We start from the raw sequence: 141,368 nt of genomic DNA, 5'->3' as shown, positions 1-141,368 counted from the left end.
TATTGAAAATCACAGCTTCACCACAACTCAAAGTGTGAGCTCTCCCTTGTGTATGTCAATTAGCGCACGTGCAGTGGCTAAAAATCGTCTCCCAAAAATCAAGGGAGTTTTTTCATCTTCATCCATGTCCAAAATCACAAAGTCTGCTGGAAATATGAACTTGTCTACCTTCACCAAAACATCCTCCACAATACCCCGTGGATATGTGATACTCCGATCAGCCAGCTGTAATGTAATGGTGGTCACCTTGACTTCTCCAAGCTCCAATGTCCTGTATACAGAAAAAGGCATTAAATTTATGCTTTCTCCTAAATCACATAAAGCTCTATTTACCTTAGAACCACCAATTAAACAAGGGATAGTAAAACTCCCTGGATCTTTAATCTTTTGTGGCAACTTTTTCTGCAAGATTGCGCTGCACTCTTCTGTCAAATTCACCACTTTATTGTCTTGCAATCTCCTCTTCTTGGACATTACATCTTTGATGAAATTTGCATAGTTAGGCATTTGTTCCAAGGCATCTGCAAACGGAATATTTATGTGTATCTTCTTGAAGATGTCTAGGAACTTGGAAAACTGCTCATCAAGTGCCTTCTTCTTGAACCGCTGTGGATAAGGAAGCTGTAGCTTGTACATTGGTTTTGATTCAGATTCTTTCTTGGTCTCTTCAATCACGGTTTCTTCAACTTTTGGTTCTTCAACTTCTTTGGCTTTCTTCTGTTCTTCAGCCTCTAACTTCTTACCACTTCTTAACTCCACCGCTTTCCACTGCTCTTTTGGGTTCACTTCAGTATTGCTGGGAAACTGTCATTGATTTTGATCCTTCAAAGCATTTTTAAGCTGCCCAATCTGTGTTTCCATAGATTTCATCATAGCCCCCAAACTGCACATATGTGTCTCCATGTTGTCCATTCGAGTCTCAGTCCTCGACATCCTCTTGTTAGATTCAGTAACAAATGTAGACACAACATCCTCCAAAGACGCTTTACCTTCAACTTGATTTGTATTGAATCCCGGAGGGGGTTTCAGCACATTTTTGTTGTTGGCATAGGAAAACTTTTCGTGGTTACGTAAACCAGGATGATAAGTATTGGGTGGAGGGTTACCTCGATAATTTCCATAGCCTCTGGGATTGATATATTGAGCTTCCTCAGGTGGATGAGATTATTCTATGGCAACCGACACACCTGCAGGTTCTGTTACACTTACCTTGTTCAGATCAGCAACTTGTGTACTCAACGCAGATAGTTGTGCAGTGATGGAAGTGAGATGATCAATACTATACACTCCCTTCTTGACTCTCATACATTCAGATGGCCATTGATAACTATTGTGTCATTTGTTCCAGCATCTCATAAGCCTGAATGGGTTCCTTGGAAAATATGGTATCCCCAGCAGCAGAGTCCACAGACATCCTTGTAGGCGTATTCAACCCATTGTAGAAAAACTCTATTTCTTCCCAATCTGCAAAATTATGATTAGGACAACGCCTTAACAAATCTTTGTACCTTCTCATGCCTCATATAGTTGTTCTGAATCATGCTGTTGAAAGTACCTGGTCTCAATCTTCAGCTGGGAGGACTTGGATGGTGGAAAATACTTTTCTAAAAATTTTACAGCCATGCCCTCCCAAGTTGTTATGCTTCCTAGCGGCAATGACTGCAACCAGCTCCGTGCCTTGTCCCTGAGAGAAAAAGGAAACAAGCGTAAACGTATTATATCCTCAGAAACACCATTTATTTTTACCGTATCAGTAATCTCTAAAAAGGTGCGCAATTGTAAGTGAGGATCAGCTGTGGCGCTTCCATTGAATTGGTTCTGCTGAACCATGTTTATTAATGTCGGCTTCAACTCAAAGTTGTTGGCATTTATTGTCCCTCGAGCGATTCCATAATAGTGAGTCTGGATCGTCGGCCTGAAATGATCTCTAATTGGCACCAAGGGCAATTCATTGACACTTTCTTCAGTCATGTTCTGTTGTTCTTCTCTTCTTGCTCTTCTCAAAGCGTGTGCAGTTCTCTCGATTTCCAGATCAAATAGTAAAGAATTCGCACTTTGTGTTCTTCGCATGAACTGCAGTTAAGAACAACAACAATTTATTAGTACTTAAAATAAAATAAAGAAAAGCTCTAAATTAAAACTTCGACTAATTGGTAACAAGACTAAACAAAATCAAAAATTACTCCACGACAACGGCGCCAAAAACTTGTTGTGAAAAATACTCGCAAGCGTACGAGTGTCAAGTTTTAGTATAGTGATAAAGAGAGTGTCGATCCCACAAAGAGTAAATTGACGATATTCAATGCTTGAAATTAAAATAGTCTTAATTTTATTTAGAAAATTAAACTTTAAAGATTTGTTGATAAATTAAATAAATAATAAAGTTTGTAAAACGCGCACACACAAAATTCTTAATAGATTATCAATCAAAGAGAAATAGTCTAGAGTTTTTGATTTCACCTGGTCTCGACAATTTTCATTCCTAATTAATTTATTTTCATGAGTTCATTTTAATTAATTACCAAGAACACATAGATTATACTATTTCCCTCTCCCGAGTATCAAATAGAGTGTATCAATTACAGATCGATTCCAATATCCCTATTAAAAATCTACTTGTAACGATATGTGTAAAACAATGTTCTTTCTAGGTTCTATTAAAGTTATAAGCTCTCCCGAGTCATATAAACAATTAATAGTGTGAATTCTATCGATCCTATTCAAAATCCCCTCTCCCGAGTGCCGGATTCTAAATAAATATGACAAATCAATTTATGACCAGTAAATTGAAAAGACTTTCAAAACTAAAATCACAATTAATTTAGAAGAACTCAATTCAATAAGATCAATAATTCATAAACACGTCTTGACCAGGTTACATCAACCTCTAGACTTAAAAGTTTAGTTCATGATAAAATTCAAAACAACCCAAATCATGTTTAATAATTCAAACATAATTCCACAAACAAAAGAAATAAATAAAGAAGGAATAACAAAGCCGTAGTCTTTCTTCCGTGTCCGGTTGAAAAGCTCCGTCTTCGTTCCAAGAAAGCTTCAAATCTCAATCCAAAATCTCACGAATTTTCTCTCAAGATTATTGTGTGTATTGGCGGCTAGAACCCCTCCATTAGGTCTGAAAACTCCCTTAAATACTCCCCTAAAAATTGTCCAAAATAATACCAAAGTTATCCCAAAGTTTCCAAAATTACAAAAACACCTCGTTAGAAAAACAGCGACGCGCGGGCACGATTCCTTCACACGCGGGCGCGCATAACTCTCTGCCTCGATAATTCAAACATCTCGATCACGCGCGGGCGCTCGTCATTCCTGGGGCAGGCGCACACAGAGTTCTGGAGTTTTTTTCACTTTTCTTCAGGTGACGCATAGGCGCGCGTAATCCAGGCGCGGGCGCGCGTTCTCCTCGGGTCCATCTTCATATTTTCTTAACAATCTTGGACCATCTTTGCTAGATTTGCCCTTTTCTTGACTCCTTTTATTCCATTCATCATAAATTCAATATTTCCTGTATTTCCTGACATCCAACACACAACAGAAAATTCCACGTAATTTTGCTCGAAACCAAACAATTATCCAATAATATTAATACAAATTAAGTGCACAAAATGCACTTATCACACTCGGAAGAGGGGATTTTGAATAAGATCATGGGAAAAAACAATGTTTAATGTTATATGGTTCAGGAGGCATATAACGTCATGAGAGCTTAAGTAAGAACATTGTTTTCCACAATTCATTAAGTCTATATTTTTAATAGGGATATTGAAATCAAAACGTAATTGATATATTTTATTTGTTACTTGGGAAAGGAAAAGAGAAATAAGTAAGTGCTATTGGATATTAAATAAGTGGAATTCATGAACATAAATTCGATAGTAGTAGTCATCATCGAAACTAGGTGAAATCAAACCTCTAGATAAATTTCTCTCATTGATATATCTCAATTGTATGTGTTTGCTTGCTGGTTTTTCTAGTTAATTTATTTAAGTTTGAATAAATTTGATTTTTTGAATTTTTAAAATAAAGTCTGATAATTTTAATTACAAAAATTAATATAATTTTGAATACATACTTCTCGTGGGAAAGATTCTTTATTTATCATATATTAAAATTTGACATCGTGCACTTACGAGCAGAAAATTCTCAACAAGTACTGTACATCAGCCAAGGAGGGCATGTCCCGGAGGAAATAAACAGCTAAGTTAGTGGGGTCGATCCCCACGATCTGGCAAGTCATGGCGATACATATCCAAAAATTTGGATCTGAATCGACCCACGGATTTTTGAGTTCTGTCTTCCATGACCTGGTGGAGCGGAAGGGCATCTCAAGTGATAGACTTCCCTGTGTCCAGATCAATCATCTCATGGCAGGGGCTGTTCGGAGCATGCATCTTTTGGACCGAGATTGGGATCCCAGCTACTCGGAAGCTGTCTGAGCTTTGGGAGAGGGCATCCTCTATTTGTACAAGATGCCCTCGGTCTTCCCCCTATCTTGGCCTGCTGCTCTCTTCTTTTCCACAGCTCGGCGAATGGCAGCATCTATCACTCTTCTTTCTGCGCAAACACAAAAAAGGTTAACATGGGCAAGAAAAGATGAGAAAGTAAAGTGGTGAGAGGAAGGGGAAGGGTCGTACCTACGTTACCCCAAACTAAAACGTCGGTCGAGCTCAGCCCATGGTAACACAACAGGTTTTTTGCCAACTGGACAGAAGTTTCAAATCACTGACCGGCTAAATCGGTGTGAATAAATTCTACTGGCAAGAGTACCAGGTCAAGTTATAATAAAGTGGACAAAAGTCCAGATGTCGAACCCACAGAGACTGTATAAATATAACTACCAGAATATGATTATTCTTACTTAATCTAGACTAATTAATAAGAGTGATTTTTGATTTTAAACTAATAATAAAAATGGCAAATAAAATAAATTCACTAAAACACAGTAGAGATTAAAGGTTGAATTTAATTTGGAAAGAATTCGATCAAGGACACACGTAGGTACCAGACAATTCATGTAACAAGTAGTCGATTTAAGACTCAGACTTAATCTTAATTTACGGGAATTTTCCTAATTTGTTCAAAGGACTATTTCTAGAACAATCAAACCTATTCAAATATTGACGGATTAATCTTTCGTAATTCTAATCAAATTTGAATGCATGACGAACTGTGAAAATTTAGTTTACACCCAAACCGCATTATGAAACCAAATTCTATTTCTAGTTGGTTTTACAATATGTTGAATATCGAAGTGATCAAAATCGAAACCTCCTCTGTCGAATTGGAATCAATTAACATGCAAACAAATAACTGGCCAGGAAATTCACAAAACAAATATAAATTCGATAATCAATAAATTAAAATCAACTCTGAAAATCTCAAATAAACAATCAAGTTTTCTACATAAATTGTCTGGCTCAATCACATGGCCTTGATCGAAAGAGAAAACTACTTAAAATTTAACATAATTCACAATCAAAGTTTTTAATCATGAATTGAAAATAAAAATAAAAGAAAAGAAAGAAATCTTCTCCCAAGAAGTAGCCTCCTTGCACGTCCTCTGTTTCTGGAAAATCTGCAACCCTTCAAAAATATTAAAATCCTCTATTTATAGTGTTTGGATCTCATAAAAATTAGTTTCCTTCACAAAATATAATTCTTGAATTAATCTGACTCCGCGACACGTGCTCGCGCCTGACATAGAACCCGCTCGTGCGCAAGTCTTCAAAATAGTGTCTGGTACTCCTCTCGCGCGCACGCGAGAAATAAGCTCGCTCGTGCACGACCTTCCTTAAAATCTCTGGAATTTCCCTCTGCGCTTGCGCGAGGTTTAACACTCGCTCGCGCGCGTATGTTTCTTCTTCCTTGCGCGAATCTTCTTTCCCTTGCGCGTTTGCACAACTCCTTGCGCTAAACACATGCATTGTTCCCCATCTCCATTGCGCATTAGAGCTTCATCCAATCCCCAATAGCGCTTCTTCTTGTGCGTATTTTAAGTGCAATCGTGCTACACATTCACCTATCAGCGCATGCTTCAACTTGCTCTGCGCGACGATTTTGAAAAATTCATATCTTGAGTTCTAGTCGTCGGAACAAGCTGAAATTTGGACAGTAGTTTCAAAACATTTTGAAATTTATTTTGAACGGTTGAGATTGGATTTGGATCTTTTTAAAATTAAATTTAAATTTTTGACCAAAGCTCCTCCGTAATTCACTCTTCAAAAATTCAATTTCCTAAAAAATCAACCGGGAGAGTGAAATACACACATATGCACTAAAACACATAAACACACATAAAAAAAATATGAATGCAGACAAAATTTATATTAAAATAACACAAATTAATGCATACAAAACGCACTTATCAACACCCCTATACTTAACTTTTGTTCGCCCTCGAGCAAGACATGCAAAAACAATATGCACATAAAAACATAAGTAAGGACGATTCATGAGAGTGCACAGCCTCCGAGAAGTTTAATCCCAAAACAAAATCACACACGCTCTCAACTTTTCATAATACACCTTCGGTTTAACGTAAACGTTCGTGTGTGAACTGTCATTCCAGTTTTATACAACTTAGACCAAATTCATTTCAAAACTGCTTAGCGACCTATGACAAATCAGTGCAAGTTTCACTCTTCAAGTGTCCATTCCTTCCAACGACCTCTAGACTAAACCCACCTCCTTTGAGATAATGAATTGCACACCTCCGGATTTTGCACCCTGTATTGCTTTATCCCCAATAATTACCCGCTTACTTAGCTATAACTGGCTAGGATACAAAAATTTATTTCTTTTCTAATCCCCTCGTCTATAGCCCGGATGGAGCATCAAACCCATTTAATCTTCATACTTAGACATGAATTTAATCTTTTAGGATTTCAATCCTTTCAAGGCCCGGATGGAGTTGTAGAAAAAAAAATTTCTAGGTGCGCCCAAGATCATAAGTGTAAACTAGAGCCTCATCAAAATTCATAGAACACAATCAAGATCAACAAACCACCTATTGTCGTGCAATGGTTAAACAGACAGAAACTTCATCAAATCTTTCGTTACATTCCACTGGTCTAACACAAGTGCTTAAAATTATTCACGGTTCAACCTATAGTTTCTCATGTCAAGTCAAGAGCAATTTTTTTCAAAAATCCAATTTTTTCAAATAAACTTCATCATTATTGGCTATTATGACTCATCCTACTCATGCAAGACAAAACAAACAACAACAAAAACAGACTAGATGCAAACAAACACAAAAAATTAATAATGCAACATAAGCACAACAAACAATAAAATAAACTAGTCTACTCCCCCCCCCCCCCACCCCATACTTATCCAAAGCATTGCCCTCAATGCTTCAGAAATAATGAACAGAATGCATGAACAATCACACAAATGCAAGACGAACAAAAACACAATGAAAACAAAAATAACACTCCCCTGGTTTATGCTTCATCCTCTTCCTTCTTAACAGTATCAGTTGGGACGGCAAAAGCAGACTAGGTATATCGGCAGGCATAACAAACTGGCATGGGAAAGAAACAAAAATCAAATATAGATAAAAATAAAAATACGCAAAAAGAAACTAAAAAGCAAAGTAAAGAACACTGGGTTGCCTCCCAGCCAGCGTTAAATTTATAGTTTATAGCCCGACTATATTCCTCTCTTGAGTGGCGACATTTAAGGTGGCTTATGCACCGTCTTGGAAAAATTCAGCCCAGTCCTGCAACTGCATGCATCACCTCTATATAAATTTTGCAAGGGAGCTTTTCCTTCAGAGAGCTGAACCTGATGGCATTCCCCAACATCATGAATCACATCAATAAAATTGACAGCAGAGCAAGCTTTTAAATTTTGGCTATTGCTATCCGACTTAAACATATTAAAAACAACTTGCTCATCAATCATTCTCAACACTAACTCTCCTTTTTCCACATCAATTAAGGCCCTACTAGCAGCAAGAAACGGACGCCCTAGAATCAGTGGAACCTCATAATCCTGATTCATATCAAGAATAAAGAAATCAACTGGATAGATAAAGTGATCTATCTTGACTAAGACATTCTCCAATATCCCTCTCGGATATTTAATAGATCCATCAGCAAATTTGAGAGAGATAGAGACAGGTTCAATATTTTATATATCTAATTTTTGAGCGAGTGAATAAGGCATTAAATTTATGCTCGATCCTAAATCACATAGAACATTCTTCAATGATAAATTTCCAATTTGGCAAGGTATAGAAAAACTCCCTGGATCTTAAGATTTTGGTGGGAGCATATTCTGCAGCACTGCCTAGCACTCCTCATTCATTGTTGCATGCGCCAAATCATTCAGCTTCTTTTTATTCTTCAGCAAGTCCTTCAAAAATTTTGCATAGTTCGGCATCTGAGCTAACGCGTCTGCAAAAGGTATGTTAATATGTAGTTTCTTGGAAATTTAAAGAAAATTTTTAAATTGAGAATCAAATAATAGTTGCTTAGCTCTATGAGGGAAAGGTAAAGTAGAAATATCAACATCATTATTAACTTCAAATTTTGAAGTCTTACCTTTCCTACCTGCCGTGGAGGAATTTTTAGCACGCATGTCGTCCTTGGAATTTGAATTTTTCGGCCGCTCCATCATATTCTCTTCGTCCCTCTGTTGTTCCTCAGACTGTGCTCGAGTCACGACCATGATAGCATTCACGCCTCTGGGGTTTGTTTCAATGTTACTTGGTAAAGCTCCAGCAGGGCGAGTTGACAATTGGGTTGCGATCTGACCCATCTGAATTTCTAACTTCTGCAGCATACTTTCTTGATTCTGTAAGCGAGCGTCAGTACCAGCCACATATTTCATCACGATCTCCTCAAAACTCGGCTTCTTCTCCTCTTGCTTGGGCTGCCAGTTCTGATTATAGTTATTGTTGTAGGAGTTGTACGGCTGACGTCCTTGATTTCCTGCAAAATTAGCCGCTTCAACTTCAAACAACTGCTGCTCTTCTTGCAGATTCCCTTGTACATGATTTACTGGCGCTGCTTTCATAAGTGCCACTTGGTGTGTCAGAGCGTCGATCTTAGCATTCATAGCCATTATAGCATCGACCTCTAGAACTCCAGCCTTATTCTCCTTCTTCACATCCGGACACCCAATGTGACTCTCTGCCATATTACCTATGATCTTCCATGCTTCTGTCGGCATCTTCCTGAATAAGCATCCATTAGCAGCAACGTCTAGCATAGATCAAATAGACTGATCAGCCTCATTATAGAATGTCTGAGTCTGCTGGCTCTGAGTAAGATTATGTTGAGGACACATCCTAAACATCTTCATAAATTAGGTCCAAGACGCATGAAGAGATTCCCCCTCCTTCTGTCTGAATGAGATGATGTCGGAGAATAGTTTTTCCATCTTAATGGGAGGGAAATAATTGTTCAGAAAAGTCTGAACAAGTTGGTTCCATGTAGTAATGGAACCCGCAGACAGATCATCTAACCACTCCATAGCTTCACCTTGTAGAGAGAATGGGAATAACTGCAGTCGCAATGCATCAGATGTCACCTTATCAGATCCCATACAGTACGGTTGTCCGACATCTCTTCTTCTGACTCTGAATCGAGTTCCAGATTAATATCTCTCCTAGCTCTCCGAATCCTGCTAAGTGTGCGTTCTATCTCCAAATCGAGTGGTATGAGACTTTTGAAAAGTCGAGATCGGTGCATAAACAAGTAGATAGTACCTGAACATCACCAAGAAAAGAAGAAAATTTCAGAATTTAATAAAATAAATAATTTCTAATCTCAAGTGAAATAAAAATTCTGATATCAAACAGTCCCCGGCAACGGCGCCAAAAACTGGACCGGCTAAATCGGTGTAAATAAATTCTACTGGCAAGCGTACCAGGTCAAGTTATAATAAAGTGGACAAAATTCCAGATGTCGAACCCACAGGGACTGTATAAATATGACTACCAGAATATGATTATTCCTACTTAATTTAGACTAATTAATAAGAGTGAATTCAGATTTTAAACTAATAAAAATTGCAAATAAAATATATTCACTAAAATGCAGCAGAGATTAAAGGTTGAATTCAATTTGGAAAGAATTCAATCAAGGACACACGTAGGTACCAGACAATTCATGTAACAAGTAGTCGATTTAAGACTCAGACTTAATCTTAATTCACGGGAATTTTTCTAATTTGTTCAAAGGACTATTTCTAAAACAATCAAACCTATTCAAATATTGACGGATTAATTTTTCAAAATTCTAATCAAATTTGAATGCATGATGAACTGTGAAAATTCAGTTTACACCCAAACCGCATAATGAAACCAAATTCTATTTCTAGTTGGTTTTACAATATGTTGAATATCGAAGTGATCACAATCGAGACCTCCTCTGTCGAATTGGAATCAATTAACATGCAAGCAAATAACTGGCCAGGAAATTCACAAGACAAATATAAATTCGATAATCAATAAATTAAAATCAACTCTGAAAATCTCAAATAAACAATCAAGCTTTCTAAATAAATTTTCTGGCCCAATCACGTGGTCTTGATCGAAAGAGAAAACTACTCAAAATTTAACATAATTCAAAATAAAAGTTTTTAATCATGAATTGAAAATAAAAATAAAAGAAAAGAAAAAAATATTCTCTCAAGAAGTAGCCGCCTTGCACGTCCTCTATTTCTGGAAAATCTGCAACCCTTCAAAAATATTAAAATCCTATATTTATAGTTTTTGAATCCCATAAAAATTAGTTTCTTTCAGAAAATATAATTCTCAAATTAATCTGACTCCGCGACACGCGCTCGTGCCTGACATAGAACACGCTCGCGCGCAAGTCTTCAAAACAGTGTCTGGTACTCCTCTCGCGCGCACGCGAGAAATTAGCTTGCTCGCGCGCGACCTTCCTTCAAATCTCTGGAATTTCCCTCTGCGCTCGCACGAGGTTTAACACTCGCTCGCGCGCGTATGTTTCTTCTTCCTTGCGCGAATCTTTTCTCCTTTGCGCGTTTGCACAACTCCTTGCGCTAAACACATGCGTTGTTCCCCATCTCCATTGCGCATTAGCGCTTCATCCAATCCCCAACAGCGCTTCTTCTTGTGCTGATTTTAAGTGCAATCGCACTACACATTCACCTATCAGCGCATGCTTCAACCTACTCTGCGCGAGAATTTTGAGAAGGTCGAGAGAATTTTTAGAAAAAGCCGAGAAAACAAGTGAAAACAGAAGTAAATAAATATTTACTGAGAGGGGGTATTTACAGACCACGCCAACGAAATCCAACCGTAGATCTTAAATCGATGGATGGTTTAGATTAATTGGAAAATTTAAAGGTAGCAGTTAGAAGGTAATGATGGCACATTTTGTCAATGGCGATCAAAATTCTGGGGGCACCTTAGGTCGGAGGAAATTTTCGGGTCTTCTCAGACTTCCCGCACTTCTGGTCTTTGACCTCAGTTCGACTTCGATAGCTGTGGGGGGGGGGGGGGGGGGGGGCATTGTAATACCCATGGATGAGATCAGATCATCCCAACGATGACCCTTATCTTAGTCTCTCAAGTCGGACAAGGTGGTTGGTCGGCATAGCCTCCTTACCACCGATCCTAGTTCGGCCAAGGTGGCAGGCGGTAGAGCCCTCTTACCACCGATCTTAGGTCTGCCAAATGGCAGGTTGGCATAAATACCTCACCACCGATCCCAGGTCGCCCAGATGGCAGGTCGACATAGCTCACTCCCCAACGATCTCATGTCGGAAAGGTGATGAGTCGGCCAATGTGGGAGGTGATAAGTGCATTTTGTATGCATTATTTCATGTTATTTTTATGTCTATTTTGTGTGCATTCATATTATTTTTATGTGTTTTTATGTGTTTTAGTGCATGTGTGTGTATTTCACTCCTTAGGTTAATTTTGTAGGAAAATGGATTTTTGAAGAAAGAATTACGGAGCAGCCTTGATCGAAAAATCATATTTAATTTTAGATACAATGAAATCTAATCTCCACCGTTCCGATTAATGATTAAGATGTTTTGAAGCTGCTGTCCAAATTACAGCTCAATCCGACGGCTAGATCTTGAGATATGAATTTTTGAAATTTATCGCTCGGTGCAGATTTTTTGTACTGCGCGCGCGCGAGTCCGACGTACAGCCTTCTGTTTTTATGTGCTGCGCGCGTGCGAGGCCTATCCCGCGCGCGCGTGCATGTTCGGGGGTCATATGTGCTCCGAAAAGTCCTATTTTGTGAAGTAAATTAACTGGTAGGCGTTCCGGACCATATATATACAAGATATAACATATTTTTGGGGGTTTCGGAAGCTCCAGAGCGCAGACAACGCAAGAGGAGGCGGCTACAAGGCTTGGGAGAGAAGATTTCTTCTTTCTTTTCTTCTCTTTATTTTTATTTTTGAATTATTGTTTTTAATTATTGAGTAGTTTATTTTCAACCAAGACGGCGTGATTGAGCCAAACAAATTCATGTAGAAAACTTGGATGTTTGTTTGGGATTTTTTAGAGTTGATTTTATTTTATTGATTGTCAGATTTATATTTATCTTGTGAATAGTCTGATCAACTGTTTGCTTGCATGTTAATCAATTCCAAATCGACAGATGAGGTTTTGATTTTGATCACTCTGATTAACATATTGTAAAACCGACTAGAAATAGAATTCGGTTTCAGTGTGCGGTTTAGGTGTAAACTGAATTTTCACAAATGTTTAATGCATTCAAATTTGATTAGAATTACGAAAGATTAGTTCATCAATATTTGAATAGGTTTGATTGTTCTAGAAATAGACCTTTGAACAAATTAGGAGAATTCCCGTGAATTAAGATTAAATCTGAGTCCTGAATCGACTACATGTTACAAAATTTGTTCGGTACCTACGTGTGTCTTGGTTGTCTTTGTCTTAATTATTTTTATCTTCAGTTATTTTTATTCTTATTTCTTAATAAGTTTTTATTTTATATTCTTATTTTATTTAATTCAAAATCCTTCTATTATTTTGTCTAGATTAAGTAAAATAATTAATTCTTGAGAATTGACTGCAGTCCCTGTGGGATCGATACTTGGACTCTCTGTCCACTTTACTATTACTTGACCTGGTACGCTTGCCAGTAGATTTATGTCACACCGATTTAGCCGGTCAAGTTTTTGGCGTCGTTGCCGGGGACTGTTTAGTTGATATTAGGATAGATTATTTGCTTGAGGCTAGACATTTTTTTTTATTTCTATCTTTTCGTTTTTATTTTATTTTATTTTAATTTTGATTTTTTTTCTTTTCTTTTGCTTGTGAGGTACTTGGAGATGGATCATCATCAGGTGTTCACAAGATTTGGCCAGCAATACTTGGAGCCATTCTATGCTGTTTGGGGGAGATTCAATGATTTGGCGAACAGATTTCGATGCCATAAATTTTCGAGCGACACCCTCACTCAATTTTTTTATGGTGGTTTGGATGAGATTACAAGAAGTTGGGTGGATTATGGAGCGTTGGCCACTGGCAGTCAATTGTTTAGAAGAGATGAAGACAGTGCGATGCACTTGTTAAATGATATGGCAGATTTTGACTACCATTGGCATTGTGATCCTCCACTGCAGGGTTGGAGTCACCAATATCCTCCAGATATCAACTCTAAAAATTTTGCGAACCAGCCATCGGAGCATCAAGAAGACTGCATAGGGCGTTCCGAAGATTATGTGGCTCAGTTGGAAAATCTTGTGCGACAGCAGACAGAGTCAAATCAATTTTTAGAAAGCCGCATAAGTCTTTTGGATGAACAGATTGCGCTTATTAGAGAACCAATTTTGGATATCTGCTAATTGAGTGAAGTAACTGAGCCAGAGCATGAAGATATCATTTTTGAGGAATCTTCTTGTGAGGATGAGCCAAACATGATAGTGGAGGAGGAAGAACCATACAAGGAGAGAGATTTTACCTCGTCAGTGGTCGTTTTATGTACACCGTTAGAAGATACTTTTTTGCCATTGACGCCACCTCCACAGTATTACATCCTCTTTGAGCTTCAGCCTAGAATCAGAGTCTCTTTCCAAAGGAAAAATTTCATGTCGAGTGCTGTTGGACCGACAAGCTTAAACTGCAAATATCACGCCAAGCTTGAGGGTGAAGAAATTCAAAACCCATACGTAGAATCGTATGATTCTTACTATGGGCGGCAGCCGCTCTTTGATGGTGGCTTCTGCATAGTCGGGCTATAGAATATAATTTTAGCGCTGACTGGGAGGCAACCCAGTGTTTTTGCTTTTGTTTTTATTTTTTTTTTTTTATATTTTGTTTTTATTTGATTTTGTTTTCTTTCCCATGCCAGTTGGTCATGCCTGCCGATATATCTAGACTGATACTACTGTCCCAGCTGATGCCGTCAAGAAGGAAGAGAATGAAACGAAAACCAGGGGAATGTTATTTCTGTTTTCATTGTGTTTTTGTTCGTTTTGAATTCTGTTCATTGTCTGAAGCATTGAGGGCAATGCTTTGGATAAGTATGGGGGGGTAGACTAGTTTATTTCATTATGTTTTGTGTTTGTGTTGCATAAAGTTCGTTTCATGTCTGTTTGCATATAGTGTGTTTTTGTTGTTGTTTGTGTTGTCCTGCATGGGTAGGATGAGTCATGATAGCCAATGATGATGAAGTTTATTTGAAAAAAATGGATTTTTGAAAAATTTTGCTCTTGACTGGACATGAGAAACTGTAGGTTGAACCGTGAATATTTTTAAGCACTAATGTTAGACCAGTAAATTGTAGCGAAAGATTTGATGAAGTTTCTGTCTGTTTGACCATTGCACGGCAATAGGTGGTTTGTGGATCTTGATTGTGTTCTATGAATTTTGATGAGGCTCTAGTTTACACTTATGATCTTGGGCGCACCTAGAAAAATTTATATACAATTCCATCCGAGCCTTGAAAGGATTAAAATCCTAAAAAAAAAAAAATCAAATTTAAGGCTAAGTATGCGGATTCAATGGGATTGATGCTCCATCCGGGCTATAGACGAGGGGATTAGAAAGAAAAAATAGAATAATTTTTCGTATCCTAGCCAGTTATAGCTAAGTCAGCGGGTAATTATTGGGGCTAATGCAATACCGGGTGCAAAATCCGGAGGTTTGTAATTCATTATCTCAAGGGAGGTGGGTTTGTCTAGAGGTCGTTGGAAGGAATGAGCACTTGAAGAGTTAAACTTGCACTAATTTGTCATAGGTCGCTAAGCAGTTTTGAAACGAATTCGGTCTAAGTTGTATGAAACTGGAATGACATTTCACACACACACGTTCACGTTAAATCGAAGGTGTATTATGAAAAGTTGAGAGCATGTCTGTGTTTTTTGTTTTGTGATTAAACTTCTCAGAGGCTTTGCACATTTATGAATCGTCCTTACTTATGTTTTTGTTTGCATTTTGTTTTTGCATTTCTTGCTTGAGGGCGAGCAAGGTTTAAGTATGGGGGTGTTGATAAGTGCGTTTTGTATGCATTATTTCATGTTATTTTTATGTCTATTTTGTGTGCATTCATATTATTTTTATGTGTTTATATGTGTTTTAGTACATTGAAATCCAATCTTCACCGTTCAGATTAAAGTTAAAGATGTTTTGAAGCTGCTGTCCAAATTTCAGCTCAATCCGACGGCTAGATCTCGAAATATGAATTTTTGAAAATTGTCGCTCGGTGCAGATTTTTTGTACTGCGCGCGCGCGAGAATCAAGCTCGCGCGCGCGCGAGTCTGACGTACAGCCTTCTATTTTTATGTGCTGCGCGCGTGCAAGTCCTATGCTGCGCGCGTGCAAGTCCTATGCCGCGCGCGCGCGCGTGTTCGGGGGTCATATGTGCTCCGAAAAGTCCTATTTTGTGAAGGAAATTAACTGGTAGGCGTTCCGGACCATATATATACAAGATATAACATATTTTTGGGGGTTTCGGAAGCTTCAGAGCGCAGACAACGCAAGAGGAGGCGGCTACAAGGCTTGGGAGAGAAGATTTCTTCTTTCTTTTCTTCTTTTTATTTTTATTTTTGAATTATTGTTTTTAATTATTGAGTAGTTTATTTTCAACCAAGACGGCGTGATTGGGCCAAACAAATTCATGTAGAAAACTTGGATGTTTGTTTGGGATTTTTTAGAGTTGATTTTATTTTATTGATTGTCAGATTTATATTTATCTTGTGAATAGTCTGATCAACTGTTTGCTTGCATGTTAATCAATTCCAAATCGACAGAGGAGGTTTTGATTTTGATCACTCTGATAATTAACATATTGTAAAACCGACTAGAAATAGAATTCGGTTTCAGTGTGCGGTTTAGGTGTAAACTGAATTTTCACAAATATTTAATGCATTCAAATTTGATTAGAATTACGAAAGATTAGTTCATCAATATTTGAATAGGTTTGATTGTTCTAGAAATAGACCTTTGAACAAATTAGGAGAATTCCCGTGAATTAAGATTAAATCTGAGTCCTGAATCGACTACATGTTACAAAATTTGTTCGGTACCTACGTGTGTCTTGGTTGTTTTTGTCTTAATTATTTTTATCTTCAGTTATTTTTATTCTTATTTCTTAATCAGTTTTTATTTTATATTTTTATTTTATTTAATTCAAAATCCTTCTATTATTTTGTCTAGATTAAGTAAAATAATTATTTCTTGAGAATTGACTGCAGTTCCTGTGGGATCGATACTTGGACTCTCTGTCCACTTTACTATTACTTGACCTGGTACGCTTGCCAGTAGATTTATATCACACCGATTTAGCCGGTCAGGAGGTCAGCTAGTCTCTCAAGTCGACCAGCATGTAAGCTTGGTAAGAACAACAGGTCAGCCAAAAAATATCAAATCACGTCAAATATTCGGCCTTCCATCCTTAGGGTGAATTTGAACAAGATCTCGGCAGAGATTTACGGGATTGCAATCCCTATATTCACGTGTTCTAATTAAGGAAGGGCAACACCAAATCCGGAGGCCTCTCCTATAAATACCATGTTTGATTTCATTGTTAAGGGTTCAACATAATCGAATACACACACATCACTCACTATATTCTGATGTCCTCACATTTGAGTTGAGCGTTAGAGGGGACATGCCAGAAACATCTTCGGGCCCCTCCTAACACTCTTGTTGTTGGTTGTAAGTTCTTGTAAGGTGGAACTAGATCTTTTAGCTCGGCCAAGGGATCAGTTTCTCAGCAGCATCAGGTTCGATTTCCATTGATTGCAAGGAGCACAATTATTTAGAGGGATATTATTGGGGTACAATAATTGTTTCTATTGGGTAGAGCAATCAAACCATGTCACTTGAGCTGATGAGTTTTTGTAAAAAAAAAGTTTGAGTTGCACCATTACCACCAGCTATAGCTTTTGGTAAAGCGGTAAATGCTCAGTCCTACAAGCACATACTCTTATTGAGGCATCTGCAACTGTAGAAAAAGTTCAATATCCTAAAGGTTTGTTAGAAATTGAATTTGAAGATGTCCTTACTGAAACCAGTGAGGAAATTGAAAACCATTTGTACACTGAGCAGGTCGAAACTCAATATGAAATAGAGCAGATATAAGAAGAGAATATCGAACTGACAACTAAATGGAACCAAAATTATCAAGCAGAGCAAAAGAAAATGGTAACAGTCGAAGAAAAGGCAGTTCAACATGAAGTCCCTCTAATTCCTCTTGAAATCGACCTGCTTATTTCTGCATTGGGAAATCTTACAAATACCATCAACAATTTTCAGATTGATAAGGTGATCTCACCTTTAGATATATATCAGTTAAATCAGCTTCATTTAACTAATATGGCTCCTCTGTTTGCTAAAGTTGAGAATGTGTCTTCCAATATGAACATTCTGTAGAAGTAAACATTCTGTAGAAGTAACAGATGAGATGTACAACGGATCTTACCTGCCACATTAATAAAGTTCAAACTGAAATAATAGTCCAATTTCAGTCAACGCAATCCACCTTTGCCAGCTATATCACAGAAATCATTTACTTTCTTCATCATACTGGTGATGCCAAAAAATGGGAAAAGGGAAAAGATTCTACCTCATCCAGAAGACCCATTTCACCGAAAAGACCTAGCTAGTAGTCAAGACAAGCGTGGGCGACGAGGACCTAGCAACTCATCTTGTCATCCTTACAAAATTTAGATATTCATATTGAAGTTTGTTTATTGTATTGTTATTTTTTCAATCTATCAGGTCAGCACATAACCTTCTTGTCAAATCAATTATTACAATTCATATCTTCGAAGGAAATCTGCTATTTTTGACATCACCAAAAGAAGATAACTGAAAAGTGTTTAGATAAATATATTTAAGTTTTGGTAATTACAAAGAACATAATAAAATAACTCAAACTTTAAGAAAATCAACTTGCCCGAGCAGATTAGTTAAGATCAAAAGGACAAAACAAAACCAAAGGAATGAATTGACCTATAATAATTGGGTTTAAATAATTTGCTCAAGAAAACAAACCCGATAAGGAATCTCTTATTAGATCAAGTTTTAATTGTCATCTAGACCAATCTATTGAAATCAAGACCAATCTGATCTTCTGAACTAATTTAACTTTCTAGAACAGACCATGTTGTCCAGATCAGATTAATTCTCTGTTAGAACTATTTCAAACTCTTCCAAGATCAATCTAAGTTGTTGAAGATAAATATATATATATATATGATAAAACAATTATTTTCATATTTAGCTATCATCCAAAAGAGCTCCATGCCATTGCACTATTTTGGAAATAAATGAAAAACACATGTGGTATGCTCTACATAACTATTGACTATTTGGAGTAGGGGTGCAATCGAGTCGAACCGAGCCGAGTATCATACTACTCGAGCTCGAGCTCGTATTTGACTACTTGAACTCAAACTCGAGCTCGATGTGGGGACCTCGGGTTGCTAATCTCATCTTAGGGCAATTAACGATTACTAAACAATTAATCATGTATATAAAATAATACTCAAACCAAATAAATTTTTTTTTTAAACATGGACCTCGCTCGATCGGTTAAATCCTACCGATCGAGCGAGCTGGAAATCATATCTCTCAGGTATGAGCATATTTTGGCTTCGCTCGATCGGTCAAATCCTACCGATCGAGCGAACAAGAAAATTTAAGTTTTTGCTCAATTAAAACAGGTCTCGCTCGATCGGTGAAATTCAACCGATCGAGCGGCCTCTTTGTCCAGAAAAACAGCAGAAGTTATTTTGCTGTCAAAGCTGAGAATCCAATTCCAAAATCATGCAAAACCAACTCAAAACATGAGTTATCAATTCTGGAACATGCATATATACATAGGTGAAATTTCAAGTAGCAATTCATGCGCTATTACATCCAACGGATAGTGACAAAGGCATTAAACCATAAGCTACACAAAGTGTACTTCAAGTCATAATTCTTCTACAAGTTTGATGTATTCTACAGTACAACTTTAGCTACAACTCGAGTCCTCATATGCTAAACTCTCTCCCAAGCTATCAATATCGTCTTTGACCAGCTCCTGCCCCCTCTGTTGCCATGCACACATACAAAACAAAGCAACAACCGGATAAACTCTAGTGAGAAAACATTCCCAGTATAATCGACATATATAAAATGTTAAAGAAATCATATCAACTCTATTTATAATCGACACAATAATAGAGTAAATAACGCATATATCGATCAAGAATTGATTCATATATCGTCGTTGCCATCAAGATTTGTAATCGGTCTTGACATGGATATCCATCTATCTTAGTCATTCTGGACTTGAAAATAAGATCGCCTCAGATCTTGGCATAAAATCAATTCAATATCATATCATATGATCATCGTATTGACTCAAACTCAAAGATCCACTACCTGAGATGGATCGACAACATCAAAATCAAATCGAAAAGATAAACACGTATGTGATTTTGGCGGAACAACTCAAGAAACATCATTCTCGAGTTTCAAATCCCTGATTCGTGATGTCGTCATTATACCTTCGTATTTCTCAGTTCAGAATGCTTCAAATCTGAAACACAATATCAAAACATACATATCAAACTTTGTTCAAATCTATCATTTCATAATCGATTCAAAATCATCAATAATCTTCAATCAAAACCAATTCAAACCTCATCTTCTTCTTCTTTGGTTTAAAGTTGAGGTTCTTGAGTCAATAGTCTCCGATTAAACTCTGAAACTGAAAATAAAATTGCTACAACATCAATAACATATCAAGTAATGTCTCAGCTCAATCATCGGCTATCAAAACGATCGCAAAACACAAATCGACAGCGTAGAGATTGAAAATCGGTAACCGACGAAATATCAAAACCATTTCCGACTTCGAATACAATTCATACGTATATCATATCAGCGATAACAACTCAAATATCAAGATAAAAGCAGCTATAACCATCGAACACAAGCTGAAAATCAGGATTAAGTACAAGCAACATGAATTCTTCGAACCGGTTTCGATATCGGAATATAGAAACGTCGAAGAACATATATATAACATAAATATCTGATATCTACCAACTTTCGAGCTTAAAAACATGCCTAAATAAATCAAGACTTACAGCAAATGGAAGCCTTTGTCGCAAGGATTCCAGAACTATTTTCGGAATCAAAATCGGGCGATCGGATCAAAAGTTACGGCGATTTGAAAATCTAAAAATCAAAAGAAAATGAAGGGGTCTCGACTTTCTGCTTCAAAGTTTCTAAATTCATATCCTATTTACACGTTTACATGCTGATAATAGAATTCTTAATCGGATAACTTTAGGTACAATTGCAATTTAGCCCATGAAACTTCAAAAATTGCAATTCAATCCTCGGCCCTTATTTTAATTCAATTTTAATCCTAAATAATTTAAGTATATTATAATTTAACTCAAAACTCTAAATATTCTCAAATTAAATATACTCGGATTAAAATTAAATAAATTTGGATTAAATTAAATAATCCCGGGCCTTACATTTTTCCCTCACTAAGACATGAGTTCGTCCTCGAATTCATCAGCAGTCAAGATAAGAAATCAATATACTCATAAGACTAAAGAATAACTGAAAACTAAATAAGAACTCACATCAATGGAATAGAGAAGGAAATCTCTGCTTCATGTCTTCTTCAACTTCCCACGTTGCCTCTTCAACTCCGTGCCGACTCCATTGAATCTTCACCAATGGAATGGTCTTCGTTCGGAGTTGTTTTTCTTTTCTATCAAGTATCTAAATCGGCTGTTTGAAGTAGCTAAGAGTTTCATCTAACTCAGCTTCATCAGGTTGCAAAATATGAGATTTATCAGGTTGATACTTGCGAAGCATCGAGACATGAAATACATCGTGGATACCAGATAAAGATGTAGGAAGAGAGAGTCGATAAGCAAGATTGCCTATCTTCTCGAATATTTCATACGGCCCAATAAATCTCTGAGATAACTTCCCTCGCTTACCAAATCTGACTGTGCCCCTGAACGGTGAAATCTTCAAGAACACTCTATCTCCCTGTTCAAAAGATAATGGCCGATGTCGAACATTCGCATATCTGGCTTGTTTATGCTGTGTTGTTCTCATTCTCTGCTGAATCAACTTCACTTTCTCAGTCATCTGTCTAATCATATCCGGTCCAAACTCAGGAACCTCTGACACATCATCCCAATACAATGGCGATCAACATTTCTTCCCATACAATGCTTCAAATGGAGCCATCTCTATACTCGTCTGATAGTTATTGTTATATGAAAACTCCACAAGTGGTATTGAATCTTGCCATGTAGTACTAAAATCAAGTACTACAGCTCTAAGCATATCCTCAAGATTCTGAATAGTTCGTTCAGATTGTCCGTCAGTTTGAGGATGATAAGCAGTACTCAAATGTAAGAGCGTACCTAGAACTTCCTGTATTCTATGCATAAAGTGTGAAGTAAAACATGCAGATTTCATCAACCTGTCAATGATCACCCAAACAGCATCACATCCTCGGGATGATCGTGGCAATTTCCTCACAAAGTCCATGGAAATGTGATCCCATTTACATTCAGGAATAGATAAACTCTGCAATAAGCCTCCTGGTTTCTTCCTCTTAGCCTTCACCTGTTGGCAATTCAGACATTTTGACACAAATTCAGTCACATCAGACTTCATTTGTTTCCACCAGTACTGATTCTTAAAATCATTGTACATTTTCCTGCCTCCAGGGTGAATGCTGAATCGACTACAATGGGCTTCTTTCAAAATACTCTGTTTCATATCTGAAAGATCGGGAACAACAATTCGGTTATTCATGTACAAGATATCATCATTACTAACCTTGTACTCAGACTGATGTCCTGATCTGATCATTTCAATCGATTTCTGTACAGTCAAATCAGATTTCTATGCTTTTTTGATTCGAATCAACAGTTCTGGTTCAGCACTGATAGCACAAATTCTCATCGGCCTTCTATCTGTCTCAAATATTAATCCAAAAATACAGCAATCTTAAATCAAATGAGATATACCCATAGTAGAAAAAGACAAAGCACATACATTTCTACTTAGGGCATCTACTGCTGCATTCAACTTCCCTGGATAATATTTGATTTCACAATCGAAATCTTTCAATAAATCGAGCCATCTTCGTTGTCTCATGTTCAGTTTAGATTGTGAAAACAGATACTTTAAACTCTTGTGATCAAAAAATATTTCAAATTTTTCACCATACAGGTAATGTCGCCAGATTTTCAATGCAAAGACAATAGCTGTCAATTCAAGATCATGAATTGGATATCTAACTTCATGCGGTTTCAGTTGTCGAGAAGCATAATAGACAACATGTCTTCTCTGCATTAATACACATCCCAAACCTTGGTGAGAATCATTGCAATAAACAACAAAATCACCAATACCTGAAGGGATTGTCAAGACTGGTGTTGTAGTCAATCTTTTCTTCAGCCCTAGAAAACTAGATTCACATGCTTCAGACCACACAAACGGTGCATTTTTCTGTGTAAGTTGTGTAATAAGCTTTGCAGTAGACGAGAAGTCTCGGATAAATCGACGATAATATCCTGCCAAGCCCATGAAACATCTGATTTCAGGCACAGATGTCGGTCTCTGCCAACTGATCATAGCTTCAACTTTACTCGGATCAACTGAAATACCATCTCCTGATATAATGACCCAGAAATACCACCTGTTTCAACCAAAACTCACATTTGGATAGCTTAGCATACAATTTCTCTTCTCTCAATGTCTTCAAAACTGTTCGCAAATGGTCAGCATGATCACATAAATTCTTCGAGTAAATCAAAATATCATCGATAAATATGATCACGAAGTCATCTAGATACTTTTGAAATACTCTATTAATCAATCCCATAAATACTGCTGGTGCATTTGTTAGACCAAAAGTCATTACTATAAATTCATAATGGTCATACCTGGTTCTAAACGCAGTCTTAGGGATATCCTCGTCTCTTACCCTCAGCTGATGATAGCCTGATCATAAATCAATCTTCTAATATACTGATGAACCCTGCAATTGATCAAATAAATCATCTATACGAGGTAAAGGATAGCGATTCTTTACCGTTTCCTTGTTCAATTGCCGGCAGTCAATACATAACCTCATTGATCCGTCTTTCTTTCTGACAAACAAAATCGGAGCACCCCAAGGGAAAACACTCGGTCTGATATAACCTTTGGCTAACAGATCTTCAAGATGTTCCTTCATTTCTTTTAATTCAATTGGTGTCATATGGTAAGGTGCTTTTGATATTGGTTGCGTACCTGACATCAATTCTATGCTGAAATCTACCTCTCGAAATGGAGGCAATCCCGAAATCTCGTCAGGAAAAACATCAGCGAATTCACTTACCACTGGCAAGTCAGCCAATTTCGGACTAGTTTTCATCATATCTACTGCATAAATCAGAAATCCTTCTGCTCGTTTCTGCAATAAATTAGTCATAGAAAGAACAGATACCAAAGGAATTCTGGCTCGTGAACCCTTACCATAAAATTTCCACTCGTCAGGCATCTCCAGTCTGAACCTTACAATTTTCTGAAAGCAATCAACTGTGGCTCTGTACTTGGTTAGCATATCGATACCGATGATACAATCAAAATAAGATAACCCAAGCACAATAAAATCAATCTCAATCTCATGACTCTCAAACTGTAATGTACAATTTTGTACAGAATTCACTGATATAATACCTATTCCCAAAGGAGATGAAATAGACACTACAGTAGCTAAGGGTTCCACAGGCAATTCATGTAATGCAACAAATTGCTCGGAAATAAACGTATGTGATGCACCAGTATCAAATAATACATAGGCAGGATAACCAGAAATGAAACATTTACCTGCAATCACATCATCAGGCGCTGCTTGTGCTTGATCCTCAGTCAATGCAAACACCCTAGCCTGCTACCTTGGAGGTTGATTCACTGACTGACCTCCTCCTCCTCCTCATGCTCTACCTTGTGCTGTTTGTTGTGGTTGGAACGAATGAACAGAAAATGCAGATTGAGCCACTGGTCTTGATGATCCAGTACCCTGTGCACCTCCAGAACCACGCTGTGGGCAGACTCGTGCAAAATGACCTGTCTGATTGCAAATGTGGCAAGTACCAAAAACTCCTCGACATTGTTCACTGGTATGACGTCCTCCACACTTGATACAATACACATCAGATTTCTGTCCAACTCTCGAATGTTTGGATCCACTTGAACTAGAAGAGCTACCACCATGGCGTTTAAACTGCTTTCTTTTGCCCTTAAAGAAATTCTTCTTGCCACTGCTACTTCCTCATGCATCAAATCGAGGTGGTGGTGGAATCTGTGGCTGCTCTTGTGGTTGTTTCATTGGCTGTGGCACAAACTGTTCTCTCGTTGCCTCAGTATCCCTGCTTCAGCTCCCTTTGCACGATTCAAAGCATCGACAAAGTTATTCGGTCTTCCCGAATTTACCAGTGTGAACACATCAGGATTCAAGCCATTTATGAATTGATCGGCTGAGCTTCATCACTGACAGCAATATGTGGAGAAAACTTCAACAGGCTAGTGAACTTTGCAACATATTCTTCGATATTCATCGGTCCCTGTTGCAAACTCACAAACTCCGCTCCCTTGTCCTTATGATAAAAAACAGGAAAGAATCGCTGATAGAAAGCAGTTTTAAATACAGACCACGTGATAACTGTACCTTGATGTTCATATGCCCTCTTCATCGCTATCCACCAAATCTTTGCAAGTCCATGTAGTTGATGAATCACCAGTCTCACACGACGATCATCTGTATAGTCGAGGGAATCGAATAACGTCTTAATATCCTCTAGCCAATTTTCACAATCCACAGCATTCTCAGTTCCTTGTAACTTCGGTGGTTTGAATGACTGGAATCGTTTCAGAAGTTTCTCCATCGGATTAGCATCACCAAACACATCAGTAGAAGTACTACTCTGTCCGGGTTCAAGTGTTGTCACTGGTATCTGTGCAGCATTGGTCTGTTTAGGCTGATTTACTGCCAATGTCTGTCTAACTCTCGGTGCTGGTCGGGGAGGCATATCTGATAATCAAACAGATTAGTGTACAGTTCATTATCATATCAAACACATTTTTGTTTCAGGCCCTCCTCTAATTAGCATTTTCATGCATCTTCAAGAGATCAAGTTCTGATTCATACTTATTCAATACATGCTGTTACGCAACTTAAGAAAATCAATTAGCATGTAATTTGAAAGACTGTACTACATACTCTTCTCATTTAATCACATAATCATGTGATCATAAACATCGGAAGGTAATAAGTCATATACCATACAAGTATGTAATAACTAAATAAAGTAATCAAACAGACTCGATCTACCCCGCTCATCTATTTTCCGTCCGAGAAACTTAAACTCTGATACCACCTGTTGTGGGGACCTCGGGTTGCTAGTCTCATCTTAGGGCAATTAACGATTACTAAAAAATTAATCATGTATATAAAATAATACTCAAACCAAATAATTTTTTTTTTTAAACTTGGACCTCGCTCGATCGGTTAAATCCTACCGATCGAGCGAACAAGAAAATTTAAGTTTCTGCTCAATAAAAACAGGCCTCGCTTGATCGGTGAAATTCAACCGATCGAGCGGCCTCTTTGTCCAAAAAAACAGCATATTTGCTGTCAAAGCTGAGAATCCAATTCCAAAATCATGCAAAACCAACTCAAAACATGAGTTATCAATTCTGGAACATGCATATATACATTGGTGAAATTTCAAGTAGCAATTCATGCGATTATTACATCCAACGGATAGTGACAAAGGCAGTAAACCATAAGCTACACAAAGTGTACTTCAAGTCATAATTCTTCTACAAGTTTGATGTATTCTACAGTACAACTTCAGCTACAACCCGAGTCCTCACTTCCTAAACTCTCTCCCAAGCTGTCAATGTCATCTTTGACCAGCTCCTGCCCCCTCTGTTGCCATGCACACATACAAAACAAAGCAACAGCCGGATAAACTCCGGTGAGAAAACATTCCCAGTATAATCGACATATATAAAACGTTAAAGAAATCATATCAACTCTATTTATAATTGACTCAACAATAGAGTAAATAACGCATATATCGATCAAGAATTGATTCATATATCGTCGTTGCCATCAAGATTCGTAATGATCTTGACATGGATATCCATCTATCTTAGTCATTCTGGACTAGAAAATAATATCGCCTCAGATCTTGTCATAGAATCAATTCAATATCATATCATATCACATCATCATCGTATTGACTCAAACTCAAAGATCCACTACCTGAGATGGATTGAAAACATCAAAATCAAATCGAAAAGATAAACACGTATGTGATTTTGGCGGAACAACTCAAGAAACGCCATTCTCGAGTTTCAAATCACTGATTCGTGATGTCGTCATTATACCTTCGTATTTCTCAGTTCGGAATGCTTCAAATCTGAAACACAATATCAAAACATACATATCAAACTTTGTTCAAATCTATCATTTCAGAATCGATTCAAAATCATCAATAATCTTCAATCAAAACCACTTCAAACCCCGTCTTCTTCTTCTTTGGTTTAAAGTTGAGGTTCTTGAGTCAATAGTCTCCGATTAAACTCTAAAACTAAAAATAAAATTGCTACAACATCAATAACATATCAAGTAACGTCTCAGCTCAATCATCGGCTATCAAAACAATCGCAAAACACAAATCGACGATGTAGCAATTGAAAATCGGTAACCGACAAAATATCAAAATCATTTCTGACTTCGAATACAATTCATACGTATATCTTATCAGCGATAACAACTCAAATAGCAAGATAACAGCAGCTATAACCATCGAACACAAGCTGAAAATCAGGATTAAGTACAAGCAACATGAATTCTTTGAACCGGTTTCGATATCGGAATGTAAAAACGTCGAAGAACATATACATAACATCAATATCTGATATCTACCAACTTTCGAGCTTCAAAACATTCCGAAATAAATCAAGACTTACATCAAATCGAAGCCTTCGTCGCAAGGATTCCAGAACTATTTTCGGAATCAAAATCGGGCAATCGGATCAAAAGTTACGGCGATTTGAAAATCGGAAAATCAAAAGAAAACAAAGGGGTCTCGACTTTCTGCTTCAAAGTTTCTAAATTCATATCCTATTTACACGTTTACATGCTGATAATAGAATTCTTAATCGGATAAATTTAGGTACAATTGCAATTTAGCCCCTTAAACTTCAAATTAAAATTGCAATTCAGTCCTCGGCTCTTATTTTAATTCAATTTTAATCCTAAATAATTTAATAATATTAGAATTTAACTCAAATCTCTAAATATTCTCAAATTAAATATACTCGAATTAAAATTAAATAAATTCGGATTAAATTAAATAATCTCGGGCCTTACACTCGAGCTCGACTATAGTTCGAGTTACTTGAGCTCGAGCTCGAGCTCGAAAAATAAATAAATAAATAATATATGAATAAATAAATAAATAAAATATTATATGTATTATATTTATATTATATTATATTATATTATATTATATTATATTATATTATATATATGATCGAGTAGCTCACGAACTCGATCACATACATTGAAAGCTCGAGCTCGAGCTTGATGTGTGTTCGAGCTACTCGAACTCGGTCAAATCGAGCTCGAGCTCGAGTTTTGACCGAGCTACTCGTGAGTTGCTCACGAATAGCTCGGCTCGTTTGCACCCTTAATTTGGAGTACAAGATTGCACCAGCTAGATTTTATGGCTTTGGAACCTCACGTCTATAAATACTTGAGGAGTACATGAAGATTTAAAGGTCTTTTGAATCATCGTTCTATGAAACAAAAAAATTTGTGCCTTTAAAATTTTCTAAGCATTTGAAAGAAATCAGATAAAAAATTTTGAGTTGCAAGAATACTTTAACTGCTTTACCAGATCAACCCGTGCTACATCTCCTAGCTTTTGTAGCTCAAAGTTCTTTATTACTTGTTGTACCTCAATCAGAAGTTCTTCTGATATGATAAAGAGTTTTGTTTAGACCAGTTTCTAGGTTTTCTAATTGTAGAGTCATTTGGATTGGGTTTGTAGAAGTTATTGTATAAATAAAATTCTTCTAGTGGAAAATCCTTTTGAAAATAGAAGAAAGGGATATGTAGAAGCTTAGACATCGAACTTTCATAAAAAAATATGTATGTTATTTACTTATTGCATTATTTCAATCTATCCATAGTGACCATCTCAAACTTTGAACTTCAAGAATTTTCTGAGTTCTTGTATCAATTTATTTGTTAAGCGTAAATAGATAATCAAGTTGGTAACACGGCTTAATTTTCAAATATATTTTAAATTGTGTATTCACCCTCTTGTATACACATTTTTTATCCTAACAATTGCATTTTTTGTTTTGTAATTCACATTTTTTATTTTAAATAATTTTCTTGCTATTGTCCATCGAGTTTTTAAGAAATTACTTATGTAACGGACTATTGAAAGAAACTTACATATGGGTTGTAAGTTTTTAGAATATTAAGTGGCGGCATTTCAAATACGAAAAAATTTTAATCTATAGAACTAAGCATATAAATTCATTGTTAACAAAAGCAAAATTAATCACGTAAAAGAAACAAACAAAGACGACCAAAATTTAAGGGAAATTTTTTTTTAATTACTTTTAATTCTCTCTTTTTTTTCCATAGCCAACCGCCGCATGCACCTTCCATTCTTTTAAAATTTGATCACGTACGTACAATACCTAGGCAGTAGGTAGCCACAGGCTCATAAAATATTTCAACTGCAATTAAGAGATAATGCATCAATAGAGTATATAGTCGTTAAGGTTGAGGCTCTATCTAGATTGATTAATTTTGATACCATGTTCCGTATTTTTTAAATATCAGGGTACCACCATTGCAGCAATTATTTCATCTAATAATGCAAATTCACAAAATAATCTAAAATACCAAATTTTTTTTAAAATGCCCGTCCTATAGATTTATAAATAAAAATGTACTAACATAAGTTCATATTAAAATTCGTTCTAATTATTTATAAATAATATTTGAAAAAATAACTAATAGAAATTTTTATTTCAATACAAGTTTTGAATAATTAATAATTTACGTACCAAACTGTTTCTTAGACTCGGGACTCGGAGATTTCTATGTTTTAAGTCCCCACCTACGAAGAATATCATGCATGTTAAAGATTTTTCTTGTTGCGATATTCAAGAGTTCACTCACATTTATATATTTGTTCTACGTACGTAAAATTAGTCAAAACCCAATAGTTTATAAAACCAGCGGCATTCGCAGTTTGAAAGTTCTCAAATATGATGATGATGCATCTGAATTCTTGTTTAATTTGGAGACCTTGTGATCCAAAGCTTGGTTTAAGCCCTTTGTTGTTTGAACAATATAATTACAGCCTGTTCAACCTCGAGTCACTCCGGAGAAGAAGATTTCCATGTTTTCCTCCAAGAAATCGAAACCTCCGAGTTTACTGCAAATCTGAGGTCATTCATATTTAGTGCCCCTTCTTTTCCTGTTTAATTATATGTTTTTTGGTTGAGAAATTCATTTGTGACTCAACAGCATTGCTAGTAAATTTAGGTTGCGCACCGAAAATATTTCAAATCTATAGATTTTAAATATATTTTTGTGGTTTAAAAAAATAACATCGTAAACTTTAAATACATTCTTTTCTTGTTTATATATATATATATTTATTTATTTATATATATATAGTATTTAATGTCAATTAGATCAATTTCAAGTTCACTCAATAATGTTGTCATTTGAAACTCATGTAACAAATCATGTGTAAATAAGTAGTGTATGTATTTAGGATTTGATTGTTAACCATAAAATACCATAAAAAATCTATGTATTCGAAATATTTACATTCAAGCGCTGGTGTACGTTTTTTGCATTTTGATCGATGTTTGGTCTTGCTCTTGAATGGTTGCTTGTGGTTATAAACTCACTGAAACTTGCATACTTTTGGCTAGCTTGTAATTAAAGATAAAAATATATTTGTTTATCCATCATCTTTAGATGTAAAAAACCTTATAACTAAATAATTTTACAATTTCAAAGCTAATATATAGCAGTATGTAACTTTAATTGTAAATATAGCAATTTTAAAACACATGTAATTCTATCTTACTATTTAATTAAAAATTTATCTTTTTTACTAATGAATTTTCAATCAATTTGGTGAAGTCTTAATTAACTAATATTTTTACGGAAATACCTTGATATCCTCGTTAACATAAAAAATGTTAACTATTAAAAAAAATTTATATTTATGCACCTCACGTGTAGAAAGCATGCATGTGACCATTCGAGTGATTTCTTATGGGTTTTTTTTTCAGTTTATTGATTTAAGCTAATTTGGGAGACGCTAGGTTGTGATTGTTGGTACAATATTAATTACTTGGATAAACCAATTATTTGTAAAATGGTTAATAATTGATTTGGTTGGACAAAAAATGAAACGTTATATATTGTGATTATAAGATGAAAAATATATATAATTCTCCTTCCTTTTTCCCGAATTTTTAACTTAAACGCGGAGCTTAAATGTTGCTCGTATAATTATTTGGATTTGTTTCCTTAGCTCTTTCTTAATTTTATAAATTCCTACCAGTTTTTACTATATTTTTACTAAAACATAATTATGTAAGAATAAATTCTCGTATATAAATAATTTATGTTATATGAAAAGATAAATTGAGATTTCGAATTTTTAAAAAAATGAAAAAAAAATTAAATATGAAAGATGATAGTTATGAGTGATAAATAATAAGTTTATTGAAATATGAAAGTAGGGGTATTTTATTCTACATATTAAAATGACCAAACTAATTAATTAGTCTAATATATGGGTTGATGCATTATAATATAGTAAGAAAGTAAATAAGATATATAATTAAGGTTAAAAATTTTAGAATAATGAACTTTGATTCCATGATCCATAAAATTAAATTTTTTAAAAACGCAAGAATTGCTATGGTTCTTTAAAAACCGTAGTAAATGTTGATACGGTTTTTAGAAAAACGTAGCAAATCATATCTGAAATTAAATATTCAATAATTTTGCAATGGTATTTTAATTCGTCGCAATATTTTACTATGGTTTAGAATAAAATCGTCTCCCAAAAAAATGGTTTAGTATAAACCGTAGAGAATTACGTCCGGCTGTTTTAAAACCATCGCAAATTACGATGATTTATGAAACATTGTCCCAAAATTTTCGAATAATCGACTGATCGGTTTATTGAAAAATCGTCGCACCTGAAAAATAAAATGTCGGTTCATATTATGCGACGGTTTTAAACAAACTGTCGGAGTTTGCGACGGTTCATTATCAAACCATCGAATTTTGCGACACATTTAATAACAACGGTCGCAAATTGAGACGATTCAATAAAAAACAGTCGCAAAGTTAATTCTCAAGAATTTATTCTAAATTAATTATAAAACCTTAAAAAAATTTACACACTAAAAACATTAACAAATTAACTTTACTAAAAAATCTATTCTACATTATAAAACCTTAAAAAATCATTCTAATCTTAATTTTAGTAAACATTCTCAATAATTTATTTTTTAATTGATTATTGATATTATAATTTTATTTTTTGGATGGAGATTAGTAGAACAGTCGTTGTTTAACCATGTTATTGCGTTAGTTCGAGAGTTTTTGCAACGTGCAACAAAAGGTGGTGGTTGCGGGTTCTTACGTCATAAACATAAAAAAATGCATCTTTGTAAAACAAAAAAAATGTAGTTTGCCGTTATATGATTAAAAATTGAAAATTTTGATGACATGACATCAAATTTCTTACATGACACCAATATTGTTGACTTACATGTCGGATAGGGTTGCTTAGTGCGGTTTACCTGACTAATATAGTTTGCATTTGTTGTGCTAGTTCGAGGGTTTTTTCGGTGCGCATCCAATGATATTTGTGACTGCAGATTCCTACGTCATAAACATTAAAAAAAAAAACATCTTTGTATTATTGGGCTAATTTCAACAATTTGCAAAACTTATATGATTAAAAATTGAAAAAATGTGTTTTCCTTTGTTCATGAATAGTTGTTAGGCAATAAATGCCATTGTGTTTTTAAAACTCCCTCTCGTTTTTATTTCTTTAATTCAGACAAAAGAATTGCAAATCAGAAAGTTCTCTCCCAATATAGAAAGTGCATTGATATCGGGAAATGGGGCCTCACGGTTTTCTAAAGAATGGACAGCAGTTCCCGATATTTGGAGAACTTCTGCTGAAAATTTTGGTGATAGTGTAGCATTAAGGGATCCATACCATGACCCGCCTACAAATATAACTTATAAACAGGTCAATTTCTAATGTTTCTTACTTCTTAATTAATTTCATACTATACCTCGAGATAAAATTTAGAGAATTATATACTTCCTCCGTTCCAATTATATTGTCCATGTTTTCTTTTTTATTTGTCCCAAATATATAGTCATATACCATATTTAGTAATTTTTTTTTACACTTCTTTACTAATATACCCCTATTAACTACACTTTGAAAATTGTGCAATTATTTTTTAATACATTAAATAGGGATAAAATAGAAAATTTATATAAAATTTGCTTTCCCAACACATTTTTCTTAATCTGTGTGAAAATCCAAAGAAGACATTATATATGGGACGGAGGGAGTATTACTATAGGGAGCATTCAATCATTATGTTTATTGTTTATATATTTGCTATTCAGTTGTTTACTAATTATCAAAAAGTTACAAGGTTAATGGCTATTTTCAATAACATGTGTGACCCGTCTAATTGTTGAGATTTGTGATTCTCCCATATAATAACGCACGCGACAGAATTTAAAATTTCATAGATATTTTTTCATGAAAAATATTATTTGATGTCTTATGGTTTAAATCATATATGTATAGGATGTTCCAAATTAATTTACCTTAAACGATAAATTTTTATAACCAACTCTATTATTATTCCCTTCGAACAAGTAACTAGAAACGACTTTTCATTCAGTCACCTACTAGGTTCACGATTGGCTTTCTTTTTTCTCTTCTGAATCATCACACTATAAACCAAAAGGATGTTTTCGTTGAAACTGAAAAACCTAGTAGCACAAATATTCCAACCTTTGGACTATGTAAATCAGTCGATCCAAGGTTCAAGTGAAGCGAAAATCGAAATTTGAATCTCACATTTATAATGTTTCCAAGAATTCTAACGTGAAACTAGAAATCTGGATAACTTTACTAATCCTACTAAGATTCTATCATCCTAGTCCTCGATATTTTTGCGATCAAGAATGATTTTATTGAAGTCATCCATGTGTTTTCGCTGATCTTTACCTTCTTCCGTATGGATGGAATACAAGGATTTCTTCATATACAATCTGTTGGCCAAAGATTTCTTGAGATACTGTGTTTCTAGTTTATTCCAGACATCGATTGTCATCGTTTCTTCGGTCACTTTCTGAGGACTTAATATCCCAGACTTAAAAATCTGGCACTATGTGCCTTAGAGTCTAAACCAGATGATCTTGGAGTCAGTAATCGCAACCATGGATTCCTTGCTAATTGCATCCACCAGCCTGTGATGAGCTAACAATGCCTTCATTTTTATTCTCCATAAGCGAAGTCATTTGTTCCAGTAAACTTATAAATCTCGAACTTCACAATAGCTGTCATTCTTCTCGATCCGAACCTTGGCTCTTGATTCCAATTGTTGTGAAATTTGGCTCAAGAACTTGATACAATCTTGATCTTACAAAGCTACATGTATCAAGATGTATTTCCCAATCAATGCAAATCGATTCCAGCTAGCGAGATGATTTCTTGCTACTGATGAACTTGTTGGGTACAAGTAATATATAGTATGCAAGGACTTTAGTTGCTATCAAATATGATTAGTAAATCGTATAGTGTTGGAGGCTTGAAATAAGATGAATTATATTGAGCAAAAAGGTTATGAAGAAAATAACGAATGAAGGAATGAAAGGAGGAAATAATTTTTATTTTGCACGATGATAATCTTCATATTCAGCGTGTTGCCTTTTTATGGGCAACTGACGTTTACAATTCAAAGAAAAACAAAAATTAAACACGCATGTAAAGCATTGAATAAAAGAAGGCAAACACTAGCAGCCACAGTACACATGCATGCGTCTTACAACTTGTTCCTACAAATTATGACTTTTAACAACTAATACATTGAATGAATGAAGCTCACGTTTTTCAATTGCTAATATGACATTTTTTACCAATTCAACATGCATGCAAATTAATATTTTACACTCCTCCTTAATTTGAAATGCATATACGATTTTTGAAGCGTTCCAATTTTTCTAAAGATACTGGCTTTGCAAATGGATCTGCAATTTGTTCTCCAGTGCTAACAAAAGTCAGCTGAATTTCTCCGTCATTGACGAGATTCCTGATGAAATGGTGACGAAGTTCTATGTGCTTTGATCTGGCATGAAAAACTGGATTTTTTGTCATAGCAATAGCAGACATGTTGTCACAAAATATTTTTGTAGGACTTTTTGGCTCTTGTTGTAAATTTTTCAAAATTCTTCGTAGCCAGATTGCTTCACAAGCAGCATCAGTAGCAGCAATATATTCTGCTTCGGCAGATGAAAGTGCAACTGTCTTTTGTTTTTTAGAAGACCAAGAAATTGGTTTTGTACCAATACAAAATACATATCCAGATGTGCTTTCCTTGTCATCAACTGATCCAGCCGAGTCACTGTCAGTATAGCCAATTAAGCTATTGTCATCTTCTCTGGTATATTTTATACCATGATTTTTTGTTCCTTGCAAATATCGCAGTATTCTTTTGGCAGCGGAAAACTAAATTTGACTTGGGTCACTCATGAATCTGGATATCATGTTCACAGAAAGAACAATATCTGGTCTGGTGTTAGTGAGGTACATTAATGAATCCACTAAACTTCGATAAATTGTTGCGTTGGCCTTTTTTGCTCCATCATTTTGCTGCAATTTTTTGTTTAAGGCCATTGGAGTTGTGACAGGATTACACATAACATATTGAATTTTTTCAGCAAATCTTCTGTATATTTTCTTGAGAAATAAATATTTCTCCTTTCCTTTATTGCACTTGAATGTCAAGAAAATATTTCATAAGACCCAGATCTGTCATCTCATATTCTTTCATCATGGCCTTTTGGAATTCCTATAGAATTACATGGTTAGTGCCAGTATATATCAAATCATCAACATAAAGGCACACGATAAAAAATTCACTTGTACCTCCTTTTTTGACATAAAGAGATGGCTCACTTGGGCTTCGATGGAATCCATTGTTGATGAAGTAACTGCCGATCTTACTATTCCATGCCCGAGGTGCTTGTTTCAAGCCATAAAGTGCTTTGTGGAGGCGATAAACCATGTTTTCTTTGCCTTTCACTACGTAGCCATCTGGTTGTTATACGTAAACTTCTTCTTGAAATTCTCCATTTAGAAAAGCTGATTTGACATCAAGTTGATAGACTGGTAGTTCCTTCTGTGCAGCAATAGCAAGTACAATACGAATTGTTTTCATTCTTGCAACAGGTGCAAATGTTTCATTAAAATCAATCACATGCTATTGTAAGTAGCCTTTTGCATCAAGTCGTGCTTTGTGTTTTTGGATTGATCCATCTTCATTGAATTTATTTTTGTTGATCCACTTTAATCCGACCACATCTTTATTTTTTGGGAGATCAACCAAGCTCCAGGTTTGATTTTTCATAATAGACTGAATAGTGGTCATTTCATAATCCATGGCATTTCGCCAGATTTCTTTTTTCACGGCCTCTTCAAAATTCTGTGGTTCATAAGAGAAAAATGCAACATTTGATAAATCATAAATTTCTCTTAGTGAACGTACCTTTCTCACAGAGGATTCTGAATCAGAATCTAAGTCAAATATATTTTGGCCGCGTACTGGATCCATTGTAGAACTTGCACCAGAATCTTCTGTTTGTTTTGATTCAATGGAATTTTTATTTTCCCAGTCTCATCTTTTCATTTCATCAAAGTGTACATCTCTTGAAATTGCCAACTCATTTGTTTTTGGATTAAACAAATGATAGGCTTTTGATTCATCACTGTAGCCAATAAAAATATATTTTTCACCTTTTTCGTCGAATTTTTCTTGTCGCTGTGAAGGAATGAGAGAATAAGTTAGACATACAAAAACTCGAAGGTGTTTGATTTCTGGTTTGCGCTTGTTCCAAGCTTCGTAAGGAGTTTTATTTGGATTGGCCTTGGTAGGTGATTTGTTGAGGATGTACACAGCAGTATTGACAGCTTCTGCTCAAAAGGTGTTGGGAAGACCTTTTGCTTTCAACATGCTTTTGGCCATTTCGACAATGGTTTGATTTTTCCTTTCAGCTACACCATTTTGTTGAGGTGTGTAGCGATCTATCAACTGCCTTCGGATTCCTTCTTGACTGCAATAATTTGAGAATTCTTTAGATAAGAATTCCCCAATACGATCAGTTCTGAGTGTCTTGAGCTGGAGATTGCTCTCTCTTTCAACCATCTTCTTGAACCGGACAAATACTGCAAAAGCTTCTGATTTTTGCTCCAAGAAGTACACCCACATCATCCTGCTAAAATCTTCAACAAAAAGAAGAAAATATTTTTTTGTTTTGAAATGATGATGTCCTTGTTGGTCCACAAATGTCCGCATGTATCAGTTCAAGTGATTGTCTTTCTCTCCAAGCAGTCTTCGGAAAAGGTAATTGGTGCATTTTTCCATATATACATCTTTCACATGTTTGGTCCAAAAGTTCAATATCAGGGAGTTCAATCACCATGTTTTTTTTGTTTCAACAATATCAGTCCATGATAATTCAAATGTCCATATCTCAAATGCCACAAAAGTGATTTTTCATATTTTTCAATATTTAATGAGATATTATTATCCAGTGGCATTGTCAACGGAAATACTTTGTTCTGAGCAATTTTAATTTCCGCAATCAGTTTCTTATCTTTGTCCCTTATTTTGCATTCACTTTTTTCAAAATTAACTGAGTAACCATTTTGAATTAATTGTCCAACACTCAGTAAATTTGAAGTAAGATCAGGGACATATAAGAAATTTTCAATAAATTTTGTGTTACCTCCCTTTGTCCTCACGACTACAGTTCCTTTGCCTTCAACAGGTTGCAATTTTCCGTCTCCCATCTTGACTTCCGATGAGAAAATTTCATCAAATTTGATGAAGTAGTCCTTGTATCCTATCATGTGATTACTGCAACCACTATCCAAATACCACATATTCAAGGAATTATTGGTCATGTTCATACATGAATAAAACATGATTTTTTGACCGTTCTCCTCCGTGAAGTTGGCTTCTTTTCCTTCATTTTTTTGTCTGTACCAACAGTCTTTATAAGAGTGGTTTGGAATTTTACAAGTTTTGCATCAATCCCAACAATTTTTTGATTCATGACCAGGTTTCTTGCAAATAAAACACGAAGAGTTAAAATTGATATTACCATTGCCTCTTTGACTGTTGTTGAAGCGTGGTTTTCCTCTTCCTCGTCCACGGTATCGGTAATTTTTGTATCCTCCTTTTTGTTGAAATTGTTGGGATGTGCTTGATTCTCCACCTTCATATTTTTTCTTCTCCGCAATTTTGAGCTTGGACTCAAAGGCTTGCTCAATAGAAGGTCCAACAAATTTACTCATTCTTTTTTCATGGGCTTCTAAAGAACCCATCAATTCCACCATCGTGAGTTTTGAAAAATCTTTTGATTCTTCAATTGCAGTCACAACATGTTCAAATTTTTGTGGCAAGCTCCGCAAGACTTTTTCAACAATTTTCTTGTCTTCGATGGTGTCTCCGTAAATTTTTATTTGATTGATTATTTCAACCACACGTGAAATAAATGTTTGGATTTCTTCATTATCTTTCGTGGCTAAATTATCAAAATCTCGCCATAAAGATTGAATCTTGATGGAGATAACTTTCTCGGACCCTTGAAACTCCATTTTTAGAATATCCCAGGCTTTTTTTCAATTTTCGGCACCCATGATTCTAGGAAAAATGGATCGATTTACCCTTGTTGAATGAACAATAAGGCTTTGGCATCTCTCCTGATATTTTTCCGATACTCCTTTTGCTTTGCTTGAGTCCACGTGGCCAAGGTTTCGGTATCTGCTGGTTCTGGTATACCATTCTTTATTATCTCCCAAAGATCTTGAGAGATAAATAGAGTTTTCATCTGGACTCTCCAAAATTCATAACTTTCCCCATCAAATACTGGAATGGGTGTAGTTAATGAATCTTTAGACATTTTTTGTCTCAGAATATTTTAGCAAAGGAGAAAATGAACGTGGCTTTGATACCACAATTTTGTTGGGTACCAGTAATATATAGTATGCAAGGACTTTGGTTGCTATCAAATATGATGAGTAAATCGTATAGTGTTGGAGGCTTGAAATAAGATGAATTATATTGAGCAAAAAGGTTACGAAGAAAAGAACGAACGAAGGAATGAAAGGAGGAAATAATTTTTATTTTTCACGATGATAATCTTCATATTCAACGTGTTGCCTTTTATAGACAACTGACGTTTACAATTCAAAGAAAAACACAAATTAAACACGCATGTAAAGCATTGAATAAAAGAAGACAAACACTAGCAGCCACAGCCCACATGCATGTGTCTTACAACTTGTTCCTACCAATTATGATTTTTAACAACTAATACATTGAATGAATGAAGCTCACGTTTTTCAATTGCTAATATGAAATTTTGACCAATTCAACATGCATGCAAATTAATATTTTACAGAACTCGATCACTCAATATTCAAATCAATGCACATATGAAGTAAAATGAGCTGCACATAAATGAAATTTCAAGAGAGAATTTACGTGGTTCGGTTTTTCAACCTACTCCGCGGCAGCCAAAACCCCAGCACGCTTTCTTATTTCACTACAAACAATTTGAACCGGTTTTTCAGAATACAAGGCAAAGAGTTTATATATAATTAGCTAGTTTGTTTGACCCTTCTAACTGACTTAAAACAAACTCCTAGCTTCCTCTTGATTCCTTCTTCGATCCCAACTGCAACTCCGGCTAGCAAGCTGTACGTGTATCATCACATGTATATTCCAAAGATAAGACCAATGCTCAACAAAAATAATCTTTTCATTTCTCAGCCAGCCATGACAGTTAGAGTCGTTAGCTTATTTTTATTGAGAATTATAGAAAGTGGATTACGCATCGATATTTATGTATACTGAAAATGGTAACAGACAAAATATTGCTAACTATTTTAACATAATTTTAATAAGATATAAAATGTGGACTTTAAATTTCTCTCCCATTATTTTGAAATTTTCACATTCTTTTAATGAAAAAAAGAAATCTTATTTTCTTAGTGAGTACATGTGGCTCAATCAGAGAACTATGAATTCAAATAATATCAACCAATTAAAATTTCCAAAAGATAGAGTTAAGTGGCATCCTTATGCAAGCCCCATGTAATTTGTCTCATGTTAATAACTACTCAATAATATGACTTCGTTCATCTTCATATGACTTCGTTCATTTTCATATGTCAAATCGAACCATCAATATTGAATCGTTATGGATATTTAAACACGAGTTCTCCTATTAATATGAGCCTAAATCATGGAAGCTCTACCCAACTCACATCATGTAGGTCAGTGGAAGTCACAATTTTGTGAAGTCTACGTCTCCCGGACAATATGAGCCATACACTGATCATGGATAACGTTCGTCATGAAACAACCGTCGATGGAAGCAAATAAAAGTTTAAAATTTTTTCAATTTTCCTTTTATGGTTTGATATAAATTCTAAATAAAATTCAAAATGGGATATTTTAATTTTATGAAAATTTGTCGCAAAATTTTTAAATTTAAGTCGTGTGCCATGTTAGTTTGTATGTTTTCCTGACTGATGAAATGTTGTATACTTACATATATCTACTATATATTTCATATATCATAAATAATTAAATCAATGATGAACGATCACTGAGAGATCTTTGATCCATGTGAGCAACACATGGATCTAAATCACCTACGTAAATATAGGGATGAAAATTTATCTATTTTATCATAAGCTTCCAATGTTTTGCATGATTTCAGTCTTCATGTTTGTGATCATGATCGGGTCCATCATATTCTGATTTTGATCCTCCACTAATTATAATATTACAATTGAATTTCAATGGCATATAATGGATATACATGTCTAGGGGTCGGAACGAACAATAAAATAAAAAGTAGTAAAATATCCTAACATACAGTTAGCACATTCGCCATGACTCTTGAGCATCCTTTAAGAAAATAATATCACATATTACCATCGACTAATGAAATAAATTAAATTAATATTGATCAAATCATGTATCTTTTAATTTTCTCACTAACCGGAATAATTATTAAAGAAATTAATAAGTTAAATAAACTATTTATTTACCAAGTGGCACAAAAATTCCAAATTTTTGAGTATGTGAATTGGCTGATCCTAGATTCAGGCGGAGCAAAAAATAAAAATTTGACACTCACATATATTTATTGATGTATTTAAGTCTAGTAGTATTATACTAAAAATCTAGATAACTTTCCTAGTCTTACTAGGATTCTGTCATTCTAGTCTTATTAAGGAGTGTTTGCAAAATATTATGATTTTGTAGAAGTGATTAAATTTATATATAAATTATAAAAAAGTTAAGAAAAATCAAAAGTTGGTAGTGTTTGGAAACAAATGTGAAAATCTAAAAATCATAGTTGGGTAGTGTTTGATAAATACATTATTAGAGTGATTTTAACATTGAACTTTTTATTAGAATCACTTTTGGAGAATCATATTCATCATATTACTAGCTTTTGAATTTTAATTAAGTTAAGCATAAGCTAACACATAATTTGAGTTTAAAAAATACACAAAAATGATTTTTTAAGCCAAAATCTAACAATCATTTTTTTTTTTATGATTGCAAGCACTCCCTTAGTATTCTAATAAATTATCCTTGTCTAATTGGAAACACTAAGGGAGTGTTTGGAATAGATTATGCTTTTGTAGAAGTGATTAATTTATAGAGTATAAAAAAGTTAAGAAAAATCAAAAGTTGATAGTGTTTGGAAACAAATGTAAAAAACTAAAAATCAAAGTTTGGTAGTGTTTGATAAATAAGTGATTAAAATGATTTTAACAATGACCTTCTTATTAGAATCACTTTTGGAGAATCATAATCACCACATGACTAGCTTTTGGATTTCAATTAAGTTAAACATAAGCTAACACATCATGTCGGTTTAAGAAACACACAAAAATGATTTTTTTAAACCAAAAGCTAACACACTTTTTTTAGTGATTGCAAACACTCCCTAACTCTCATTTCCAAACTAGCTTTCCACTAACGTGTCTTCTATATGAGCTTGGACAATTCAAGCTCATTAAACTTGAACCCATCATCACGGTGTAATCACGATATAAATTGACTATAAAATATCACCGAAAATGAAAAAAAAATCATTTTCATCCTTTATCTTTACCTGCTTTCAATTTTAGTCATTGAACTACTAAAATTTCTCTATTGGTCCCCTAAGTTCTTTAATATTTTTGAACATCGAAATTTTATATAAATTTATGAAATTAAAAAATAATTCTTTAGATATAATTCTTTTTCCTATAGTCTCTTTTTATTATCTTGCCAATTTACTAATAAAATTTTTACCTAAAAAATTTCAGCTAGAGCAAGAAATTTTGAATTTCTGTGAAGGCGTAAGAGTTGTAGGATTAAATCCAGATGAAAATATTGCCCTTTTTGCTGATAATTCATGCAGGTGGCTTATTGCGGACCAAGGTATATAATATGGTAGTTCTCTTATTTCTTATTAATAATATAATATATGTGTTATATTTCTTAAGGGCATGTCTATATGATAAAAATACAGCTTTTGGCACGAACAAAGCTACTAAATTAGGTCTATTGTTGTCACAAGTGTAGGATTGGTTATGGGTCAATATTATGAGACTACGATTTATTTATTTATTTATTAATGTCTTCATCCCTTTCTTCCTTACGGTTTCCACGTTTTGCTTCCGCTCAAAATTAGAAAGAATTAAATGATATATATCAAAAAAGAAAATTCAAAAAATACCAAATACATAATTCATCATCCAAGAGCAGTAATATAAATACAGAAAATAAAATACCAAACACCTAATTTATCATCCACATGTGACATGACACAATATTCATTCGAACTTAAAGAAAATTAATCTGATCCGAAGAAAAGAAATAATAAAATTAAAAAAATACTAAACATTAGTTTGATATTTCTCATGTATTTGCTTCTTGTAAACCAAGTAATTACTAGGATCTAGATCAGCCAGCCTTGCTGCTGGGCTTCCAAATATTGAGCTGGCCTTGAGATATTTCATTAATTACATTACTTAACCATAGAGAATCATATTTTTCCTCAAATATATATAGAGGGTCGGTAATTGACAGTAAGTTCAAGTAGAGACGGAGCCAGAAAATTCGATTTGATTAATTAATGAACAAAAATGTTTGTTTTTTTATCAGAACAGGGGGCCGGTGTGGGTAAACCGGTTATAAAAAAAAACTGTTATTACAAATACGCGCGGAACATATAATAGTATAAATGGGGCAAAGTTGAGGTAGTGGATACAACGTACTAGGGGACCCCCTTGGCTCCGTCCTTGAGTTCAGAAGCATCCTTCCATAAAGCTTCAGCTGGTGAAAGTCCGAGTAAAATTAAATGTTTATACAATATTATGTTCTCTGACTGCAAGGAAAATTCTTCTTGATTGATATGTGACAGCATCGGATAGCTTGAGCAATTGTTGTTGAACTTTTTCAAGATAAAAATATGGAATATTATTTGTTGGGATCGTATGTCTAGTGCAGTGAAATTTAAAATCATTTATTATTTATCATATACAATATATCCTGGATGCTCGATCGTATTTATTTTAACATACATAAATCTAAAACTATGTATAGGGTATTTAGATTTTTTACTTTAAATGTAGTATAATTGCATGGGTCCAACGTGTTTAGATGAAGATAGCTCTTGATGTAGTCCACTGACAAAAGGGGTCTTCCTTCCATACTTCTTTGATGCACCTTTATCAAGTCTACGATTGGATTCCCTTTTTCTCTTCTAGATTACATTAGAAAACTAGAAAATATTTATCTTTCATGAGATGAAAATTGAGGTGGCACAAATCCCAATAAAAATAAGGGATCGGCCGAATGGGTCTTGTTTGTAGAAATTTTCAAAATAATTACTTGATATTCAAGTGTAGGCTAACAACTTGTTGTCCAAGACCAAGACTCGACTAGTCCATTTATCCTTACATTCAATATATTCCTAGTCCAGCCAAGACTCTAATAAGTTTCATGGCATGGCTAGAACTCTCCAAACCCATGAACCATGCACTCAATACCGTGGTATTGTTATCATAATTCCGATCGAAGATCCAACATTATTGATGCGATAAGTTTAAATAATTTGTTATTGTGACCCAAAGTACAAAATTTGGAAACCACTTTCAAATAAGACAACTCCTAATTTTGAAATATTTCAACACAATTTTTAGCACTGATACTCTCCACACTATTTTTTAACGGTCATGAACTCTCTCAAAATTTCCTACAATGTAAATTGATACAAACTTTTTTTAATTTTAAAACATTCGATCATATAAACTCCTCTCTCCAAATTCAACTCCTTGAATTGGTTATCTCAATGTGAATAAAGAAACCAATACCTTGATAGGAAATCAATATCTGTGTGACCCTCAATAATGGTTCAAGGATACAGCTAGCTGTGGGTTCTCAAATCTTTATGTTTCAGGGCATCATTTTTTGTGCGGTATCACTCTAATTAACCCCATTCTATTCATCAACTTCTTGATCCTGAGAACGTCAGAACTCATTTCTGATTGAAATCCTCGAATCATTGTAAAAGCGCATAGTAGCATTTCCCATGATCTCCTAGGTATCACTGATAGTGCTTGCAAGAACCGATCGATTATAGCTACCATACAGTATAGGCCCTTCATCTCATACATCTCAATAAAATCAACAATCATTGGTATATCTTTTGTTTTTTGAGATTCGATAAACATGTGAAGTATTTCAAAGAACACATAGTGACATCGCATGTAAAAGTAGGGAACCATTTTTTGCTAAAGCACATGTCTTGCTATGTCCACAGACGCCATCCACCATTATCTCTTCAGATAACATAGGATATCCAAGCCTGCATGCAAGAGAGTGATGAATCTTGTATTGCAATGAAATGACTCTTACATGTGTCGTACTACACCCAATCCCGCCATCTGATGACCCTCACGGATTTGGTAAGTGAGTCAAAGCACCACAGTATGTTCCCTTGGATCATAATGTCTAATGATTTACAACCATAACCATAGACTTCATCTATTAGATATATGGTAACCACTTGGAAAGTCAGTGTAAGATTAGCTAATTGAACTCATATTCTAAGCACTCATATGCATATTTGAATATCTCCATGTCCATCGCAATTAAAAAAAATGTACATAGCATCACAGATATTAGCCTCAAACGCAAGTGGCTCTTATCCTCCTTTTGGAAGGATCAATCAACTATGATTATTATTTAGAATATACAGTTTTTAATAGATGTATTTCATGTAATTTGTATCTATGCAACATGCATTGGTAAACAAATAAATATTTTGTGAAATAAGTAAATAAATGAAATATATTTTAAAATAAAGTTAATTTAATACATAGAGTCATAAAACTCAAGCCAACAATTGGCTTGTGGGATAACTATTTTTACAATCTTGATCACTTGCCCTAGAGCTTGCCTAAGTTTTAGATCCATTGTTTCTTGGTTCTTCCCAAATGATTTTCTAGGTATAAGCTTCATCAGTGGATCAACAATGTTATTTTCAAAGACAACTCTCTGGTTGTAGCATCTCCTCTTTCCTCAACCTCCCACATGATGTGAAACTTCCTCAGTATATGTTTGGATAACTAATGAGACTTTCGCTCCTTCTCTTTGAAAATGACAATAGTGTTGTTTCATTACACCTGGACTGGGTCAACTCCATTGGCAATAAATCCCAAGTCTTTGAGGAATACATCCCAAGTCTTTGACGAAATTTCATATCCAACTAGCCTATTTTTCTGCAGATGACGTTTTAATGTATTCCGCTCTTATGGTGTATTGGTTGGAATTCTTCCAAGATACAACACCACCATTCAGCATGAATCTGGGAAATATATCGATTTCATTTTCTGTGTCTAATTGAAAGTTATAATCAGTGTAGCCTTTCAATTACAAATATCTACCCCAGTATACAATTAATGAAAAAATTCTTATTTATTGTCAAGTACTGAAGAATATTCTTCATGGCTTTCCAATGCGTTGGATCGGGATTTGACTAATAGCTCGTGACACTCAGAGCATACACTACATTAGGTCTAGTAGATATCATACTATAAATTATGCTACCAATTGTAGGTTCATAGAAATCACATGTGATCTTCTCCATGTCGGTCTTAGGGTACATAAGCTTTCATATAGTAACACCATGATACATTCGTAGATTTCCTCTCAAGGACTCTTCCATGAAGAAACTTTTGAGTATTGTATCGATATAAGTAACTTGGATGAGTCCAAACATCCTTTTGGATCTATCTATCGATATGTATTTCAATACATATGATGTTTCACCCATGTTTTTCATGGATAATTTACTTGTTAGTCGTACTTTAGTTGATTCTAACATACCTACATAATTCTCAATGAGGAGAATATCATCAACATAAAGTAGAAAGAACATTATTGTACTCCCACTAGCTTTCTTTCTAGATTTTAAGGAAAACAAATAATTTTTGATATTATTATAAAATATGAGATTCCAACATATTGATCATTCTTGAGATAAAAAACTGATATATGAAGGTAGCATGCCTCATGCTCGCATCCATTGATGTGAATCATTCATATTGAGGCATGTAAATCTCTTCCGTAATATCTTCATGAAGGGAATATGTCTTCACATCCATCTTCCATTGCTTTTCCATGTTTCTATGACTAGCAGAATTCCGATATACTTGAATATCATGACTTGCAAAAAGGTTTCCTTATAGTCAATCTCTTACCTTTCAATGTATCTTTTTGCCATCAGTATAGTCTTGATAGTCACTACCTTTCCATCTGTCTCGAGTTTTTTAGATCCACTTGTATTATGTGAGAATGATTCCCTTAGAAGGATCCACAAATTTCCAAAATTGATTTGTCATGCCCCAAAACAGGGGTTGGTCGACATCAGCGTTGCTTTCAAATAACTTAGTTGTGATAACCGATAAATGTGAGTGCAAATATAGAATATATTTTATTTGATTTCTAAGATTACTGCTTTTCTAGGTTGTAAGAAAAAAAAATTGGGTTGGAAAAAGGACATGAAAGATTGTCAATTTAATTATGAGAAATTATTATTACATTGAAACGAATTTATGTAAATGAGTTACAACCTTTAAATAGTAATAATTTCATATTTTAAATATATATATATAAAAAAGAATGGTTTCCTACATTTTAGGAGGAAGAATATAATTTAATGAATAAAATGGTAACCTCGAACGTGAGGTTCATGGTTGTAAATTAAGAATTTCAAAAGATTTGAGTATTTATGATTAATTGAAGCATAAAGCCTAATTAATAATCAAATATAATATATATATATATATATATATATATATATGCAAATAATTATCTAGATTGATATGTGAACGTACATAAAGATATATTTGAAATAAGTAAACTAATATACGTATATGTGTGTGTATATACATGTATATATCCCCTCAAGGTATTTTTATATAGACACAAACTGATATAGAAACTTGAAGTTTTCACTTTCTTTTTGTCCAGAAGAATAACATTAAAGTTATTTCATCAACTAGATATGGTGAATAAATATTATGATGAAATGAATTTATAAATACCGTTATATATTTTAAACGTTAATAATTCCACATTATTATGGAAAATAAGATAAATCATTATTTAGAAAATAAGACTAGTGAATTAAAAATAATAAGTTTTCTTTACATATTAACTCTATTTTAAAAGGCTTACTATATGTATAAGACGAGAACTTAAATTTAGAATAAAACTAAAATTAGAAATTTTAATTTTATTTCACTAATATATAAAATAAACTTACAAATATATTTTTATTTATTATATCGTAAATTTGGTCACAGGTATCACATGATTCGAATGCATGCACACCGTATCAGATTCCATGGCTTCAATTCATTTGATGAATTGGTATTATAAATTTCTTCCTTGAATGTCCTTAGATCACATCCATGGAATAGACTCATCTCGGCCTTCTTGAAGTAGAATATATCTTATAGACTCATCTTGGGTTTGAGATTCTTTCAGATCTCCTAGGTCCATTTTCTTGTTCTACTAAATATTGGGGCATGTGGTTTCTATTTCTTCGATTGTAGGTGCATCTTGAACTTCTTCTAATTCATTCATATTTCCCTTCTTATCCAATCGAAATTCTTTCCCCAAAAAGATGACATTTCATGAAACAAGCACCTTTTGTGACGCACCTATCCCACATTGTAAGAATTGAAGAGTTAAGAATGGTTTATAATAAGATTCAATGGACTTCTATAGCAACTTGAATTTTTCATTTTCGTAATGCGAGGACGGATACGATGTATTTGCTATAGGAGTCCATTGTGCAGTCGCGCATGTGCGGGCTTGGGATTGGGACATGATAGAATGGTATCAGACAGTCACTGTAGTGTCCCGCTCCCGGATCACCTACTTAACAATAATATCATGCACTTAATTCTTCAAGTAAAAATAGAAATAAAAACAACGAAAAGTAAACATTACAACAAATCAACCGGCAGAATACAACCGTCCATAAGACCCAAGGTGAAATATAGTTTATGCAACCCCATCAAAAACAATACTGAAATACCCTCAACCTGAGATGGAAAATGAACGTGATCCATAGAACAACTACAACCTCAACGACCACTCTATCTGGGTCCGTCCAAACTAAGCCATGTCCCGTGGAATAGAGTGTCCAAGACAAAACCTAGGATGTGAGTGATAACAACGCTCAGTATGAAAGTTTGAGTACATGCATGCTATGAGTGCTAATGCACATGTACGGGTATTGAAAACCTATCACAAAAAAATTTTCTCAGTCAAGTGGCAGCATGGTATGTAGCACTCCGATCCGTAGCATCAGGAGGTTTTTCACACACCAAAAAGAATCTATGGATATCGGTGACCTGATCTTGTACCAATGAGTCCAACCATCTACTCAAGAATACGGGGTTGAGCGATCCCACTATTGGTTATATCAAGGTACATGCTCCACATCATCATGTATGCGACATAATAATCATGGCATAATATATGCACATAAAACATTCCATATAAACATGCAAACATAGAACATTAATAAACAACCAGTATATCTCAAATAGTACGTCCGTACCTCTAATCAAGCAACCTAGCAACTCTGGCTCACAAGTCCAAGCATATAAGCAAGTAATTAACATATCACTCATTGAGTAATAAAAGCCTTAACTATACAAATTGCTACTCCCAAAATCTAATTAGAGTTTACACTTATACCTGCGTCGGTCGTCAGCTAACTGATGGTGACGACCCTAAACTCTAGGCACAGCTCTGCTACGATCCCGATAGCGGTTTGATACTGCCCGGACTTCAAGACGACGCATAGAAGCCTATAATGTAGATTGGAATATGAGAGGATATTGGAAATGGGCAATTTCAAATGGAAGCCTCGGTCCCTGTTTATAAGCACGATTGGAACATCCGATCTCTGCTTCGGAGCATCAGATCTCATTTCAGAATGTCCGAACGTGTCTTCGAAGACTCCAAACTTTGTCCACCTAACGCGTGTATTGTTATAGGACAACTCAATATGCTTGTAGAGTTTGGACCTTACAAACTGGGGGTTGGGAGCTTCCGAACTCCCTCGAGTTCAATCACCAATCAAAAAGCCCATACTTTATTATCCAAAAGCGATCGAGCCTTCTGATCTGCAGTTCGGAACGTCCGAACTTCTCGGTACCTGCGATCTTCAACATTTCCTTTCAAACTCGTTCGGAGCTTCTGAGCTTCCCAGATACTTGGGGCTCTCTGGACCATTTATAATCGTCCTGAATCCGATATTCAACTCATTAAACCCAAATGAAGATTGATTAATCATTTTTTGACAAATTAAAAATGTTTGGGCAATTGATTAGCTTAATTAGGAATCGGGTTACTATAGTCACCAACCGGCCGACCCCGAGAAATAAGTTCTATGCAGGACAAAGTGCTTCGTGGGTGGGAGAAACATCTTGAACCTGCGGGGCAAAGTGTTATATCACGGGAGCCACATTTTGAACTTGTAGGAGCCACCTTTAGATTCTTTGTGCTGGTGGATCGAGGGCCAGGTCACAACGAGAACTTCGTGTTCTGAAGGAGGGGTGATTGTGATGCCCCTATTCTACATTGAAAGAATTGAAGAGTTAAGAATTGTTTATAATGGGCTTCAATGTACTTTTTTAACAACTTGGGTTAATCATATTCGTAAGGAAGGATACAAAGTAGTTGTTATAGGTGTCCATTGTGTAGTCGCACATGCAGACTGGGCTTGTGACATGACCAATGTTCTAAAAAGCACTAGGCCTTAGGCGAGCGACGACCCACCGCCTAGGCGGGGCTTAGGTTTTTTTAATCCTAAATAATAAATACCTTGGGATATTCTTGAGTTTTACTATAAAATGTAATTTTTATGTCTTATGTTTTTGTATGAAATTTTTATAAAATTGTAATAATAATAATAATACTAATAATAATAATAGTAGTAGTAGTAGTATAATATATATATTAATAATTTATATATATCCGTAATATTAGAAAATTTTCTTACTAGTTACTAGTTACTACAACCTTCATAACATGAGATTTAAACATCTTCAACATATTTCCAAAATATATTAAATAGATTTCAAGTATAAACTTATAATTCTTGATGTTCGTCGCCATATTTTTCCAGATCTTCCTCTGTATTGGATTTAAACTTAAAATCTATGATATATCCCTCCACTTCATCTCATACAAATTCTTCTTCATGAAGTTCCCTTGCATCTTCAAGATTTGTTTCAACATCTTCATTTTCACTAACAACAATCCATCCGGGTGCCATATAGCTTCACTATCAAGTAGCACACCTACTTCTTTTTCGATCTTCTTGTATTCTCTTCTTGTTGATGATCTTGGCATTGAATTAATGAACGTAGACTAAATTGTTCAATCTTCCTGTATCTAGTCTTATTTTTTTTATTTGTACGGATCTACATTAAAAAATATATTATATTGAATACATAGTTAAAAATTAAATAATTATAATTTTGTACACAATAAGTAATTAAGTACTTACCCCCTCAGAAGTACTTCAATTTATTTCACAACCGGAATAACTTGTAGTTAAGAAAGGATTTTTTTTGGACATTTTTTGCAATTTAGGTACACCATTTTCATAAATTATCACCATCCAACTAAAAAAAATAAATCACAAAATAACAATTCGTCAATTCAGAAACAAAAAAAAAAGCAATAGAAAAATTACTAAACAAAATAAGCAATTATTACTTAATACTTAGTTTTTACATGGATCACATTTCTCATAATTTTTTGCGCATCCTGTTTTACCCAGTGCTCTTTCAAATCCTCCCTCATTGTTGATATACTTCAACAACTCCACATTTACTATCTCACTTTGGCTATCAATATCACTGGAAAGAATGATTCAACACATGTGAAAAATCTATATATGACCACTTCTTATCTTCCTATGCTCCGGTCATTATAGGAGTAATAAGAGTTCAAGAGGTATGCGAACAAATATAATAGAGTATCAAGACGATTACGAATTTTCTCATCAATAATATCAGTGATCGGACGACAGTGAATCTCTTCTTTTTTTAATGCCACTTTAATATCATCTCTCGCTTTAAGTAATTCACCATAAAAACCCATAAATAGATGGTTTCTTCTCCCCACCAACAAGACGAAGCACCTTAAATAAAAGGTGCAAGCACCTTCAAGAAAAACCCTATTCCAAAAAGAGGCACTCAAAGCATTATTATATGTCGCCTTTCCCTTTATACTCTTTGAATGTTTGAATACATTCCATTTTTCACTAACAACCATAGCTCTCAATTCACTTTTCTTCTCCAAAAGCTTTGCAAAGCTACAAAAGCAGTTGCAAATCTTGTTACTCTGGGCCTCACAATGTCTCTTTTTTTGGTGAAATTCCTCATCATTGACAATGTCTTGTGATGTTCATAAATAATATGGTGAAGTTCTTTTCCTTCTCAATCACACTTTTAAATTTAGGTTGGTTCCCAATTCCTTGAAGCATAAGATTCTCAATGTGAGTTTCACATGAAGTCAAAATATATGTGGCCTCTTCTTCTTCAAAAATCTTTCGCCGCCATAAGCATTATCCGTTACTACTTCAACTCCATGGTGTGGCCCAAATTCTCCAATACACTTATTCACATATTAAAAAATATAATTCCCAACGTGTGCATCATCTAATACTTCATTAGAAGAAGTAAAAATTGTGCCTTCCTTACAATTTACACACAAATTCATGATACTTATTTTTTCTGTCGGTCCAAGCAGGTCAAAATTAAGCAACCATTCAAAACTCATTCTTCTTCATGCTTTTTCAATAGATTTTTAGTTCTATCTAGCTACCTCTTCCTTTAATAAGGGCTCCCTTAATAGATATTGAGTTGGAGGACGATAACCAGGGCCAAATTTACCAACCACTTCTACAAACCTCTTGAAACTATAGTTATCAATGACATGAAATGCAATACCGGACTCATACACCCATCGAGATAAATATTGATGCACACTATGTGTTATTTTCTTCCAAAGTGCATTAATAATATTTATTTGTTGTTTCATTTTCCCACTCAATGAAGATTTGGGATCAATGGCGAATTAAAATTTGTCCATAGGGCCAAGAGAAAGTGGGTTCTTTTTGTCCCTTGACTCCCTTCTTCTTCCTCATATTCTTCAAGAACAACTTTTTCTCTCATCCCAACCTCATTCATATTCTTTTGTTTCTTTTTTATTTTTGCTTCTTCATGGCATGCTTAAACTTTTCTTTATCCTTATCCGAAGATTTCGGAAACCGGGCAACATTTCCATTGACATGCACCACTAGTAATTTTACGAGACAAATTACATTTCAAATTATACAAATTTTAGGATCCACCATATGCGCAAATTCTCATCCAATATCTTTCGAATTATACTTTAAAAAGGGTTATCAATCTCTCACATTGAATTAGACACTTCTGGAGTATTAGTACCCACCATTTTCCTTCAGAAATATCACTTCAAGCCAAGAAATAACATACAAAATATAATATTAAAAAAAATTTAAAACTAGGCTAACACAAATTCTAGATTCAAATCTGAAATTTTATGATCTTGAAGTCAAACATATGAAAAAAATATGAGAATATTAAACTATTCAAGCCAACCAAATTTAGTCTAGCTCAAATTTGAAATTCAAGATAACACATCTGAAATTTGAGTAAAAATAACTAACAATCTAATATCAGAACATACAAATTTTCAATGGTAGGATTAAATCATCATATAATTTGAAATGCTAGAATTAAATTGTGATTCACAACTCACAACTCACCCGGATGATTTGATGTTGTGAGTGGCGGGGCGAGGGCGGCGGACGGCGATGTGAAAGGGCAGTAAGAGAGGCGGTGGCCGGCAGTAAGAAGTATGAATATTGAATCTCTTCTAGCGGCTTAGGCTTTGTTTTCTGTGTTTTCTTCTTTCTTTCTGCTTATAACTTTCTCCCGTATCTCTCTTTTATTTCTTATTTTAAAATTTATTTTTTTATAACTAATAGTGACCGCCTAGGCGGGCAATTAGGCGGGCGATGCCCCTATAAAAAACGAGGTGGAGAGAAATAGCCCACCTTCTAGGTCGCACCTTTTAGAACACTGATTTCAATGAAGCGTCGTACATCTACTCTAATAGTGAGGTGAAAGTTTTCCAATGGGCAGTATTTGAAGCTCATAAGTGGTGCTGCCAACAGGGTAGAAGACCTTTTAATGGGCCGTATTAGTGAGGTGGAAGATTCTGATTTGATTTGGTGACCACACTTGCTTGCCTATGGGGTTGCAAATGAAGAAGCACCAGGTTCCCCACATCGAACATGAATTCTCGAACAAAGGAATCAAAATTATACTTCATGACATGTTGTGCATGCTTAAGGCCACCCTGAAGATCAGAAATCATCCTGTATCGATGTTGGAGATGCATTTACATAGTAGAAAATCGAGAAATACCAAGATAGTACGCAATTAACATTGACGAGAATACCCATATACAACTTTAAATGGAAAGTAAGAAATGATGGAAAGTTGTATCTTAGCAAATTTTACGCAAGAAAACCACTAAAACCACTTTTTAGGATGCTCTTCCATAAAACATCACATGTACATTTCAAGAAATTTCTTGAAAATGTACCATTTGCCCATCCAATTGCGGGTGACAAGTGGAGCTAAAGAAAATTTTAGTCCATGAGGCAGAGGAGTCCTCAAAAAAGAAGCTTATGAATGAAAGGTCGCAATCGCTGGCAATCAATTTCGATAACCATGGAGCATAAAAATTTAAGAAAAAAATAGGCAGCCTCTGATATAACAGAAAAAAGGTTGAGATAACGCCAAAAAATGGGTGTATTTAATTATTACAAAAAAACTTATATGATTTACCATGAGAAGTGGGTATTTTCTCGACGAAGTCTATAAAAATATCCACTCAACATTGTTGTTGGATTGTATGTTGTTGCAACACTCTCGTTGGTCTTAATTGTCAATTTTGTTTCACTGATTGGTGAGGCAAGAAGCCACAGTCTTATACATAGAGACACAACCTATGTCAGAAAAAAATTCTTGATGATTCATTGAATAATCTTTAGGTACCCCTTCATGGTGTGCATTGCGAAATGATGATAATTTGAGGGGTGTGCATGTGAAGAGTTGGTTGTTAGAAATATGAGCCCTTGTGGAACTAAATGTTATCATTCACGAACCATTAATCCGTCGTGTCACTAGAAAAAAATTGGAATCAACTCTTAGAACTCTGCCCAGTGCTCATGCTCATCCTTAATGGAAGTTAGAAAATCCAAGGTGGGATGGTAATCGCAGCCAACAAATCCACCTCCTAAACTTAATGGGATAAGGTATCAGCTAAAAAATATTAGATTTAACTGCTATTTATTCGACACGAAAAATTTATCCCAATACATTACTAATTAATTGTTGCTTAGGGGAAGTAGTGATATGATATTGCAAGAGGAACTTAAGGCTGTAGTGATCTATTTTGACAATGAATGAGAGCATTCATTACCTTTCTCTATATATGTTCCAAGAACGTAAATCCAACTTTAATTTTGGATTTAAGGATCATTTTTGCATAAGGACATATATGTAAATTAAATATTATGTTCTTTTTGTGATGAAACTTTTTTTTTTATTTCGTCTACATGTATCTTTATCTACAATATGGGAATTATATATATTTTTTAATATCAACACAAGATTCCATGTATAATTATTTCAACTTCACCGGGTTTTCTTCTTCTCTGTCTTAATAATAACTAGTATATTTATGAATGTATTAATTATTAATGTATTCAAAATCCTATACTAAATGAATTTTTTTCGTTTTGGGACAATAGTTTGATTCCATATTGAAGAATGAACGGACGAAAGGAATATATCTTAAGGTAAATGCTATATGTACACGGAGAGTTACACGTCAAGTGTAATGTGTAACCTAACATGTAATCATCCGTGTACATATAACATCACCGTATATCTTAATGCCAAATTTAGTCAAATTTTGGACGTAGTGAAGGGTTCTAGGATCATTCTCAAAAAGGTTCATTTTGTGTTCATCTTATTTTCTTCAGATATTACTTCACTGCAATTACTACTTTATATATATTGGAGCAAGAGTGAACTTTCTCAATATTTCGATGATCTTTTACATGTATGTTTTTTTTTGCAAAATATGATATTTTTTTTGCAACGCAAGATTTTTGGATATCTATTTGTTGGTTTGTATAAAATGACCGCATGATCTTATGTTAATTTTGTAACTTTTCCTCAGGAATTATGGCCACTGGTGCAATCAATGTTGTGAGAGGTACAAGGTCATCTGCTGAAGAGCTATTGCAGATTTATATGCACTCCGATAGGTTAGATGATATTTTACATTTTATAATTTTTTCTTATATTATTTAAAGGTAAATTAGTCCTATTTAATGTGAGTGGAATCACAATACTTGTTTCTGGGGAATTTTAAATGATATGTTAGTATTGGTGTTGAACCCACCAGGCATGCTATTAGAGCTATTAAAATATAAAAATTGTTGAATGAATTAAAATTGAATAACAAAAAACAAGTGAAATTTAGGAGGAAAGAATAAATCAATGATAATTGTAATATAGGAGGGAAATATCAAAATTTTAATTACAAGAAGAAGAGTAATACACACAAATTGTTTTAATATTTGACACTTAAGTATTTAATTATCAGATGCCATTATGAGCAATAATCACTTGTCCTTCTGCCATCACCTCCATCACAAAGTAGAGTCTCATGTTTATATAGTTAGTTTTTCATAATAAACTAGATTTCTATCCAAGTAAACTACTTTGACCATCACAATACATTACCGGAATAATAGAGTTAGCTTCCAAAATTCAAGCCATTCTACTCATCCAAATTGATTCTTTTTTATAGCCTTTGTCGCAATACTGAATTATTCTTCCGTAATTGATACTAACAATATTTGTTGAAGATTATACTTATGAATTAATCATGTTACTATTATAATTATACCATATTAATGATCTTCTTGTGTATCATCCCCACCCAACAGAATCCACATCTACATATCAGTTACAGCTTTTGCACACTCTTTACTTTTATAATACCATAAACCTTAATTTTATGTATCCTTTAAGTACTTAATAACCCACTTGATACCTACCCAATGATTTTTTTACTGGATTTTTAGTGTATCTACGTACCAAGCTCACAAAATAATTGTACATATCAGCATACATCAAACTTCTTACACATATTGTGTAACAGACATTTTTCATGTCCACCATTTCTTTCTTTGCCTCGAGTGAGAATCATGTTCTGGTACATTGAAATGTTAGGCCAGAGGTGGAAATAATAATTTTTCCATTTAAATATAGAACCCTTTAAGAAATTTCTCAATATAAACTCCTTTGAGAAATGAGAAGCATTTGAGCACATCTATCCCGATGCACATCCATTCCGAGTATTCTATCAACGGGTTTCATATCCTCCAGATCAAATTTATTATCGACTAAATATTTCACCACTAGTGTTTTAGATTTACTGTTTGATCCTATAAGCGTATCACTGTTGCAGAGTAATAAATAAAAAATAATATATTCATTCTAATCATACACAATTAGCAAAGTCTATTCCACCTATACATAGATTTTTTTAGTTGGCACAACTTACTTTATTCTCCTTATTTAATAAAATTTTTGATTGAGGGAAGTAAATCCTTTTATCTAACTCACCATGTAGAAAGTCATTTTAAAATTAAATTATTCAAGCTCCATATCACATTGAACCACTAAAGAAAATCGCACTTCTATTGATAATTGCTTAACTTTGAGTAAAAATAACTCATTATAATCAATTTCTTGTTGAGCATAGACATTTGCTTCAAGTCTGGTTTCAAACCTCAAATTTTCAAACTATAGAATGCTCTCGTTTAGTTTATAGATGCATTATAGTCCACCACTTTTTTCCTTGGTTTTTCTCACCTAGTTCCCTTGTTTTTTTTATAATGACCTTAATTATTCTAACATTGCATACCACCACTTATTAGAATTCTCATTGACTGATCAAAATTTAGAGGCCAACTATCTTTGATTTAACTACAATTAGTAAAAAAATCTAGTAAGATCGGCATGATCATATCATATTTGTGGATTTAGTTCCTTCTAATCCTATCTCCAGCTGAGATATATTCATTTTAAAGTTTATGCTTAATTGTGACTCCACAGACTCCTGTGTACCCTAATTCTTATTCATTTTTGATTCCTCACTTGATTACACGCCAAAATGAGTTTTCTCATTAATCATATATATGTTGACTACATCTATGATAATGTGTTTTTTTTTTTGGATTTTTTTATTATACCATAATCCATATCATTTCAATTATATGAGATAGCCAATGTAGTGACCCGTACCCAATCATATACTAAACAAACTTATAGCATGTAATTAACTTAATAAAAATATAAATAGATAAAATCAGAAACTTTAATTATAATACAACCTTGTCGAAGGCTAAAACAAAAATTATTAAATTTTATACAACCATATTAAAATCAATATGCTAAAATCCCAAATATCTGAAGGACCAAGAATATCACTCCCGAAAGCACAATTCTGACAAGATAAACCATGGTCACACTAGGTCCATCTAATTACCTAAGGCATGCCCCGTGGAATGGGGTGTCCAAGATATAAAAACCAAGGACGCGAGCGATAAGAATGCCCTGTACGAAAGTATGAGTATACAAACCTATATATGCATGGATATGATGTGTACGAGTTATCTGGTCAACAAGAGATAACATCCTCAGTCTAGGTGCCACGAGTGAATAATACCACGTCGATGCCCCCTGGTTATCTGATACACTCGAATCCGTACGTGGATCCAAAATTCAAAGCCCTTTTGATCCATCGGCCATCGTGTAATCTTGGTGTCCTCCCATACAAAACAATGCTGATCAACCCTATTGGTAATATCTATCGAGAATGAGATACAAATCAATGTAATATATGTACGTGCAACATATGAGCAGGAATAATACATGCATAATATGAAAGAGAAAATACAACACATAAGAATGCATATTGAACCAAGATATTTCAGATAATACTTTCGTACCTCTATATAGCAATACTAGAAGTATCTGGTCGAGGTCAAAGCCTATAAGCCAAGTGGATATAATATCACTCTATTACTTGTCTAAAATCCTTAAATAAGTTAATAGCTAGACTCAATAGCTACTAAGAGTCCATAATTATACTTGTGTCCATCGGTAGCCCCTTTGCTTTCGAAAGCAACCACTTAGACACAACTCCGCTACAACTCTAGTAGCATCTTTCTATCGCCCGACTCTCGATAGTTCGGCTAAAAGAACTCAAAATATACACTAGACTAGGATTACACCTAGAAAATTCATTGATTATGAGAAATCATCTGCCTATTTATGGACAACGATCGAATGATCTGATCCCTTGCATGCAGTGACTCGTCAACAACATCTTGACACCTATGTGGACAGCTAGGTTCAGACAATTCAAACACAATATCGGTAGATCCGATCTTTTGCGTGTTTTTGCACTTTTGACACAACAATAATCTTCATGGCCTAACATTGATCAGACCTTTCGATTTACGTTTGGTGCTTCTGAACTCACTTTGGTGGATCTGAAATCTTCGGAGATTTCGAACTCAATTCCTTTTTTTTCGAGCTGTTTAATCACTTGATTTCCTAAAGTAGTGATCATTTAATCTTATTTAATATTTCAATCACAAAAAATGTTGTTTGGATCACTAAAGCCAAGAAACATTGCAGGATATTTTGATAAAAAAAAAAAAAGCAAAGTAACGTGAAGAAGGAATTGGGTAAGCCAAAGAATAATATTTTATTATACAACCTATCATTTATTTTTATAACATAATTAATATAGAGTCCTAATAAACTAGAGTTCTAAGAAAAATATTCTACTAGTTGGATATAACAACTAGAATCCTAAAAGATATAATAAAGATATTGTTATAATTATAAAACGATAATAGATATATGTAAATCAGCTTCTTGAGTCATCCAAATCAACACTCCTCCTTGGCTCAGAAGCTGCATAATTTATCCTTTTTCCAATGTTGAAGCCATCAAAAAACTCATACACTTGCTTTTATTTTTGCACAGAATATTGATGATGTCAAGAGGTTTATTCTGGTCATTCACAAATAAATTTGTGTCCTTAACATATCTAAGAATTCTTTTTTCTCCTTGAAGATGAATTTCACTAGTGTGATGCATATACTTTGTCCTCTCCATCACACCATTTTGTCGATGAGTGTATGGTGCTTTATTTCGTCTTCCTATATTTGTGTGTTGCTTTTGTGTAGACCTCCAAACCTTGTTTTGTTGTAAAATCTGCGTCGTTTGTTTCCCATTTTGACAAACAACATATTTAGGGAGCTCCTCTTCATGTGAACTGAACTTTTCACCAAATTTTCTTTTTTCATGGACGCTGCATCAACATATTTCTCCATTAAATCTAAGACAATAATCTTCCCTTGCATATGGACTTTAAATATGTCAACGCCTTTTGCATCTTTCATCACACAACTTTTGTCTTCAAACAACACCTTATAGCCTTTTTCCAACAAGTGAGTAAAACTCAAAATATTTCGATCAAGTTCAGGACATATAAAAATCATAAATTAATTTCAAACTTGAGTGCCCTTCAATTGCTATAGTTCCTCTGCTTTTTACTTCAATGTATTGTCTGTTTCTAATCCTAACATTAGAAACGTCAGTCTTGTTAAGTTCTTTGGAAAGATCTCGATTATAAATCATGTGGTTTCTACAACCACTATCGACCAGAAAACTTTTGTGGAGTTATTCATGACAAAACATGATGCGACAAACAACTCTTCCTCGTGAGGTTGATTTTCAATAACTTTTGCTTCCCCTTGTTGTTGAGTCCTGCATATCCTCTACACGTGCCCTAACTAGCCACACTTGTGACATCTTGCTTCTGGACTCCACCAACACTTATTTTGTGGATGATTGGTTTTTTTTTTCAGTTGAGAAAAGGTGGAAAGACTTGATTGTTGCCATAATTTTTCTTGTTTTTACCAAGATAATTGTTATATGATTTAGCTTGGAACGCACCCTCTGAAACTAATTCTTGCCTCATAATTCTTCTTTGTTCTTGTGCCTGCAGCGCACTCAAAAATTCTTCCAAAGTAATACTTGACATATCTTTTTGAATTTTCCAAGAATGAAATCATGTCTTCAAACTTTTCCGGAATTCTAACTAAAATCTTTTGAACAATTCTAGAATCAGGAAAATTTGTGCCGAGAAGTCTGATTTTATTGAAAATACTTAGAAGTTTGTCAGAATATTCCTAGATCTTTTCTGATTCTTTCATCCTTTGCATCTCAAATTCTCGAATAAAATTTAGCACTTGCATCACTTTGATCTTTTCGCTTTCTTCGTATTATTTCTTCAAAAAATCCCAGATTTCCTTCATTGTTTTCAATGTCATGTTTCTGGTAAATAAAAGAGGAAGAGACTGCCGTAAACAAGATAGATTTTGATTTTGGTTTTCTTTGTTTCTTCTCCTTTTGATTTTTTATTTGTTCCATTGTTGGGTTGCCAGGCAGATCTAAAACTTCATATTCTTGTTCAATGGCTTTCCATAAATCATTGGCATCTAGATATGCTTCTATTCTAACATCCCATATTTGATAATTTGTTCCATCAAATACTGGAGGTGGAATTGTGGTGAAAGATGTTCTGAGTTCATTATGAAAATTTTGATATATCACAAATCTCTCAAGAACGTGGCTCTTGATACCAATATGTTGGATATTTTAGAGAAGAAAAGAAGAAAATAACGTGAAGGAGTAATTGAAAAAGCCAAAGAATATTATTTTATTATGCAACCTATCATCTATTTATATAACATAATTAATATAGAGTCCTAATGAAACTAGAATTCTAAAAAAATATTCTACTAGTTGGAGATAACTACTAGAATCCTAAAAGATATAATAATGATATTGTTATAATTATAAAACGATAATAGATATCTTTAAATCAGCTTTTTGAATCATCCAAATCAACAAACATACTTCAAGGATCTTGGTTCTATTGTTGTTTTCATGTACGAAAGCTGCACATACGTTAAAAATTCCAGATTTGGTGAATGACCAATCCAATTCTTCATAGGAGTTTTAAACTCAGTATCAAAAAATGGGCTCTTGCGTCTATCCAAAAGTTCTAGGCTAAATATTATTGTCCAGCATATTCTCTCTCCCAAACTATTTTGTTCATTTTTCTTCATAGTGTTTGTCTTTCTATTCCATGTTCTTTACCTAATCAATTAAATTTACCAAGACAAAATAACTTTTACATAGTACAATATACCTTTGGTGTTATGTGTTGCATGGTAAAGTTTCAAGATTTTGGCCTTGCAAAAAATACTGTGCTCACGGAAATGAAGTTATGATATCTTTTATTTTCTGAGGAGACCTTATTCACGATTCCTTAAGTCCTACTTTATTTATGTGTGCCAATCTTATGCATCAGATTTTTTATTGGATAAATTTTCATTTGATATAGTTTCTTTTTCACTTTTAATGGTATTTTCCTTGAAAAATATAAATTCAATTTTTTTAAGTTCCCTTTCATCTATATTAATGAATCTTTAATTTTGACACTTTGAGTGTTCCTCTTTCAGCTTTGAAGAAAAAGGTTTTGTGTATAGCATTCTCAGATACACTAAATTCTTTTTTTTAAAAAAATTTATATATAGTATATGTCTTACATCTTAAGCCTTTTTGTGCTATCTATAAGCTTAAGCTTGATAAGAATAATGCCTTCTACTATGAAAGCTTTGTTTCCAAGTTGCATTTGGCCACCTCTCGCATTATTTGTATGAAAAGAACCATTATTTTTTTGTGTTTGAACATATGATAAGAAAACATAGAATCAAGAACTCATTCTCGACTCAATTTTTCTTTTGTCACACAAAGTACTTCAGAGCCATCATCTTGTTTCTCATCAAGAAAGCATTTCTTGCAATTTGGGTAATTCTTTTTCAAATTTCCCTCCTTACTCAAGAAACACTCTCTATTCTGCTTAGACCTTGATCTTGAAATCATACTTGGCCTAAATTCATGTTTTTTTATTCTCCATCTCATGTTTAGACTCCGTGTATTTGAGCCTTGAATCCATATGATTTTATTTAATTACTTTGAAAAAATATTTTATGTACCTCCTCTAGTGACAAAAAACCTCTACCATGGATCAATGTGTCTAACAAGTTTTCAAGTTGACTTGAAATGATTTTATGTGGAACAATGCCTCATATTCAACATCCAATTTTATATCAATGTTAATTTCCAGTATCCGTGATGATTTAATTGAAATACTATAAATTATCTTATAACTATCTTCTCAACAACATCTTCAAAGAGCATAATTTCTACTTTAGATAGGTTCAATTTGTCAATATATACACATTTGTTTCCTTCCAATTTCCATTCATGGTATTCTTGTAGTTCTATTTTTTGTTATTTACTACTTTCATGTTGAATACTTTTTGAAACTTCACACTACAAAACATGACATTTTCAAAATTTTTGAGTACATTACTTTGAATTTTGCTATCTGAAATTGTTTATCTAATGATGTTTTTGTCAGAGTATCTAGTTCTCGTGCCCTAAGTATAGTGGAATTTAAATTTTTTTCATTTGTAATCCAACCGATGATGTGCGTATGGATTAATATACTCTTAGCATTCATAAGATATTTAGTGATTATCTTAAGTGATAAACGGTTTGGCTCCAACTATCTGTTTTTAAGCTGGGTTTGCCCTATTTTGGACATGAATGGTACATCTTCCTTCACTTTTGATTGTCCAATCAATTCCACGATCGGATTCCGAATCCCCTTTATCATTTGCACTAGAAATCAAACAAGAATTTTTAATAGAGAAAGTAATAGAAAGAATTAAATAAAGTGGCGGCAAAAAACCTCTAGGGTTTTGTTAAGGCCGACGAAATTCTTAGAGAGGGGAGAAAGCTAGGTGGCTAAGCAATTTTTCTTGTTATGTGACTCCTAGATGGGATTTGATAGTCCAATCCCCTTGTTACTTACATTGAGCCTGTGATCATAGTGTAATCATAATTTTGATCGACGATCCGATATCATGGACCTGAATAGTTTAACTCCCTCGTTGTTATCATAAAAAGTCAGTCTTTCTAAACTACTGAATCTAAATATGACAGATGCTTATTTTGTAACACATCCACACAATTTGACAGGTGCACTCCTCTTCATTATTTATAACAATCCCTTCGTTTCTTATATTGAGCCCATGATTATCGTGTCAACATAGTCTTGATCGACGATCCAATATCGAGGAACTGAATAGTTTAAATTCCTCATTGTCATGATGCAAAGTCAATCTTTCTAAGATACTGAATCTAAATACAACATCTGCTAATTCAGTAACATTTCCACACAATTTTGGCAACTGCACTCCTCTTCACTATTTATAGTAGTCCTGCTCTCAAATTTTCCAAAACTTTTATAAACTACTTTATAAGCTCATCATTTGATCCCATCAAAATAATTTCTCAAATTCAACTCCTTTAATTTATTTATCCTAATGAGAGCAGGAAAACCAGTGTCTATGCGACCCTTAATGGTTTAGGTATACAACTACTTGTCAGTTCATAACACTTTGTGATTCAGTGCCACATTCGTATCTTATTCTTGATTACCCTAATTAGCCCAATTCTATACATCACCTCCTTGATCATAATAATATTATAACTTATTTCTTATTAAACCCATAGAATCATGATAAAAGCGTATATTAACATCGTCCCATGATTCTCTAGTTATAATTGATAGTTCCTACAAAGAACCAATCGTTATAGTTAGAAAAATAATACAATCCCTTAATATAATACATTCCGACTAAAAATGAAACCATTTGTTCATCGAAGGTTTCACATGAATTTTGATAAAAATGTGATGTATCTTTGAGCATACATAGTAGCATCTTGTGTGCAACTAGGAAACCCCATTATCCTAATGTATATATCGTACTCCAGCCCACGATTCCATACACTATTATCTCATCAGGTCCACATATGATATCCATGTCAGTAGGTTAGCAGTGAATCCTCAACTACAATACACTAGATCCTACATGTATCGCAACTGCACCCAATCTCACCACCTAACGACTCTCACACAGTCGGAAAATGAGTAAACGTACAGTGCTAACATGTAGAACCTCGGCGTGGTCTCAGGTGATAAAGACTCATGGTTTACAACTATAACCAAGGAGTCAAGGGCTCATCCACTCTATGAATGGTAACCATTTAGAAAGTACATACGAGGGAGGATTGATCAGTGAAATCATCCTATGAACATCCATATGCATGTTTGAACATCGTCTCTATTTCCTTAAAATGAAACATGGTACAAATCATCACAAATTCTAGTCTCGAACTCAAGCGAACCAATTGATTAGGATCTTAGTTTGGAATACACAGTAATTAAAATATGTGTTTCATAATCACATGTATGATCACATTTTCATTTGCTATTGCATATTCAAGGTATTTATTTATGCATCTCACATGGGCAAGTAAGAAAAAGTGAATGACAAAAAAAATGTACATTATATTAAAATAAATATTTTTATTAGATAGAGTCAATAAAATCTTTATTCAACATTTGGCTTAGAAGACACGCACTCTAAAAATTTTTAACCATAGAACACGTGTACTAGTACCACAACATTTTGTTAACAACTTTCTTTTAGTAGTCGTGATTGAAACAATCATAAAACAAATAATAGAATTATCTAAATAATAGCAGTGAATCCGAATTCCAGGCAATACCACATCACATATTGTCTCCAAATAACACATATTGTCTCCAAAACTATTATTTGGACGATCTTTTTAACACCTCCGTTTGAAAAAGTTTATTGGAAAAGAGGAGTATATGTAGACAGTTTCCTTGATTTTTCTAAATGTTTATCTATTTTTTTTTTCTATTTAATTTTCTTCCGTTTGTCTTTTATCTGATTTTTTAGGCTTTTCCCACACGCCATGAATTTGAAGCTACCTTAACTGAGAAACCATATTCAATATATATTTTTATGTATTTATATTTATTTATGTAGTATCAATTAAGTTTATTTAGAAATTAGTAATATTAGTCGGGAGAATTTTCCTATGGGAATCTCCAACTAGTTTAACAGGATAGTTAGAAAAATGACCTTTATCTAATATTTTTTTTTAAAAAATAACATTTTCTATTGTATTTTCAAATAAGAAATGAAATGAGACTCGTAAGCAGGGAACTTTTTTGTTAACGTTGCTTGAATAGTTTCTTGAGAGAAATATGTCATTTGTTGTTATTATTGCAGCATTGCACTTGTTGTGGATGATCCTTCTATGCTAAACAAGCTTTCAATAATCTTTCCATCTCAAGTCACCGTAAGATTTGTCATTCTGCTATGGGGAGACAAATCAAGCATAAAGGATACAGAAGCATTGGAAATGCCAATTTATTGTTATAAGGAGATAATAGATTTGGGCCTTGAGAGCCGTAAGAAAGATGATCGTAAGTCTTTCTTCTGTTTATGCTCAGTTGTGAGATTACTGATTTCTTAATTATGTCATTTTCTAATTTCTACGATGAGAAATTTGGAATGGACATTGCACTTGAAGTTAACATGCATTTGATCATGTAGCCAGCCTCTCGCTGATTTTCATCGAAAAATAGTGCTTTATTTTTTAAATATTCAGAAATCTTGAACGTCGTACTATGGTATTGTTGCATGTCTTCTATACACATGCGTGTTTAGTTCAATCTACCTTAAGGTATTACTCCTAATAGGAGATCTAACAATCCATGATTTTCCATGTCCTATAATATTAATTATGCATATGTGTTGACTGTTCAGATGTGGACCCTTGGATGAAAGATTGAAGTATTAATCATATACTAGGATCTCATTAACCGCATATGCGATGACATATGCAGCTGGAGGTGTTGATTGAGTCTGACTTCTAAGAACAACTCTTGTTGAAATGCATTTTCACTTTTACATTAGAGTAAATTAGGAATATGCTTATCATCTAATTATGTAAAAAAAAATTCAAATTATGAAAGTTAATTAATTTGGTGTATACTAAGGAATAATTAACAAATTTCAAACATGATGGTAGTACTGATTAATAATACTAATTTCAGGAAATCAATATGTTTATAAAACAATCAGCTCTGATGATGTTGCAACACTTATGTATACAAGTGGTACAACGGGAAATCCTAAAGGAGTGATGCTTACGCACAAGAATCTACTGCACCAGGTAATTAATTTTTCTATATTGTTGTATCTATAGGATTAGGATATTAGAATATTCCACAGATAAATCCGTCACAACCAAATGACTGGGCAGGCCGACTAACAACCAACCATTTGGCGGAGGAACCCACTGAGTTTAGCCATTTTTTAGTTATATTGGTCGGACCAAGTGGTGTTGACCCGTAACCTGCCACAACCCATCATTTGACGGGACAAGATGTGTGAAGCCACGTTTTTTGGTCATAGGCTAGAATTGTAACAGCCACAATGAGTATGCAGATTAGTGTTGCATGTATCAGCCAAGGAGTGTAACAGCTAGAAATCAAGAGATTGTAACAGCTGCAATAATGAAGAATGATGGCTGTTAATATGAGTTATTGGCCATGAATGGGAGGCCCTTCAGCTGCTTCTTACACCTATAAATAGTGGCAGATTTAGCAGGGAGATCACACCAATTTCGAACACAAAAAACTGAGTAAAACTCTGCACATTTTTAGTTCCAACCTTCTGCCACTTTCGAGGACTAGTAGAAGCAGTACCAGTTCGATAGCAGCAGTTCAAGCAGAGCAAGGTTTCTGTTCCAGTTTCAAAGCAAGCATTCTGTTCTATTGTGGAAGAAGTTTTCTGCTCACGTTTGAGGCTTACCATCAACATCAAGTTCTGCACGATTTGTTATAAATCGAATACTATAAGAGGGCTTATATCTATATATGTTTTAAATACGTTCATGATCGTGTTTGTGAAAATTCAATCGTACATGGCCAGGTTCATACTTCTTTGAAATTCGTACATGTTTGTTCTATGAAACTCCTTGTTATGCACTGTTAGAATTCGACTTAAGAAGTGGATAAGGAATTCCGAAAACATGATAAGATATGATATGGCCCTGATGCGGTGGGTTATAATAACCGTTTAAGGCCTCGCCCCCTTAGAGGAGTAAAAATTAGGGACTGATCAGTAGCCATGATTAACGAGATGAATAACAGTGCTATGTCTAAGTTTATGTGATATTCATGATATGTATTGATGCTCAGTTTCAAGTCATGCCTTGTTCTGATCTATGTTGCGACATGTGTTGGAACGTGCTTCCTTTGAACTCCTATATATATGTATATTCGACATTTGCATGTACGATTGGCCCCCTCTTGCTGAGTGTTTCCCAAAACACTCATCCCCCTTACTTCCATTCCCAGATACTGAAGAGCAGTTGGATGATGATGAGAAAAACGCATTCTGGGGTTGGTGATCAAGTCTAAATTTATGGAATTGCTAGCAGTCTTATTAGTTTTATTATCGCTTATATTTCGCTTCCGCTATTATCATGTTTTGGTTATTGTAAAGACATTACTGGATTTGTAAAGACTGGTTGAAGGCTGTTTATGTACTACATGGCTTGTTGTTTTACGATTTAAAATTGTTTACAACGCCGATGCTACGTTCCGATCACGGGGCATGACAAGATGGAAGGAAAAATATAAACTTAACCCGCCTATTTGGGCGAACGGATGGGCTGATCCGATGGATCTAACCTATTTTAAAAACTCTATTCACAATCACTACTATTGATGGCTGAGAAAGTATATCACTCAACACTCTTTTAATATATATATAAATTTTTTTTAATTTTTTTTAAAAAATTTTTTTTAGATGTCATCATTTTTAAGAGTGATGACCTATACAAATACTAATAGTCTAAGGGAACAATTGGAAGATTGGAATGGAATAAGGTACAAATAGAAGCAGCTTTGTAATGAAAAAACAATGGGAATAAAATATAGTTCTATTCCATTGTAATGATTAGTAGATGAAGAACTTGAAAAGGAATTGAATGAAGTATTGTTGAGAATGCAACCATAAAGTCCCACACTAAAAGATCAAGATAAAGATTATGAGTTAATAATATGGAATGATATCTCAATTAGTATGAGACCTTTTGGGTGAAGTCCAAAAGCAGATCCATGAGGGTTTACACCCAAAGTGAAAAATATCATATAGGTTCCGTTGCTCTAGAAATGGTATCAGAGTCATGGTCTTAGATCCAACAATATGGGTGGAATCCTTGGATACTTAAACGAAGGAGGTGAGGGCTCCCAGTAAAAGTATTTCTTGATAAGCTCTCGAGGTGGGTGATGCTTAGGGTATTTCATGTGGTGTTCACTCCAATGCAATGAAGATGAGTGACCTCAATTGGAGGATGGATAAGCTTGAGGGGATGCCCGGACCATGAGAATAATGGTGGAACTTCATTTGAGGGAAATTTATTCAATTATTATTATTATTATTATTATTATTATTATTATTATTATATAATAATTGTTGATGATCTATTAATTATTATAAAATTATTATTATTTAATTTAACTAATTTAAACCAATATCATCATAATAATAATGAGAAGAATTTTATTATTATTATTATCATTATTATTATTATTATTATTATTAATTAGTTTAATAATATTATTAAACAAATCGTAATATTTATAAATATATAATAATAAAATTGTTATTTATTATTTCATATATAATATTAAAATAACTATTATTTTTATTATAATATAGGTTTAAATTAGTTAAAGTAATTAAATATAGAAACGATTTTGTAAAAATAAAAAAAGAGAAGTGAGATTAATGGTCGTTCTTATTTAAAAGGATGGATATTTAATGCTTTGGACATGCCAAGCATGAGTGGAATGAGATCGAGAATGTCTATTCTATTCCACCTCATTACCTTATTAGTTATAACAAGCATTTCCTAATTATATATCACGTAACTTTTGTTCAATGCCAAAACCATATGGCTAATCTATCCAAATGAAATTTATCCAAAATTCATTGATGCATTGGTCCACCAAAATGATCAAGGGATTGGGTCGTTCGTCGTGACCGTCTTAGATCACCAGGCTCTTATCTTACTTAAATATTGTACGCAAGCGGAAGTATGGGATCTTCTTATTTCTAGTTATCCCTAATATAATGTTATAGTGTTTACCTTATTATTTATAAGAACAAAGTGTTGAATGAAAAAAAAACTCATAAAATAATCACTACTAAATACCCCGTATTATTAGTTGAGAATTCGACTAAGATATGAATCGATGTCTGGATCATAGGAAAAAAAATTTTAAGTTCAATTTTCTCTTGAGGCTTGTGGACTTTCGACTTATGACTCTTGACATCTCAGATAGTGTTTGTGAGAACTTAAAAAACCATAGTGATTATGAATTTTTTACAAATTTTGTAAACTTCTATAAAGAAAATTCTATAATCACTTTGTTTTTAAGAATTTACAAAAACTATCTCATTAGTTTTTGTTATTGCTTCTTTCTCTAACTAGCATCGTCGAACTAGTGACTTATTAATTATTAGTTTTGTGATCTCAGTTCCCTAGAATTAATATTTAAAATTAAAATATTCACAATAGGTTGATAAGTAGTCCTAGATAGTAATAACTCTTCCCAACTCTCCATTCATTAGAATAATTATAAATACTAGCATAATCGCATATACGCGTTGCATGTGTCAAAAAAATATATAATATATTTAATATTGTATGTTATGTATAAATATTATTTTTTCGATAATATTTAAATTTATTTTTTCATTTATAAAACTAAATAAAAATAAATTTAAAATTTATTTTATCAATTTATCTTATCTATAATGTTTAGTTGAGAAAAATATGGAAATTTGAAATATCGAAATTTAAAAAAAACAAATAAAAATAAAAGTGTAATATTATATCACATAAAGGTAATTTCGGCAAATGAAAAGATGATGTCTAAAGTGGAGATTCTTTATATATAGAGAGATATTCATCCGAACTATACGTGAAGGGAAGGTATATAGTCAAGATTCATGCCCTTTTCATGAGTCATGCATATGAAATTGTTTGCACATAAAAAAATGGCGAGTGGGTGTTTGCAAGCGTCGTCAGCCTTTTGAGGCCGAAGGCCCCTCCTCTTGGACACTGCTCAACTGCTACTCCGGAAGCACTCCGCAGGTGCCCGGGCCTCGATCGAATGGCTAGAACAACCAAGAAATCACCGAATATGGGAGAGGGAAGATAGAATTGAGCAAAAAATTGTGATCTCGGATGGCCTGTTTATAGGCAATGATCGGAAGTTCCGATCTATGCATACAAACCACTTGCCGAACTGGCCAATTCGGAAGCTACGATGTCCACTTCGGATCTTTCGATCCCATTCATGCAACGACGTGTCTAAAGCCTCTTGACACCTAAGTGGTTACTTGGGTTCGGACCTTTTGAATCCTAGTTCAGAACTTCCAAACTTCCACGTGTCTATGCGTAGTTGACACTTCAAAATTTGTATGGTCTAACTCATCTCGGCGTCCCGATCCTAGTTCGGGTTTTCCGAATCTGGTCAATTTGGTGCTTCCGAACGCTCTTCGGATCTCTTGAACTCTTCAGAGGGTCCGAAGCCTGGAATTCGTTCCTAAACTTGTTTAAATCATAGATTTGATATAATTAATAACCTTTAATCTTGTTTAACTATTAATCGTCTTAAAATGGGAATCGGGTTACTACAACTTTTTTCTACCTTCATTTCTTACTTTTAATCTGACGGTTCCTTCTAACTGTCATCCCAAAAATTCAGCAACATGGGCAGTTTAGTAGTATATATGTTTGAAGTGAATGCATGCATTTGAATTAGGAGTACATATTTATAAGAGTGATAGAGTTTCGTATTATATATGTATGTGTTTAAGATTACAATGAGAATATATCATTGAAAATTTTAATTTATAGTCTCATTTTTGTATTTCTAGCACAAGAAAAATTTTTGAAGAGCATTAGACATTGTTATCTTTTTTCTTGGCCCAAGATTATAGGATTTGGCGACTTTTGTCCTATTGTTCATGGGGACAAGATTCTCAGCATGCTTCCACCTTGGCATGCTTACGAGCGAGCTTGTGAGTATTTCTCACTCACATGTGGAATCAAGAATGCATATACAACGGTTAAACATTTAAGGGTATGTGCATATTTTCTTCCTGATTGGACTAGAGTTGATTTTCATCAGCTTGACATAATTCCTTAGCTTTTATTTTCGAAGATTATTTTCATAGAGATTTCTACTGTAAAATTGCCATCAGCCTTTTTTTTTTTAATTGTAGGATGACTTGCGTTGTTATCAACCTCATTTTATTGTATCTGTTCCATTAGTATATGAGACATTATACAGGTAAATGCTATATAATTATATTGATGTCATCTAGTAGTCTAATTATTTTTCCTAATATATTGTCACACCCCATGGGCATGGTATGGACATTGGAAGTCTTCTAAGAATTACGAGCTTAAATTTTTATTTCTAAAAGAACAGTAAGCCTAAGAGATAAACATATTAATTACAAAAATTAAATAAACAATTGTTTTAAAACCTCAAACACAAAATCAACTATTCACTTATTTAAAACTTGACAAATAAACTATAAAAAACCTAACTAAATATTTTCAAACAACGAACAAAAAAGGAAAACAACATGTTCAATCCTAGGACAATTTAACAACGCACAATTCAGCAGATTCATATCCCAGGTTTTAAAATTAGTTTTTAACAGGAATCGTATACATATACAGAAATCAGAACCAGAATTCATATTTTCATCATAAATGACAGGAATCAGTTTTTATACATATTCACTAAACTTCTTATCGACTTCATAGCTAACTGATATCAGTATCTTATATGATAATTCTCTAAAGGGCGAAACCAATAATCATTAATCAATAATTATTAATGTTTAATATGTATTCTAACCATTTAATTCATAATCATTTAGTGCAAAGTAATATTCATAAACACAGAATTTTGAAATTTAATATTTGAACAAAAGATAAACATGTTGGAGCAGTTTTAAATCATAATATAAATTTAAAACATCAAGACCACTTACTGAAAGTTTTCTAGAAATATTTCGGTTATCCTTGCTCATAAATTATGCACTTGATACTAAACAGATTGCTTAACTGATCGTTTGCTCAACTGGTTTATTCCTTACTCAACTGGTCTTCACTCACTCGAACTTTTAAGTGTTTTGTACAGCAGATTGTGTAACACTCTCTCAGAATTCTGAGTGCTATTTATAGGGAGAAATCAGATTGTTACGCTCTCATTAACTATCATTATTTGTCATGATTTCGAGTTAATGCATCAGTTACAACTTTGAGGTAACTGGTCTGTTGAACTTAACTCGAATGACTGCACTTGACTAGACTGGACTTCAACTGCATTGAGCTCGACTGAACTGGTAACCCAAAATTGAATTTACGCAACTAATCCAGTTTCTTCGAGTCATCTAGTTTCCTCTACTGGTCCAGTTCTCTTTAGTCCAAATGACTAGTTTTCTTCCCATTAACCCAGCTGATTTTTGGGTTCTTACATGGTCGTAATTTAGTAATATAGATGTGTCATATTTTCATGTTTAAAAATATCACCATCCTTCACATGTAAATCACCAGATCATACACATGTCAATTTTAAGATTTCAAACATAATGACCGTCAAATGTTTGGAAAAACTCCCCATATTGAATCACGAGTTTCTGGCTTAATTCACCATGATGGATCATAATGTCTTGTTTAACTCCCAAACTTGATCATTGGTGTCTGGTTTAACCCTAATAGACAAGGTCATAGACAAGATCAACAAAAAAAATATTTGTTGAAAACTATCACCATGTCACGACCACTCCAGCCAGGAGTTTCCAGAAGCCTAGGTCCAACAAAAACCAAAAAGGCTGCAGATTAGATATCTTTGGTAATGATAGGATTTCCATAATTTTTTATCTTCTCGTTTGTTCCAAAATAAGAGTTTATCTCATCAATTATTAGGAAGTTATATGTTTTGGTTTAGATAGGAATTTTTATCATTTTGATTTCTTGTTTCTCAAGAAATTTTTGTATTATTTATTGGAAGTCCTGGAATGAAATAAATCAGCAGAGATTTTATTCATATCAAAACTTTGGAGATCGTGAGGTTCTCTCTTCAATAAGCCTTAACCTACAATTTTTCAAAAATAGCGAGACGAAGGTGAAAATCCCATAAACACGCTAACACCATTGCTAGTGGGAAACTCCCCGTGAATTTCCCCATAACTAGATCCATTGCAAGTGTTCATAACAAGTTGGCATCAGAGACACGCGCTATGGGGGATTTGCACGCAATTCACAAGCAACTAGAGGCCTTCATGGCCATGTACAAAGAAGACAAGATCGCAAATGAACAGCGGCAGAGAGAGTATGATTAGAGACAACGAGAATTGACCTACTGACTTGAGAAGATCTCTCTTCAAATCAACGCATCCAAAACAGAAACCATTAGTGACAACACAGACAGTTGCAAGGAATCCCGCTTTTCAAAGCCACGCATAAATGAATGACGGGAAAACTCACTGTTCGTTCCCAAATACACCAGGTTGGATTTGCCTTGTTACGATGGGAAGTCGGACCCCTTGGCTTGGTTAAATTGCTGCGAGCACTTATTTGCGCACCAACACACACACAAAGCAAAAAAGGTGGTGCTTGCTTCCTTCCACCTAGAGGGCAAGGCACAAATGTGGTTCTACAAATTACAGAGAGATCAGCCCAAGCTTCAGTGGTACGCCTTTGCAGAACAATGTGATATTAGATTTGGGCCGCCGATTCGATGCGATACATTTGGAGAACTGGCCAAACTCCGCCAAACCGGATCGGTGGACGACTATCAAGAGTGTTTTGAGGAGTTGCTGGCCCGCTCTTGCTCTTTAACAACAAAGAAAGAAGTTCAATTCTTCATTGGCGGATTACGTAAGAGTGTTTCTATCGAAGTCCAATCCATCAACCAACCAATTTTACTGCTGCAATGAACTTGGCAAGGTTATATGAAACTCGAACCGACAACCCAAAAGATGATGTCCATGCGTTCTTGAGTCGCGTGGGCAACCTTCCAGAAAATGCACCAATCATCAAACGACTCAGTAGAATAGAATTGGATGATCGGCGCTCAAAGGGACTCTGCTTCAATTGTGATAAGATATATGAACCAGGTCATCAGTGCAAACACTTGTTTTCGCTAGACGGTGTCGAGGAAGACACTTCTCCAGCGGAGGAGCACACTGACATCGAGGATTCAAATGAATTTGGAGCCTCTATCCATGCAATTTCAGGCACTCGAGGCGCCATAACTATGCAGCCGCCTTAGCCACTGAATTTCCTTATTTCGTTATCCACTACAACAAAAATGCTGAAAGACTACGGTGAAAAAACGTAGTTAATTGGTGGTTTAAAATCGTAGTTAATAGCCATGTAGTTAAAAGTGCGGTCATAGACTACGGTTTTTAACCATAGTCTTTTGTCGTTAAAGACTACGGTTAAAAACCGTAGTCTTTAGTCGTTAAAGACTACGGTTTAGAACCGTAGTCTTTTGCGACAAAAGACTACGATTAAAAACCGTAGTCTTTTCTATTGCACTTTTAACTACATAGCCTTTAACAACGATTTTAAAGACCTTTTTAACTACGGTTTTTCACCCTTATCTTTTTTATGTATAAAACAAAAAAAAATATTTTCCAATATTATAAATTCCTCAGAATTTGAAATTTGAAAATAAAATTTAATATACAATTTTTCAGTATTGTAAATTACTCAAAATTGAAAATTTGAATCCTAGTTTTATACAAACTAAAAAATAGAGTAAAAAATGGTCCTAAATTCCTAATCTATCTGGCTCTTCTAAAACTACCTCGAAGCCTAGCTCCCTTGCTATTGGAGAGACTTCCCCATGATTGGTCAAGACACGTGTTTCTTTCCTCGTTATGATCATGATACGTGGCCTCGACCCTGTCAAGTTATCTCCCTTGCTTGTTATGTTGTGAATTGACATAGCCCTCTGTTCTCTTCAAGGAATATGTTTCTGATCTATTCATGTGTCCAATGATCGACTACAAAACGAACGTCCTTCATCTAAAATATATGCATACCTCTGTTGTAGATCGGTTATCTCACATAGTAACTCCTTCTTCCTATCGTGAGCAGCCTCTAAGTACAAGAAGGAAATAATATTAAGATTTACTCTTCCGAAATATCTTCAAATCTAAGTATAGAAAAATGCATATGCCACAGCAGAATGAAGATTGGGCATCAACTATCAAGCCTAGCACTGCATGGAAAACGAAATCAAGATCAATGAAAGATTATTAATTACCTTTCTATTTGTACAAGCAACGACGGTTTTTACAAAACTGTAGACATATATTTTAAAAAAACGCCCATTAACTACGGTTTATGTAATAACCGTAGTTAATTATAAAAATACTACGGTTTTATCACCAATATTATCAAAGACCAGTTTGTCGAAGAATGGAGATGCTTCTTCTTGCTTAAGTCCTTTCTCCATATTACCCAATTTACTGTTAAAAAATAATTTATTAGTTGGTACGAAGGTTTAAAGACAATTAAGCTTGAATATGCTTTGAAAATGGAACATACTAATTGTATGCAAACTAGAATAGCGAGTTTTTCAATACACCACTAGCCGTAATTTTATCCATGATGCCTATTAACACATTAGTAAATAAATTAATTTCACCGAAATGCCACTATTCTACAATATATAGCTTCGTTAAGATTCATTTTCAATTCTCAAATTACATTTCCATCATATTCTATATTTTCTTAGATTATCATGACTCTGTTCAACTTTTCACTTCTTTCCAATAACAACTAAATTCTTATTCTAACCCAATAAATAATATCTTGAAATTGCAATTATCCCACAAAATATTTAAATATCAAACTAACCTGAATATTTTATTTCTACATGACATAACATTTAAAGAGGAAAATGTGTCGTGTGGTAAATAAAAAACCAAACATTCATCTTACTCTGCAATCCATTTCAGAAAAGTACTTTTCTCAAAAAACATTTGCCGAAAAAACCCAAAAGTAATATCAAGCCTCCCTATAGTGTGCAAATAAAGGTGCAACAAAAAGTAAAGTTTGATTATAACTTAAGGCACCAATCTGTTTCAAATGTTGAGTAAATTGATGACAGACACAACAGAGGCTTAATTCCAATTATATCAATAAACAATTGTATACCAATGTATACCCTATCAAAAACTCTAGGAACTCCAAAAAATAAAGTTGTCTTTAACATGAGGAGATCTTCAATCATGTACCTGATATCCTGTAAGTTTGATGTAAATCCTTTTCGGTGTAAGAAATCATCACTTCAAAATTTTTGGCACTAGAATGCATTAGATTACTGAAATCATTGTCGCAAAAATGAAAATCGTTAAATATTAATCTCACCGCCTACCAAAACCCAATTGAAGAACCTCGATAAATACAGTACGTAGGTCTCAATAATTTGATAAATATGGGCAAGAGGAAGAAATGAGAAATACACATCCTCTTTTTTACCCTGCAGAAAGACGTGAAATGAAATCACTTAAAATTCTCGTGTCTTCATCAAATTGCAAACCTAACAAAGCAAAAATAGCCAAATTTTTACCACTTTATCTGTTTTTCTAAGAAGGTGATCCATAGACAATACTTTTGCCACGAAAGCACCATTATTTATGATGAAACCTTTAGGTTCTCCCGTTGTTCCACTCGTATACATTATAGTGCATACGTCAGTCCTTGCTTTAGGAGGAAGATCATCGTCCAAATTTCCCTGCCAAAACAGATGAGAGAGTGTATCTGGTAAGTTTCCAGTATTTCTGGAAAATATTTTAAACTTTGCAGATAATGGTTGTATTGGCAAATGCGAAATTGGGTTGAAAACAATTGGAGGAAACTGCAACCATTGAGTTTCATCACAAAATTTTTATCCAGGAAACATTAAAGAACGATTCAAAAACTACAGTAAAGACTAGAAATTAGAAGTAGTAACACGTTAAGAAAGAGGAATCTCACATTGGTTGCATTTGGGTGGATGGATTTGGAGATGATAACAAATCCATTGGTCTGTTAGTGTAAATCCACTTGAAAATGGATTTCAAATCCTAACTAGCTAGTTATGTTTTGACTCATTCGGAGGTATTTCAAATAAAAAAGAAGAGAGAAGCAAAACTAACAAGGCAAATAGAGCAAGAGAGGAGAGTATTTCATTCGCGAGCCACAGTCGAGGGGAGAAAACCATCGAGGCAGTCCGTCGTCGGATGCCCTAACCAGCTCCACATAGTGCTGATAGTAATTTTTTATACTCAAACCGCCGCTCGGAGACGAATCCTTCTCCATTACACTTTCCCTACGCTGGTACATGTCGCAAAGAAAAAGAACCCGCAGTCTCATGCCACGAAATTAGTCGACAGTCAAGCTTTGGGCCGAGAATCCTCAATATTTTGGTACTAAATTGAAGCCAAGAACAAGATCACGCCTTTGTCTAGCTTCAAACGGCATATTTCCGGCGTCTAGGGTGGCGAATCGGCCTCTTAGAGCGACGGCTAGGGCTAGGGGAGAAAGGGAATCGATAGTGGCAAAGGGGTTTGGGAGGGAGAGAGAAACGATCCTTTTCCTCTTATGTAACTATGTATATATGTATGTATCTATGTATCTATTGTATATCTCATAGACCTCATAGACTACGGTTAAAAAAACCGTAGTCTATTTATTTAAAAAAAATCTTATAGACTACGGTACAAAAAAATCGTAGTCTATTTGTTAAAAAAAACGCTCATCGACTACGGTACAAAAAACCGTAGTCTATTTATTAAAAAAACACGCTCATAGACTACAGTACAAAATAACCGTAGTCTATTTATAAAAAAAATTGCTCATAGACTACGGTTTATAAAAACCGATGTTGTAGAACACAAACAACTACGGTTTTTACAAAACTCTAGACGTATATTTTTAAAAAACGTCCATTAACTACGGTTTTTGTAAAAACCGTAGTTAATTGTAAAAATACTACGGTTTTATTAAAAACCGTAGTCATTCTGATGTAGTCTATTATCAAATTTATTGTAGTGATCGAGGATGATCACGGATCTCCAAAGGGGTGTAATGTCACAACCACTCCATCCCAGGAGTTTCTAGAAGCCCAGGCCCAACAGAAACCAAAAAGGCTGCAGATTAGATATCTTTGGTAATGATAGAATTTCCATAATTTTTTTATCTTCTCCTTTGTTCAAAAATAAGAGTTTATCTCATCAATTAGGAAGTTATATCTTTTGTTTTAGATAGGAATTTTTATCATTTTGATTTCTTGTTTCTCAAGACATTTTTTTATTATTTATTGGAATTCCCGGAATGAAATAAATCAGCAGAGATTTTATTCATATCAAAAGTTTGGAGATCGTGAGGTTCTCTCTTCAACGAGCCTCAACCTACAATTTTTCAAAAATAGCGAGACGAGGGCGAAAATCCCATAAACACGCTAATACCATAGCTAGTGGAAAATTCCCCGTGAATCGCCCCATAACTAGATCCATTGCAAGTGCTCATAACACACCATGCAGTAGAACATAGATTTCAATTTAACAAAACATGAGATTAAATATTAAAAATATCAAGAAAATACTTTCTACTTGTTATCTTCTACTAATGTTGAATTCAAGGTTGACTACCAAGAGAGAGAGCTTTTCACGTTCCTTGGAGAGAGCTTCAGAGAGAGAATTTTGAGAGTGAATTATATTTTAGTATAGGGTGTAGAATGGTAATTGGGTTCAAGGGCATGGTCTCACACATATTGCCTAGTTTACTTTTCAATGTGCTGTTAGATTTGTCTCTATGGCATTGTCAAATTTTATTTTTGGATATTAAATTTCATATATTATTGCAGCTTCGTCATTAAACATTTTTTTTATCTTCAATGTTGTTTAACATTTTAATGTTACACCTCGCGGCCGCATATATAAGAAACTGCCCATGATGATGGTTCTATCTAATTTTTTATATCCATGTATTATTACTGTTATTTTGTTGTCCTTGGACAGATTCAGGTCCATAGAATTTCTAATTCTAAATTAGTCGATTACACCACTTATTGTACGAGTGATTTGTTATGTCCCCACACGAACCCACACAACGGGTATACAAGAGGTTCACGCATGGGTGGTTCAAGCAGTCGCAGTTGGGCTAGTCTATCCTTGCATAAAGATTGGAGTCTTCTATATTTTTGGATTACTTTATCCTTGTTTTTTTTATATTTATTTGAATTCTGCAGATTAGGATTATTGGTGGTTGTTTTTCTTTTGCATTTAAGATAGGGATAAGATCGTATTTGGCTTAGGTTGGAGTCTTTGAGTCTGATGTATTTATTGAACCACAATGAATGAAGAAAGCATCAGAATTTTGTCAAACAAAAACATCGTCAAGATCGAAGGTTCTCTTTTAAACGATCCTTAAATTTACTCGTCACCATTGGGCGCCAAGTTCGATGATCGAACAAGAAGGAATTATATTTTGACTTGGAAGATTTTATTCCCCAACGTCCCGTAATGAGATCCCAAACAAAGCAATGTAACAAATTGGCATCAGAGACAGGCGTTATGGTTGAATCGTCTGCGTCTCAGAAACAATTCGAGTCCTTCATGAAAATGTACATGGACGATAGAAAGGCACAGGAACAGGACCGACAGGAGCTTCGTGCACAAATGTAGACATTATCAGTGGAAATGGCAAATATACACACTGAAACTGTTGGTAACCGCGACAATAACTCCAATTTCGACACCAACAGACACAAGGAGAGGGATAACGAGGACTCCACTTCGAATTTTCCCAAATTTTTGAAACTGATTTTTCCCAAATTTGATGGTCTCACCGACCCATTGGGGTGGCTCAGTCGCTGCGAACATTTTTTCCGCCACCACAACACAACGGAGAGTGCAAAGGTGGGTATGGCCTCTTACTACCTTGATGGGGATGCGCAACAGTGGTTTTTGAAGTTGGAACGTGATGAACCAGTTTTGAGTTGGGCAGATTTCAAGGAGCACTGTAACCAACGCTTTGGTCCAGCCTTGCGGTGCACCAAATTGTGTGAGTTAGCGAGGTTACGCCAAAATGGGACGGTTGATGAATATCAGCTACAATTTGAGCAATTGTCAAATCGGGCGAGTACATTATCCCAAGATCAAGAAGTAGAACTCTTTATTACAGGTCTAAAGGAAAATATCTCAGCGGAAGTATTAGTACATCTTCCCTTGACTCTACCGAGGGCGATGCAACTTGCGCGTCTCTACGAACAATAATCTGGACAATGTCGACAAGATAGTGGTATTAACAATAAGAAACCTTCAGGTACTCTTTCAACTCAACCTTTTGTTAAACGTTTGAGTCGGGCTGAAATGGATGAGCGAAGAGCTAAGGGGTTGTGTTACAACTGTGACGAATTATATACACCGGGACACCGTTGCAAGAGGATGTTCTGGATCGAGGCTTACGACGACCCTTCTGTGGATGCAAATGACCCAGGCACCGAAGGACCCGAGATCTCCATTCATGCAATCACGGGCACCCAAGGGGCTCAAACTATGCAAATCCATGGTATCATCAGTCACCTTCCCTTCATTGTCTTAATTGATTCCGGCAGTACACACTGATTCTTGGATTCTTCTTTGGCAGAGAAATTGACACTGGTTATCGAGCCTCAGGCTTCTCTCTGGGTGATTGTGGCCAATGGGCATCGCCTAAAATGTTTGGGGGTGTGTCGCAAGATCTCTATCACATTGGGTGAACAACCATTCTGCATTGACTTTCTAGTGATTCCGTTAAAAGGATTTTGGCGTTGTGCTAGGTGTGAATTGGCTCCAGAATCTCGGGGCGATTCAGTGGGATTTTTCCAAGATGTGCATGTCCTTTACCCATAACAACCAAACAAAAATTTTGCAAGGAATAACAAAGGGACGTGATCACCATGTGGGCCAGCTTGCTGCCACACGAGTCGTGAACTCCACGCATGAGGATTTTCCCTCTCTCTTAGAGGAATTCTCGTGTATTTTTTTGGAGCCTACTGGGCTGCCACCTTCTCGAAACTTTATGCATCACTTAATTTTGGAGCAAGGGACAAATCCAGTTGTCGTGCGACCCTACAGGTACCCCATGCTTAAAAGGATGAAATTGAGCGACATTGTGCGAAAATGCTAGAAAAGGGCTTTATTCGCCCCAGTCATCCCCCCTTCTCATCCTTGGTGTTGTTGGTAAAAAAATCAGATGATTATTGGAGATTCTGTGTAGATTATCGTGCACTCAACACAAAGACAATAAAAGATAAGTTTTCGATTCCTATCATCGATGAATTATTGGATGAATTACATGGGGCTCAATTATTCACGAAACTGGATCTCCACGCCGGGTACCATCAAATTCCTATGGACCCCGACAGCATTCACATGACGGCATTCCGCACTCACCATGGACACTTTGAATTTCTAGTAATGCCTTTTGGGCTTACTAATGCCCCCTCCACCTTCCAAGAGCTGATGAACTCAATATTTCGCCCATTCCTTCGGAGTTTTGTGCCCGTATTCTTCTACGACATTCTGATTTATAGCCAATCTTGGCAGTCACACTTGCACTATCTGCATACCATCTTCAGTGTTCTTCAATTCAGAAACATCAGTTGTTCTTAAAGAAATCAAAATGTACTTTTGGAGGAAAGGAGGTCGCTTAATTGGGTCACATTGTATCTCCTTCGGGCATCCATGTGGATCTCTCAAAGGTTGAGGCCATTACACGCTGGCCCCAACCCACGACCCCCACGGATTTGAGGGGATTTCTCGGGCTGACTGGTTACTACCGTAAATTTTTCAAGAACTATGGGTCCATTGCCGCTCCACTCACTGGTGTGTTGCGTAAGAATTCATTTACTTGGACACTGGCGTGACTACATGCATTTGGGGAACTAAAGGCAGCCCTCACATCCACCCCGGTTCTTACTTTACCTGATTTCTCACAAACATTCATTGTCGAGTGTGATGCGTCCGACTTAAGCATAGGGGCTGTTCTACAGAAACTTGCGCGGCCTATTGATTTTTTTAGCCAGGCCCTGGCCCAACACCACCACAAACTTCCAGATTATAAGCGTGAACTTATTGGATTGACTAAGGCTGTGCGTCATTGGCATGCATACTTTTGGGGACAGTCATTCGTGGTCCGCACTGACCATTACAACTTAAAATTTCTTTTGGAACAGCGCCTTGCCACCCCGGCCCAACAGCGCTGAGTCACCAATTTACTTGGTTTCGATTTTTGTGTTGAGTATAAGGAGGGACGCACAAAAATTATCGCAGATCCGCTGTCACGGAGGGAAACTAGCGAAGGGCAACTGGCCTCCCTCTCTATGGTTCGCTGGGATTTTTTATCCGATATACAGAATGAGTACTCCACTAAAGAGGAATTACAACACTTATTACAACAAATGTCCGATGGAAAACTACAAAGCCCTTGGGAGCACAAGGGCGGGGTTCTGCTATACAAAAACAGATTTTACATTCCATATGACTCTCCACTTGTCGACAAAATCATCTCTTCTATCCACAATAGCTGTCACGAAGGGTATCAAAAGACTCTCTACCGTATTACTAGGGAATTCTTTTGGCACGGCATACGCCGACATATTCTGAATTTTGTGGCTTCTTGTTTGGTTTTCCAACGCAATAAAGTGGAACAGCTGCGCCCCGCAGGGTTACTTCAGCCACTACCCATTCCTCATCAGATTTGGTCTCATATATCAATGGATTTTGTTGAAGGCCTACCCTCCTCTCAAGGAAAGAATGTCCTTTTTGTGGGGTCGATCGGTTCTCTAAGTACGCACACTTCTTGCCTTTGGCTCACCTGTATTCGGCTGCATCGGTCGCCCGCATTTTCTTTGATCACATTTTCAAACTCCACGGTCTAGAAGAGTCGATCGTTAGCGATCGTGATGTCACCTTCACTAGTTCTTTCTGGAAGGAGCTCTTTCTCCTTCAAGGTACCAAACTTTGCTTTAGCTCTGCCTACCATCCTCAATCCGATGGTCAAACTGAGGCTGTCAACCGAGTGGTAGAAATGTACCTTCGCTGTTTCACAAGCATTTACCCAAAAAATGGGTGAATTGGTTGTCTGGGGCAGAATTTTTTTACAATACGAGCTTCCATTCTTCTTTTAAAACCACACCCTTTGAAGTAGTTTATGGGCGTCCACCCCCTGCGCTAACTGTCATACTGCCCAGGGCTGTCCAGGATTGCAGCAGTTGATCATGAGCTCCAAAGCCGTGATGCAACCCTAAAAAATCTCTGTGATCGCCTACTCCGTGCACAACAGGTTATGAAGACCAATTACGATGCTCGACACAGGGAGATAGAATTTGCCGAGGGCGAGCTGTTCCTCCTCAAATTGCAGCCTTATCTCCACCTGAGTTTGGCTGCCCGTGCCAACAGGAAATTATCTCCACGCTTTTATGGTCCTTTCAAGGTCATCGCTCGCATTGGAAAAGTTGCATATAAACTTAAGCTTCTATCGTCGGCTAAAATACACCTTGTGTTCCATGTCTCTTGCTTAAAAAAATTCCGAGGGGACTTCAGCGTTTGCACTTCACTGCCTCCTCTACACTCCGAGGACTCCCGCCCACTTCCGCAGTCTGTGCTACATACAAGACTCCACAGAGGCCGTGCATAGGTTATAGTTCATTGGCAAGGCCTTTCCCCAGTCGAGGCTTCGTGGGAGGATGCTGCACTTTTGGTAGAACTTTATCCTTCCTTCGTGCTTGAGGGCTAACACACGTCTCATGGTGGGGGGGGGGGGGGGGTGAGGTTATGTCCCCACACGAACCCACACAACGGGTATATAAGATGTTCACGCATGGGCGATTCAAGCAGCCGCAGTTGGGCTAGTCTATCCTTGCATAAATATTGGAGTCTTCTATATTTTTGGTTTTACTTTATCCTTGTTTTATTTTATATTTATTTGAATTCTGCAGATTAGGATTATTAGTGGTTGTTTTTCTTTTGAATTTAAGATAGGGATAAGATCGTATTTGGCTTAGGTTGGAGTCTTTGAGTCTGATGTATTGAACCACAATGAATGAATAAAGCATCAGAATTTTATCAAACAAAAACATCGTCAAGATCGAAGGTTATCTTTTCAACGAGCTTTAAATTTACTCGTCACCATTGGGCGCCAAGGTCGAAGATCGAAGAAGAAGGAATTATATTCTGACTTGTACGATTTTATTCCCCAACGTCCCGTAACGAGATCCCAAACAAAGCGACGTAACATGATTTAAGCTTAAACTATATATAATCTTCCTCCTATTTCTTGTCTAAAGGTATTGAATTTACTTATAATCATTTATTCATCAACAATGGGTACAACTTTTAATTTTTAGTTTGTAGGTATAATGAGGTCTTGGAGTATATATACTTATTTCTTGCATGAGCGTAGAGTTAGTTACAGCCTATTAATTGGCCTTTTAAGCCTGTCATGTTTGATTATTATTTTGATTGCAGTGGGATTCAAAAGCAAATTAGTTCAAGTTCTACCATTCGTAAATTTGTTGCTCTGCTATTCTTAAAGATCAGTTTTGCATACATGGAGGCTAAACGAATATACGAGGTTGTACTTAATAATTATCTTCCTTTCCTTGGAATTCGTTTTGAGTATTTATTTTCCCAAGTACCAATATGATTGGAGATAATAGCTAAAACAGTCGTCTCCCGTAAGTTTTTCTAATTTTATATTCTTGTTTGTAAGAATTTAATCTTGGGCTTTGGTCTTGTAAGTTATTTTATGTTTTGGTTTTTAGTTATTTTCCATTCACTATAGATGTGTCAGACACGCTAGCATTTCTCAGTGTCACATCAACATTTTTGTATCATGCATGTCAGCATTTTCGACGGAACGTCATTACTCTATGTAAAAAAAAAAAGTATTAAAAACCAAAACATCAAATAACTTAGAGGACTAAAACGCAAAACAATTAAACTTACAAGAATATTTTAGCTATTTTTAAATATGGAAAGTACATTATCCACTCATAGATATTAGTTTATGGTCAGTGATGATCTTAACAACTTTCTTTCATAATAGATGCACGTGTTTTTGAAGTTTCATTTAATAGCATGGTTTATGAGTATTTGTAAATTCATTACCATATTAATTATAATGATTAATCATTCTCCCCTTTATTTTCACAGGGGAAATGTTTGACCACAAATCTGGAGCAACCTTCTTACCTTGTTTCTATTTTTGACTGGGTGTGGGCAAGGATAATCGCTGCAATATTGTTGCCATTACATATGTTGGCAAAAAAGGTTATGTACAAAGAAATTCATGGTGCGATTGGCATTTCAAAGGTTAACCATATTGTCTATCATGATTTTACTCCACTGCAGCTGTGATACATTACATTTCTCTTACATGATATCATGGACATTGTGTGTGCCCCGTAGAAAAATTATTTTATTCTTTCCAGCGTCTCACAAAATCGTCCTGTAAGAAAAATTAAATGAGAATTTTACCTTGGAAATTTTGTACGTAGGCTGGTATAAGTGGAGGTGGCAGCTTGCCTGCACACGTAGATAAGTTCTTCGAGGTTAAATGTTTTGCTCTTTAATTTTAATTGGGAAAGTAGGGGTTTGAGTTGTATCGGTTGTCTTACTCTATCCTAATGATCGACACAGGCAATTGGCGTAACAATTCAAAATGGATATGGCCTAACAGAATCATCCCCTGTTCTGGCGGCTCGAAAGAAAAGTTGTAATGTAAGAAAAATATATATTATATTTGTCACACTTGTATTAATGCAATTTTATGACATTTGACGTCAGTAGTAAACAAGGGAATTTCTGAGGACGACCTATATATACTGCCATTTACGTCGGTCATGAATTTATTTCAAACATATGGGAAAAAATTCTAATTAACCATCTTGTACGTGAAGCAGTTTTAAAATAACTACGTTATTAATATATTGTCATTATTGGTTCTTTAGAGGTTAAAGGATGATATCATATGATGCATTAATGTTTGGTGACTTTTCTTAAATGAACTTAACAATGTCACGAACCAAATTCATGAAGGTTCTTGGTTCAATTGGACATCCTATTCCGCATACAAAAATAAAAGTTGTAGATGCTGAAGCAGACGTAATCCTTCCTTGTGGTTCGAAAGGCATCGTTAAAGCTAGGGGTCCACAAGTGATGAAAGGCTACTATAAGGTTTGTTTATAAATCTCCTCTTCATTTAAATAGAAAATGTTGCTCTCTATGAGAATTTAATATGGTCTTAATGTGGAGAAGATATCGAATTAATTGTCTGCCTTGCTTTGGAGTCACGAATGTGATCTGACTGACATTTCTGTTACTTGGTAAAGACACATGAAACCAAAATATATATATAAGGTTTTTCTTGTTTGATGCTTCAATTTTTTATGTTCTTGGAGTTTATAAATCTAAATATATTAGTTTGATGGGTGAAATGGCCTAAAAAGTTATGTACTACTGAAAAATATTCTTCACGAAACAGATTGATAATGGAATCAGAAATGTTAAGCCTGCGAAACAAAAATGTAATTGGGTTTGCTTTTGTAATTGGACTTGCTATATGATCAGAACCCATTGGCAACAAAACAAGCTGTAGATGAGAATGGATGGCTTGATACAGGAGATATTGGCTGGATATGTCCTCATCACTCTAGGGGACGAAGTCGAAAAGCTGGAGGGGTAATTGTTCTAGAAGGACGGGCTAAAGATACAATAGTACTTACATCAGGTATATTATTAACATATATATTTCTAGATTAGTTTGTACGCTTTAAAAGATGAAACATTCGTTTTAAAAAAAAATATGTGGATTACCACTTTTTTCTGTGTAACTATGTTTATTGTCCTGTGATTATAATAGTACATCATTACTCCTTATGGCCCAGGACCACACCGAAGCTCTACGTGTTAAGGCTGTGTTGGAGTACCGTCATCTCGTACCCAAGAAAGACGCAACGAAAGTTTTAAAATTTTAATTTGTTGAAAATCAAAATATACTTGGGCATTATTCGTATGGTTTAATCAAAATTCATAGGTGTTTAGTGGTTATAACTTTGGGGGCTAATTGCATTCACACCCCCTGTGAAAAGTATAAAAGACATAAAACCCCCTAAGAAATATTAATAGGCTAATGCATCCCTCAGTTTTTTAAAATGTAGCACATTTCACCCCTATGTTATACAAAGTCGGGCACATTTATACCCTATCATAGGGGTTTTTATGCTAATTTTTTTAAAACATAGGGTCTAACATGCTATTAATTTTACACAGGGGGTTTTATGTCTTTTAGACTTTTCACAGGGGGTGTAAATGCAATTAGCCCTAACTTTGGTGAATAATTCACTTGGCACAAAATACTCTGAGATTAGTAAAATAGTTCTTGTTGTATATCCCTACGAACGATGAAATGAAACCAATCTTTCTTTAATCTCTCAATCAAGTCCATGATTGGATTGTCTATTCCTCTTCTAACTCGTACTAGAGATAAAATTAAAGAAGAATTTTTTATTGAGATTGAACGAATAAGATGTCAATTCAAAACCCTATTGATTAGAGCCGGCCAAAATCTATTGCAATATTAGAGAGTACTGAGGATCTCAAAAACCTTGCTCGCAACTCGTATTAATTTTTTTTGAAATTTATGAATATATATTTTATGTATTTTCCTTAGTGTGTAAGTCGTGTTTTATGGTAATAATATATCAACCTAATATATTAGTACCATATATATAATATCTATGTATACACACACACACACACGTGCCTACACATATATTTGTACATTATATCCTTATATAAATGCATATATATATATGGAGATTGGCAATCAGACTAGAAAATCTAGCAGCCGAAAATTGATAAATATGGAGATTGACAATCAGACTGTCAACAATGGTCCGACCCTCTCTTTTGGGCCGGAAGATTTAAAAGGGGTTTCTAGCAACCATAATGATGTACTGGTAATAAGGGCCATGGTCACAAATTACGATGTGGCCCGGATATTTGTGGATTCAGGCAGTTCTGTCAATGTTCTATTCCAAGAAGATATCAATCAAATGGACCTGGGACAGTACAAAATGGAGCCCGTCGTAACATCACTCTTTGGTTTCACGGGTCATGCAATCCGGCCTGTTGGGTTAGTACATATACCTCTAACTCTTGGAAAAGGCAACGGTCGCAAGACCAGGATTGTGAGCTTTATTATAGTAGACGCTCCGTCTGCCTATAATTCCATACTGGGTAGACCTGCCATGACCACTTTCATGGCTGTTGCGTCAGCTCTGCATCAGAAAATAAAGTTCCCAGTTGGTAATGAGATCGGTGAAGTACAAGGTGATCAAGTTATTGCTCGCAAATGCTATGTGGAGGAGGTCAGAATAGAACAAAAGGTGACCAGGACGGATAGAGTTGACAGACCTAGACTTTCTAGCATAGAAAAAGTCAACCTAATAGAAGACATAGCTGTCACCGCTGAAGAAGAGGTTGAGGAAATCATGATCTCCCCTCCTTCGGGGATGGTAAAAATTGCTAGCAACCTTGAAACACCGTTAAAGCAAACCTTATTGGAATGCTTGGAAAAAAATAAAGATGTTTTTGCATGGTCAGTTTCCGACCTAGTAGGGGTCCATCGAGAACTAGCAGAGCACAAGCTCAATGTGGTAAAGGGTTGCCATCCTATTATTCAAAGGAAATGGCACTTCGGTCTTGAGAAAGATGTAGTAATAAAGGAACAAGTAGACGAATTACTCATAGTTGGACACATTGAGGAAATCTATTTTCCGACCTGGTTGTCCAATATAGTTCTGGTGCCAAAGTCCTATGGTAAATGACGCATGTGTGTGGATTTTCGGGATCTGAACAAGGCATGCCCAAAGGACTGTTATCCGTTACCCAGAATTGATCAACTTGTCGATTCCACAGCGGGGCACGAACTGCTCAGCTTCTTGGATGCCTATCAAGGATACTATCAAATCCTACTAGCTAAAGAGGACAAGAATAAATTGAGTTTTGTGACGTCAACAGGAACATATTGTTACAGGGTCATGCCATTTGGCCTAAAAAATGCTGGGGCTACATACCAAAGGTTGATGGATAAAATATTCGAGCAACAAATCGGAAAAAATATCGAGGTCTATGTAGATGATATCCTGGTCAAGACCCGAACTACGGACCAGTTCATTACCGACCTAACTCAAACTTTTCAGACTTTGAAGCACTATCAGCTTAAGCTAAACCCTAGCAAGTGTACTTTCGGAGTCCGAGCTGGAACGTTTCTTGGTTATATGGTTACGAGAAGGGGAACTGAGGCAAATCCGGAAAAGGTCCAAGCTATTATTTCTATGAGCTCGCCCAGGAATATATAGGAGGTACAAAGGTTAACAGGAAAAATCACAGCATTAGCCCGGTTTATAAGCAGGTCTGCAGATAAAAGTCTATCCTTCTTTAAAGTATTAAAAAAGAACAAAACTTTCGAATGGAATGAGGAAAGTGAGAAAGCCTTCCAGGATTTGAAAGCCTATTTAAAACAATTGCCTGTGTTGAATAAGCCCACTCAAGGAGAAGAACTTTTCTTATATTTGGCGGTCACACCTCGAGCAGCAAGTTCAGTCCTGGTTAGGAATGAGGGAACAAATCATCAACCTGTTTACTTTGTGTGTCATGCTTTGAAGGGACCCAAGCTCAATTACTTAACTCAAGAAAAGCTTGCCTTAGCTCTGGTCATCACCGCAAGAAAATTACGTCCTTACTTCCTGTCACATCCCATCACCGTGCTCACCAATAGCGTTCTTGGAAAAATTGCAACTAATCCAGACGCATCGGTGAGACTTATCAGGTGGATTACAGAGTTGAGTGAGTACGACATCAAATTTGAGCCTCGGACAGCCATAAAAGCTCAAGCCCTAGCAGACTTCTTAGCAGAGACGGTTCAGTTAGAACAAGAGGAGCTTTGGAAGATCTTTGTAGACGGGTCATCATGTCAATCAGGGAGCGAAGCTAGAGTCATGATTATCTCACCTTGGGGTGAAGAAACAAATATCTCAATTAGATTGGACTTCAAAGCTTCTAACAACGAAGCAGAATATGAGGCATTATTACTTGGACTTAAGGCAGCACGGAATCTGGGTATTTCTCGGGCTACTCTATATTTCGATTCTCAATTAGCTATTCAGCAGAGCAAAGAAAAGTTTGAGATCAAAGATGATAAGATGAGGAAATATGCCAAGGCATTAGACAAAACCAAGGAAGGATTCACCGAACGGAACTTAGAGCTCATCCCCCGAGCTGAGAACATCAAGGCCGACCATTTGGCTCGCTTAGCCAGTGCCTTGAATGACCGACCTAATCCCATTGTTGCAGGTCGGGCGCTCGTATCTTAGCTGGAAACTCTTGATGATATGCTAACTCAAATACCAAAATTGGATTGGAGATATGATCTACACATATATCTAACCACGAAAGAATTACCAATTGATAATAAAAAAGCTAAGGAGATAAAATGAAGGGCACTTCGTTTCATCATGATAGATCAAATTCTGTTCAAACGATCCTTCTCTCAACCTTTGTTGAGTGTTTAGGTCCCGATGAAGCAAATTATGTATTACGGGAAATTCATGAAGGGTCTTGCGGAAGTCATCTAGGTAGTCTTGCCCTGGCTCGGAAAGCCCTTCTTGCTGGTTTCTTTTGGCCTACTATGCGGAAAAATTCTTCAGATCTGGTTCATGCGTGTTGTAATTGCCAGAGACATGCTAACTTACAGTGGAGACCTGCAGAATACATGAAGGCAGTGGTGGCCGCCTGTCCTTTTGATCAGTGGGGAATGGAAATTGTAGGACCATTCCCTGTTAGCACGGGGCAGAGAAAATTTTTGTTGGTCGCGGTCGACTATTTTTCTAAATGGGTGGAGGCCGATCCCCTAGCTAAAATTACGGAAAATGAAGTGCTCAATTTTCTATGGAAAAATTTAGTGTGCCGCTTCGGGATCCCTCGCAGGTTAGCATCAGACAATGGAAGACAGTTCTGTGGATCCAAAGTCCGAGCATGGTGTCAAGAAATGAAGATCGAACAAGTTTTTACCTCTGTAGCATACCCGCAAGGGAATGGACAGGTCAAAGTTACTAACAGAACGATAGTCCAGGCTCTTAAGACACGACTGGATGCAGCCAAGGGCATGTGGGCGGACGAACTCCCTTCCGTATTGTGGTCTTACCGAACTACAACTCGATCCGGTACGGGTGAAACTCCTTTCAGTATGGTGTATGGGACTGAAGCTGTTCTCCCGGAAGAAATTGGACAAGAGAGTGCTAGGATAATGGCATATGGGGCAAACAATCAAGAACTGCGAGCAATGGATTTAGACTTACTTGAAGAGCACAGGTCCCGAGCTGCAATTAGACTCGCAGCTTATCGCAAGCGAATGACCCAGGCCTACAACAAAAGAGTATACCCTAAGGTTTTCCAGGAGGGAGACCTGGTTATGCGAAAGATACAACATCCAGGGGAAAGAGGAAAGCTAGAGGCCAAGTATGAAGGCCCATTCAAAGTGATAGGAAAAGCTGGAATAGCTGCATATTACTTGGAAGATGCCCAAGGAAAAAAGGGTAAAACGCCATGGAATGCTCAGCACTTAAAAAAATACTATCCGTAGTAGCTCAGCTCGGGTCTCGTCATACTATCTTACTAAGCTAGTTCTTAACCAGCCGTCTTTTTGCGTTACAGTCAGTCCTGTTTTGTTTCCATCAGGGCCAGTCCTGTTTTAGTGTCAATTTTGTTTTTTGAATGTTGCAAGAGTCAGTTCTGTTTTATGGAACACCCTGTGATTTTTTGTAACATCCTTTATTCAAAGTCCACCTCAGTGGCCCACATCAGTGGAACTCAAAGCCCAGGCAGGTCTGGCACTCAAGGACCACATTAGTGGAACTCAAAGTCCAGGCAGGTCTGGCACATAAAATCCACCTCAGTGGCCCACATCAGTGGAACTCAAAGCCCAGACAGGTCTGGCACTCAAGGACCACATTAGTGGAACTCAAAGTCTAGGCAAGTCTGGCACACAAAGTCCACCTCAGTGGCCCACATCAGTGGAACTTAAAGCCCAGGCAGGTCTCGCACTCAAGGATCACATTAGTGGAACTCAATGCCTAGGCAGGTCTGGCACACAAAGTCCACCTTAGTGGCCCACATCAGTGGAACTCAAAGCCCAGGCAGGTCTGGCACACAAAGTCCACCTCAGTGGCCCACGTCAGTGGAACTCAAAGCCTAGGCAGGTCTGGCACTCAAAAAATCACATTGATGGTACTTAAAAAGTTCAAGTTTGGATCGATATCAAAGACTGCAGTAAGGCTAGAATAGTTTTATTTTGGGACTCAATTGGAATTCAGCCAGTCCTGGTATATGTACGTCGGGCCTTTAACGAGTTGCACTTAATAAATCCTTGATTAAACTTTTAGACAGTCCGGGTACATGTAGGTCAGACTCTCAAATATTTAAATTGGCTCGATTCAATTAGTCCGGTAACATGTAGGTTGGGCTTTAATGACAGCATTTATTGTTTATCCAGTCCGGGTACATGTAGTCCGGACTCTCAGTAATTTACTCGGTGAAATTTTGACTCAACTGGAATTCAGCCAATCCGGATATGTGTAGGTCGGGCCCTTGAATGATTTATACTTAATACATTTTGTGGCTGGACTTGCATGCACTTTTATAACAGTAAAACCATGTTAGAAGATGAGAATTCTTAAAGAAACCCGAATTGGGCAAAAACATTCATGCACGAAACAGTAAACAATGTACTAGCCCGACTTGGGCAACAACCAAAATCACTGACCACGCAAGGTCTACCATTAAGATTATGTTTTTAAACAACACATACAACAGGAACAAAAATAATCAAGGAACAGAGGCATCTTGAGGCTTTGAGCTTTGGTCGGGATCTGCTGGCTTCTCCGGCTCGGCCTCCTTCGAATCCTCATCAGGCATGTCATCGAGAGCCTTGGTACAGTCTAGGAAAAGGGCGGGGTGCTCGGCCTCTGAGTACCCATTAGCCCTGAACTGGGCTAAGCACCCCTTGAAACCCTCGTCAAAGAAGGTGGCCGTCTTCTCGGCTACAGCATTAGCAAAATCGGCGGAATTCAAGAACTCCTTTTTCCCGACCTCCTTCGCAGCCTCAAGCTCTTTGGTCAGGGCCTGCGTTTTGCTCTCCAGCTCAATCTTGTCCACCTCTAGTTCAGCAATTCTACTATTAGCAGTCTCCAGAGCAGTACGGCAGGACTCAACTCCAGCACTTATCCCAAACCGTTCTTCCTCATATTCCTTCCTCATCTCACGAGATTTCCGTGTGAGCTCAGAAATCCGAGCAACGAAGGCCTCCTGGTTCAGGTTGTGTTCCTCCCGGGCATTAAAAGCTCGGCTGGTGATCTCCCCTCCCCAAGCTAGAGCCTGTTAAAATATAAGGGGTAAATACCAGCTTGGTAAATGACAGCTCAGTATACAAGGTAAGATTGAATAATGCAACATACCTGCAGGGATGCCAGAGCAAAGTTTTGTTCAGCTTCCAAGGCGGGCACCCCTTGAAGGATTTTTAAATTAGAACAAGAAATCAGGTTCTGCATTATGCCTAGGCAGCCTTGTGGGTCGGGCTTTGAGAAAAAGGACATATCTGGGACCCCGGGCTGATCAGGCATTCCATGAGGCTCAGTATCAGGTAGGGGGTCGAACTCCACTATGGGTTCCTTGCCACGAGCTCGGGATGAGGAAACAATGGGCGGTTGCTGAACTTCGAGAAGACCAGTGCTGTGTTGGTCCTTGGCTTTGGAGTTTTTCTTTTTGGATGGCTCAGCAGGAGGGGGCTCAAGATGAGCACCGGCCTCACCTTCTGTTTTCTTCCTTTTCAGATTCTTTTGAGCAACTCGGAAATTAGCAGGCATGGCTGCAGAGCTGATCATGTCGTCTAAATCAAATAAAAAGTGATAAGTATAATACACGGGTTTAAGTTAGTCTACATAAGGGTAGCATGGGTACAGGGGTACTACCTACATCCCCTTCGATCTCCTCTCCCTTCCCACTGAAGCCGTAATGACAGAGCAGATCATCCTCAATCAGGCTTTCAATGTTAAAAGTTTGCGCGGACATTGTGTTGATAAAGTTTGTGAAATCATGAGTGGGTAGAGCTGGGGTTTCAGGGGTGGTGAAATTCATAGCCTAATTAGATCGACATTCCCAGGGCTGGTTGGGTTTAACATAAAAATACCTGTTTGTCCAACCCTTGTGAGAGGTAGGCTTACCCTTCAAAAAGGGATACTCGGGTCGCATGGAAATATAAAAACGCCCTGGGGCGGTTTTCTTAATCTGTAGGAAATAGAAGAAATTTCCCAAGTCTAAGGGAATTCTAGAAAAACAGAATAGGACAGCTAATGATAGGATTGAACTAAAGGAGTTCGGAGATAACTGACTCGGACAAATGCAGAAATATTGACAGAGTTGTGACACACAGCTCGGGAGTGGAAACCTCAAGCCCATTTTTACCTGATCTAGGCTAAAACTTAGAAAGTCAAGGGGAGGCTTGTGAGCTTGGTCTTTCCGACCTGGGATTAAAAGCTCATAGCCCGCAGGCATACCCGATCTCTCTCTAATACTAGGACCCGAGTCAGGACTTAGGTGGGAGGCTAATATTTCAAACCATTGTTTAATCTTAGCAGTTAATCGATCCTCATCCGACCTAAGTCTATGTAATCGTTTCAATTTTTCCTCTCGGGTTTCAGATAAATCCAGGTCTGAGCTTGGGTTATCAGATTCAGAGGGATCGGGGTTGTTTTGAGGGGAACTGGGTGCTTCCATAAATTCTACTATTTCCCTAAGGGAAGTTTCATCTGGGGAAGACATTAAGCTAGCCTATGAGAAAGAGAGAAAACTTATAGGTGGAAGGGTTGCAGTGGTGTAGCTCGGTACAAAAGCACACAGGTTGGGAGCAAGTAATTCAGGTCGGGCGAGCTCTCGATATTTTAACAGCGTAACACTACAAGAGTGAGGTAAAAAATGAAATTTTTACTGACCTATTTATAGAGGAGGTGAATTGATCTAGACCATTGATTTTACCCTTGATCTACGACTCGGGACGGGACGAGTCAGGGTTTTCTAAGCTTCGGGAGATGAAGCGTCAGAGGGCATCTCGGCCGTTCGTAAAAAGCACATCACGCGGATCCTGATCTGGACCGTTCAAAGAAACACATCCCTCGGATTCAATTTTGAACTGTCTGACTGAAGTATGGGTAGTACGGGGTTCGGACTACATTTCTTGGTCTAAATTCATTCTTCTTTTAGACCAGTTAGGGAGGTACTATTGATACCCCGGGAAATTATTTTAACCCGGAACCATTCATTATGGGTTTAAGAGGGTTGGCCCAATTATTGGATTATTATTATACATATAAGGTCCAGCCCAGTTTCCTACCTGTTAGGGCGTATCAAGACCTGGGCTGCTGTTAATGGGCCGACCCGAGCTGGGGCCCAATGGGCTTGGTATGTTTTCTAGTTCAATTAGGAATCAAATACATTGAAGATAAGCTTGGTCATTGCACAGATATGAATGAGATAGGGATAAACTCAAGGACGGACCAATGAATGAAGAGTCCTACTTCAGGACATGTTATAGTTCGACTAGGTAACTTACTCTATTTTCCCCTATAAATACAGATACTGTTATGGTTTCATTATTCATTACTCACTATTCACTATTCACCACACATTCACTCACTCATATCTCTCAGTTTTCGCATTAATCATACTCTCTGCCTTCAAGCCACTGACTTAGGCATCGGAGGGGTCACGCCGAAAACACCTTGGGTGCCCCTTGACCTAGCTGTTGCTTTGCAGATCTACGTGGAGCCCGACCCGACCTTCTTCATAAAGGAGTTGGAGGATCCATTCTATCAGACCGAACCCGAGGTAAAATTCCGACATCATCAATATACATGCATACATATATATATCAATGTATATATAGTACACATTTTTACACACACACACACACACACACACATATATATATATATATATATATATATTGAGTTTTGATCTGATAAAAACCATCGAAATCACAAGATGATGTGACGTTCACTATTGGATGTAGAAGATACCTCGTCAGCGGTGCTCACATAAATGCTCACGGTAGTTGCACAACATATCAAACATATATATATATATATATTTATATATATGTATGTATATATATATATGTATTTATAATATAATGGGCATTTTTTATTCAAGTTCAACTAGAATATAAGTCAATTAAATCCATTTAGGACTTAATTAATTTGCATGATGGGATTGTACGTCCATGAATCATGTTACCATTATGTTTCTTTAATTATAATCCTGATCGATAATCCATCATCACCGATAAGACGACTTTAATTTTCTCGTTATATTTATTACGCACATTCCAAATTTCAAAAACACTGATGTTTAAATAAGGCAACTCCTGATTTTGGAACTATTCCACTCAAATAAGAAACTTTCACTAGTCTCCTCAATATTTAAGCAGTCACACTGACTTACAAAACTTTATAAACACTTTTTATAATTTAAATAGTGTGATCTCATCAAACTTGTTTTCATAAATTCAAGTCTTTGAATTTATTATCTCAACGGGAACAAGAAAACTAGTACTTCTGTGACCCTCAATTGTTCAGGGTTACACCTAGCCGTCAGTTCAAAACTCTTTGTGATTCAGGATATTGTCCTTTATGCGGGCTTAACCTTATCAGCCCCATTCTATGCATAAACTACTTAATAATAAGAATTTCAGAACTTATTTCTGAATTGACCCACCTAATCATGGTATGAGCATCTAGTAGCATCGTCCCATGATTTCCTAGGTATCACTAATAGTGCCTATAAGAACCAATCTATTATCATTATTGTACAATACAATGCATTTATCTCATATATCCCGATCGAATTTGCAACCATTGGTTAATCAAGGATTGAATGTGAAGTTTGATAATGATATGATGCATCTTTAAGAATACTAGTGGCATCGCATGTGCAACTAGGAAACCATTTTACCCTAAGGCACATTTCATACTCTGGCCAGAGATTTCATGCATAGCTATAGTTTGGATTGCCGGTTTGTAGCCGTTACACCGCCGGTTCGAGAATTGTTGAGATTTTAGTCTAGTTGATCACGTTGTGCTTTATTTGACTTGAAAGATGATGTTGTAGCTCTCTTCTCATTATTTTCAGATTGGTGTTGAAGGCTATTCGAAATCGAGAACTCCGATTTTGATAAGAGGATTGAACAAGGTTTGCAACCATTGTCATTTGCAAGATTATGTGTGATTGAGTAGACTTTTATATGAGTTTGTTGTTGTTGATTCTCAAGATTTGGAGCAGCTCAAACTCAAGATTAAAGGTATAAATCAACATCAATTCAGATGGGACATTTCTTGTTTTAGATACTTAATTGTTGCTTAAATTTTTATTTGTTACTTGAATTAGCATGTCTTGTATTTATGGTTAGAGCCAATGCATCAAGATTATGTTGCATTCATTTGAGCCATAACCTAAAAAGCATAGACGGTCGAACGACCTAGATTGAAAGAGACGTTTGGAGGGCTATAGATGAGTGGCATGGAACGTAGATTTACTTTCAGAGCTAGATGACTCACTATAGTTGCACCAAAGTCAGGGGATTGAGATACTTTACACCACCCCGATTGGTAGAGTCGGTGGTTTGCTTGAGATTTTATTCCCCGGGATCCCAAGAACCGAGATTTCTTTGATAGCAGATTGATAGCCATGATTCATACATGCATTGCATTTATCTTTATTTAGATTGCATGTACGTTGTTTATACTTGGAATTATATTCTCACAAGAGTTATCCGGCTGTTGCTTTGTTTGTATGTGTGCATGGCAACAGGTGGGGTAGGAGCTGGTCAGAATCGACATGGGTAGCTCGAGTTAGAGTCTTAGCCGTGGGACTCGGGTTTATGTTAGCAAGATGGCATGTATTATATGAGTTTGTCAAACATGTTAGAAAACAAGAAAATTTGTTTATGTCTACTCGTCGAGTACTCATTTATGTTTAAGATTTCATGTATTCTAGATAATTAGAATGGTGTTTGAATGCATGTATTTTATGTAAAAGCATGTTGAAGATTATATGCTTTTGTTTATGTCATTTTCCAGATTTGCAGCCTTTGAAATTCTGACTTTTTTAGTAGGGCACGGACCCTGTATATGCCTCTGTGCATGGGTCCGTGTACCCTCGCATTTGTAATTGTTGGAAGAAAAGCAAGGCACGTACCCCGTGCATACCTCCGTGCCAGGGACCGTGTGACTTCGAGTCGAGGCAGAAACTTTGAAAATTTGCGTTGTTGTGCACGGACTTAGGCACGGAGGGATGCACGGAGTCCGTGTAGAAAATAGAAACTTGGAGTTTTAGTGTTAATGATTCGCACGGACCTGGACGCGGAGGTGGCACGGGGTACGTTACCTTGCAGCCATAGATTCTTGGCTAATGCATGGATCTGTGCACGGAGTCCGTGTATTTTTTTTAAAAAATATTTGATTTGATTATCTTGTATCATGTTTGAATTAATCATGCTTATTTATTAATTGCTCCTAAGATGAGATTAGCAAACACGAGGCCCCACAACTTATGTAATGGGCTGGGCCCCACCCTCTGCTTCTGGCCCATCTGGCCTTCTGCTCTGGGCGGCCCAGACCCATACTCATGGTCTTGTCCCCACCTGGAAAATGGAGTTTTTGCCTTTCCCAGGGATAGAACCTTGCACCTCCAGGTGTGGGGCCTCGGGTTGCTATTCTCAAATCTTAAGGGCAATTAATGAATAAGCAATCACCAAGCATCCGAAGCTGTAAAAAACGAATTTTTTTTTTTTTTAAAAAAAATAGGCTGCGCTCGAGCGGCTGAAAAGCGCCGCTCGGGCGCGCCATGCTCAAATCGAAGAGCAACTTTCTGCCCCGGGCCGCGCTCGGGCTGCTGTTTTCTGCAGCTCGGGCGCTGCCCTGGACAGCTTCTTGCCCGAAAATTACAGCTCCCAAACCTGATATTTTGATATGAACACAAGCTTATACATATAAACAGTGTCTCAAGCAAGTATACATGCATTTTATTACATCAACCAAGTTGCTAAAGAACGATAAACGACCCAAACTATCTCAAGTTTTATACATGTATTCCAAAACCAACAAGTTCTAAGGTTCCTTGCTTCTAACATTCAAAACATCATCTACAACCCGAGTCCTCATGTGCTAGACTCTCTCCCAGCTGTCAATGACGTCGATGATCAGCTTCTGCCCTCTCTGTTGTCATGCACACATACAAAACAAGACAACAGCCGGATAACTCCGGTGAGATACAATTCTCAGTATAACCAACATATTGAAAGCGTTAAATAAATCATATCGACTCTATTTAAAGCTCAACTCAACAAATAGAGTACTCAAACGCTTTAACTACGAATTGATTCATATAACTTCGAAGCCATCAAGATTCATAAATGATCTTGACAAGGATATCCATCTAACGAATTCGTAAATGACTCGCAAATAAGGTTAACCGCAACCTTGGCTTAGAATCAATTCGATATAACATCATATCAACTCAAATTTAAAGATCCACTACCTGAGATGGATCAACAACACCACAATCAAATCAAAACATAAACAAGTATGTGATTTTTGCGGGCCAACTCAAAGATAATCGTTCTTGAGTTTCAAAGTCCCTACTTCGCGATGTCGTCATTATACCTTCATTTATCGAGGTTCCGAACTCTTCAAATCTGCGAGATATAATCAAAATACATATATCAAACTTCATATCAATCTATCATTTCAGAAACGAGTCAAAACCATCAAGAATTCATCAATCAATCGCATTTCAAACCTCAACACTTTCTTCGTTCGTTCAAGTCGGCGTCTTGTGTCGTTTATCGTTCAAACTCAACTGAAACTGAATAAGAAACATACTATAACATTCATAACATCTCAATAAAAACTTCAACTCAGAATTCGGCTATCAAAACAGTTCCAAAACTTGATTAAATGACGTAGCGATTCCAAATCGGTAACCGACGTAATCCCGACTTCGAAACTTGTAACTCAAACTCATATATCAGCATATATTTTATCAAATTCAATAGCATAAAATCATAACAGCAGCTATAATCATCGATATACATGCTACAAATCATAATCAATCCCTTCAATCATCCAAATTTGATCCGGTGTCGAAACTAGACGCAATACAAATTGCAAAACATGATTGAAAACTCAATATCTGATATCTGTCAATTTTCGAAATTCAAACCATTCTAAAAGATATAAAATCTTACACCAAATCGAAGCCCTTGTCGTAAGGATTCCAGAACACTTTTCGGAATCAAAATCAGATACCCGGTTCAAAAGTTACATGGTTTTGAAGATCAAAAACTCAAAGAGAAATGAAAGAAATCGAGCTCTCTGTTCTTGGCTTCAAAATTCTGAACAAAATTCCATGCTTACACGTTGCATAAGCTGACTCTTACACTTAAAATCTGATAAGGTATAAGAGAATTGCAATTTGGTCCCTCAACTCTTCAATAATTGCAATTTGGTCCTCGGTCCTTATTTTAATTCAATTTCAATCCTAAATAATTTAAGAATATTATAATTTAAATCAAAACTTTAAATATTCCCAAATTAAATATACTCGGATAAAATTAAATAAATTTGTATTAATCTCTAATTAATCCCGGGCCTTACATTTCTCCCCCACTAAGACATGAGTTCGTCCTCGAATTCATAAACAGTATAGATATGCAGTCCGCATGCTCATAAGAATAAAGAATAACTGAAAACTGAATAAGAACTCACATCAATGAAATAAGTAAGGAAATCGTTGCTTCATATCTTCTTCGACTTCCCAAGTCGCTTCTTCAACTCCGTGTCGACTCCATTGAATCTTCACCAATGGAATGGTCTTCGTTCGGAGTTGCTTTGTCTTTCTATCAAGAACCTGAATAGGTTGCTCGAAATAGCTAAGAGTGTCATCCAACTCAGTTTCATCGGAGTGAATCATATGAGATGCATCAGATATGTACTTTCTCAACATCGATACATGAAAGACATCATGTATTCCAGATAAAAACATAGGAAGAGCGAGTCGATAAGCTAGATTTCCTATCTTCTCGAGAATCTCATACGGCCCAATATACCTCGGAGATAATTTCCCTCGTTTACCAAATCGAACGGTGCTTCTGAACGGTGAAATCTTCAGAAACACTCTATCCCCCTGATCAAAAGATAACGGTCGTCGTCGTCCATTTGCATATCTGGTCTGTCTGTGCTATGCTATTCTCATTCTCTGCTGTATCAGTTTCACCTTCTCAGTCATCTGTCTGATCATATCAGGTCCTAACTCAGGTACCTCAGAAATATCATCCCAATACAGCGGCGATCGACACTTCTTCCCATATAATGCTTCGAATGGTGCCATCTCTATACTCGTCTGATAACTGTTGTTATAAGAAAATTCCACGAGTGGTATAGAATTTTGCCATGTAACACCAAAATCAAGTACTACAGCTCTAAGCATATCCTCAAGCGTCTGAATTGTTCGTTCAGATTGACCGTCGGTTTGAGGATGGTAAGCAGTACTCAAATGTAAACGCGTACCTAGAGTTTCCTGTAGGCTATGCCAAAAGTGCGAAGTAAACCTCGGATCTCGGTCAGATACAATCGACTTTGGCACACCGTGTAGTCTTACCACTTCTCGAATATAGAGATCCGCCATTTGATCATGACGATAAGTCATTCGATAAGGAATAAAGCACGCAGATTTCGTCAACCTATCGATGATCACCCAAACAGCATCGCATCCTCGAGATGATCGCGGTAACTTCGTTACAAAGTCCATGGAAATGTGATCCCATTTCCATTCAGGAATTGATAAACTCTGTAATAAGCCACCCGGTTTCTTTCTTTCAGCTTTCACCTGTTGGCAATTCAAACATTTAGATACAAATTCAGTCACATCAGACTTCATTTGCTTCCACCAGTACAGACTCTTCAAGTCGTTGTACATCTTTCTACCTCCAGGGTGAACACTAAAGCGACTACAATGGGCTTCTTTCAGTATGTTCTGTCTCAAATCTATAATATTAGGAACAACTATTCGGTTATTCACATACAAGATATCGTCATCACTAACCTTGTACTCAGACTGATGTCCTGATTTGATCATTTCAATCGATTTCTGTATACTCTGATCAGCTTTCTGTGCTTCTTTGATACGAATCAATAACTCTGGCTCAGCACTAATTGCATACACTCTCATCGGCCTTCTATCTGTCTCAAATACATACCCAGAAACACAACAATTCTCAATCAAACTAGATACACCTACAGTAGATAAAGATAGAGCACATACTTTTCTACTCAGGGCATCTGCTGCTGCGTTAGACTTTCCCGGATAGTATTTGATTTCACAATCAAAATCCTTCAATAAATCAAGCCATCGTCGTTGTCTCATGTTCAATTCAGATTGTGAGAATAGATACTTCAGACTTTTATGATCAGAAAAGATTTCAAACTTCTCGCCGTATAAATAATTTCTCCAAATCTTCAATGCAAAAACGATAGCAGCCAATTCAAGATCATGAATCGGATACCTAATCTCATGTGGTTTCAGTTGTCGAGAAGCATAAGCAACAACATGTCCTTTCTGCATTAAAATACATCCCAAACCCTGGTGAGAAGCATCACAATAAACCACAAAATCACCAGTACCTTTAGGGATTGTCAACACTGGCGCAGTAGTCAATCTCTTCTTCAGTTCAACAAAACTCCTTTCACATGCCTCAGACCAAACAAATGGTGCATTATTCTTTGTAAGCTGTGTAATAGGCTTCGCTATAGATGAAAAATCTCAAATGAATCGACGATAATAACCAGCTAAGCCTATAAAACTTCGAATTTTTGGCACAGACGTCGGTCTTTGCCAACTGATCACAGCTTCTACTTTGCTTGGATCCACTGATATACCATCTCCTGATATTATATGGCCAAGAAACACGACTCGCTGCAACCAAAACTCACATTTGGATAACTTGGCATATAACTTCTCGTAACGTTCTCAATACAATTCGGAGATGATCAGCATGTTCACACATATTCTTAGAATAAATCAAGATATCATCGATAAATATGATCACGAAATCATCTAGATATCTTTGAAATACTCTATTCATCAATACCATAAACACTGCTGGTGCATTCGTTAGACCAAAAGGCATGACTATGAATTCATAATGGCCATACCTGGTTCTAAATGCAGTCTTAGGAATATCTTCATCTCTAACCCTCAGTTGATGATATCCGGATCGCAAATCAATCTTCGAATATACTAACGATCCCTGCAATTGATCAAATAAATCATCGATACGAGGTAAAGGATAACGATTCTTTACCGTTGCTTTGTTTAATTGCCGATAGTCAATACATAGTCTCATCGATCCGTCCTTCTTTCTAGCAAACAATACCGGAGCACCCCAAGGAAAGACGCTCGGTCTGATATAACCCTTGGCCAACAAATCTTCGAGTTGGTCTTTCAGTTCTTTCAATTCAATCGGTGTCATACGGTAAGGTGCTTTTGATATCGGCTGTGTACCTGGCATCAATTCAATACCGAAATCTACCTCTCTATACGGTGGCAGTCCTGGAATCTCGTCAGGGAATACATCTGCAAACTCACTCACCACCGGTATATCAGTCAGTGTCGGACTAGTCTTCAATACATCAACAGCATAGATCAGAAATCCCTCTGCTCCTTTTTGTAACAACTCAGTCATAGCAAGAACAGATATCAATGGAATTTTAGATCTTGATCCCTTACCATAAAATTTCCATTCATCAGCCATATCAGGTCTGAACTTCACAATCTTCTGAAAATAGTCTACTGTAGCTCTGTACTTGGTTAGCATATCAATACCGATTATGCAATCAAAATCAGACAAACCGAGTACAATACAATCAAGCTCAATCTCATGCACCTCACACTGTAATATACAATTTCGTACAGACTTCACTGATACAATACCTCGACCCAGAGGTGATGAAATAGATACAACAGTAGCTAAGGGCTCAACAGGTAATGAATGCAATGCAACAAACTGCTCAGATATAAAAGTATGCGACGCACCAGTATCAAATAAGACATAAGCAGGATAACCATAAAGAGAACAGTTACCTGCAATCACATCATCTGGTGCCGCTTGTGCTTGCTCCTCAGTCAATGCAAACACCCTTGCTTGTTTCCTTGGAGGTTGATTCACCGTCTGACCTCCTCCTCTACTCGGTGCTGTAGGATGTGGTTGAAAAGAGTGAACTAAAGATGTAGATTGACCCACCGGTCTCGATGCTCCTGCACCCTGTGCACCTTCAGATCCTCGTTGCGGACACACTCTTGCAAAGTGTCCCATCTTGTTGCAAATGTGGCAGTTTCCAAACACACCTCGGCATTGTTCATCAGTATGACGACCTCCACATTTGGTGCAATATACATCAGACTTCTGTCTAGCTCTAGACTGTCGGGATCCACTAGAACTAGAAGAGCTACCACCACCTGATCTCTTGAACTGTTTGCTCTTACCCTTGAAGAAATTTTTCTTTCCACTGCTGCTACCTCCAGCTTCAAATCGAGGTGGCTGTGGAATCTGTGGCCATTCTTGTGGTTGTCTCACTGGCTGTGGCACAAATTGTGCTCCTCGTTGTTTTAGTATCCCTGCTTCAGCCCCCTTTGCTCGATTCAGAGCATCAGCAAAGGTATTCGGTCTTCCCGAATTCACCAGTGTAAACACCTCAGGATTCAAGCCATTGATGAATTGATCGGCTTGAGCTTCGTCACTAACAGCGATATGTGGTGCAAACTTCAACATGCTAGTGAATTTGGCAACATATTCTTCAATATTCAATTGTCCTTGTTGCAAACTTGCAAACTCTGCTCCTTTGTCTTTGCGATAAGACACAGGAAAGAAACGCTGATAGAAAGCAGTTCGAAATACAGACCAGGTAATAACAGTACCTTGGTTTTCCAGTGCTCTCTTCATCGCTATCCACCAACTCTTGGCAAGGCCATGCAATTGATGAATTATCAGTCTCACATGACGATCATCTGTATAGTCAATGGACTCAAATAGCTGCTCAATATCTTCCAGCCATTTCTCACATTCTATAGCATTCTCTGTTCCTTGCAACTTCGGTGGTTTGAATGACTGGAATCGTTTCAAAAGTTTCTCCATCGGATTAGCATCACTGAACTCATCAGTAGACGTACTACCCTGTCCATGTTCAGACACTGTCACTCGGACCTGTGAAACATTGGTCTGTTCAGGCTGATTCACAACCAATGGTTGTCTAACTCTCGGTGCTGGTCGGGGAGGCATATCTGATAATCAAACACATTAGTGTACAGTTCATCATATCATAACACATTTCTGTTTCAGTTCCTCAATGCCATCTCAAAAGATCGAATCTGATTCAGTCGTATTATTATATGCTTCCAATAATATCAGATAACGGATAACATGCAATTCTTAAAGCTGTAAATCAAGTCAGATAATAAACATGCTTCAAGAATACTTAAATCAGAGTAAAAGACTCGATCTACCCCACTCATCTAGTCATAGTCCGAGAAACTTAACGCTCTGATACCACCTGTTGTGGGGCCTCGGGTTGCTAATCTCAAATCTTAAGGGCAATTAATGAATAAGCAATCACCAAGCATCCGAAGCTGTAACAAACAAAATTTTTTTATTTTTTTTTAAAATAGGCTGCGCTCGAGCGGCTGAAAAGCGCCGCTCGGGCGCGCCATGCTCAAATCGAAGAGAAACTTTCTGCCCCAGGCCGCGCTCGGGCTGCTGTTTTCTGCAGCTCGGGCGCTGCCCTGGACAGCTTCTTGCCCGAAAATTACAGCTCCCAAACCTGATATTTTGATATGAACACAAGCTTATACATATAAACAGTGTCTCAAGCAAGTATACATGCATTTTATTACATCAACCAAGTCGCTAAAGAACGATAAACGACCCAAACTATCTCAAGTTTTATATATGTATTCCAAAACCAACAAGTTCTAAGGTTCCTTGATTCTAACATTCAAAACATTATCTACAACCCGAGTCCTCATGTGCTAGACTCTCTCCCAGCTGTCAATGACGTCGATGATCAGATCCTGCCCTCTCTATTGTCATGCACACATACAAAACAAGACAACAGCCGGATAACTCCGGTGAGATACAATTCTCAGTATAACCAACATATTGAAAGCGTTAAATAAATCATATCGACTCTATTTAAAACTCAACTCAACAAATAGAGTACTCAAACGCTTTAACTACGAATTGATTCATATAACTTCGAAGCCATCAAGATTCATAAATGATCTTGACATGGATATCCATCTAACGAATTCATAAACGACTCGCAAATAAGGTTAACCGCAACCTTGGCTTAGAATCAATTCGATATAACATCATATCAACTCAAATTTAAATATCCACTACCTGAGATGGATCGACAACACCACAATCAAATCAAAACATAAACAAGTATGTGATTTTTGCGGGCCAACTCAAAGATAATCGTTCTTGAGTTTCAAAGTCCCTACTTCGCGATATTGTCATTATACCTTCGTTTATCGAGGTTCTGAACTCTTCAAATCTGCGAGATATAATCAAAATACATATATCAAACTTCATATCAATCTATCATTTCAGAAACGAGTCAAAACCATTAAGAATTCATCAATCAATCGCATTTCAAACCTCAACACTTTCTTCGTTCGTTCAAGTCGGCGTCTTGTGTCGTTTATCGTTCAAACTCAACTGAAACTGAATAAGAAACATACTATAACATTCATAACATCTCAATAACAACTTCAACTCAGAATTCGGCTATCAAAACAGTTCCAAAACTCGATTAAACGATGTAGCGATTCCAAATCGGTAACCGACGTAATCCCGACTTCGAAACTTGTAACTCAAACTCATATATCAGCATATATTTTATCAAATTCAATAGCATAAAATCATAACAGCAGCTATAATCATCGATATACATGCTACAAATAATAATCAATCCCTTCAATCATCCAACTTTGATCCGGTGTCGAAACTAGACGCAATACAAATTGCAAAACATGATTGAAAACTCAATATCTGATATCTGTCAATTTTCGAAATTCAAACCATGCTAAAAGATATAAAATCTTACACCAAATCGAAGCCCTTGTCGTAAGGATTCCAGAACACTTTTCGGAATCGAAATCAGATACCCGGTTCAAAAGTTACATGGTTTTGAAGATCAAAAACTCAATGAGAAATGAAAGCAATCAAGCTCTCTGTTCTTGGCTTCAGAATTCTGAACAAAATTCCATGCTTACACGTTGCATAAGCTGACTCTTACACTTAAAATCTGATAAGTTATAAGAGAATTGCAATTTGGTCCCTAAACTCTTCAATAATTGCAATTTGGTCCTCGGCCCTTATTTTAATTCAATTTCAATCCTAAATAATTTAAGAATATTAGAATTTAAATAAAAACTCTAAATATTTCCAAATTAAATATACTTAGATTAAAATTAAATAAATTCGGATTAATCTCTAATTAATCCCGGGCCTTACACCAGGGATGATAAGAACTTGTACTTATGCCTGGAGGTGCAATGTTCTATTCTTGGGGAGGGCAAAAACTTTCTTTTCCAGGTGGGGATAAGACCATGAGTATGAGCCTGGGCCGCCCAGAGCAGAAGGTCAGATGAGCCAGAAGCAGAGCGTGGGGCCCAGCCCATTACACATATGATGTTGTGTTGTTCATTTGTTTTTTTGGTAAATCCATTAATTTGCTAGAACTCTTAGTATTAGGAAAGTAATTTTAGTAGGATGTTTTTTAGTCATTGTCAGGTCATGCTGGTTGGCTATCACAAATAATTTTGGTCTATTTTGTATGTGTTATTTATTTATTTTATCTCTTCTATTTATCTATCTTATTAATACTGAGAGGGTGATAGTAAGTATTTGGTCCGTCAGTTTGTCAAAATATCTAATTTTGGAAACAAAATCTCTATTTTTAAAGAAAAATGTTTATTTTTTTGTACTTCCTGATTTACTTGGTTAATGTTTTTTTGATTGAAGATCTTAAATTCTATTAATATATAATTAATTAATATAAATCATGAATCACACATATAATACTCGAATTTAAATCTATTAATTGAATAAGAAAATTGTAAATACATGCAACATGTGTGCGTAGGTTCGGTAGTATATATATTAAAAGTGTTAAGTAAATATAATAATAGAAATTAATTTTTAGCATTTATGCAATGAATTCATACGTAAAAATTTTCATCATATATTCCAGTATTGAGCGATTATATATAATAAGTTACCTTGATGTTCAAAATTTGTTGGATGTTGTCCGCAAGTAGCTCCTGTCTCAAATTTTGATGAGAAAGTGTGATTTGGTATTGCTTCTATATAGCAGATTTATCTCACTGCAGCTTCATCAGGACCTAGAATGAACAACATAATTAAATTGTCATTTGTATTCGTATTATATGAAATTCTAGTCTTGAGCGATTATATATAATAAGTTACCTTGATATATAATAAGTTACCTTGATGTTCAAAATTTGTTGGATGTCGTCCGCTAGTACCTCCTGTCTCAAATTTTGATGATGAGAAAGTGTGATTCGGTATTACCTCTATACGACAGATTTGTGTAACTGTAGCTGCATCAGAACCTGGAATGAACAACATAAACTGTCATTTGTATTTATATTATATGAAATTCTAGTCTTGAGAAATTATATATAATAAGTTACCTTGATGTTCAAAATTTTTTGGATGTTGTCCGCTAGTACCTCCTGTTTCAAAGTTTGATGAGAAGTGTGATAAGTCATTGCCTCTATACGGCATATTTGTCTCATTGTAGCTACATCAGGACCTGGAATGAACAATATAAATTGTCATTTGTATTATATGAAATAAGTATAAGTGGATATTTTTCTAGTTTTAATTGAATAAATTAAGGTTTATTAAAGACAATAATGTGAAGCTGAGTAATCAAAATATTTATATTGAATGTAATTTATTGTAAAATATGCTTACGTAATTTATCGATGTTCGACATTGATTGAACATTCATTGCAGTTTTTGCTGTAAAGTTATTGATGGAAACATCAGAATCATCTGCTGTGGATGAGGTAAGATTAGGGTATCTTCTTCTCCGGTAATATTCTCTACGGCGAGCTAAGTAGTTAGATCTTTCTTCTTCGGTGGTCATTGAGTGTCTTCTGTTACGATCAGATGTTCTATGTTGTTGAAGTCATTCTATATAACATTATATGGATATAAAGTTATGTGCGTGCACGTTTTGCATGGATAACCATAATTTAATTACCATAGTTTTACATGTATAATTTGAAACATAATAAAGTTTTTTTTGGTGTGCTAAAAATTTGTGCATAGCATATCATATCTTTATGGTTAGAAGTAGCATTAAGGAATTAATAGCGGTTGAGTTTCTATTCGTTTGTATAACTGACTGATTTCTTCTTGTTTCATAAGTTTATTGGCGCTTTTGGATGTAATTTTGTCGTTGTTCTTGTGTCATGTCATGTCTTCTATTATGTTCACGAATGTACGTAGTTGAAGTCGTTCGACACTGTTTTGATTGGTTTGAGAAGGAGAGCGAGACATTTGTGTTCTATATAGTATTTCACAATAACAAATGAGTTAAGACCCAAGTAAATTAGAAATCTAAATAAAGAATGATGTACAAATCAAATTTACAAAAGCTCATTGAAATAGATTGTTGGACTGCATAAAATAATAATTAACAAAAGAACATAAAAAATGTGAAGAACAATGAAAGAATACATAAAATTATGTTTTAGTTTTTCAATGACCGAAGAAATAAAATAAATATAAAAACAAAGTACATGTATTCCATACATTTAATAACTTAAAAATAAACATATTTATGATACTTGAGAAAGTTTGCTTTGGAAATAATTTGTTTTGTAGTGTAAAATTTGCACAAAAATAGTTATATATTTGCCTAGATAATGCCCAATTTATCAAAAGAAGTTCGTTTTCCAGAAAGTTGAATGGGCACAATAATTTTTAATCTTTAACATCTGAAAAAGATCGAAACTTCCAGCAAGTTAATGTTGAAGTAATTTTGGTAGAATAAATTAAACAAATGGATGTTGAAGGAAATAAATATATTAATGCTAGTTTTGGTTCATCAAGCCTAGAAAAAAATATTGAAGTAATAATATATCGCACATAATACACAAAGATCGATAAATTAAAAAAAATTGAAATTATCATGTTCCAATACATCTTTGATCATACTCTTATGATAAAGTAGAAAAATAATAAATTTTAAAATGAGTAACTAAGAACATATAATTATTTGAAAATAAGCATAACAACATATAATCAAAAATTATTTGAAATAAGCATAACACCATACTGGACAGAGAATTTTGTTACGCCTTAAACGCATACAAATCTCTTAAACGAGATTAATATTTTTAATGCGATAACTTATCTTGTTTTGATAATTACAAAAATAGGTTATTATTTCTAATCGTTTAAAATGAGACTTTGCAGATTAGATTCTTATAAATATAACTATGGAAAAGAACATTGCGAAAATTACTGAGCATCTTCGAATCATCCAGTTCCGATCTCGACAAATCATACTAAAGTTTAGGATTCTCAAAAGCTACGGTTCAAATCTCAGCTCAATCCAACGGCTAGATCATGAGAAATGAATTTTTCAAAAGTGCCGCGCAGAACAAGAAACAAAAATACGACAAAGTAACTTCAGAAAAATATTGAAATCGTTTGATGCATCTAAATCCGATCTTCACAGTTCACAATAAAATTCAAGATGTTTTAGAGCCCTTAAGGCCAAGTGTTCGAGTTGTATCGGCGCGGTGATCGTGTTGAGTTGTACGACTATCTTTGGAGCCATCAAGGCCAAGAGTTCGAAGTGCTAGTGGATCCTTGGTTAATCGATCTTAACCAAGAAGGGAAGACGTAGACGATTTATCGTCAAACTTCCATAAACATCACTTATCCCTTTTACTGTTTTATTTACATTACGCATTTATTTACCGCATTTATTGTTGATTGCTTTAAGTCTTTCGCTTGCGTATTTGCATAATCGTTTTAAATTTCTAAAGTTGCCAATAGAACCTAAATCCCCCCCCCCCCCCATTAGGTTCTAACAAGTGGTATCAGAGCCACCTTTTTACAAAATATTATCAAAAAGGTTCTATGGAAAATCTAGCGAGCGATTATACTCAAGGGCAATAAACCAATCGTCCTCCTCTTTTCAACGACATAAACTACGGATATTAAAAAAATCAAATGTCCCTATATATCCAATCCGTAGATTATGACCTTTGGAAAGTAACTGTGAAAGGTCCCTACATACCTACGAAAGAGGTTGAGCAAGTCAAAATTCCTAAAGGAATGGACGACTTTTCAAAGGAGAATATGAAATTAATATCTCAAAATGCTAAAGCTATGAATATTTTGCATTGTTCTCTAGATATGAACGAGTACAACCGGATCTCGATGTGCTCCTCCGCAAAATAGATTTGGGACAAATTGGAGATATGCCATGTGTAGCACCCGGTATTTTTGATACGTAAATTCGCATGCATAATTAGGAATATAAATTATTTATAAATTTTTTTAAAATATGGGTTAAATGTTAATTATGTGTTACTATTTGTATTATGTGCATGATTTAAATTATTTTAACATTTAACCCATAATTTTGGAATTTTAGAATTTTTGAGTAATTGTTTGAATTATCGCGTAGAAGGGAACGTGGACGGATGATATATTAGTTTTTCTTCCAGATTATTTTATGAGATTTTTATGAGCCTTAAAATATTATTTTAAGGTATTATTTCATGAAAATTATAGTATTTAATAATATATTTATTTAGGTGTCCATTTTTACCTAGAATAAGTCATTTTAATGACTTTTAATAACTTTTAAAAATCCATTAAATTTGTATTTCGGGATTTATGTTTTAATATCAGATTAGTATGTTAATTAGGAGTTTTTAAACTATATTTTCACGGTATATTAAATAATAAAAATTACTTAGTATAATTAGAATTAAATTAAAACCAAAATACTACCCTAACCACACGCCCCAAACTCTTTAGCCGCCTCCATCAGATCCTTGCTCATCTTCCTCAGCTGAAAAAAATAGCCTCCATAGCCGATCTTCAAATTTTTTTTATAGAGTTTCGTCGATCTGCCATCCCGGAGTCGTATACGCGATATTCTTCGTTTCTAACGAACAAGGCATGTCGAATTCTCTCTTTCAACACTATATAAGCTACTTACACGTTTTTATGGTAGATCTATCATGTTTTTTTTCTGATTTTTGTTGAATTCATGCGAGTTTTTGAATATGTTAATGAACAACTCATGTTTTTTCACGATGAATAGCATATTCTCACGTTTTTATGGCTTGGGATGGTGGTGCTCCGGCCTGGGGCGGCCGGAGCAGGGCGGCAGCAACCATGGAATGGCTGCTGCTCGCCCAGCCGAGAAGAAGGAGAGAGGGGAGGTCGGGTTTGGGGCTGGGTTGGGTCGGGTTGGGTTTAACGGGTCCGGGTTGGGTATAAAGTGTCACGGGTCAAGTTAGTTGGGTCCGGGTCCGGGTTATGTTAGTCGGGCTTGGGTATTTTATTTTTAAGTTATTTATTAGTTTAAGTTTTTTAATGGGCTAAGTTGTTTATTAAAAATTTATTTGGGTTCTTAATTAATTTATTTGGGGCTTAAATATTTATTTAAGTGAGCCCAATAATTTTCTAGGGCTTGGGAGCCCATGAGGATTATTAGGCCAGTCCGTGAATTTTTGGATCTGTCAGGAATTAATTTTGGGCTTAATTAAGTTATTGAGCTTAAATATTTTATTTGAGCCTAATTATGTTTAAATATGTTATTTGGGTCAAATTATGATGTTTGGGTTAAATTAAGTTTATGGACCAGTCTAGAAATTTATGGGCTTAAGTATAAGAGGTCAGTAGTCTAGGCAATCCCACAAAAAATCAATAAGTCTGGAATATATATTTAAATTATTTTATGCATGACATTTATTTCATGTACAAGTATTAATATTATGAAAATTATTTAAATATATATTTCAGACCAAATTTTAGTGCATGCATACATGAAATAATTTTATGATGAATGATATGTTTAATGTTGAGCATGGAAAATATTTTATGAAAATTGAAGTAATGTGGCAGCATAGAGGTGGTTTACCACCGAGAACAGAGGTAGTTTACTACCATCATAGAGGTGGTTTTACCACCGATCACAGGGTAGTTTACTACCAGCATAGAGGTGGATTTATCCACTGCCACGTACGATGGTTCTTAGACTGATCAGTCGCTCATGATTACGAGCCACACTCATGGATATAACCTACACTGTTCCTTATGATTATGACATGCTCAAATTATGTTATGTATTATATGATATAGCACATGGATATTATTTTATGATGAAAGTTATTACATGGAAGAATTTATGATGCATTATTTTAAGAGCATGCATGCATATTTATGATGAGTATATGTATTAGTATGAATATGTACTTATGTTGATTTTTTAAACCTTGTTATTATGAGATAAAACATGTTGGGTCTTTAGACTCATTACGCTTATATGGTGCAGATGAGTATGATGATTCTTTTGTAGCTCCTACCGGTGGTGAGGACCTATGAGCTCGTTAGCAGAGGACCCCGTGACCGTCGCTTTAGGATCTTTATTCATGCATTGAGATATTTTATCAGTATTTTTTTTAGTTTTCAGTGGTTGGGAATAATATTTTTTTTATGTGGGTAAATTTTCAGTATGTGTGGATTTTAAATTGTTAACAGATATTATTTTATTCCTGCCTGATTCTAGAATTTTATTGAATAAATACTTAGTATTTATTTGATTTATCCAGAAAAGATTTTATTTAATAGTTTAAATGTTAAATGTTTATATATATATATATATATATATATATATGTATGGGCATATGTGTATAGTTAATATTTTCAGTATAAAAAAAATAATTAGTTCGCATTTTATTAGTTAGAGTCGTTTCAGTTGGTATCAGAGCACGGTCCTTGGAGGGTGTCTAAACTGCTACGTGACGCTCAGAAACCACACTACCGGTCTGTAAATTTTATATGTTTTATTATGATTTATCAGGAACATATGTTATGACTTAAGACTTTATGTTAGAAAGGTTTTAAAATACTTAGTTATGCATTGCGATTTACATAAAAAAATATATGGTGGTGCAGAATGCTTCCGAGACAGATGAACAGGCCTGGTAATCCTCCACCTCCACAAAACCCGCTTAAAGCATTGGAGCAGGCTAGTGCAACTATGATGGAAGGGATCAATGCATTGTTGGGGCAACATGCTACACGACCCCAACTTACTCATGATGAGGATGTAGCTGAGCGGTTCCAAAAGAAGGGACCGAAGGAGTTTTATGGTGCTACTGATCCACTAGTGGCTGAGGGGTGGATCCGCTCTTTGGAGACCATATTTTCTTACATGGGGCTCACAGATGCAGATAAAGTGAAGTGCGCAGTGTACATGTTGAAGGACGATGCGGCCCTTTGGTGGGAGGGCGCAGTTCGAGGTACGAATCTCAAGACGCTGACTTGGGATGAGTTTAGGCGAATGTTATTCGCCAAATATTTTACTGAGGATGTGCGCAGCCGCATGATTTGGAAATTCATGAGTCTCCGACAGGGGGACAAGACAGTGGTTGAGTATATCAAGCAGTTCAAGAGGGGGTGCCACTTTGTGCCCCTGATTGCTGATAGTGTGCATGATAAGGTGAGACAGTTTGTCAATGGGCTTCAAGCAGACATCAAGAATGATGTACGCATGATGGGCATCACTACTTATGAGGCAGCGGTGAGTAGAGCAATGCTATCGGAGGATGGCAGGAGGGAGATCCTGCGTGAGCAGCAGAGTAAGAGGCAGTTCCAGCCGGGATTTCATCGACCATCTTTGCAGCCCCCTGCGAAGAAGCAATTCACTGGGCCATCTAAGGGCCCAAATCAGTAGAAGCCATAGCAGAGGCCTCAGGGGCGTCAGGCCCAGCAGCCGCAGCAGAGGGGCACGACCCCTAACAACGAAAGAGTACCATTTTGCCCGAAGTGTCAGAAACCACATTCGGGTCAGTGTCTGAGTGGGTCGAATGTGTCTTTCCACTGCAAGGAGTCGGGGCATATGTCTATCAATTTCCCTAATAAGAAAAACACCACTGGGAGGGTGTTTGTTATGCAGGCTGAGGAGGCAGATCCAAACACTTCATTGATCATTGGTATATCCTAACTGTTGTCTTTAAGAATTATTGATTACTGATTTATTTGTTTTGGGTATCTCATGCATGTTATTTGGGGTTAGCTATCTGCATGCTAAGTGTAGGAATTATGTTCCCTCTTTTGGTTGGAAGTAGGAATGTTTATCAATGTGTAATTTTTGGGTAAATTAAGTTTTGGTGTGCATATGTTGGGATTTTCTGCGTGCAGGGAGAATTTTAGTTGGGGGCAACTCTATATTTGCGTTGCTAGATTCTGGTGCTACGCATTCATTTATCTCCCTGGAGTTTATCAGACGGGTAGGTATCTCATCTGAGGTTGCTACCACAGGGTATGATGTTAACATGTCATCTGGGCAGATTCTTACTACCACTAGTATCATCAGAGGTTTGGAGTTAGAGCTGCAGGGACACTCCATCAGAGCAGATCTAGTGGTTTTTCCATTGACTGGGTTTGATTTGATTTTGGGTATGGACTGGTTGACACTTAATCGAGCTTCGATTGATTTCCGTCGAAGGCAGTATCACTGAGACCTTCGGAGGGCGACCCGTTTATTTTCTTTGCATCATAGAGCAGCGGTGTTTCGCATGTTATCTCTTTTGTGCGTGCAAGGAAGTTATTGCGACGGGGTTGCCAGGGGTTTCTTGCCAGTGTTGTCACAGCATCAGAAACATCTAGTAGATTATTATCAGATATATAGGCGGTTCGTGACTTTTCGGATGTCTTTTCTGATGGCGTTGCAGGAATTCCACCAGTGAGAGAAGTGGAGTTCAACATTGAGTTGATGCCCGATACTATGCCTATCTCTAAGGCACCGTACCGACTTGCTCCTACCGAGATGAAAGAGTTGAAGGAGCAGATTCAGGAATTATTGGAGAAGGGCTTTAATTGCCTTAGCTTTTCTCCTTGGGGAGCTCCAGTATTGTTCGTAAAGAAGAAGGATGGTAGCATGAGATTGTGTATTGACTACCGAGAGCTCAACAGGGTTACAGTGAAGAATAAGTATCCACTGCCGAGAATAGAGGACTTATTCGATCAATTTCAGGGAGCCTCGATATTCTCCAAGATCGATCTGCAATCTCGTTAACATAAGTTGAGGATTAGAGATGAAGATGTGTCCAAGACTGCTTTCCTGACATGATATGGGCATTACGAGTTCTTGGTGATGCCATTTGGGTTGACCAATGCTCCAGCGGTATTCATGGATCTCATGAATCGTGTATTTCAGCCGTATCTAGATCAGTTTATCATAGTGTTTATCGGTGATATATTGATCTACTCGAGGAGCATCGAGGAGCATAGACATCACTTTCGTACGACTTTGCAGACTTTGAGGGAGCATCGACTGTATGCGAAGTTCAGCAAGTGCGAGTTTTGGCTCGAGCAGGTGGCATTTCTTGGTCATGTTGTTTCTAGAGATAGGATAGTCGTGGATCAGTCTAAGGTAGAGGCAGTGCAGAATTGGGGGACTCCGAAGAATGCATCGGAGATTCGCAGTTTCTTGGGTTTGGCAGGATACTACATAAAGTTTATAAAGGGCTTTTCCTCTATTGCAGTGCCCTTGACATCCTTGACCAAGAAGAATGCGAAGTTTGTATGGAGTCCTGATTGTCAGAGGAGCTTTTATCAGTTGAAGGAGGCACTCACTTCTGCACCAGTATTGGCGATGCCAGTATCACACGAGGAGTTAGTGATGTACACCGATGCGTCTAAGCTTGGTTTAGGTGTCGTACTTATGCAGTGTGACAGAGTGATTACCTATGCGCCGAAACAGCTGAAGATTCATGAGCAAAATTATCCAACGCATGATCTAGAGCTTGCAGCAGTAGTATTTGCATTGAAAATGTGGAGGCACTATCTGTATGGCGAGAAGTGCAAGATTTCACCGATCACAAGAGCCTCAAATACTTCTTCACCCAGAAGGAGTTGAACATGAGACAACGCAGATGGTTAGAGCTTGTGAAGGATTATGACTGTGACATTAGCTACCATCCGGGTAAAGCTAATGTAGTGGCCGATGCTTTGAGTCGGAAGACATCAGTGGTATCTTGCTTGTCAGTGCAGTTGCAACTTCAGAGAGAGATTCAGAGGTTTGAGTTGGAGTTCTACTTGGGCGGGAACATGCCAAGTTTGGCAGTGTTGACAGTACAACCGACTCTTCAAGATCGGATCAAAGAGGGACAGCCTGCTGATGAGGATTTACAGCGGTTGAGGCAGAGAGATGAGGCCAAGGGCAATCTTCTTTGTACTGTCTTTGATGGCATTGTTCAGTACCGTGGTCGGATGTGGGTACCGAACGTTGATCAGTTGAGGGCTGAGATTTTGACAGAGGTTCACACATCTCCGTACTCCATTCATCCCGGAAGTACGAAGATGTATAGAGATTTGCAGTCATTATATTGGTGTCCTGGTATGAAGAGGGACATTGAGCAATTCGTATCAGAGTGTTTGACTTGTCAGCAAGTCAAAGCAGAGCACCAGCGTCCAGCAGGGTTGCTTAAGTCTCTTCCCATTCCGGAATGGAAGTGGGAAAACATCACGATGGACTTTGTGATTGGTCTTCCGAGGAGTGCCAGGGGTTTTAGAGCGATTTGGGTGATTGTGGATAGACTCACCAATTCAGCTCATTTCTTACCGGTGAGGACCACTTTTACTTTGACTCAGTATGCTGAGCTGTATATCAAGGAGATTGTTAGACTGCATGGCATACCTGTGTTTATAGTTTCAGACAGAGACCCGAGATTTACATCTGCATCCTAGAAGAGTCTACACACAGCATTGGGCACTAGACTACTGTTCAGTACAGCTTTCCATCCCCAGATAGATGGGCAGTCTGAGAGAGTGATCCAGGTTCTCGAGGATCTATTGAGGGCTTGTGTCATTGATTTTCATGGCTCTTGGAAGACAAGACTGCCGTTAGTGGAGTTTACCTATAACAATAGTTATCAGGCGTCTATAGGCATGGCTCCTTATGCAGCCCTCTATGGGAGAAGATGCAGATCTCCCGTGCATTGGGATGAGGTTGGCGAGAGAGTTCTACTTGGTCCTGAGATCGTACAGCAGACTGCAGATATTGTGACTCAGATTCGGGACTATATGAGGACTGCTCAGAGTCGTCAGAAGAGTTATGCTGATACTCGACAACGAGATCTTGAGTTTGCTATTGGTGATCATGTGTTTCTGAAGGTATCACCTATGAAAGGGGTGATGTGTTTTGGTCGCAGAGGCAAGCTTAATCCGAGGTATATTGGGTCATTAAAGATTTTGGAAAGAGTTGACACGTTAGCCTACCGTTTGGCGCTACCACCAGGACTTGCGGCAGTGCACAACATTTTCCATATATCCAGGCTTCTGAGATACATCTGGAACCCGTCGCATGTGTTGGATTACGAGCCTCTACAGTTGGCACCAGAGTTAGCCTTTGAGGAGAGGCCGGTTCGGATCTTGGCTAGGGAGGAGCGGAGATTGAGAATGCGGGTCATACCGATGGTCAAAGTCCAGTGGCTGAATCACTCTGAGGAGGAAGCTACTTGAGAGACCGAGGCTGATATGAGGATTCGCTACCCGGAGTTATTCAGGTAAGTACTTAAATTTTGAGGACGAAATTCATTTTAAGGGGGGAAGAATTGTAGCACTCGGTATTTTTGATACGTAAATTCGCATGCATAATTAGGAATTTAAATTATTTAGAATTTTTTTTAAAATATGGGTTAAATGTTAATTATGTGTTATTATGTGTATTATGTGCATGATTTAAATTATTTTAACATTTAACCCATAATTTTGCAATTTTAGAATTTTTGAGTAATTGTTTGAATTATCGCGTAGACGGGACCGTGTACGGATGAGATATTAGTTTTTCATCCTGATTATTTTATGAGATTTTTATGAGGCTTAAAATATTATTTCATGAAAATTATAGTATTTATTAATATATTTATTTAGGTGTCCATTTTTACCCAGAATAAGTCATTTTAATGACTTTTAATAACTTTTAAAAATCTATTAAATTTGTATTTTGGGATATATGTTTTAATATCAGATTAGTATGTTAATTATGAGTTTTAAACTATATTTTCACGGTATATTAAATAATAAAAATTACTTAGTATAATTTGAATTAAATTAAAACCTAAATACTACCCTAAACACACGCCCCAAACCCTTTAGTCGCCTCCATTAGATCCTTGCTCATCTTTCCCAGCTAAAAAAATAGCCTCCATAGCCGATCTTCAAAGTTTTATTTATAGAGTTTCGTCGATCCGCCGTCCCGGAGCCGTATACGCGATATTCTTCGTTTTTAGCGAACAAGGCATGCAGAATTCTCTCTTTCAACACTATATAAGCTACTTACACGTTTTTATGGTAGATCTATCATGTTTTGTTCTGATTTTTGTTGAATTCATGCGAGGTTTTGAATATTTTAATAAACAACTCATGTTTTTTCACGTTTGAGTGGCACATTCTCACGTTTTTATGGCTTGGGACGGCTGGAGACTGCTGGGGTCTGGTCTGTGGGCGCCTTAGGTCCCTTAGGAGTGGACTAGCCCGATGGTTGAGGATGAAGAAGGGCAGAATTTGGGCTGCATCAGATCTGTGGCCATGGTTGCGCAGGTTTAGGGTTTCTGGAAATGGGCTCGGTGCGAGCCATGCAGGGGCTAGGCGAGGGTGAGGCTTGGTAGGTTAGGACCGCCCAGACGGGCGCCTCGACCAGGGACGACCGGAGCAGGGCGGCAGCGGCCATGGAATGGCTGCTGCTCGCCGAGCCGAGAAGAAGGAGAGAGGAGGGGTCGGGTTTGGGGCTGGGTTGCGTCGGGGTGGGTTTAACGGGTCTGGGTCGGGTATAAAGTGTCACGGGTCAAGTTAGTTGGGTCCGGGTCCGGGTTATGTTAGTCGGGCTCGGGTATTTTATTTTTAAGTTATTTATTAGTTTAAGTATTTTAATGGGCTAAGTTGTTTATTAAAAATTTATTTGGGTTCTTAATTAATTTATTTGGGGCTTAAATATTTATTTAAGTGAGCCCAATAATTTTCATGGGCTTGGGAGCCCATGAGGATTATTAGGTCAGTCCGTGAATTTTTGGATCTGTCAGGAATAAATTTTTTTCTTAATTAAGTTATTTGGTTTAAATATTTTATTTGAGCCCAATTATGTTTTAATATGTTATTTGGGTCAAATTATGATGTTTGGGCTTAAATTAAGTTGATGGGTCAGTCTAGAAATTTATGGGCTTAAGTCTAAGAGACCAGCATTTTAGACAATCCCATGAAAAATCAATAAGTCCGGAATATATATTTAAATTATTTTATGCATGACATTTATTTTATGTACAAGTATTAATATTATGAAAATTATTTAAATATATATTTCGGACCAAATTTTAGTGCATGCATACATGAAATAATTTTATGGTGAATGATATGTTTAATGGTGAGCATGAAAAATATTTTATGGAAATTGAAGTGATTTGGCAGCATAGAGGTGGTTTACCACCGAGCACAGAGGTATTTTGCTACCGTCATAGAGGTGGTTTTACAACCGACCACGGGGTAGTTTACTACCAGCATAGAGGTGGATTTATCCACCACCACGTACGATGGTTTTTAGACTGATCAGTCGCTCATGATTACGAGTCACACTCATGGATATAACCTACACTGTTCCTTATGATTATGACATGCTCAAATTATGTTATGTATTATATGATATAGCACATGGATATTATTTTATGATGAAAGTTATGACATGGAAGAATTTATGATGCATTATTTTAAGAGCATGTATGCATATTCATGATGAGTATATGTATTAGTATGAATATGTGCTTATGTGTGATTTTTTAAACCTTGTTATTATGAGATAAAACATGTTGGGCCTCTAGGCTCACTACGCTTATATGGTGCAGGTGAGTATGATGATTCTTTTGTAGCTCCTATCGGTGGTGAGGACCTATGAGCTCGCTAGCAGAGGACCCCGTGACCGTCGCTTTAGGATCTTTATTCATGCATTGAGATATTTTATCAGTATTTTTTTTATTTTCCAGTGGTTGGGAATAATATATTTTTTATGTGGGTAAATTTTCAGTATGTGTGGATTTTAAATTGTTAACAGATAATATTTTATTCCTGCCTGATTCTAGAATTTTATTGAATAAATACTTAGTATTTATTTGAGTTATCTAGAAAAGATTTTATTTAATAGTTTAAATGTTTAATGTTTATATATATATATATATATTGTATGGGCATATGTGTATAGTTAATATTTTCAGTATAAAGAAAAATAAAATAATTTCGCATTTTATTAGTTAGAGTCGTTTCACCATGAGGGAACCAACCAAGTCAAAGAGACAAAGATAGATCTTCTACAACTCAAATACGAGACATTTGAGATGGAATCCAATGAAGATATAGACACAATGTTCCGAAGGCTCTCTCAAATTATCAATGAGCTAGCCCAACTTGGAGAACAATATCCAACCAAGCAAGTGTAGAGGAGAGCTCTACGCGCCTTACCCAAGGAGTGGGATGCCAAGAGAACGACCATCATTGAGTCTAACAAAGGTGACACCGCATCTTATGATCTTGATCAACTTCATGGGACCCTAAAAACCCATGAGCTGGAAGTATCCACAAGGAAATAATCTAAGAAAGAGGATGAGAAGATCAAGGCAAAGGGGATTGCCTTGTCCACCCAAGTAGAAGAAAAAGATGATGATGATATGGCACTTTTCGCAAGAAAATTCAAAAGATTTATGCGAGGAAACAACTTCAAGAAGAAGACGGACAAGAAAGTAACATGCTACAACTGCCAACAACAAGGGCATTATGCAACTGAATGCCCTCTCAAGAAGAAAAATGACAAGGGCAAGAAGAAAGCACTCATAGCCACTTGGATCGACAGCGACGATGGAGAGGAGGTAGCTAACATCTGCCTCATGGCAAGGAGTGATGACATCGTCTCTGACGACGATGGCGAGGTACCTTCCTATGATGAATTACTACATGCATATAAACATATGTTTGATATGGAAAAAATCACTTAGAAAGGAAAATAGAAATCTCAAAAATGAATTAGAAACTAAGGAGCATGAAAACCTAATATTAAAGGATGACATAACTCACTTAGTAAAATCATTTGTTAAATTCAATATTAGTAGTAATAAATTGAACAATTTACTAAGCATGCAGAAATGTAGCTTTGATAAGGGTGGAATAGGGTATGATAAGAATTCTATAGACTTTGCTAGTCTTATTGCTAAAGCTAAAATAAGATCACCCCCTACATGCTCTTACTGCTGTAACATAGGTCATGCTAGATATAAATATAAATCTTTGAAATATCAATATGATCAAAAGAGCTATATGAAATGGAGGCCTAAAAGTACTTAACAACTCATCAGTCGGCATTATGAGACCAAGATCTAAGGGAGTTCATTATAGATCGGTTTAAACTGCCTTGACTTGCGACTGATCTTCCTGTTGAATGCTGCTCTGTCCAAGGCAATAGGTTTTTAAAGTGGCCATAACCCTACCTACTACTGGGAGCACTCTTGAAAAGTGGCGATGATATCTCTATGAGATAATGAACTCTTGGAAATTTATTTTGTATCTCTCTTTTCTAACACTATGGACCCAAAAGAACTAAAGGGTACCAAAATCAATTTTCGCAGGGAAACAAGAAAAAATGTTCTTCCTAGCATATGGTATCAAGACAGTGGATGTTCTATACATATGACGGGGAACAGGGAGCTACTCCAATCGATCAAACCAAAGGAGAAGGGAACTGTCACCTTTGGAGACAACAACAAAAGGAGTAATTGAAGGAATCAACTCAATAAGTATATCTAAATTATCCTGCTTGATTGATGATGTACTCTTAGTGAAAGGACTTAAGCATAATCTACTACGTATAAGTAAATTGTGCGATAAAGGTTATGAAGTCAAATTCATCCCCCAACACTGCTCTATATCACTCACATCTGACAAATCCATAAATTTCAAAGGATATAGAAGTGAAAATGTTTACAAGGTTTCTTTAAATAATTTATCTTTGACAAATATTAAAAGCCTTGTATCCTTGAATGTTGATGACAACATTCTTTGGCATAGACGACTAGGTCATGTTGGTCCTAGTATCATAGAAAAACTTTTTAAACTTGATTTAGTTGTTGGTATGCCAAAAATCAATTTAAAATTAGATTCTGTTTTTGATGCTTGTCAACTTGGCAAACACACAAATGAATCTTTTAAAAGAAAAAATTTTGTATCAACTTCTATGCCCCTTGAACTTCTTCACCTAGATCTATGTGGTTCCTCGAGGAACGCTAGCCTAGGAGGGAAGCTTTATGCATTTGTCATTGTGGATGATTTTTCACGTTTCACATGGACATTGTTTTTAGCCCACAAAAATGATGCCTTTGATTATTTTAAAACTTTTGTCAAACGTGTTGAGAATGAGAAAAATCTTTCAATAAAACAAATCCGTAGTGACCACGGAACTGAATTTCAAAATGAGAGTTTTACAAATTTTTGTGAAGAGAAAGACATCGATCACAATTTTTCTTGTCCTAGGACTCCTCAAAAAAATGGGGTCGTTGAGAGGAAAAATAGGACACTTGTGGAGATTGTGAGGACCATGATATGTGAGCATTCTCTATCAAAATATTTTTGGGCTAAAGCAATGAATACTGCATGTTATATCATCAATCGTGTATCAATAAGGCCAATTATCAAGAAAACTCCATATGAATTATGGAGAAAGAGAAAGCCTAACATTTCATACTTTCGGGCTTTTTGATCAAAATGCTACATACATAATAATGGTAGGGATAATCTCGGTAAGTTTGACGCCAAGTTTGACAAAGGCATCTTTCTTGGATATTCTACCTCAAGTAAGGCTTTTAGAGTATTTAATAAACGTACTTTACTTTTTGAAGAATCTATGCATGTTGTATTTGATGAATCTATGTCTATAGTTTCTCGCGCTAACAATGATGATGTAGAATTACTCGAAGAAGAAATGGCCTCCTCAAGCTTAAATGATATAGATGTTTATGTTGAGGAAACACCACTTCCGAAGGATTGGATGCTTCACAAAGATCATCGTATGGATCTTATCAATGGAAGTACTTCGAAGGGAGTAACCACTCGATATTCTGTTAATAATATTTGCAATCATAGTTCTTTTGTTTCGCACGTTGAACCTAAGTGCATTGATGATGCTTTATTAGATGATTCTTGGATAATTTCTAAGCAAGATGAATTAAATGAATTCAAGTGCAATGATGTTTGGTATCTTGTTCCTCGGCCGCATGATAGATCTATTATTGGTACTAAATGGGTGTTTAGAAATAAACTTGATGAGCATGGTACTATCACTAGAAATAAAGCTAGGCTTGTAGCGAAAGGTTATAGTAAAGAAGATGACATTGAATATCATGAAACATATGCTCATGTTGCCCGACTTGAATCTATTTGCATGTTGCTTGCTTTTGCATGCTCTAAAAATTTTAAGTTATTTCAAACGGATGTTAAGATTGCTTTCCTAAATGGTGAATTAAAAGAGAAAGTTTATATTGAACAACCTGATGGCTTTGTTGATACTTTATTGCCTGATCATGCGTATAGACTAAACAAAGCTTTGTATGGTTTGAAACAAGCTTCTAGAGCTTGGTATGAAAAATTGTCTACTTTCCTTCTTTCAAATGGTTTTTCGAAAGGAAAGATTGACATTACTTTATTTACCAAGAATGTCAAAGATGATTTATTGATTGTGCAAATTTAAATTACTTTAAATTATTTAGAATTTTTTTTAAAATATGGGTTAAATGTTAATTATGTGTTATTATGTGTATTATGTGCATGATTTAAATTATTTTAACATTTAACCCATAATTTTGCAATTTTAGAATTTTTGAGTAATTGTTTGAATTATCGCGTAGACGGGACCGTGTACGGATGAGATATTAGTTTTTCATCCTGATTATTTTATGAGATTTTTATGAGGCTTAAAATATTATTTCATGAAAATTATAGTATTTATTAATATATTTATTTAGGTGTCCATTTTTACCCAGAATAAGTCATTTTAATGACTTTTAATAACTTTTAAAAATCTATTAAATTTGTATTTTGGGATATATGTTTTAATATCAGATTAGTATGTTAATTATGAGTTTTAAACTATATTTTCACGGTATATTAAATAATAAAAATTACTTAGTATAATTTGAATTAAATTAAAACCTAAATACTACCCTAAACACACGCCCCAAACCCTTTAGTCGCCTCCATTAGATCCTTGCTCATCTTTCCCAGCTAAAAAAATAGCCTCCATAGCCGATCTTCAAAGTTTTATTTATAGAGTTTCGTCGATCCGCCGTCCCGGAGCCGTATACGCGATATTCTTCGTTTTTAGCGAACAAGGCATGCAGAATTCTCTCTTTCAACACTATATAAGCTACTTACACGTTTTTATGGTAGATCTATCATGTTTTGTTCTGATTTTTGTTGAATTCATGCGAGGTTTTGAATATTTTAATAAACAACTCATGTTTTTTCACGTTTGAGTGGCACATTCTCACGTTTTTATGGCTTGGGACGGCTGGAGACTGCTGGGGTCTGGTCTGTGGGCGCCTTAGGTCCCTTAGGAGTGGACTAGCCCGATGGTTGAGGATGAAGAAGGGCAGAATTTGGGCTGCATCAGATCTGTGGCCATGGTTGCGCAGGTTTAGGGTTTCTGGAAATGGGCTCGGTGCGAGCCATGCAGGGGCTAGGCGAGGGTGAGGCTTGGTAGGTTAGGACCGCCCAGACGGGCGCCTCGACCAGGGACGACCGGAGCAGGGCGACAGCGGCCATGGAATGGCTGCTGCTCGCCGAGCCGAGAAGAAGGAGAGAGGAGGGGTCGGGTTTGGGGCTGGGTTGCGTCGGGGTGGGTTTAACGGGTCTGGGTCGGGTCTAAAGTGTCACGGGTCAAGTTAGTTGGGTCCGGGTCCGGGTTATGTTAGTCGGGCTCGGGTATTTTATTTTTAAGTTATTTATTAGTTTAAGTATTTTAATGGGCTAAGTTGTTTATTAAAAATTTATTTGGGTTCTTAATTAATTTATTTGGGGCTTAAATATTTATTTAAGTGAGCCCAATAATTTTCATGGGCTTGGGAGCCCATGAGGATTATTAGGTCAGTCCGTGAATTTTTGGATCTGTCAGGAATTAATTTTGTTCTTAATTAAGTTATTTGGTTTAAATATTTTATTTGAGCCCAATTATGTTTTAATATGTTATTTGGGTCAAATTATGATGTTTGGGCTTAAATTAAGTTGATGGGTCAGTCTAGAAATTTATGGGCTTAAGTCTAAGAGACCAGCATTTTAGACAATCCCATGAAAAATCAATAAGTCCGGAATATATATTTAAATTATTTTATGCATGACATTTATTTTATGTACAAGTATTAATATTATGAAAATTATTTAAATATATATTTCGGACCAAATTTTAGTGCATGCATACATGAAATAATTTTATGATGAATGATATGTTTAATGGTGAGCATGAAAAATATTTTATGGAAATTGAAGTGATTTGGCAGCATAGAGGTGGTTTACCACCGAGCACAGAGGTATTTTGCTACCGTCATAGAGGTGGTTTTACAACCGACCACGGGGTAGTTTACTACCAGCATAGAGGTGGATTTATCCACCGCCACGTACGATGGTTCTTAGACTGATCAGTCGCTCATGATTACGAGTCACACTCATGGATATAACCTACACTGTTCCTTATGATTATGACATGCTCAAATTATGTTATGTATTATATGATATAGCACATGGATATTATTTTATGATGAAAGTTATGACATGGAAGAATTTATGATGCATTATTTTAAGAGCATGTATGCATATTCATGATGAGTATATGTATTAGTATGAATATGTGCTTATGTGTGATTTTTTAAACCTTGTTATTATGAGATAAAACATGTTGGGCCTCTAGGCTCACTACGCTTATATGGTGCAGGTGAGTATGATGATTCTTTTGTAGCTCCTATCGGTGGTGAGGACCTATGAGCTCGCTAGCAGAGGACCCCGTGACCGTCGCTTTAGGATCTTTATTCATGCATTGAGATATTTTATCAGTATTTTTTTTATTTTCCAGTGGTTGGGAATAATATATTTTTTATGTGGGTAAATTTTCAGTATGTGTGGATTTTAAATTGTTAACAGATAATATTTTATTCCTGCCTGATTCTAGAATTTTATTGAATAAATACTTAGTATTTATTTGAGTTATCTAGAAAAGATTTTATTTAATAGTTTAAATGTTTAATGTTTATATATATATATATATATATTGTATGGGCATATGTGTATAGTTAATATTTTCAGTATAAAGAAAAATAAAATAATTTCGCATTTTATTAGTTAGAGTCGTTTCACCATGAGGGAACCAACCAAGTCAAAGAGACAAAGATAGATCTTCTACAACTCAAATACGAGACATTTGAGATGGAATCCAATGAAGATATAGACACAATGTTCCGAAGGCTCTCTCAAATTATCAATGAGCTAGCCCAACTTGGAGAACAATATCCAACCAAGCAAGTGTAGAGGAGAGCTCTACGCGCCTTACCCAAGGAGTGGGATGCCAAGAGAACGACCATCATTGAGTCTAACAAAGGTGACACCGCATCTTATGATCTTGATCAACTTCATGGGACCCTAAAAACCCATGAGCTGGAAGTATCCACAAGGAAATAATCTAAGAAAGAGGATGAGAAGATCAAGGCAAAGGGGATTGCCTTGTCCACCCAAGTAGAAGAAAAAGATGATGATGATATGGCACTTTTCGCAAGAAAATTCAAAAGATTTATGCGAGGAAACAACTTCAAGAAGAAGACGGACAAGAAAGTAACATGCTACAACTTCCAACAACAAGGGCATTATGCAACTGAATGCCCTCTCAAGAAGAAAAATGACAAGGGCAAGAAGAAAGCACTCATAGCCACTTGGATCGACAGCGACGATGGAGAGGAGGTAGCTAACATCTGCCTCATGGCAAGGAGTGATGACATCGTCTCTGACGACGATGGCGAGGTACCTTCCTATGATGAATTACTACATGCATATAAACATATGTTTGATATGGAAAAAATCACTTAGAAAGGAAAATAGAAATCTCAAAAATGAATTAGAAACTAAGGAGCATGAAAACCTAATATTAAAGGATGACATAACTCACTTAGTAAAATCATTTGTTAAATTCAATATTAGTAGTAATAAATTGAACAATTTACTAAGCATGCAGAAATGTAGCTTTGATAAGGGTGGAATAGGGTATGATAAGAATTCTATAGACTTTGCTAGTCTTATTGCTAAAGCTAAAATAAGATCACCCCCTACATGCTCTTACTGCTGTAACATAGGTCATGCTAGATATAAATATAAATCTTTGAAATATCAATATGATCAAAAGAGCTATATGAAATGGAGGCCTAAAAGTACTTAACAACTCATCAGTCGGCATTATGAGACCAAGATCTAAGGGAGTTCATTATAGATCGGTTTAAACTGCCTTGACTTGCGACTGATCTTCCTGTTGAATGCTGCTCTGTCCAAGGCAATAGGTTTTTAAAGTGGCCATAACCCTACCTACTACTGGGAGCACTCTTGAAAAGTGGCGATGATATCTCTATGAGATAATGAACTCTTGGAAATTTATTTTGTATCTCTCTTTTCTAACACTATGGACCCAAAAGAACTAAAGGGTACCAAAATCAATTTTCGCAGGGAAACAAGAAAAAATGTTCTCCCTAGCATATGGTATCAAGACAGTGGATGTTCTATACATATGACGGGGAACAGGGAGCTACTCCAATCGATCAAACCAAAGGAGAAGGGAACTGTCACCTTTGGAGACAACAACAAAAGGAGTAATTGAAGGAATCAACTCAATAAGTATATCTAAATTATCCTGCTTGATTGATGATGTACTCTTAGTGAAAGGACTTAAGCATAATCTACTACGTATAAGTCAATTGTGCGATAAAGGTTATGAAGTCAAATTCATCCCCCAACACTGCTCTATATCACTCACATCTGACAAATCCATAAATTTCAAAGGATATAGAAGTGAAAATGTTTACAAGGTTTCTTTAAATAATTTATCTTTGACAAATATTAAAAGCCTTGTATCCTTGAATGTTGATGACAACATTCTTTGGCATAGACGACTAGGTCATGTTGGTCCTAGTATCATAGAAAAACTTTTTAAACTTGATTTAGTTGTTGGTATGCCAAAAATCAATTTAAAATTAGATTCTGTTTTTGATGCTTGTCAACTTGGCAAACACACAAATGAATCTTTTAAAAGAAAAAATTTTGTATCAACTTCTATGCCCCTTGAACTTCTTCACCTAGATCTATGTGGTTCCTCGAGGAACGCTAGCCTAGGAGGGAAGCTTTATGCATTTGTCATTGTGGATGATTTTTCACGTTTCACATGGACATTGTTTTTAGCCCACAAAAATGATGCCTTTGATTATTTTAAAACTTTTGTCAAACGTGTTGAGAATGAGAAAAATCTTTCAATAAAACAAATCCGTAGTGACCACGGAACTGAATTTCAAAATGAGAGTTTTACAAATTTTTGTGAAGAGAAAGACATCGATCACAATTTTTCTTGTCCTAGGATCCTCAAAAAAATGGGGTCGTTGAGAGGAAAAATAGGACACTTGTGGAGATTGTGAGGACCATGATATGTGAGCATTCTCTATCAAAATATTTTTGGGCTAAAGCAATGAATACTGCATGTTATATCATCAATCGTGTATCAATAAGGCCAATTATCAAGAAAACTCCATATGAATTATGGAGAAAGAGAAAGCCTAACATTTCATACTTTCGGGCTTTTTGATCAAAATGCTACATACATAATAATGGTAGGGATAATCTCGGTAAGTTTGACGCCAAGTTTGACAAAGGCATCTTTCTTGGATATTCTACCTCAAGTAAGGCTTTTAGAGTATTTAATAAACGTACTTTACTTTTTGAAGAATCTATGCATGTTGTATTTGATGAATCTATGTCTATAGTTTCTCGCGCTAACAATGATGATGTAGAATTACTCGAAGAAGAAATGGCCTCCTCAAGCTTAAATGATATAGATGTTTCTGTTGAGGAAACACCACTTCCGAAGGATTGGATGCTTCACAAAGATCATCGTATGGATCTTATCATTGGAAGTACTTCGAAGGGAGTAACCACTCGATATTCTGTTAATAATATTTGCAATCATATTTCTTTTGTTTCGCACGTTGAACCTAAGTGCATTGATGATGCTTTATTAGATGATTCTTGGATAATTTCTAAGCAAGATGAATTAAATGAATTCAAGTGCAATGATGTTTGGTATCTTGTTCCTCGGCCGCATGATAGATCTATTATTGGTACTAAATGGGTGTTTAGAAATAAACTTGATGAGCATGGTACTATCACTAGAAATAAAGCTAGGCTTGTAGCGAAAGGTTATAGTAAAGAAGATGACATTGAATATCATGAAACATATGCTCATGTTGCCCGACTTGAATCTATTTGCATGTTGCTTGCTTTTGCATGCTCTAAAAATTTTAAGTTATTTCAAACGGATGTTAAGATTGCTTTCCTAAATGGTGAATTAAAAGAGAAAGTTTATATTGAAAAACCTGATGGCTTTGTTGATACTTTATTGCCTTTCATGCGTATAGACTAAACAAAGCTTTGTATGGTTTGAAACAAGCTTCTAGAGCTTGGTATGAAAAATTGTCTACTTTCCTTCTTTCAAATGGTTTTTCGAAAGGAAAGATTGACATTACTTTATTTACCAAGAATGTCAAAGATGATTTATTGATTGTGCAAATTTATGTTGATGATATAATTTTTGATTCGACTAACGAAACTCTCTGTCAAGATTTCTCCAAGATTATGCAGGAACACTTTGAGATGAGCATGATGGGGGAACGTAACTATTTCCTCGGATTGCAAATCAAACAGTGCAAAGATGGGTTTTTTGTGAACCAAAGCAAGTATATCAAAGAGATTCTAAAGAAGTTTGGAATGGAGAACACGAAATAATCATCCACACCAATAAGCACAGCAATCAGACTCAACTAGGATGAAAATGATAAATCTATAGATCAATCTTCCTTTCGTAGTATGATTGGCTCCTTACTTTATGCTACTGCTAGTAGACCAGACATTATGTTTAGTGTTTGCTTGTGTGCACGATTTCAATTATGTCCAAAGAAATCACATTTGTTCGCCTTAAAACGCATTTTCAAATATCTTTCAAATACACAAAATCTCGGCTTGTGGTATTCGAAAAATTCTTTCTTTGATTTAAAAGCTTACTGTGATGCCGACTTTGGTGGATATAAGGTGGACAGGAAAAGCACTAGTGGAACTTATTTTTTTTAGGAAACTGTTTAGTCTCTTGGTTTTCCAAAAAGCAAAATTGTGTTGCGCTATCAACGACCGAAGCCGAATATATGGTTGTTGGTAGTTTTTGTGCGCAAATTCTTTAGATGAAGCATCAATTGCTCGACTATGGCGTCTCTTTTTCAAAAATCCCTATTTTTTTGTGATAACACTAGCGCCATATGTCTTACAAAGAACCCGATTTAACATTCGCGCACCAAACATATTGACTTTCGTCATCATTTTATTCGTGATCACATCGAACAAAATGAAGTTGAACTGCAATATGTTGACACTAAAAATAAAATTGCCGATATTTTTACAAAACCACTAGATGAAAATACTTTTATTCATATGCATGGTGAACTTGACATGATTGAGTTGTAACCACTTGTAGACATAACTTAAAATTTAATGTCATATTAAGGGAGAGCTTAATATTAAATTCGAGCAATTTAATGTTGGATAATATAAATTAATTATATTTATTCATAATTATAAAGCTCACATTTTATGTGTATTATTTGGTATAAAATTTTCTAAAATATAATTCTAAGAGGAAAAATCCAAAAATTTATTCAATTGTTCGAAAGTTGCTTGCGTCCCGAGAAATGTTGCGTACGTTGGATGACCGAACGTTGCGTCTGGTAGTCTAACATTGCATCCGTTACTTAATTTTTCCTGCCTTAGTTTAAAATTTTAACCGCGAATTTTTACCGCCAAAAGCCTCAGCGTTGCGTTCGATGGAGTAATGTTGCTTTCGTTCGTGATTTTTACCGCTTTCTTTTTAAAATTTCAGTCCAAAATTCCTGCACAATTTACCCGCCAGGACGAACGTTGCGTCCGTTAAGCAACATTGCGTCCGTTTGTCCCGAGGCCTATATATAGTGGCCGAACCCATTCATAATTTTCACACCAAAATTCATCTTCTTTCTTCCTTTTGCTCGAAATATGTCTCTAAAATGGCTTTTAGACGCCAAGTTGATCTCGCTAATCCGAGGAGACGCACTCGTGCTCGTACTCAACCCTTTGTCCATAACCTTAATCAACCCGCTATCTCACGACTTATTCCTGCCGACTATAGTGATAGGCATATTCTTCCAGGTCGTATTCTTGATCGCCCCTATTTTGCAAAATCCCTTCTTTGTTTGTTGGATCTTATTGATTTCCAACATTGGGGTGCGTTTTTCTAGCCTTCTCACCCAGATTTCATCTATACCTTCCTTATTCATGAGTTCTACGCCAATTTTGAACTTGAATTGTGCAGCGATGACATATATGCCGTTACAATTGTTCAAAACCGGTACATTCTTTTCTCTTCAGGTGATCTCGCTGCTTGGTTCTCTCTTCCTAGAAATGGACCCAGTGAGTTATTCGTATTTAAATGGCCTGAGGATAGTCCCACGTTTAACCATGTCGTGGCTCTTACTGCCATTCTCGGTCGACCACCTCACGCTGGTGATGATCGACCATCTCTTAAATTCTCTGTCCTGATTTCCAAATTATCCAAAAGCTTATCACTTCCTCGATCATTCCTCGCGCTGGAGACCACTCCAATTGAAAATATCTGGACCTTTATGTCCTTTTTCACATTGTTGCTCACCGACCTTTTTACCTGCCTAGGTTTATCATTCAGGTCATGCATCACACTGCCAAAAATTCAAAGAAAGTCATTCTCCCTTTTGCTCGGTTTATTAACCGAATTTTGACTCACTTTGACATAGTCTTCGATGATTTGGAGAAGATACCTATCACTGAGACTTATACTCTTGACCATGCCTCCATCACTAAAATGGAGTTGTCATGGAATCGTGTATTGTCTCGATGGGTACATGATCCAGCTCATATTTTCACCCGCTATCATCCTGAAACCAACTTTCACATTCTTTTTTTCACTTATTCCTACTTCCATTCAAGAGCAAGGATTTCCTGGTGGTTTCACTGACACCGATATTCCTTCCTCTTCTACGGTTCCTCCATCTTCCACACCCATGTTTGATTATGGCGACCTACCTTTTTCCCCTCCTATGATGCCTCAGCCTCCACCTACTCCGGCTCCACCTTCCGATCGACTCTTTGAGTATCTTCAGCGGCTTGAGATCAATATGGATCGCAACTACTCCGCCATTCAGTCTATCCAGACATCGATCACGGACTTGACCATGGAGATGCGAGGATATTTTCAATATGTCCATGAGCAACTCAATTTTAAGGAAGAAAATTGGTAGCGCTTAATCGTGTCACGCCCAAATTACCCAACTCAATTAGATAATCACTAAAAATGTAGTAGTGTGAGTAGGGATCGTTCCCACGAGGAAAGGTAAATTTAATTGTGTTCTTAAAATACTGGAAATAAATAAAAGGGTTTTTTGAGATTTTGATTAACTACTGAAAATTTTAAGCAATTAAAATAAATAAGATCACTAGCATGCAAGAATGAAAATTCAACTGGAAAAATCAATAAAAGACGAGACTTGGTATCGGTTGACTACACCCTTGATATTTATTTATTCAATCATCGATTCCCTAAAAATAATTAACCCTTACCAATAAATTAACCCGGATTCCAGCGATCTAGATTTAAATCTAAGGTAGCATTCAAACGAGTGAAACTGATAAAGCTAGACAATACAAACACCAGCGGTTGTATTTAGCCTAGTCAATAGTTGATCCTACGATTTAATAAATTCAACAACAGAAAATATCAAACGTAGTTGCTTTGCAAATTAGTTGATTGAATTCTAATTTAGCTATAGTTTGCATAGAAAAATCCTAAGATGGTCAATCCTAAAATCTCGCACACAAACATAAAATAAAACAGATCAAAAATCGATACTCAATAAGAATTAAACACTGAAAATCGAATCTCATGAATAAATTATATCAAGGTTTCGTCTCCCTCAACAAATTATAAAGGTTTAGCTACAACGATTCATCACCAAATCAATAAAAATTCAAAGAAGAGAAGACAATTAGAGAGAAAATTGAAAGAATAAAACCTAGCCGCCTAGAGAGAATCTCCAAGTCTGATAATTATGTCTCTAAAACGGAATTAAAAGCCTAATAAATCCTAGAGTCCAAAATAACAAAGTTTCCAAAAATATAAAATCCTTCCCGAACAGCTACGCTCGCTCGATCGGTAACATCCTGCAGATCGAGCGAGCCAAAATATTCAAAGCTACTGGTTTCAAAACACGCGCGCCACTCGATCGGTAACATTTTGCAGATCGAGCGGCGTAAAAAAATCCAAGCTACTGTCTTCGCAAAACATGCTCCGCTCGATCGGTAACATTTTGCAGATCGAGCGGCCAAAAGTTCTTCAGAAATTTCCAGCATTTCCATGACTCCAAAGTTCCGTCCTAGTCCGCCTTAATATACAACCTAACCACAAAAAACCGGAGAACAAATAATGCAAACACAGAAAATGAAATACGAACAAAATGCATAAATAAAACACGTAAACTAATGCAAAACAACAACAAAATGACACTAACAAATGCAATAAAAACATAACTATCAAACTCCCCCAAACTTACTCCTTACTCGCCCTCGAGTAAGTCATGCAAAACAAAAAGAAACAGAACAACACATAAGCAAGGATGAGCATGCATAATACAGCCTCAGAAAGTCTTCCCATAAAAACAAGTGCACAAGTCCTCTCGATCATCAATGATACTCCTTCAGTCGAATGCGAACGTGTGTGTGTGACATGTTACCCCAGTTACATGAAACTTCAAAAAACAAAGTTTCAAGGCTGTTCACCAACCTAAAAACAATTCGGTGCAAATCTCACAATCAAGAACTCTCCTCCCAACAATCCATCAACAAAACACAAACTCTCTTAAGCAAATTACGCACCGTTGCATTATATTTTACAGTTCCAATAATTACCTGCATACTTAGCTATAAAATAGTGAATAGGATTTCAATCACATTCCAAGCCCGGATGGAACTGATGCCTTACTAATAATTTTTTTTCTTTTTAAGGCGTAACCCCATTTTATCCGCAAACTTAGCCACAACCAATATGAATAGGATTTCAAACATCTCGCTCGCAACCCGGATGGAGTCGATTGCTTCATAAATATGCTATAAAAACTGAAGTTTTTTTTTTTAAACATACCCAAGAGAGTAAATGCTAAATCAACAAGATCATCGAAACTTGAGGACTATCATGTTCCACAAACATCTATTGTCGTGCAATAGTCCAACAGACATCCACGATATCTAATACATTGCTACACTTCATTGGTTAAACAGACGTGGTTGGAATATTCAACAAACAACCTACATTTTCTCAATCTGATCAAGAGCCAATAAATTTTTTCAAAAAATCATTCAACTACCTCGTCATAGGCTAACAAACTCATTCTCAGCTCATGCATTTGAACAACACAAACGACAACAACAATACAAAAACATAACAAGATAATGCAATACAACAAAATGAAACAATATGCATGCAACTTCCCCCACACTTAAACAAAGCATTGTCCCCAATGCAGCACAAACCAAAACACAACCAAAAAACTAAACAAATTCTATGCAAACAAAAGAAAAATAGAACTCCCCTGATCTAGTGGTCGGTGTCGTTCTCCTCTTTGAGCTTGGGCGGAGGAACAGGAGCAGCATACTGAAATGGGAAGCATGGCGGATAGGGCAGCGCAGCAGGAACGGCAGAAGTGTCAATGCCTAAGTGCGTAGAAATACCGCGGATCAGAGAGTCAATAGCCTGAGTGTTGTGAGCCGCCACAGCGTTGTAGGCATCTCGGTGATGAGCGAAAGCGGTCAGCTCACGGATAGTATCGGCTTGAGAGCGACGAGGGGGCTGAGGTGGTCGTTGAGGTACCGGAGGAAGATGTAACTGGCCATCGCGCACAAAATGCTTAATGCGATAGGCTCTCTTGGCTGCTATAAAGGCTACGTCAATTTGTCGCATAGGCTGCAACCACTCTTCATCGTTACGAATGGAAACCCCGGCATAGATGCACAAAAAAAAGATGATCATGGGAAAGTAGAGACCCACGGTAGGAGAAGTAATCGATCGGTGAATCTCGCTATGAATGATGCGCCCCACGTTAACTGGCCACCCCATATTAAGCGCATAAAGGAGGATAGCACACTCCAGATTGACTTTGCTAGAATGTAAAATTGGCATCAGACGCCGATTCACAAAAGCACACCATGTAGCAGGAAGCACATATAGAAAACGCTCCTTGAAATTCAATGACAACACTGGGTCAACCCACGTAGCGTCAGGATATGCCACTTGGACAAGCAACTCATCCAAGTCTGGGTCGAGTTTAATGCTTTGATAAAGAGAATCGTCAACCTCCGGTATTTCAAACAAAGCATTCAAATCATGGGGAAAAAAAGAAATCAGTTTCCCCCTAACAACCGCCTTGCTATCCGTTCTTTCCGCTGCATTGGCATTTAATTCCTGGACAATCAAAACTACAGCGGGAGGAGGTGGCTCGCAAAATTTTGTCCACCCATGCTCTTGAATTATTCCAAAAATTTTACTATCGCCATATGCTAATTCGAATCCATGCTCAGGAATGGGAGAGCGAGTTACCCTAGCGGTGATGTAGCGATAACGAGCCGCTTCATTGACAAAGAGCCCGGTAAAGTCAACGTAAAAGAGATCTGTTGCCTGGGAAGAAGACTCGCCACGAACTCGGGTGCGTTTAGGGCCCATGTAAATTATGAAGATGACACTTAGATTAGAAAAGACAATACGTCGAACACTTGGTGTGCGAACAAAATCCTGTGACTCCTTGAATAAACGTGAGATCAACAACCGAAGACGAAGTCCGGAAAATGTGACGGCGGAATGAGCAATTTTCCGGCGTGAGAGAAGACCGGAGAAGATGATCGGAGATGATGGTGCTTGGAGAGTCGTAGTGTTGCCTCCGATAAATTCCCTGCGGATTAAGAGAAAGATCAATGAATCATACTAGAGAAATTGGTAGAAAGATCAATGAATCATACGAGAGAAATTGGTAGAAAGGGTTTTGGGAATTTAGGGATTTGAGAAAATAAGAGAGGATGAGAAAGAATAAGAGAGGGGAGATGGGGAATCTGTGTTTTAATTGCGTAAAAAAAAAGTGTCGCTCGATGGGTAGGATGTGACCGATCGAGCGACAGGAAAAGACCAACTTACTGCCCACGATTAAAAATGCTCTCGCTCGATCAGTAGGATGTTGCCGATCGAGCGAGACAAAAAAACTCATCTTACTGCCTCCGAACAAAAACGCTCGCTCGATCGATAGAATGTGACCGATCGAGCGACAGAAAAAAAATTTCAAAAATTCCGAAAATGAAATTAAAACAAAAATAAACCAAAACAATAAAATCAAATAAAATCAAATAAAACAAGAGGGAAAGAAACACTGGGTTGTCTCCCAGTCAGCGCTAAATTCGCAGTCAGTTTATAGCTCGACTGCTTGCCGCGATTTAGTCCACATTTGGCGGAGCATCTAGAGTAATATCATGCTCGTCCCCTCTGACGTTCACTTGGACTCTTTCATAGTAGTGTTTAAGCCGGTGGCCATTCACCTTGAATGTTTTGGATGTGTCCAAGCTTTGAATTTTGACTGCACCATGAGGAAAGACATTAGTTACAACAAACGGTCCATTCCAACGTGAACGCAACTTACCTTGAAATAATCAAAGTCGGGAATGATAGAGCAACACTTTTTGACCAACTTCGAAGTTCCATCTAGAGATCATCTTGTCATGGAAGGCCTTTGTTTTGTCCTTGTAAATCTTGGAGCTGGCGTAAGCATCATTGCGGATCTCTTCCAATTCTTGCATCTGCAGCTTTCGATGCTTGCCACTTTCATCCATCTACATGTTAAAGTTTTTGATAGCCCAATAGGCTCTATGCTCCAATTCCACTGGCAGATGGCATGGTTTTCCAAAAATTAGCCGATATGGAGACATTCCAATCGGCGTCTTGAATGCGGTTTGATACGCCCACAAAGCATCATCCGAACGCAAGCTCCAATCCTTTCTTGTCGGATTCACGGTCTTTTCTAGGATGGATTTAATTTCTCTGTTCGATACCTCGGCTTGACCGTTGGATTGTGGATGGTATGCAGTGGAGATCCTATGCGTCACATGGTACTTTTTAAGCAAACTAGCCACAGTTCGGTTGCAGAAGTGTGTACCTCTATTACTGATGAGGGCTCTCTTAATTCCAAACCTAGAGAAAAGGTTATGCTTGATAAAATCTGCAACAACTTTAGAATCGTCAGTATGGGTGGCCTTTGCTTCCACCCATTTCGAGACATAATCCACAGCAAGCAATATATATATATATATATCGATATGAACTAGGAAAAGGTCCCATGAAGTCGATGCCCCAAACATCAAAGATTTCACAAACTAAAATAGGTTGCTGGGGCATCTCCTTACGTTGGGAGATATTACCTGTCTTTTGGCATTGAGCACACGACTTACAAAACACGTAAGCATCTCGAAATAAAGACGGCCAGAAAAATTCACAATCTAACACTTTTCTTGCTGTCCTTTTCGCTCCAAAATGGCCACCACATGCATATGAATGACAAAACGTGAGGATAGGGATTACCTCGCTCGCGGGTACACATCGATGTATAACTTAATCAGCGTAGTGTTTCCACAAATATGGATCATCCCATACGTAATACCTTGCATCGCTCCGCACTTTGTCCCTTTGCGCCTTAGAAAATTCAGAAGGAAACCCCTTAGACACTAAATAATTAACGATATTTGCGTACCAGGGTAATTCGGCGCTTGCTGAAAATAATTGCTCATCAGGAAATTCTTCTCGCAAATTCAGCTCCTCATCGACATGAACTAGACGACTCAAGTGGTCAGCAACTCGATTCTCGGTCCCTCTTTTGTCCTTGATTTCTACATCAAATTCGCTCAACAGTAGTATCCATCTTATCAGTCTTGGTTTTGCCTCCTTTTTCGCCATCAAAAAGCGAAGAGGTGCATGATCAGAATAGACAATGACTTTAGCACCAAGTATATAAGAGCGAAATTTTTCTAATGCAAAAACAACAGCTAAAAGCTCCTTTTCAGTGGTGGAGTAGTTCCGTTGGGCATCGTTCAGGACACGTGAAGCGTAATAAATAGCATGCGATTCTTTCCCAAATTTTTGGCCTAACACTGCGCCAACTGCATAGTCACTGGCATCACACATAATCTCGAATGGCTTGCTCCAATCCGGTGGCTGGATTATTGGTGCAGATGTCAAAGAGTCTTTGAGTTTATCGAAAGATGTTTTGCATGGTTCATCAAACTCAAATCGGACATCTTTTTGCAACAATTTGCACATGGGGGATGCGATCTTGGCGAAGTCCTGAATGTATCTCCTGTAGAAACCTGCATGGCCAAGAAAAGAACGCACTTCCCGCACACATGTGGGGTAAGGGAGAGATTGAATAAAATCAATTTTAGCTTTTTCTACCTCTATGCCCTTAGATGAAACGACATGCCCCAATACAACACCTTGCCCAACCATAAAGTGACATTTTTCAGAATTTAAGACTAAGTTGGTGTCGACACACATCTTA

The 141,368-nt window shown here is 36.2% G+C and overlaps 2 protein-coding genes and 1 long non-coding RNA gene across 3 annotated transcripts; 2 read left to right on the top strand and 1 right to left on the bottom strand.

The window, feature by feature from the left end:
• Positions 1–29,821: 29,821 nt before the first annotated feature.
• On the top strand, positions 29,822–87,905 carry LOC140863166 (long-chain-fatty-acid--[acyl-carrier-protein] ligase AEE15, chloroplastic-like). Its single transcript, XM_073266380.1, has 15 exons — positions 29,822–30,004; positions 32,659–32,853; positions 42,253–42,367; positions 55,814–55,901; positions 65,973–66,169; positions 66,803–66,921; positions 71,765–71,914; positions 72,057–72,124; positions 85,362–85,467; positions 86,049–86,207; positions 86,393–86,446; positions 86,535–86,615; positions 86,934–87,071; positions 87,465–87,624; positions 87,782–87,905. Exons 1-15 carry the CDS (start codon positions 29,822–29,824, stop codon positions 87,805–87,807), a joined length of 1,839 nt encoding a protein of 612 aa, XP_073122481.1. The 3' UTR covers positions 87,808–87,905.
• On the bottom strand, positions 34,725–39,032 carry LOC140876160 (uncharacterized). The gene is made up of 3 exons (XR_012148690.1): positions 36,704–39,032; positions 35,779–36,617; positions 34,725–35,701 (listed from the first exon to the last, which is right to left on the bottom strand). It is a non-coding gene; the product is annotated as an uncharacterized lncRNA (long non-coding RNA).
• Positions 87,906–88,759: 854 nt separating the features above from the next.
• LOC140863158 (uncharacterized) lies at positions 88,760–91,273 on the top strand. The gene is made up of 3 exons (XM_073266368.1): positions 88,760–89,717; positions 89,817–90,217; positions 90,260–91,273. Exons 1-3 carry the CDS (start codon positions 88,760–88,762, stop codon positions 91,271–91,273), a joined length of 2,373 nt encoding a protein of 790 aa, XP_073122469.1.
• Positions 91,274–141,368: the final 50,095 nt, after the last annotated feature.

Source organism: Henckelia pumila, chromosome 1, assembly GCF_033568475.1.
Source record: "Henckelia pumila isolate YLH828 chromosome 1, ASM3356847v2, whole genome shotgun sequence".
Classification (NCBI taxonomy): domain Eukaryota; kingdom Viridiplantae; phylum Streptophyta; class Magnoliopsida; order Lamiales; family Gesneriaceae; genus Henckelia; species Henckelia pumila.
Note: the sequence above shows the minus strand (reverse complement) of the source record. Positions and strands in the feature narration are given on the sequence as shown.

Coding starts and splice junctions, on each gene's coding strand:
- LOC140863158 (XM_073266368.1), top strand. CDS start 88,760: ATGGAGATTGACAATCAGACTGTCAACAATGGTCCGACCCTCTCTTTT. Junction 89,718..89,816: donor TCTGGTGCCAAAGTCCTATG/GTAAATGACGCA, acceptor TCGATTCCACAG/CGGGGCACGAACTGCTCAGC. Junction 90,218..90,259: donor CTGAGGCAAATCCGGAAAAG/GTCCAAGCTATT, acceptor AGGAATATATAG/GAGGTACAAAGGTTAACAGG.
- LOC140863166 (XM_073266380.1), top strand. CDS start 29,822: ATGATGATGATGCATCTGAATTCTTGTTTAATTTGGAGACCTTGTGAT. Junction 42,368..55,813: donor GTGGCTTATTGCGGACCAAG/GTATATAATATG, acceptor ACTTTTCCTCAG/GAATTATGGCCACTGGTGCA. Junction 72,125..85,361: donor GTATATGAGACATTATACAG/GTAAATGCTATA, acceptor TTTTGATTGCAG/TGGGATTCAAAAGCAAATTA.